Raw genomic sequence first — 144,179 nt, forward strand, 5'->3', positions numbered from 1 at the left:
TCGCACAGGAGCATCCATCACATGGATAAGTGGGTTCTCTGTTGTGTACAGACCCTGGATGACAACCTGATGAAACAGAAAAAAATCATTACTTCTATTTATTCTATATTAATAATCTTTAATTGCTTCCATTTACATGAGGGGGGGGGGGGCAAATGCAAGTTTCACTGTAATATAATTTCTGGTTATTCTAACTCTAAGCACTCACTCTGTGCAAATGCTAATCAGAATCTAATACAGTTATTGCTGCTGTCATTTGTTCCCTCACTCCCATAAGTCTTTCTATCTCATCTTTTGTCTCTAATGTGCCTGCTTCCATTCTGCAAACTCATTCTTTGCTACTAATTATACCATATCTGTTCTTTCCATTTGTTTATACCTTTACTCTGTTCTCAGCCACTATTCACTGTTCTTCAAAAAAAAATCCATCTGCTTATGATAAACACCCTATTTCCAATTCAATGGAGTGGATCAGGAACAAATGATTTTACTGAAGCAACAAAAAATAATGATTAAAAAAAAGTAGTATACTGGTAAGGAACAAGGAACTCTCAAATTAAGAACAGAAAATATGAAATCATTGAAGTAAAAATTCTATTTTCTAAGACCCAAAGCTGGGTACCTCTAGTCAAAAACTGCCAGTGTTGAGAATGAGTAATGTAGTCAGGTTATCACACTGGCACACTACTTCTCTGCAATAACTCATGTACATAATATATACGGTTCAAGAATCACTTTGATAATACTGCCAATGACAAGCAGTAGAGATGTTCTGTTATGAAGGAAAATGAGTGAATGGAAACAAGCTCCACTTGACACAGCAACACCTACAATATTTTTACCTAAATTCCTTTCAGCCTTTGAGAGGTAACACCATCAACAAATAAAATAGCCTCACTTACACACACATCTAATCTCTACCTATCAAATATAATGTTCCACAACCAAAGCATAATATCCACCGCCAAGCTCTGCAGACTATTCCATGGTTTATCTTCATTGCTTAATCTACCATGGTTCAGCCTACAGCCTTCACAAAACCCCTTATATGCAATATCAATTATTCTTGCTAATGAGTTCACTCTTCTTACAAGTTCAGGCCCTAATATCCAAAGCCTCCTTCACTCCATCCTTTCACCTCCTTCTTAGTCTCTCCCTTCCCCTTGCTGCCTCCACTTCTGACACAAATATCGACTCAGTCTCTCTTGTTGGCCCTCTCGATTAGACTAAGCTTCCTATCACGTCCCACATACACTGTCATTCTCTGTATGATCAATATGTCAAACCTCATAATCATCATATCCACCTTCTTCCTTTCCTCTGCATTCAAGACCCATACAAAACAGTCGGTACAACTATAGTTTCAAATATACCCATCTTTGCCCTTACTGATATTGACCTTTTCTTCCTATTTCATCTCATCACAGGTAAAGTAAATAATTGCCAAAATTGTTTATCAGCTATGGATATATATGAACCAAAGGCTGTACATGGTTATCAAAGTTAACATTAACCATTTCAGGATGACAGTTTTCTAGATGTCATCTATGACAGAAGGTGGAGTTCCAACAATATGAGACATATACAAAAGGTTTTGCAAGTCATTTAAACAACCTCAGCAAAGCAATCCCACAGAGACATTCAAATCTTGGCATAGAAATAAGGCCTTTAAATCTTCAAGCACCAAAACCATTTGATCAGTGTGTGAAACGAACAATCTAAATCAATTCCCTTTGCTTGGAGCCTGAATCTTCCTCTATCATCTTATTCAGAATTACACTTCATGGATCCCTGATAGGTATAAAATATGACATCTGGCTGTTTTCCTCAGGTGATCCACATATACTCTCAATTGCGTACACTGCACAGTATGGGGGAGGTCCAGCTGGGGGAGCTTAGTGTCTTAGCATCTTGATCATCTCTGGGTAACTTATCCTTACTGATCTTTCTGCATGCTGCTTATAGTTGGGGTAATGTCTGGCATCTATACATATCTCTATTCAGCAAAGGAAATACGTGGTCCTTCAAAAGTGGGTGGAAAAACTAGGCCTTTAACTGATGCAAAGAATATCCTTACCAGTGTCCATATATGTTAGGGAAATCATCCCTAAAGGGTTAATAAAAGTAGAGTTAAAGATAGTACCTAAACATGGATAATTCTAAAACACTGCACAGTGTACAATGAAAGGCAACATCATAACGATGAAAGGATATTTTATTGGAACCCATTTGTTTGGTAAAATTGTGCCTGAACATTCATACTTACCTAATGAATACATAAACAAGAAGGTGCTGGAAATAATCAGAAGGTGAAATAAAAGGTGCTTTTCCTTTCCATCACTATATCTATTTGTTTAATTTCTTACCTTACGATCATGTGAACAAGAAGCAATGTAGTCTCCATTTCCATCCATATCTAACATTGTGACAGGGTTAGTATGTGAAGCAAATTCCTTCACTTTGTTGCCTAGGTGGTCAAGCACGTAAATGCGTCCCCAGTTGGTTCCAATGATGATCAGCTGTAATGTAAGTTTCTTCAATAACTATGATAAAGTTTGCAACCACTTAAAACTTTATACTGAGATTTAACATAATATATAACAGTCACATCAACTGCCTATACACAAACCTTCTTCCACACTACAGGAGGCTAACTCATGTAGAACATACAAATCATTACATAATAATCATTCACCCATCTTTGAGCTATTTCTAAATCTATCCTGATACACTCAAATGTAGCTCATTGGTAACATCTCACCATATTTCAACATTACTTCATGACTTTGCATCTTACTTTTACAATCACTTCATTTGCAACATATCATCTCCATCTTCTTTCTCATTCCTTGCTGTCCACTTTCCTCATTGAATATATCCTTGAAAAATCCATCTCAACTCTTTGCACTTTACTAGTTGACCTAATGTGGTACTGAAATGCAGATGCAAATTTCACATGCCTACAAGTTTTAAATGCACTGTGCCTTAGAAAAAGAAAAATATATAGCTAATGGCTCAATTTTCTTACACTCTCTTTACAGATGTGGTACAAATAGATGACTGAAAATATAAGCAAAAAATAAAAAGCTACAGTGGAAACATCTAGAAGGGTGTGTTTGGTAAAATAAACAGAAACAAATAAAATCAGGATGCTTAGACCTATGAAAAGGAAGGTTAAGAGATATATGAAGATGGGAAAGATCAAGTCTAAAAATAGTCAAAAATCAGGTACCAATGTTTTAACTATGCAAGGATGAACGACGAATGAGAAGCTGAAATAACAGCTTTGGAAGCTTGAAAGACCAATGAAACTTCTGGGAAAGGATAGTGAGACAGAAGCTGAAATAGGTACTACAAGGTCTACAAATTACTGGAGCTGTCAAAAAAAAAGATGCTAAAATGTCACAGCTTTGAATGGCAGAAAAATGACAGTACTGATAAGAAAGATTGATGCAAGAGAAACTGATCTATCAGTGCCAGAGGGCAGACGAACTGCAGGAGCTCCTCAGAATGAGTAGCAGAGAAGGTAAGATGTCAATACTGCATTAGAAGCTAGGTAAGCTGTCTGAGTTCTCATGTAAGGTTGATGAATAAGAACCTAAGATATAAAAAGTATGGTATCAAATAGTGGGCAAATCACTGGGGCTCTTGGGAAAAGGATGGCATTATGGAGGCAGGTTCATTAGTCTTAAAGGTAAGCAAACTGGTTCCCTGAGAGTGGATCATGCATATACAACTTCTCACATCACTAGTACACATCCTCAATGCATGACAAATGTGTTGAAGTGAAACATGAACTTCCACACTTATGTAATAGATTGTAACTTTTCATTTTACAAAAAGCACTGTATGCGTTAATGGGATGACCTTCATAATGGCCTCAGCTGTCCGTGTCATCACCTCGGCAAACATGAAAAAAAAAATCCTGACATGGCTTTTGTTAATGACTTTCAGTATGTTCTGTAACACCAAACTGTCATGCCACAGAATTTTAGTTGGACAAAAGACAAATCAGAATGCCAGAATGCTCTTGGCATACAACTGCAACCTGGTTAGAAAACTATAAGGAGAGAGTAAGGATGTGCATATGTGGGATGAATATATGAGTCAAAATATGTGACAGCTGTGGCATTTCAAGGAAGAGCTGCACAGGTCACTCTGCTTCACTAAGAGTAAAGATGGTTTATATAGAGACAAATCACACATATCTTGAATACACTGCTCCTCACCTTGGAGTTGGCAGCAATACAGGAGGCCCCATCTCTCTTCAGTATCTCCCTCAAGTCTCCTGAGATCCTCTCATATTTCAGCTTTGGTTCCTCCTCTTCCTCCGAGTCTTCATCTTCAGAATCTTCCTCCTCTGTTTCCTTTTCTACCTCCTTCTCTGGTTCATTCTTTTCTGCTGCCGCTGATGATGATGCAACAGAGGTTTCCATTTTTTTTCTTGCTAAAAGGAAAGATAAAGACTAATAAAGGACAAAGAAAACTAAATACTTAAAGAGTGCTGTAATTCACTTAATAACAACTGAACCATTCACTGCATCCAATGAGAAGCTCCCATATGTATGAAGCTGGTTGCCCAGTGTAAAGTCTTAATGACAGCATTCATCTATTAATATCACATACACTGCATGCATGTTCCCACTTTCAGAATTGAATGCTATACATAACCTTCCTGAAAAAATCCTGATTATCATATTTGCACAATGCCAAGTTACAGCTTGGTGAGGTTTAGAGTTAAAGGCGAGACGAATGTATAATATTGTGGATGAGGCTGTGCATGAGTTAGAATGTTCAACTGAGGTGACAACTGTCAGAGATTGTTGTTTCCTAATATCGTCCTATGGGGCAATGCTGGCATGTTTATGCCAGTCTTCTTTACCTGCAGGGTACTACTGGCATGTCTATGCTAGTCTCCTTTTCATGTGGAGAACCACTAGTCTGTTTATGCCTGTCTTCTCTGCCAAAGGGGCACCACTGGGATGTTTACATCGACTCCTGTGCAGCTGGTGTGAGGTTGATAAGAAAGTTGTGGGTGAGGTTGTGATTGAGTTTAGAAGTTATGTAAGGATAACCGGTTGTTTGGTCTTTCCTCTATATAGCTTCTCCTTCGTGGCAGCTTGGTAAGGATAAGGGTGAGAATGACAGGGTAAGTATGTGGATAAGTCTGGTTTGGTTAGGATGAAAATTCACCAGAATGGCTCTTGTCTAGCATTATCCTTTGGATTGTCACTATCCTGAGAGCTGACTATCCTCTGAGGCACTAATTGCAATTACTGAAGTTTGAATTAAAATGAAGGGTGATGCTGATTGGATAGTTTTATTAGGTAAAATCAAAAGTAAGTTTAAATGTCATGTTATGGTGAACAATCATCCGTTCTTCACACTCTTTTCAACCTCACATTTGTCACCACAATGCGGTTGATGTGGGTGAGGTTCAAGGGAAGATCTTCCAAGAGTCTGAAGTTTCAATTCCACTGAAGATTGGCCTAAATTGATGCTGTGTAAAATTGTCCAACAAAGCACTAATGGCATCTTCACACAGCACTGGTAGCACTTCTGCCCCTTATCACAAGCAACTAATACAGCAGGAGGAAGATGAAGATAACTGCTTTCGCATATTTCGAGTATCATACTAAATATTAAGGAAATATCTCAGCCTACACGTTAGGTGAGCCAAAATGTCCCTTAGTTCCACTGGTTTCTATTAGTTTCCCTTGGTTTTACCAAGCATTTCATTGTCATCATATTCCTTACATCACATATAACAGGGGGGAAAACATGTAACAAATCATACGCCTCAATCACAATTATATTCTAAGTGTAGATATTCCACTTATGTGCTTGTCATCCCAACATCTACAGTGTTCCTATTTTGGAACTTTCTCTTCTATAAGACAAGTTAATGAATACATAACAGAGCAAGGAAGTAAGAAATTACCATGCTGTGCAAGGAAAGTTAAAAATTACCATACTGAACAAGGAAAGTAAGAAATTACCATACCGAGCAAGGAAAGTAAAAAATTACCATACTGAACAAGGAAAGTAAGAAATTACCATACCGATCAAGGAAGGTAAAAAATTACCATACTGAACAAGGAAAGTAAGAAATTATCATACTGAGCAAGGAAAGTAAGAATTTATCATACTGAACAAGGAAAGTAAGAATTTATCATACTGAACAAGGAAAGTAAGAAATTATCATACTGAACAAGGAAAGTAAGAAATTATCATACTGAAGAGGGAAAGTAAGAAATGATCATACTCACATTAACGAGCAAATACGAAACCAGTCGTGTAATTCACGTTTTAATTTTGGCCACTAATGACACCAACATATAATGGAGGTCAAAACTCTTTCAAATGGGGGTGGTGGGGGGGTCACATAACCAACTTGCTATGAACACAATTACAGCAAGATCACCAGACACGAGGTAATAAATACACTTTAAGATTACGAGTGGCTTCCTGTCTCACCTCCTCCTCTTCCTCCCACTCCTCACGGTCACCTGAGATTTGTAAACAAAAAAGGTCGCGTTTCAGTCAGGGAAAAAAAATCTGAATTCAGATTCCCTGAACCCGGAAAAGGGATTCGATATGTGAACGCAAGTAAAACCCGGGGGATTGTAAAAAAAATTTTAGCATATATTTACCCAAGCATACTTTTTTTTTTTCCAAAAGAAGGAACAGAGGGGACCAGGTGAGGATATTCCAAAAAAGGCCCAGTCATCTGTTCTTAACGCTACCTCGCTAACGCGGGAAATGGCGAATAGTTTAAAAGAAAGAAAAAAGATTTACCCAAGCAATAAAGTTTTTCCAATGTGTTTTCTTTCTCCGTCATTTTCAGAATAAGATTACGCTAAATATTGTGGTCAAGTACCTCATGGTCGTTACATGGTTTACCAATCGCCTAATTGCTGTGTTCCTACCTCGTTAAATACAGAATAGGTAGTTAAGGCTCATCCCACGGAGGGATCACCGTAGACAATGAACATCTCACACCAACTGAAACCACACACAGTTGATGTCTTAATGAGACTCTTATGTACTAGCTTTAGAAGCATGGACGACCATGTGGAATAAAGGTAATCATATACGAGTCATTATTGGCACATTGGCTTTATGCTCATTTGAAAAGGAAAGGGTTATTTGACCTAGATTCTCTGCCGAATAACCATTAGTTACATAACGTGTTTTATTGGTCAAATAACTACAGATCATTTCACTGGAACCTAGCTGAACAGCCAATGCTGCCGCCTTACCTGTCACTGTGACAAAAGGTTTTACGGGGATTTAGACATTCACCTTATAACACCATGTTTATGAATTTACCGTAATTGTGTACTTTACTAAATTGGACTATGGTGATTTGAATTGGAAATATGGCTTTCATGATCAACACCTTTATGAATATGGCGTCTGTACTTGTTAAGGACGTGTGGTATACAAGTTTGGTATGTTAATATAATAAAACCGACAATGTTTGGTTTCATTAGGGTTTGCTTGAGTTTGTGCATTAACTAATGAAACAAATTACCAGGCCATTATAAACCTACTCTTGCCTTTATTCAAATAAGCACTGTGGTTAGAATTGAGGTTTTTAGCTCGAACACCATTGATATGATCAAGTCTGGCAAAATTAAGAATTACTCTCACTTTCCCTCAAAGGAAGGGGGAGGTTGTGTATGTTACCAGGAATGGAAAAGAATGTTAATATTTTAAAATTTCACACAATAATAAGATCAAATTCAGCGTCAGTTGATATCTTCACCCCAAAAAAGTCCTGGCATCTATATTGGGGGATCTAACAAGGGAACTCTTTAGCATTTCTTTAATTTTATTTTTACAGGTTAATGTCATTAGTTTTACATTATTCAGTTGGTAATGTTATGATTTTTTTTTTTTTTAATTTTTACTCTACATCGACAAAGTGTGTCAAACAAGGTGTAAGTTAGAATTATGGTTGCCTTGTACATATCTTGTTTCACATACAGTGTTTGACTTCCTCCATGTTCCTTTAATCCTCAACAGTTTACAAGATAAGCCTTGAAGTATTTTGATATATTGCTATTCCCCTCTCAGGATCACAACGGGCAATTATAACATGAGGAAATGTGAATTTTTCTTCCACATATATAGTACCTTGAGGACAGTGTATGACAGAAGTACACTTGTACCCTAGTTCAAACTAGTCTTTTTGATGGCAACCATAAAGTATGCCACCTCTGTGCAGACAAATTAATAGTGCAAGAAGTCTGTCATCCAGGTAGTGATGATTACAAATGTATAGGAAAACCTTATGAATAAATGTTGATTGTATTATTAGATAAGACTGCACATTCTGTTTAGCTTATAATATGAACTTTACATGAGCATTTCATGAACTGTTTATACCTTAGTTTCCATACTTTAACATCAAAGCTGCCAGTGTTTTCATTTGTCTTCAGATATCCTTTTTATTGTTCTTACTGTTAGTTTGTCTGCATTATATGCAGTGGAAATGCTTGCTCATGTTCTGTTGTCTGGTAATTTACTTACTGTCCATTTCTGTTGAGTGAATTGTTTTATGGTGTTTCATTCTTTTTCATACTTGTTCACAATGCAGATGGGGAATGGCCCATTTACCTACACCCATTTTCTAGCTGTCATGTTTAATGCATTGAAAGCCCCTTCATATAGGCAAGCCTTACAAACTATTCCATGGTTTCCTGTGCAACCACCTCTTATACCCTGGTTCAGACCACTTACTGCTTATCACCCCCAGTATACCAATTCATTCCAATATGCTCTATCCCATGAATGCTTACCACCCTCCTGAATCTTCAGGCACTTAAAGCCAATTTCACTCCATCCTCCCATCTCTTTGGTCATGATTTCCTTCTTGTTTCCTGAATATTTGAGATGTTTGTCCTCTTACTCTGTTTTTGTTCATCTTTTGTGGATAGTTGCTTCAGCAACAGTGCCATTATGTGATGCAATTTTTTTAACATCTGTTCTCCACTTTCTGATGGTATAATAAGTCAGCTCAGTACTTAAACAAAGGTAGGAAAAATGAAATAGTTATGTGTAGTTATGTGATGATAGAAAACCTCTAAAGATCGTCAAGTAGAAGTCACAGCAATTTAAAGGTGAAAGCCTTTCCATCATTGTTAGTTCTAAATTGTAGTTTCCAGTGTTTTCCCTAAATTTTAAGTCACCATATAAGGCAAAGGGGATAAGAGTGAGTGCTCAAATTACAGAGGTATAAGTTTGTCGTAGAAAGCGACTAGAGGGGACGGGAGCGGGGGGCCGGAAATCCTCCCCTCCTTGTATTAACTTTCTAAAATGGGAAACAGAAGAAGGAGTCACGCGGGGAGTGATCATCCTCCTCGAAGGCTCAGAGTGGGGTGCCTAAATGTGTGTGGATGTAACCAAGATGTGAAAAAAGGAGAGATAGGTAGTATGTTTGAGGAAAGGAACCTGGATGTTTTGGCTCTGAGTGAAACGAAGCTCAAGGGTAAAGGGGAAGAGTGGTTTGGAAATGTCTGGGGAGTGAAGTCAGGGGTTAGTGAGAGGACAAGAGCAAGGGAAGGAGTAGCAATACTCCTTAAACAGGAGTTGTGGGAGTATGTGATAGAATGTAAGAAAGTAAATTCTCGATTAATATGGGTAAAATTGAAAGTTGATGGAGAGAGGTGGGTGATTATTGGTGCATATGCACCTGGGCATGAGAAGAAAGATCATGAGAGGCAAGTGTTTTGGGAGCAGCTGAATGAGTGTATTAGCGGTTTTGATGCACGAGACCGGGTTATAGTGATGGGTGATTTGAATGCAAAGGTGAGTAATGTGGCAGTTGAGGGAATAATTGGTATGCATGGGGTGTTCAGTGTTGTAAATGGAAATGGTGAAGAGCTTGTAGATTTATGTGCTGAAAAAGGACTGATGATTGGGAATACCTGGTTTAAAAAGCGAGATATACATAAGTATACTTATGTAAGTAGGAGAGATGGCCAGAGAGCGTTATTGGATTACGTGTTAATTGACAGGCATGCGAAAGAGAGACTTTTGGATGTTAATGTGCTGAGAGGTGCAACTGGAGGGTTGTCTGATCATTATCTTGTGGAGGCTAAGGTGAAGATTAGTATGGGTTTTCAGAAAAGAGGAGTGAATGTTGGGGTGAAGAAGGTGGTGAGAATAAGTGAGCTTGGGAAGGAGACCTGTGTGGGGAAGTACCAGGAGAGACTGTGTACAGAATGGAAAAAGGTGAGAACAATGGAAGTAAGGGGAGTGGGGGAGGAATGGGATGTATTTAGGGAATCAGTGATGGATTGCGCAAAAGATGCTTGTGGCATGAGAAGAGTGGGAGGTGGGCTGTTTAGAAAGGGTAGTGAGTGGTGGGATGAAGAAGTAAGAGTATTAGTGAAAGAGAAGAGAGAGGCATTTGGACGATTTTTGCAGGGAAAAAATGCAATTGAGTGGGAGAAGTATAAAAGAAAGAGACAGGAGGTCAAGAGAAAGGTGCAAGAGGTGAAAAAAAGGGCAAATGAGAGTTGGGGTGAGAGACTATCAGTAAATTTTAGGGAGAATAAAAAGATGTTCTGGAAGGAGGTAAATAGGGTGCGTAAGACAAGGGAGCAAATGGGAACTTCAGTGAAGGGCGTAAATGGGGAGGTGATAACAAGTAGTGGTGATGTGAGAAGGAGATGGAATGAGTATTTTGAAGGTTTGTTGAATGTGTCTGATGACAGAGTGGCAGATATAGGGTGTTTTGGTCGAGGTGGTGTGCAAAGTGAGAGGGTTAGGGAAAATGATTTGGTAAACAGAGAAGAGGTAGTAAAAGCTTTGCGGAAGATGAAAGCCGGCAAGGCAGCAGGTTTGGATGGTATTGCAGTGGAATTTATTAAAAAAGGGGGTGACTGTATTGTTGACTGGTTGGTAAGGTTATTTAATGTATGTATGACTCATGGTGAGGTGCCTGAGGATTGGCGGAATGCGTGCATAGTGCCATTGTACAAAGGCAAAGGGGATAAGAGTGAGTGCTCAAATTACAGAGGTATAAGTTTGTTGAGTATTCCTGGTAAATTATATGGGAGGGTATTGATTGAGAGGGTGAAGGCATGTACAGAGCATCAGATTGGGGAAGAGCAGTGCGGTTTCAGAAGTGGTAGAGGATGTGTGGATCAGGTGTTTGCTTTGAAGAATGTATGTGAGAAATACTTAGAAAAGCAAATGGATTTGTATGTAGCATTTATGGATCTGGAGAAGGCATATGATAGAGTTGATAGAGATGCTCTGTGGAAGGTATTAAGAATATATGGTGTGGGAGGCAAGTTGTTAGAAGCAGTGAAAAGTTTTTATCGAGGATGTAAGGCATGTGTACGTGTAGGAAGAGAGGAAAGTGATTGGTTCTCAGTGAATGTAGGTTTGCGGCAGGGGTGTGTGATGTCTCCATGGTTGTTTAATTTGTTTATGGATGGGGTTGTTAGGGAGGTGAATGCAAGAGTCCTGGAAAGAGGGGCAAGTATGAAGTCTGTTGGGGATGAGAGAGCCTGGGAAGTGAGTCAGTTGTTGTTCGCTGATGATACAGCGCTGGTGGCTGATTCATGTGAGAAACTGCAGAAGCTGGTGACTGAGTTTGGTAAAGTGTGTGGAAGAAGAAAGTTAAGAGTAAATGTGAATAAGAGCAAGGTTATTAGGTACAGTAGGGTTGAGGGTCAAGTCAATTGGGAGGTAAGTTTGAATGGAGAAAAACTGGAGGAAGTGAAGTGTTTTAGATATCTGGGAGTGGATCTGTCAGCGGATGGAACCATGGAAGCGGAAGTGGATCATAGGGTGGGGGAGGGGGCGAAAATTTTGGGAGCCTTGAAAAATGTGTGGAAGTCGAGAACATTATCTCGGAAAGCAAAAATGGGTATGTTTGAAGGAATAGTGGTTCCAACAATGTTGTATGGTTGCGAGGCGTGGGCTATGGATAGAGTTGTGCGCAGGAGGATGGATGTGCTGGAAATGAGATGTTTGAGGACAATGTGTGGTGTGAGGTGGTTTGATCGAGTAAGTAACGTAAGGGTAAGAGAGATGTGTGGAAATAAAAAGAGCGTGGTTGAGAGAGCAGAAGAGGGTGTTTTGAAATGGTTTGGGCACATGGAGAGAATGAGTGAGGAAAGATTGACCAAGAGGATATATGTGTCGGAGGTGGAGGGAACGAGGAGAAGAGGGAGACCAAATTGGAGGTGGAAAGATGGAGTGAAAAAGATTTTGTGTGATCGGGGCCTGAACATGCAGGAGGGTGTAAGGAGGGCAAGGAATAGAGTGAATTGGAGCGATGTGGTATACAGGGGTTGACGTGCTGTCAGTGGAGTGAATCAAGGCGTGTGAGGCGTCTGGGGTGGACCATGGAAAGCTGTGTAGGTATGTATACACGTGTGTGGACATGTGTATGTACATGTGTATGGGGGGGGGGGGGGTTGGGCCATTTCTTTCGTCTGTTTCCTTGCGCTACCTCGCAGACGCGGGAGACAGCGACAAAGTATAAAAAAAAAAAAAAAAAAAAAAAAAAAAAGTTTGTTGAGTATTCCTGGTAAATTATATGGGAGGGTATTGATTGAGAGGGTGAAGGCATGTACAGAGCATCAGATTGGGGAAGAGCAGTGTGGTTTCAGAAGTGGTAGAGGATGTGTGGATCAGGTGTTTGCTTTGAAGAATGTATGTGAGAAATACTTAGAAAAGCAAATGGATTTGTATGTAGCATGTATGGATCTGGAGAAGGCATATGATAGAGTTGATAGGGATGCTCTGTGGAAGGTACTAAGAATATATGGTGTGGGAGGCAAGTTTTTAGAAGCAGTGAAAAGTTTTTATCGAGGATGTAAGACATGTGTATGTGTAGGAAGAGAGGAAAGTGATTGGTTCTCAGTGAATGTAGGTTTGTGGCAGGGGTGTGTGATGTCTCCATGGTTGTTTAATTTGTTTATGGATGGGGTTGTTACGGAGGTGAATGCAAGAGTTTTGGGAAGAGGGGCAAGTATGAAGTCTGTTGGGGATGAGAGAGCTTAGGAAGTGAGTCTGTTGTTGTTCGCTGATGATACAGCGCTGGTGGCTGATTCATGTGAGAAACTGCAGAAGCTGGTGACTGAGTTTGGTAAAGTGTGTGAAAGAAGAAAGTTAAGAGTAAATGTGAATAAGAGCAAGGTTATTAGGTACAGTAGGGTTGAGGGTCAAGTCAATTGGGAGGTAAGTTTGAATGGAGAAAAACTGGAGGAAGTAAAGTGTTTTAGATATCTGGGAGTGGATCTGTCAGCGGATGGAACCATGGAAGCGGAAGTGAATCATAGGGTGGGGGAGGGGGCGAAAATCCTGGGAGCCTTGAAGAATGTGTGGAAGTCGAGAACATTATCTCGGAAAGCAAAAATGGGTATGTTTGAAGGAATAGTGGTTCCAACAATGTTGTATGGTTGCGAGGCGTAGACTATGGATAGAGTTGTGCGCAGGAGGGTGGATGTGCTGGAAATGAGATGTTTGAGGACAATATGTGGTGTGAGGTGGTTTGATCGAGTAAGTAATGTAAGGGTAAGAGATATGTGTGGAAATAAAAAGAGCGTGGTTGAGAGAGCAGAAGAGGGCGTTTTGAAATTGTTGGGCACATGGAGAGAATGAGTGAGGAAAGATTGACCAAGAGGATATGTGTTGAAGGTGGAGGGAACGAGGAGAAGTGGGAGACCAAATTGGAGGTGGAAAGATGGAGTGAAAAAGATTTTGAGTGATCAGGGCCTGAACATGCAGGAGGGTGAATGGCGGGCAAGGAATAGAGTGAATTGGATCGATGTGGTATACCGGGGTCGACGTGCTGTCAATGGATTGAATCAGGTCATGTGAAGCGTCTAGGGTAAACCATGGAAAGTTCTGTGGGGCCTGGATGTGGAAAGGGAGCTGTGGTTTCGGGTATTATTGCGTGACAGCTAGAGACTGAGTGTGAACGAATAGGGCCTTTGTTGTCTTTTCCTAGCGCTACCTCACACACATGAGGGGGGAGGGGGATGTTATTCCATGTGTAGTGAGGTGGCGATGGGAATGAATAAAGGCAGGCAGTGTGAATTGTGTGCATGTGTATATATGTTCGTGTCTGTGTGTATATATATGTGTACATTGAGATGTATGGGTATGTATATTTGCGTGTGTGGACGTGTATGCATATACATGTGCATGGGGGTGGGTTGGGCCATTTCTTTCGTCTGTTTCCTTGCACTACCTCGCAAACGCGGGAGACAGTGACAAGCAAAATAATAATAATAATAAATAATATACCTGTTGTAATGGAATTAACATTTGATTTTCAGTGTCTTCCGTATATTCTGTGCCACAACACGATATACTTGATAAGTGGTATAGGGTCCCAGGTGAAAATAACACTGGTGAATGATACATTGAATATGTAGTACATCAGCATGTACAGTATCAGTAATGCGAATCTGCGAATCCTTATTTTTAACATAATGATGTTCATAATCACACATAGCTTAGGTAAAATATTGACAAGATAGACAAGCATATACTTGACGTTTTTTGGTTAGGGAGAATGGCTAGGTTGTGTGTATGCTGTGAGGTCAATAGAAGGGTTAAGTGGGGCATTGTTCAATCACATGATAATATGTAGGGTAGCACTTTTATTTTAAATATTCTAGGAAGAGAAATTTGGATGAAAAGCAAAAAGGATACGGATCAAGAAGCTAAAGCATATAAAGAGCAGTACAAATCACAACTTTTAAGAGAGGGGTCAAGAAGGATACAGATCAAGTAACTAAAGAACTGAAGTGTAGTACAAAATATAACTTCAAGAAAAGATAAACAATAACCTAAGAGATGTCGAAGAAACAATACAAAATGTGGCAGAGATAATGCAGAAGGATGGATTTATAGAGATTGCCAAAGAAGTGGAAAGAATGAACTGTGGAAAGAGAGGAACAGTATAGTGAAACAGAGATCTATGGAATTCTGTTAAGAAAAAATGAATGGAAAAGGAAACTAATTTAAAAACAAATGGAGTTAGAATATAAATATTTCCATAAACTGATTATCATTTAATGAAAACCTGTTACTGATATCCTAAAATTCTTGTTGTAGCTGTCAGCTGACAGCCTCTTTGAAATTCCAGGTCATTACAGTATTAATTAACTTAGCTCCTCACTTTGAATTCATATGCCAGAATACTGTCTTCAAGGTATCCACTGTCATTAATATTAATGTCTCAGTAAGTCTGATAATTATGAGATAATCAATGATGCAATAAATGGTTTTCCACTTCTTTAATAATCTTTTACATCATGAAAAGGTCGACAATACAAAATCTTGAGCAAATACTGAATTACAAAAGAAATCAATTTATTCCTACCATCTATCCAGTAGAAATATACAAAGATGTGTATTTGCTTCTTCTGTACATTGCATTATCCCTTTCAGGATATGAAAAGCCACCATCTGCCCTTGAGGTTGTGGTCTGTTGCCGTTCAATTACTTTATCAAAGAAACGAGAGAGTTTGACGGCATTACTGGAACCTGGTGCTAAAAAGCGTTGGTCTTGTGTGTTCTGTAACAAAAATATAACACAACTGATAATAATGATGCAGGACTTTTAACATATAAAAATGAATGAAGCTGAAACATATTATATTTCTGGACAAATCACACTAAAGAAGGAAGTATAAATGCAAAGAAATATTTCTGTCTATTTAGACCACAGTAACTAGCAGATTAAAAGGGATAATAAAAATCATCATACTTACTACACTAATTTCATCAGCACCACATTCATCAGCAATTGAGGAGCTACGCACTCTTCCAGAAGTACGAAATTCAGCAATCTGGTCCTGCTTTGTCCCCACAACAAATACAGGCAGCTGTTGAAATACAAAAAAACTTGATGTGCTACTATGAAAGAGCAGAAAAGTTATGAAAAATACCCTGAACAAGTGGGTTCTGTGCTTTGTCAGTCAAAGATTTTCCAAGAAATATTTCCTAAACGAAACAGCATATTTTTTCTTAGTCCTTTTTCCTAATAAACAACAGTGAATAAAATAAAACATTACATGCACATACTTTTAATGAAGAACACCTATGAGGAGTATTTCCATGCATTTTCATTTCCCCTATGGTCATGTAGCTCTAATCTTACTCACCTTACCCAAATATACCCTTACTGAAAGGCTCTCCAAAGTGGGTTTTTTTTTTGCATATGTCCACATGTCATACCACCTCAGCACACCATCTGTTACTTCAACAATTATTCTATTCATAATACCATGTTTCCCTTGGAATTCTTCATTCCTCTTTATAGTGACACTCAGAAATCCATATCTGCTTCTTGGAGAACAACTTCATACTATAGATACTTGCGTTCCAGTGGACATTTCACTTACTTACTTACGAGGGAAACAGTGATTAGATATAATAATAATATATATGTATATATAATATTATTTTCATTATTAATATACATAATTGCTGTTTCCTGCATCAGCGAAGTAGCGCCAGGAAACAGACGAAGAATATCCCATCCACTCATATACACATATATATACATAAATGCCCACATATGCACATATACATATCAACATATACATACATATTATACAGACATTACATACATACCCATGCACATATTCATACTTGCTTGCCTTCATCCACTTCTGTCACTACCCTGCCCCACAGGAAACAGCATCGCTACACCCCACTTCAGTGAGGTAGGGCCAGGAAAACAAACAAAAAGTCCACATTCATTCACACTTAGTCTCTAGCTGTTATGTGTAATACACCAAAACCACAGCTCCCTATCCCCATCCAGGCCCCACAAATCTTTCCATGGTTTACCCCAGATGCTTCACATGCCCTCGTTCAGTCCATTGACAGCACGTCAACCCCAATATACCACATCGTTCCAATTCACTCTATGAGGTTTTGCAAAATGCCATCAGCTGGTTGTGTGAGCCTGATGGGATCTGATAGGTCTAGACCCATTGCTCACCAACATGAGATGAAGGGTATTTGATTACATAGTATTCGAAGTCATTTCCCTAATAGGGGTAATCATTGCCTAGCAGTAGTGCTCCTGCCTGACACACAGGGGTCATGGGTTCCAGCCTGGCAGTTGGAGGTTTGTATGTTCTATAGAAGTGCACATTCAAATGCACTATTCATATTCATATACCTCCATGTTGTACATTTAGATTCTGTAAAATGCTATCTGCTGGTTGTGTGAGCCTGATGGGATTTGACCGGCCTAGACCCTGTAGCTCAACAATGTGAGACAAAGGGTATTAGACTGAATAGCATTCCAACAGTCGTTTCCCTATTAGGGGCGATCATAACCTAGTGGTAGCACTTCCACCTATCATGCAATCTTCTCGCTTCCTCTGATCAAGATTTAATCACTTCTGCTCTAATGTCTGTTGTATCATGGATAGAATGTACCAGGCCTTGAAGCTCTTCCCTTTCCCTGAATTCCACTCCACTTTTATTTTCATTTGGTATAATTGTAAAGCTATTCTGTGTAAAGTCCAGCACACCTTCATAAAAAGAAAGTGCGCTGATTTTATATCTACTTATAAATCTACTTGGTCCACAACATAAAGCATCTCCAATAACTTTTGTAATTCAACCTTTCCCTCTCTTCCAACCCAATTAATCTACAGCTAACTTTCCAGCTGATAAAGTCAATCTTTTTAGTACCATACTTTCCTCTAATTCTTCTTTGGATGACTCAGCATCTAATCCTCCTCACTCATCTCCACCCACTAAAACTCTGCCCTCTCCTATATTTTCCAAGTATACGGTCATCCAATTACTTTTACCAGCATCAAGTGGGCAGGGTGTACGACCCAGATGGCATACCACCTAAAATCTCAAAGATGTGTGCTTCCAAGTTAGCTTCAATCTATGTTCACCTATTCCATCTCTCTCAGAACCAAAACTTTTCATGCTTGGAAGCATGCTTTGGTGCTCCCTTCCCTCTGAAAGGAGCCCATTCAAATCCTTCCAACTATTGCTGCACTGATGTCACCTCTGCCATCTCTAAAGACAATTTGAATTCTTACATTCTAAGACACTTTGAATCCCATTTCCTTCTTTCTTATGACCAATTTGGCTTTTGCAGTTCATTTTACACTGGTGATCTCTCCTACATGACTCATTTCTGGTCCTCCTTTCTAAGGGACTTTGATGAATCCTTCTTCATGGCCCTTGACATCTTCAAAGCATTTGACAGGGTGTGGCAAAAGTCTCTGCTTTCTAAACTTCCTTCCACTGGCTTTTCTGTTTCCCTCTGTTCCCTAATGCACTGCTTTCTTTCAAGTCATTCCATTGTAGTAACTATCAATGAAGAGACTTTCCCCTTATATTCTATCAAAACTGGTATTCCTCAGGGTTCTGTACTATTGCTTACCTTCTTTCTTCTCTCCATAAATGATCTCTCTTCAACAACTAACCCTATTCATTCTTCCACTGCCAATTCCACTCTACATACTTCAACTCATTTGTCTTTCCCTCCTTACTCTATTATTCATCTCTTTCTTATACTGTACTCATCTCTTTCGGCCTTATGCAATATCTCAGAATGGGAAGAAACCTGGCTAAATGAAATAGTGTTAAAATTTTTCTAAATATCACTTGTTTTCCCTCTTTTCATTTTCAAAATACCAACAATAACATAAACATGATGAACTTAACCATATACTCCACTCCATCCTGAAAACCCTACCTCATATATAATCAACATTACAAAATCTACTACCTACAAGATGGAAGTGTTAAATATGTGCTGTAATTATTCATCATGAGAGAAGCTGTTTAATATCTACATGGGGCTTCTTTGCCCCATTATGGAATACTGCTCACATAGGTGGGTGGTTCTTCTTCCACCTCTTTCCTAGCCAGAATGGAATCAAATGTCTTCCATCTAATCAGTTTTTCAGTCATCATCTCCCAACCATTCCTCCCTATTTGCCATGATGTTGCTACCCTCTCCCTATTCTAATACTCTAGTCACTGATCTTGTGAGCTGTCTCCATGTGATCCTGCCACAATGACTTGAACCCATTACTCATATTTGGTTGCTGTTTCCCAGCATTTCTAGGAGGAGGCCAGCCACACGAGGATTGACCATAATGTTACTTCCTTCTTTTTTAAAACAATGAAGATATGGAACTCTCTTCCTTCTCTCTTCTTCCCCTTTGCATGTAACGTTTCTACCTTTATGAGGTAGGTCTACAAACACATGAGGAGCTCTGACTAATTTCTTCATTCTTTTTCACACATTATTTTCCTTTCAACCACATATTTTGCATATATTGCGTGTGCTATGTCAGCTACTTAGAAAAATAATGTCTTTAAATCCAGTAAAAATTCAAAAGATATAATATTCCATGAAATTCTAGTCCAAGGTGAGCAATGCAATACTTACAACCATACTAAGAGCTGACAAGATCATAATAAAGCAACTTAAAAAAGGCAATTCAGCACTAATTTTAAAACAAATTACCAACAGATCATACATCCCTTCAGAAACACAGCTATTCATATAAAAGGACATGCACAAAAACACACACAAAAGCCTGCACAATATATATACAAGGTTGAGATTGGTCCCACATCAAGAAATCCCTCCTGTATGAAGATTTAGATAATAACAAGCAAGTACACTCAAACAAAACTTTGTGGTTCCATTCTTAAGAGAGACAAATGGAAACAAGCCTCATTTAATAACCATTAACACTGACAAGCAGTGCAAACTACTGAAGCAAATAACAAATACAAGGAAAACAAAGTATTTTCAAAGGAGGAACTGCTTAACTGAGAGGCAGCTTGAGTTTAGTGGGAAGACAGCATACATATCAACTCTTCCGGACTTGAACAACAGATTATGAGCGATACTAAATGGAAAAAAAATAGACTTTGTATTCTTGAACAGCCAAGAGGTACTTAATCCTGTCCTTAACAGAAAGCTGGTACAAAAACTAGATTTCCTAGCAAGTTTAAGAGGACTCATTCAATGGACTGAAAATAACATACATAACGGAACATGATATATATCAGAGGTGCTTTGTCAATTTGGGTTAAAGCAAACACTGGGACTCCATAAGGCCTAACCTTGATGCCATTGCCATTCTTTATCTAAAAACATAACTTGCAGATGAACCTGAACATGTTTGTGAATAATGCTAACTGTAGAGAAATAAGTGTTTGCATTTAGAATTACATGACAAATTATAAGGGTACCTAGACAGGTTTCAGTATTAGAAAGATCTATTAAAGAAATTCAAGTTAAACAACTACTTTGTGATGAGGACATGACACAGAGATATGAATCTATAGAAAGCAAAATACAGCACCTTACTTATGACTGGATCTACCAAGTTGAAACACGACCTAGCCTGTCACCACACTTCATTTTTCTGCATCTTGATAGTTTATCTATTATTGGTTATATTAAATGCAATACCTGTACTTGGTATAATGTCATTATAATTGAATGAAAAAATTACTGCCCTTTTTAGGGAAGTTACAATAAATACTGGTTTAAGAGTTCCGTTGAAAAAACTGATATAAGGGTGACTTCATCATTCAACTAAATTGACTGTACTGGATATACATTTATATCTTGAACCATGCAACACCAGAGTCCCTTTTGTGGGGCTCCTTCACTGCTCAGAAAGTATGCCACATCCAATGTCCAGGACAACAGCTCATGAAGTGCGATGTGTTTGTCTTGGCAGGGTAAGTGCATGGCAGCTGAGATGTTTGGTGTCTTCAGTGTGCAAGTTGCATCTTGGGCATGAGGGGATCTGTGATATACATTGAATTGATATTCATAATACCGAAGAGATGGGAGTATACTGAATATGGTGCAGAAAGTCTGACTTATGTCTGTTTGATGAACGTAGTTTCAAATAGTGCATGTCTGGTGAAATGGAGCTTAAGACTGGGTTGTTAAGGGAAGTTGTTTAGTGTTTGCCTTTCTGGAGTAAATGAGTTTAGTCTAAGTGGTATTTGCTAGGGGTAGTGGGATCTGTGAGCACAGGTAGATAAAGTGTGAGACTGGGGTGAGCTTTTTATGGAGACTGGTGAACAGTTATGAAAAGGCTTAGATTGGAGGGGTCAATGCAGTTGCACAGAACTGGGTGCCAAGCATAATGAGGTGGAGTGAAAATAAAAGTACTTTCATTTCATTGTGCAGATATTGAACATTTGTGGTTTCTAAGAAGCCAGTGATTGTTTTCAGTGATCTGTTTTGCGAGGTTTTTTGTTTTGTTATTTGTGCTTTTGAAAAATTAGTTGACCAGGTACATAAGGTGCAGTTTAGAGAGAAGTGGATACTAGAACCATGAGAATCACAATTATCTTTTTTAAGTAAATCATGAATCAGATCATCCCCAAGTATTCAAACTGAATCACAAATCAAATCAACTTCACAGATACACTTATATGTTATAATGTATATGGACAAATATAAAATCAAACAGAAAAAGGTTTCATCATTCATGCAGAGTACTTCAAAACCTAGTCAGTGACGTGAATAAAAAAGGGTCTTCCTGAAAAAAAAGTTAATCCTTTGCAAAAAAACAACATATTTGACCATTAGGAAGGAGAAGAACGGTACAAAAGTGTAATAAGAGTGTTCTTGGACAGGAGATAGATCCTAGTATGTAGAATGAGTCATGTGCTAAATAAAACAGAAAGTGGTTTATCTTTTAAACAAGTGTACTTCAAAACTTGATCTGAAGTATCAACACAAGTTAATGTTCCTCACAACAAAACAAGAAGTAAATCTTTCTGAGCACAAAAGACAAAGAAAGGGTGGTAGATTAGTGGTACCAAGTGAAGGTGGATCTACATCAAAGGTGTATGTCATTATGGCTGTTCAGTCTGTTTATGGATAAGGAGGTGAGGGAATTGAATCCCAAGGTTTTGGAGAGAGGGTAAGTCTACAGTACAATAGGTGTGGGAGGGCCTGGGAGATAAGTCAATTGCTATCTGTGGATGAAAAATAGGGAGCAAACTTGGAGGATGTGAATTGTTTCAGATACCTGGGAGTGGATATGGCAGTGATGGAACTATGGAAACTAAGGTGAACCACAGTTCCTGGGTGCCTTAATGAGCATATGGAAACAGAGGTCACTGTCTATAAAGGCAAAGATGAATTTGCTTGATGATACAGTAATCCTGACAGTGCTGTATGGGTGAAAGTCTTGGGCCCTAGATGCAACAGAATGGAAGAGGGTGGATGTGTTAGATATGAAATGCCTAAGAACGATATGTGATGTGATGAGGGTTGATCATGACAGTGCAAGAGAGAAGTGTGGTAATGATGTAAGTGGAGTATAACTGAGAGGGCTTAATAGGGTGTGCTGAAAAGGTTTGGTCACATGGAGAGGATGAGTGAAGGTTGGCTGACTTTGAGGATAATATACATGTCACAAGTGAAAAGAGCAAAAGGGAGGGGTAGACCAAGAGGCATGAAGTGAAAGAGGCTTTGAGTTATGGGACCTGATCATGCAGAGGGGGTTTGAATGGGATAGAGGGAACTGGACTGATGTGACATACAATGGAAAAGATGTTGTCAATGGGCTGAACCAGGGAATATGAAGTGGTCAGGGAAAACCATGGAAAGGTCTGGGAGGCCTGACTGGATATGGGGCTCTGGGTTTCAGACAATATAAGACCATTCTTCATCTGTTCCTTGCACGACCTCACAAACATGGGAAGTGACATAAAAACATTCCAAAGGCATTCAATGCATGCAAGACAAAAGGGGTAATGATATCAGTAAAAATCAATGATGACATTCTACAAACAATAGAGCAGTACATCCTTATGCTAAGTTTTAGTAAAATGTGTCCATGCAATATTTTAGTACAATAATACTACACCATATACACACTAAAAGCAAAAGTAAGATACAAGGAAAAAGCCTTACAAACAAATCATACCTACAAGCTTACCCCTTGTAGACATACGAACAACCCAGACTCCCAGGAAGAGGTGTTAAAACAGAAAAATGCGTGTAATAGCTACCTTTTTCACACCATATACCTGAGAAAACCCTCCAAATTGCTCTGCATCAAAGTCCTCAACTAGGGGAGTTCGAGCTTTAGATCCACCTCCTTCACGGATCAAAACTTCAGATAACCAACGTCGAAGGTTTAACTGTGATTTTCGATTGGTCAAATCATGTACAAGAATGATGCCTGAAAGTAAAAGTTTATTGCAGAAAAAAGTAATATACAATCCCCTGTAAATAAACTGAAATTATTCCAGACAAAACAGAAGGGTAAATACACTGGCACAATAATGAAAATGGGACAATGAGAAACAACTGAGGAAAAGCTGTGGAGGTTGGAGCCTAAGCATAAAAAACAATGAAGCTTGAGTATGAACAGTGATAATTCTGTTTACCATGAACATCTTTAGCTCTGCAGTCTAAGGTGAAGATGTGATGACAAAGAAATCAAAATGTTTTGGCCAAACTAATAAAATTCTTCAGTGAGTTTCAATTAAGGCCATCAGATGCTGAACACCATAATAAGTGAAGATTGAAGATTTGGGTAGATGCTGCATATGCTACCCTACAGCAAGAGTGTAAAACAGCCTATTATATTCTGAGTTTAAACAGAAAAAAGTAAAAACCTTATGAATGCAGCAAATCTAAAGAACTCTGAATCATCATGATTAAATAACATAAAAAAAGGTATAGAATATCCTTTTTTCAAACATTCACAATTTCCTGAATTAGCAACACAGTGCCACAAACAGAAGAAAAATGGCCTCATTTTCTCACATCCACTCTAGCTGTCATGTATAATGCAGTGAAAAACGAAGACACCCTACTCACATACCTTTCTGTGGTTTCTCTTAAGAGCTTCACATGCCATGGTTCAGCCCACTCTCAGTACGTCACCCCTTGTACACCACATCACTCCAATTACCTTTATCCCATGCATAACTTATTACATCACCATGCATTCTCAGGCTCTGATAACTCTGAGCCTCTTTCACTACATCCTTCCATCTTGTCCTTGGTCTCCCTTCCTAATTCTCTCCAATTCTGAAAGTTTACCCTTATAGTAGTCTTTCCTCACTCATCCTCTCCATATGTCCATACTATTACAGCACATCCTCTTCTCACCATGGCACCTCTCTCTTATCTGATTATTTCTCACTCATTCAACCTATATGTATCTGATTAGAACTAATCCATAAGCTAATGAAGAAAAAATAAAAGGTTCATGTTAATTTAATCAAATTTTCATAAACTGTAGCATGAACCAAGTGTTGGGAAGGATATCTATAAAGTTGAAATAAGCACAAAAAAGAAAGAAAAGAGTGATGCAACATTTCTAAAGTAAGATTAAGAAAATTACCAACTCTAATGCAATTTATGGTGACTATCTACTAATAAATATCTAAAGATGACATAAGCAAATTTCAATATAATTATGTGATTTTACACATCCCATACATATTTACATATCTTTTTCATCATATATATTTTCATATATCTTATGCATCATTTATTCATTATTTATCATTTATGTAAAATGAACATTAATTGCATGAATAAATGAAAAATCACCATTATTTTTTACCAATAATATAAATACAAATACAAGAGATTTTGTATATTTGGCAAATAAATCTGGCTTCATGACATGGTAATGCAGTCACACTAGATTTGGTGATCTATGGGTGACTGTGATTTGTGATATTTTTTCCAGCTGTGCTACTTGGTTGTGATGATATCTATGGGAAAGAAATAGAACCATACATCAACTAGGAATTCAGATAAGGGCAGGAGCCACAGAGCCGTCCATGATGATTCCTCACATGAAACACTGAGCAGTGTAACTGTTGAGTCCAGTAACCAAACTTGAGAAGAATATTCCAATTTTGGCCTGATGCTGCATACATGTGTTTATAATTATCTATTTGGAAAATGCAGAGAATTCTACACTCATGACACCATGTCTCCTGAACTTTCCAAGCCAACAAGCAGTCCCTCAGACTTGTAAATTGTTCGCATGCACAGTCTTCTAAGTCAGTTTATTTCAACCCTCCACCACCCTTACACTAAACCAGTGCTTCTTAACACCCTTTCACCAAAACTGTTTTCTATCAATATTTTCCTGCTGATTTAGAAACTTGAGAGCCATTATTAGGTTTCCCCTTTCTCTTCTCATCTCCATGGTAGACAGCTCTGTAGCCCTCAACCTCTCTGCAGATAAGATCTCTTAATTCAGGCACCATCGTAGTTGCTCTTCTTCGTACTCTTTCAGTCAAACTTTTGAGATAATCTAGATGTGGTGACCAGACTTGCAAGGCATGTACTGTACTTGAATGCAATTCTAATATTTACCAGCACACTGTTCATCTCTTTCACAGTTCTCTTATGTGTAGCTCTGCTGACAAATAGATTCTTGTAACTGATTTTCCACTAGGTAATACTCATAGGACAATGCCCTGTAGAAAAAATAAATTACCTTTCAAAACATAGTTTAATATTTCAGATTTTCTAATTTTCATCAGTCTGTAGGGAAAACCTTTTTCAACACTGGAATATCCTGTATGAGTTAATGTCTCACTAAAATCTATCCTATTAAATGGTGAAATACTGAAATTCATGTAATACTTTCTGCAGTACTGCAAAATTAGTAAATCAACCCCACAAAAGGCCATGCAGATAAGTTTAGGGAAAACATACTAAGTCTCATTTAGTTCTCAATATTTAGTGTGCAAGAACATCTGAAGCTGCACCAGGAACCAAATGACTAGCAGCAGACATAAACTTGCAGCCCACATCTTGCAGCATAGTAGATTAATGCAAGTTAAAGTCTTTATCATCGAGACAGCACTCGCTGGTAAAAATTTTTTTTACTAATTACTGTGTAATATGTTAGTTAGAGACACTATCAACACTGCACCTCACCCAGTCACAATTAATCTTTCAAGGAATGAACTTTTCCATGATGAATCTTGAAGAGAAAAGGAAGGATAAGCTCATGGATTGCAAGGCAGGTGAAAAGTGAGAGTCTGCTTTGAGAGTAAATCTAGCAGTATGACTGCAAGTTTCGTAGGATGTTTAGCAACTAAATAGTTAAGGTTCTATTGTACTGCTTGACTACAGAAATGCATTAGCCAGTCATAAAAATGAGGGAAGGGCAGTTGTTTTGTTTGAGAAGTCTAACTTTGAAATGAAGGCTGTCTACCTACCAGACCTTAAAAATGATCACTGGCTCTCTGTGCTCATAAATTGTCTAGTTTAGACAATTTTTTTACTCAGGCTTCATTTAGATAATAAAACCCAATGTAAACTAGTGTCTAATTTTCTACAAATCTAGATCACTCCTAATCAATTCATTAATTCTTGAAATCATTAAGTAACAAATGAATTTGGCATACAAACCATGGACATGATTGTAGAATACATGTCGAGCATTCTTATGGGAATTGCTTCCACCAACATCCCACAATTCTACAAAGTATTGTCGTTGACTGGGTGTTCCTTCACGATACTCATGCACACGAACCTCCACACTACAACCAATAGTCCATGATGAATTGCTGAGAGTCTGTCCATGACAGATTAGATGAACTAATGAGGACTTCCCCACTCCTGAAAACATTAAATGACTTGAAAATGATAGTAAGTAAAACATATTGCAACATCAACCTATGTGACCAAACATTTGACCTATGGCCATGCTAGGTAGGCAAGAAATATGCTGTTTTGGTATGCATGCATCTCATCAATACCCTCTTAACATTACTACAATAATCCTTCTCATCTGAAATGATTCCTTCCCAATGAATAAAGACAGTACAAACAAATTTTTTCGTAGGTACTGGCATTATAGACAAATAAAAATATCAGATGAGTTCCACTTAATTTTTCTAGTCTTTATTCTACCTACTACAATTTAGAAAATATGTACTATGAACTGGTCAGCTGAAAATACACCCAAGTTTAAATTCCTCTAAGAAATGACCAGCAGTGGATGGAATACTATATCTAACAATATTTCTGACACAAAATTCCCCACTGTAATGAAACCAGTGCCCTCCACCAGCAGCCAAACCCAACAAAGCATTCCAAGGTTTCTACTGACTGCTTTGTATTCCCTAGTTAAGCCCAGTTACAGTATGTCATCACCTGTATACCACATTGCTCCGAAGCAGTTTATCCCATGCATGCCCCTTACCCTCCTAGAAGATCTACCCATGATAATTCAAAGCCTCTTAAACTCCTTCCTTCCATATTGGTTTCCCCCATCCCATGCTCCCTCCACTCCTGACACGTACATCCTCTTAATCAGCCTTTCTTCACTCATTCTGTCCATATGTCCTAACCATTTCAGCACAACCAGGCTAGCTCTCTCAATCTGCTTGCATTTACTACCACAACTCACATTTGCACTGTCACTCCTTACACACTCAACCTGCCTCTCGCCACATATTCTCAGGTAGAGGATGTGTGGACCATGACTGTGCTCTGTAAAAATCTGTGTGAGAAGTACTTGGAGAAAAAAAGATATTTGTATATGGAATTCATGGAAGTGGAGAAAGCAAATGAGCGGATTGATAAAGATGTCTTCTGGCAGGTGTTTTGAGTATATGCTGGGTGCAATGTGGAGCTTTTTTGGGGGAGAGAGTAAATCATGTGTGTGAGGACAAGGGAAGGAGGGTGAGTTACTCCAAGTGAATATGGGTTTGCATCAACATTGTTTTGTCACCATAGCAGTTTAATCTGCTCAAGAATAGGGTGTTAAAAGTGATCATTGGGAGGGTCTTAGAGAGAAGAGCAGGTCTATAAAACACTGGGGATGGGAGGGTGTCTGGGATATGGCCTGGCAGGAAATGCAAAGGGAATGAACTGTGGAGTGGCAGAGTGGGTGAAACCTATTAGTTTGAGGTGGTTTGAGCAAGTGGAAAGAATGCAAAACAGGGAGTTTACAAGGAAAGTGCATTATAGTAAGAGGCTGGTGTGTGAGGAAGACCACCTATGACATAGGGAAACAGCAGAAGAGTACTGGAAGGATAGAACGAGAAGAATGCACATAAGGGAGACATGTAAGGAGTTCTAATTTTTGTGCAGTTTACATGACAGCTGCAAGAAGGATGTTAGCAAATCTGGCCATTCTCTGGGAAGTGGTAAATAAGTATGAAAAACTTTAAATCCACTTTCTCGAGTCATGTTTCATGTTTGCTCTAATATGAAGGACTTCCTTAACCTTGTTTCCTTATTACTGATGGTGTACATGTATCTTTACATCAGTTCCAACTCTAATTCATATTTCTAATTCAACAATTGCTCACAAATTACATCTTAAAATATTTTCCTTTAACAAGAAGGCTAATAATATTAATACAATTTTTGATATACACACAAAATAATGCCCATCATGCATTACCTGAGTCTCCAACAACAAGGATCTTCACTTTATTCATAGCATTTGCATGATTTGCCATTCCTTCTTTCTAATTATCTGAATACAGAGTGAAGCAACAAATTTTTCTTCTCCACCTTGATAAAGTGATATCATCTGACGGCCAGTCAAATCTTCTCAACCTGAAACTGTAAAAATTAAGCATTTAGAGTTCTATTTTTTTGTACTTCCAACTTTTAGCCCTTTGTAGGTACATGTCGACTATGACACAACCATAATACATTTCACATACATAGTCACATTTCACAGCATATTCTGTTCCTGACTGTCTCACCTGTAAAAATCTGCCACCATTTACTTCCCTCACCATCCCATCCATAAACAAACTGGACAACCATGTTGACATCACACACCTCTGCTGCTGACCAACCTTTCTTGGAACAATTCAATCTCCTCCTCTTACTTGTAAAAATGCCTTACACTGATAAAAACTTCTTTACCTCTAGCAGCTTTCATTCCACACTGTATATCCTTAAGACCTTCCACAAGGCATCTCTACCAACCTTATCATATGCTTTCTCCAGATCCATAGATGCCAAACACCTGATCCACACATCCTTTACCACTTATGAAACCACACTGCTCCTCCCCAGTCTGATGCTCCGTACATGCCTTCACCTTCTCAATCAGTAACCTCCCATATGATTTCCCAGACACACTAGAGAAACTTGTACCTTTGTGGTTTCAAAATTAACCTTTAATCCCCTTTCCTTAATACAGTGACACTATGCATGTATTCTGCCAATCTTTAGGCACCTAAACATGATCCATACACATACTGAAAATCCTAACCAACCAATCAATAACACAGTCATCCCCTTTCTTAATAAATTCAACTGCAATACTTTCCATTCCAGCCTCCTTGCCACACTTCATCTCACACAAAGCTTTCACTTCCTCTTTTCTCTTCACCAAATCACTTTCCATTACTCTTGCATACTTTGCATACCATCCGGATCCAAACACTTTCTTCCTACTAACATATGTAAATGACATAACTGAAACAGTAAAATGTCCTGTGAAAATGTTTGTGGATGACACTAAATTCTGAAATAACCTGAAAAACTGTAAAGATAATACAGTATGCTTACAGTGCTACAGGAAGACTATGACAAATCAAGCAGCTGACTGTGAGAAAATGAGAAATGCAAATACATGATGACTGATGGAGGTAACCGAAGAATCCTGGATGAGTTCGGAGAGGATGTAATGACATGAAAATAAAAAGCACGTAATAGAGATGCTTAGAAAACAGTGTTATGAGATCTATGAGGATATATTTCAGCCAAAAAGACATAAAAGGATGTGGGATATTATACAAAACATATGTCCATCCACATCTTGAATGCTGTGCATAATGAACTTGGTCATCATACCACGAAAAGGACATTGGTCGTTTGTTTTTCAGGAATAAAATTAAATTTAAGAGATCTAAAAGGTAAAATATCACAGGAGGAGGAGAGCAACGCTTTGAGACAATAAGACTTTGACAGAAAATATCAGAATTAATATATCGATCTTCTTCAAACCAGTAAAATCCAGACCTTTAACAGGAAATACAATGACACATACAAAAAGGTCCATTCTGCTATGAAATAAAATTTCTTGATTTAGTCATACGTTAATGGCAGGCTTCCACCACATGTAACAGATTTCAGTAATTTTTTAGATAGGCTTGATAAGTACTAGCTAGGGAAAAGTATCTGGTAGACAGAAATATTAGGCTGGGCCTCACGTGCAATGCAATCACATTAGTCAACTGATCAATCTCTTCCATTTCATCTTCATATGTGCAATGCTACACCTTAGTTAACTGATCAATCTTGTCCTACCGTGATCAATCTTTTCCAATCTTGATCAATCTTGTCCTACCTTGATCAATCTTTTCCAATCTATCTTCATTTTTTGGCGAATACCGGACCACACCAGGCTTTTCATTCGTCACGAATACCCTGACATCTTTAACCTCATTAACAATTTAGATCATAAAAGACATAACTATGTAAATTTATGCTTACCGTTCGTTTTCGTCACAAGAATGGCAATTTCCCTGTGTGGTTCTCGAAAGCTGTCGGCATGGTGTTGACGTTGACAGTCAGCTGATGATAATCCGGAATCCGGATTCCCAATCCAACTAGGAGAGATTGCAGAGATTGCAGCGGGGGTTGGAAGTATGAGAGTTACGTGATGCTTGAGGTTTTGTTTTAGAATAAGAAAATGAAATATATGATTAGAAATTAGTCACAATCTCAGAGATTGCCCCGCCTCACACTAAGCCCATTCATTCGGGAATCAGACTGACAAGAACTTTACAAGTTCATCATCAATATCGTCCCCATCTGTCTCCACGTCATCATTTTCAGCATGTTTATGGAGTTGCTGACTCTGGGGCTCCTAGACTGACAAGAACTTTACAAGTTCATCATTAATATCGTCCCCATCTGTCTCCACGTCATTGTTTTCAGCATGTTTATTGAGTTGCTGCTGACTGAGTTGCTGACTGAGTTGGACAAAATGTTTCTCATTCTGCTCTCGAGTCTTCTGGTTCTCTAGTGTCTGGGACTTCTCCAACTCCTGGAAACGGGTGTCCATAATTTGCCCTATTGTAACAATATGGCCACGAAGTTCCTCGTTCGTCTGTCGGAGGTTCTGGTTCTCTTTTAGAAGGGCCTCATGCTTCTGACGGAGGGACTCCTCCAACTCCTGGAAACGGGTCTCCATATTTTGCCCTATTGTGACAATATGGCCACGACGTTCCTCGTTCGTCTGTCGGAGGTTCTCGTTCTCATTTAGAAGGGCCTCATGCTTCTGACGGTGGGACTTCTCCAACTCCTGGAAACGGGTCTCCATATTTTGCTCTATTGTGACAACATGGCCACGAAGTTCCTCGTTCGTCTGTCGGAGGTTCTCGTTCTCTTTTAGAAGGGCCTCATGCTTCTGACGGAAGAACTCCTCCAACTCCTGGAAACGGGTCTCCATATTTTGCCCTATTGTAACAATATGGCCACGAAGTTCCTCGTTCGTCTGTCGGAGGTTCTCGTTCTCTTTTAGAAGGGCCTCATGCTTCTGACGGTGGGACTTCTCCAACTCCTGGAAACGGGTCTCCATATTTTGCCCTATTGTAACAATATGGCCACGAAGTTCCTCGTTCGTCTGTCGGAGGTTCTCGTTCTCTTTTAGAAGGGCCTCATGCTTCTGAAGGAAGGACTTCTCCATTTCCTCACGGCAGTTTTCAAAGCTCTGATGAAAGAAACTCTCTAACTCCTTCATTTTCCTGTCGTGCTCCATGTCCCTCTCGTAAACATGTTTGCGAAGTTCCTCGAGCTCTTGACGTAAGGAGCTCTGCGGATCTTGTATTTCTCCTGAAGACTGAGGAGGTACTGGACGCTCGTCTGGCTCATGGCCCTGAGGAGGTACTGGACACTCGTCTGGCTCATGGCCCTGAGGAGGTACTGGACACTCGTCTGGCTCATGGCCCTGAGGAGGTACTGGACACTCGTCTGGCTCATGGCCCTGAGGAGGTACTGGACACTCGTCTGGCTCATGGCCCTGAGGTACTGGACGCTCGTCTGGCTCATGGCCCTGAGTAGGTACTGGACGCTCGTCTGGCTCATGGGTTGGATTACTCTCAGTGAATGTGGGCATGTCGGGGGAGTAACCCATGAGATAGTCGATGGTTTTTCTCATATTTTCATCATATTGTTCGACAACTTGAGAATCGGAGTTGGGGTGAAGGGCTTTCCTCAAAACTGCACGACGTTCGGCCGATTCCTTGGCTTCCTTGTCTTCCCTCCGCCACTTGTCTCTCCTTGCCTTATCCCGTTGCAGTCTCTTTAGCTTCTTTTGCTCCTTCCATTCGGCTTCTTTTCTCCTCATCTCCTCCACTTTGCGGAGGTGACGTTTCTCGCGCCGATCTCGCCGGTGTTCCCTGGCGAAGTGGATTTTCATATACTTTCTCAACATCATTCCCTTCTCCACGCCCTTCTCAGACACGGAGGTTGTGTTGGAAGCGTCCTGCCCCACGTCAGTTTGACGATTGCGGGTGACGAGAGCTAAGACCTCTGGCGGCCAGTCCGAAAAGTCCTCCACCTCCCCGCGCGTTACACACACGAAGCCCACCGCTAGAATAGCAAGTGTTATAAGTGTGACTAATTTCATCATTGAGAGTTTTGTTATTTAAACGATGTGGGCGAAAGTCAGTGGATGGGTCAGAGAGCGATGTAGAAAAGGCGTGGTCTCTGGAATGTCTGTGGAGTAAGGTGTCGTAAAGATGTTAGTGAAGATGTTCGTCGTCGAAGGCTGGGTGGGAGATGACAGGTTGCAGGGAAGACTGGCTGTAGAGAGGTTGTTGAGGTTGTGGGCAGTAGACAGGAGGTAGGGCAGTGCTCCGGGGAATTAGGGAGTAAGTGGGGAATCGAGAGTTAGCTGGGGAGTAGATGCAAGCTTAATTAAACCTAAGTTAACCGCACCCTCGAGAGGCTCATCTTCACTATAACATCGAATGTCATCTTCACTATTCATGAGGCAAACGAATCTTCGCCTTACCTTACTTAGGCAAACCCATCTTCACTAGTCCCTCAAAAGACGCATCTTCACTATAGGGTGTAAACACACTAGATGGGGGGTTATGAGGAGGTGTTATGATGATGGGATGGAGGTTATGCGAGATGGGCTATGATGGTGGGGAAGATGAGTTATGGTGGAGGGGAGAAGTTTATGAGGGATGGGCTAAGGTGGTGTGGAGGGGCGCTATGGCTATGGAGAGAGAGGGATATGAGGCATGGGTTACGGTTGGGAGATGAGGATTATGAGGGATGGGTTATGGTGTTGGGGAGAGGGCCATAACCTTACTTAGGCAAACACATCTTCACTAGTCCTCCAAAAGACGTATGTTCACTACTGGGTGTAAACACACTAGATGGGTGGTTATGAGGAGGTGCTATGATGATGGAAGAGGGTTATGAGAGATGGGTTATGGTGGTGGGAAGAGGGCCATAACCTTACTTAGGCAAACACATCTTCACTAGTCCCTCAAAAGATGCATCTTCACTATTGGGTTAAACACACTAGATGGGTGGTTATGAGATGTTATGATGATGGGATGGACGTTATGAGGGATGGGCTATGATGGTGGGGAAGATGGGTTATGGTGTTGGGGAGAGGGCAATAACGTTACTTAGGCAAACACATCTTCACTAGTCCTTCAAAAGACGTATCTTCACTATTGGTTGTAAACACAGTAGATGGATGGTTATGAGGAGATGTTATGATGATGGGAAGAAGGTTATGAGAGATGGGCTATGATTGTGGGGAAGATGAACTATGGTGGAGGGGAGAAGTTTATGAAGGATGGGCTAAGGTGGTGTGGTGGGGAGATTATGAGGGATGGGCTATGGTGGAGGGGAGGGTGGGTTAGAGTGGTGGTGGGAGGATTATGTAGGATGGGTGATGGATACGGGGAGAGGGTTATGATTGATGGGTTATGGTGGTGAGGAGATTATGAGGGATGATTGGTTATAGTGGTGGTGGGGAGAGTATAATCATAACACCTCCTCATAAACACTTATCTAGTGCGTTTACACCCAATAGTGAAGATGCGTCTTTTGAGGGATTAGTGAAGATGTGTTTGCCTAAGTAAGGTCATGGCCCTCTCCCCACCACCATAACCCATCTCTCATAACCTTCTTCCCATCATCATAACATTTCCTCATAACCATCCATCTAGTGTGTTTACACCCAATAGTGAAGATACGTCTTTTGAAGAAGTGAAGGTGTGTTTGCCTAAGTAAGGTTATGGCCCTCACCCCATCACCATAACTCATCTTCCCTACCATCATAGCCCATCCCTTATAACCTCCATCCCATCATCATAACACCTCATAACTACCCATCTAGTGTGCTTACACCCAATAGTGAAGATACGTCTTTTGAAGAAGTAGTGAAGATGTGTTTGCCTGAGTAACGTTATTGCCCTCTCCCCAACACCATAACCCATCCTACCCACCATCATAGCCCATCCCTCATAACGTCCATCCCATCATCATAACACCTCATAACCACCCATCTAGTGTGTTTACACCCAATAGTGAAGATGCGTCTTTTGAGGGACTAGTGAAGATGTGTTTGCCTAAGTAAGGTTATTGCCCTCTCCCCAACACCATAACCCATCTTCCCCACCATCATAGCCCATCCCTCATAACGTCCATCCCATCATCATAACACCTCATAACCACCCAACTTGAGTGTTTACACCTTATAGTGAAGATGCGTCTTTTGAGGGACTAGTGAAGATGTGTTTGCCTAAGTAAGGCCCTCTCCTCAACACCATAACCCATCCCTCATAATCCTCATCTCCCAACCGAAACCCATGCCTCATATCCCTCTCTCTCCATAACCATAACCCATCCTCCCCAATACCTTAGCACATCCTTCATAACCCTCTCCCCACCACCATAACTCATCTTCCCCACCATCGTAGCCCATCCCTCATCACCTTCCCATCATCATAACACCTCATAACCACCCATCTAGTGTGCTTACACCCTATAGTGAAGATGCGTCTTTTGAGGGACTAGTGAAGATGTGTTTGCCTAAGTAAGGTGAGGCGAAGATTCGTTTGCCTCATGAATAGTGAAGATGAGATTCGACGTTATAGTGAAGATGAGTTTCTCGAGGGTGTGGTTAACTTAGGTTTAATTAAGTTTGCATCTACTCCCCAGCTAACTCTCGATTCCCCACTTACTCCCTAATTCCCCGGAGCACTGCCCTACCTCCTGTCTACTGCCCACAACCTCAACAACCTCTCTACTGCCAGTCTTCCCTGCAACCTGTCATCTCCCACCCAGCCTTCGACGACGAACATCTTCACTAACATCTTTACGACACCTTACTCCACAGACATTCCAGAGACCACGCCTTTTCTACATCGCTTTCTGACCCAACAACTGATTTTTCGCCCCCATCTTTTATAAATTAAAACTGTCAATGATGAAATTAGTCACACTTATAACACTTGCTATTCTAGCGGTGGGCTTCGTGTGTGTAACGCGCGGGGAGGTGGAGGACTTTTCGGACTGGCCGCCAGAGGTCTTCACTCCCGTCACCCGCAAACGTCCAACTGACGTGGGGCAGGACTCTTCCAGCACAACCTCCGTGTCTGAGAAGGGCGTGGAGAAGGGAATGATGTTGAGAAAGTATATGAAAATCCACTTCGCCAGGGAACACCGGCGAGATCGGCGAGAGAAACGTCACCTCCGCAAAGTGGAGGAGATGAGGAGAAAAGAAGCCGAATGGAAGGAGCAAAAGAAGCTAAAGAGACTGCAACGGGATAAGGCAAGGAGAGACAAGTGGCGGAGGGAAGACAAGGAAGCCAAGGAATCGGCCGAACGTCGTGCAGTTTTGAGGAAAGCCCTTCACCCCAACTCCGATTCTCAAGTTGTCGAACAATATGATGAAAATATGAGAAAAACCATCGACTATCTCATGGGTTACTCCCCCGACATGCCCACATTCACTGAGAGTAATCCAACCCATGAGCCAGACAAGCGTCCAGTACCTCCTCAGGGCCATGAGCCAGACGAGCGTCCAGTACCTCAGGGCCATGAGCCAGACGAGTGTCCAGTACCTACTCAGGGCCATGAGCCAGATGAGTGTCCAGTACCTCCTCAGGGCCATGAGCCAGACGAGTGTCCAGTACCTCCTCAGGGCCATGAGCCAGACGAGTGTCCAGTGCCTCCTCAGGGCCATGAGCCAGATGAGTGTCCAGTACCTCCTCAGGGCCATGAGCCAGACGAGTGTCCAGTACCTCCTCAGGGCCATGAGCCAGACGAGTGTCCAGTACCTCCTCAGGGCCATGGGCCAGACGAGCGACCAGTACCTCCTCAGTCTTCAGGAGAAATACAAGATCCGCAGAGCTCCTTACGTCAAGAGCTCGAGGAACTTCGCAAACATGTTTACGAGAGGGACATGGAGCACGACAGGAAAATGAAGGAGTTAGAGAGTTTCTTTCATCAGAGCTTTGAAAACTTCCGTGAGGAAATGGAGAAGTCCTTCCGTCAGAAGCATGAGGCCCTTCTAAAAGAGAACGAGAACCTCCGACAGACGAACGAGGAACTTCGTGGCCATATTGTCACAATAGAGCAAAATATGGACACCCGTTTCCAGGAGTTGGAGAAGTCCCACCGTCAGAAGGATGAGGCCCTTCTAAAAGAGAACGAGAACCTCCGACAGACGAACGAGGAACTTCGTGGCCATATTGTCACAATAGGGCAAAATATGGACACCCGTTTCCAGGAGTTGGAGGAGTCCCTCCGTCAGAAGCATGAGGCCCTTCTAAAAGAGAACCAGAACCTCCGACAGACGAACGAGGAACTTCGTGGCCATATTGTCACAATAGGGCAAATTATGGACACCCGTTTCCAGGAGTTGGAGAAGTCTCAGACATTAGAGAACCAGAAGACTCGAGAGCAGAATGAGAAACATTTTGTCCAACTCAGTCAGCAACTCAGTCAGCAGCAACTCAATAACCATGCTGAAAACAATGACGTAGACACAGATGGGGACGATATTAATGATGAACTTGTAAAGTTCTTGTCAGTCTAGGAGCCCCAGAGTCAGCAACTCCATAAACATGCTGAAAATGATGACGTGGAGACAGATGGGGACGATATTGATGATGAACTTGTAAAGTTCTTGTCAGTCTGATTCCCGAATAAATGGGCTTGGTGTGAGGCGGGGCAATCTCTGAGATTGTGACTAATTTCTAATCATATATTTCATTTTCTTATTCTAAAACAAAACCTCAAGCATCACGTAACTCTCATACTTCCAACCTCCGCTACAATCTCTGAGATTGTGACTAATTTCTAATCATATATTTCATTTTCTTATTCTAAAACAAAACCTCAAGCATCACGTAACTCTCATACTTCCAACCCCCGCTACAATCTCTGAGATTGTGACTAATTTCTAATCATATATTACATTTTCTTATTCTAAAACAAAACCTCAAGCATCACGTAACTCTCATACTTCCAACCCCCGCTGCAATCTCTGCAATCTCTCCTAGTTGGATTGGGAATCCGGATTCCGGATTATCATCAGCTGACTGTCAACGTCAACACCATGCCGACAGCTTTCGAGAACCACACAGGGAAATTGCCATTCTTGTGACGAAAACGATTGGTAAGCATAAATTTACTTATTTAGATCTTATATGATCTAAATTGTTAATGGGGTTAAAGATGTCAGGGTAGTGACAAATGAAAAGCCTGGTGGTCCATTATTTGCCAAAAAATGAAGATAGATTGGAAAAGATTGATCAAGATTGGAAAAGATTGATCAAGGTAGGACAAGATTGGAAAAGATTGATCAAGGTAGGAAAAGATTGATCAGTTAACTAATATGTAGCATAGCACATATGAAGATAGAACACATGACTGTCTCAATCAAGAAATTTTATTTCATCGTAGGAATGGATCTTTTTGTAGGTATCATTCTTTTTCCTGTTAAAGGTCTGGATTTTACTGGTTTGAAGATCATTCTATTAATTTTGATATTTTCTGTCAAAGTCTTGTTGTCTCAAAGCGTTGCTCCTCTACTCCTGTGATATTTTACCTTTTAGATCTCTTAACTTTTAATTCATTCTTGAAAAACAAACGACCAATGTCCTTTTCGTGGTATGATGACCAAGTTTATTATGCACAGCATTCAAGATGTTTTGTATAATATCCCACATCCTTTTATGTCTTTTTGGCTGAAATAAATCCTCATAGATCTCATAACACTGTTTTCTAAGCATCTCTATTACATGCTTTTTATTTTCATGTCATTGCTTATCATCCTCTCCAAACTCATCCAGGATTCTTTGGTTACCTCCATCAGTCATCATGTATTTGCATTTCTCATTTTCTCACAACCAGCTGCTTAATTTGTCATAGTCTTCCTGTAACACTGTAAGTATACTGTATTATCTTTACAGTTTTTCAAGATATTTCAGAATTTAGTGTCATCTGCAAACATTTTCACAGGACATTTTACTGTTTCACTTATGTCATCTACATATATTAGGAAGAAAGTGTTTGAATCTGGATGGTATGCAAAGTATGCAAGAGTAATGGAAAGTGATTTGGTGAAGAGAAAAGAGGAAGTGAAAACCTTGCGTAAGATGAAATGTGGCAAGGAGGCTGGAGTGGATAGTATTGCAGTTGAATTGATTAAGAAAAGGGGTAACTGTGTTATTGATTGGTTGGTTAGGATTTTCAGTATGTGTATGGATCATGTTTAGGTGCCTAAAGATTGGCAGAATACATGCATAGTTTCACTGTATATAAAGGTTAGTGTTGAAACTACAAAGGTACAAGTTTTTTGAGTGTGTCTGGTAAATTTTATGGGAGGTTACTGATTGAGAAGGTGAAGGCATGTACGGAGCATCAGACTAGGGAGGAGCAGTGTGGTTTCAGAAGTGGCAGAGGATGTGTGGATCAGGTGTTTGCCCGAGGAACACGTGTGAGAATGATTAGAGAAACAGATGGATATGGCATGTATGGATCTGGAGAAAGCATATGATAGGATTGGTAGAGATGCCTTGTGGAAGGTCTTAAGGATATACAGTGTGGGAGGAAAGCTGCTAGGGGCAGAGAATTTTTTATCAGTGTAAGGCATTTTGACAAGTAAGAGGAGAGGAGATTGTATTGTTCCAAGAATGGTTAGTCAGCAGCAGAGGTGTGTAATGTCAACATGGTTGTCCAGTTTGTGTATGGATGGGATGGTGGGGGAAGTATCCCTGCTTTATCTGTCTGTGGGAGAGTAGGGCTAAGGATACACTACATATCCCTGCTTTTTCTGCCTCTGGAATAGTATAGCTAAGGAAAACATTGTGTTTGGAGAAAAGAATGTAATGGCAAACCCTTCGGTTGATAGAGATAAGGTTATTTTACCACCACTGCGCATCAAACTAAGTTTAACGAAACAGTTTGTAAAGGCTTTAAACCAAGAAGGGGGCTCAGGGAGAAGCTGAAGGCAGATGTTTTTGGACGGGCCGCAAATCAGGGAACTCATGAAAGACCACATTTCCAAGATTCAGTAAAGAGTGCTTGAGGCAGAGGCATTGTCTTCGTTCCCTCTGGTTCTTCCAATCATCATAATTTCTCATAACCATCCATCTAGTGTGTTTACATCCAATAGTGAAGATGCGTCTCTTTTGAGGGAATAGTGAAGATGTGTTTGCCCAAGTAAGGTTATGGCCCTCTCCCCAACACCATAACTCATCTTCCCCACCATTATAGTCTATCCCTCATAACCTACACCCCATCATCATAACACCTCCTCATAACCACCCATCTCGTGTGTTTACATCCAATAGTGCAGATGCGTCTTTTTTGAGGGAACAGTGAAGATGTGTTTGCCTAAGTAAGATCATGGCCCTCTCCCCACCACCATAACCCTTCTCTCATAACCTTCTTCCCATCATCATAACACCTTATAACCACCCATCTAGTGTGCTTACACCCAGTAGTGAAGATGCGTCTTTTTTGAGGGAATAGTGAAAATGTGTTTGCCTAAGTAAGATCATGGCCCTCTCCCCACCACCATAACCCATCCCTCATAATCCTCATCTCCCAACCACAACCCATGCCTCATATCCCTCTCTCTCCATAACCATAACACATCCTCCCGAATACCTTACCACATCCTTCATAACCCTCTCCCCATCACCATAACTCATCCTCCCCACCATCATAGCCCGTCCCTCATCACCTCCTTCCCATCATCATAACACCTCCTCATAACTATCCATCTAGTGTGTTTACACCCAGTAGTGAAGATGCGTCTTTTGAAGGACTAGTGAAGATGTGTTTGCCTAAGTAAGGTTATGGCCCTCTCCCCACCACCATAACTCATCTTCCCCACCATCATAGTCCATCCCTCATAACCTACACCCCATCATCATAACACCTCCTCATAACCACCGATCTTGTGTGTTTACACCCTATAGTGAAGATGCGTCTTTTGAGGGACTAGTGAAGATGTGTTTGCCTAAATAAGGTGAGGCGAAAATTCGTTTGCCTCATGAATAGTGAAGATGAGATTCGACGTTATAGTGAAGATGAATTTCTCGAGGGTGTGGTTAACTTAGGTTTAATTAAGCTTGCATCTACTCCCCAGCTAACTCTCGATTCCCCACTTACTCCCTAATTCCCCGGAGCACTGCCCTACCTCCTGTCTACTGCCCACAACCTCAACAACCTCTCTACAGCCAGTCTTCCCTGCAACCTGTCATCTCCCACCCAGCCTTCGACGACGGACATCTTCACTAACATCTTTACGACACCTTACTCCACAGACATTCCAGAGACCACGCCTTTTCTACATCGCTTTCTGACCCAACCACTGACTTTCGCCCCCATCTTTTATAAATCAAAACTGTCGATGATGAAATTAGTCACACTTATAACACTTGCTATCCTAGCGGTGGGCTTCGTGTGTGCAACGCGCGGGGAGGTGGACTTTTCGAACTGGCCGCCAGAGGTCCTCGCTCTCGTCAACCGCAAACGTCCAACTGGCGTGGGGCATGACGCTTCCAGCACAACCTCCGTGTCTAAGAAGGGCGTGAAGCCTTCCCCTGAGGTAGACCCCGAGGTCACTCAGGAGGCCGCCATGGACCAGAACGCAATGATGGTGATGAAGTATATCAACATCCAGATCGCCAAGGAAAGCATGCTAGAGCAACTCGAGGAGCGTCGCCTCCGCAAAGTGGAGGAGAAGAAGAGAAAAGAAGCCCAATGGGAGGAATACATGGAAGCCAAGCGATTGGCCGACCGTGATCTCGTCTTGAGGAAAGCCCTTCAATCAAACTCCGATTCTCAAGGTGACGAACAATATAATGATAATATGCGAAAAACCATCGATTATCTCATGGGTTTCTCCCCCGACATGCCCACATTCACTGAGAATAATCCAACCCATGAGCCCGACAAGCGTCCAGTACCTCCTCAGGGCCACGAGCCAGACGAGCGTCCAGTACCTCCTCAGGGCCATGAGCCAGACGAGCGTCCTGTACCTCCTCAGGGCCATGAGCCAGACGAGCGTCCAGTACCTCCTCAGGGCCATGAGCCAGACGAGCGTCCAGTACCTCCTCAGTCTCCAGGAGAAATACAAGATCCGCAGAGCTCCTTACGTCAAGAGCTCGAGGAACTTCGCAAACATGTTTACGAGAGGGACATGGAGCACGACAGGAAAATGAAGGAGTTAGAGAGTTTCTTTCATCAGAGCTTTGAAAACTTCCGTGAGGAAATGGAGAAGTCCTTCCGTCAGAAGCATGAGGCCCTTCTAAAAGAGAACGAGAACCTCCGACAGACGAACGAGGAACTTCGTGGCCATATTGTCACAATAGAGCAAAATATGGAGACCCGTTTCCAGGAGTTGGAGAAGTCCCACCGTCAGAAGGATGAGGCCCTTCTAAAAGAGAACGAGAACCTCCGACAGACGAACGAGGAACTTCGTGGCCATATTGTCACAATAGGGCAAAATATGGACACCCGTTTCCAGGAGTTGGAGGAGTCCCTCCGTCAGAAGCATGAGGCCCTTCTAAAAGAGAACCAGAACCTCCGACAGACGAACGAGGAACTTCGTGGCCATATTGTCACAATAGGGCAAATTATGGACACCCGTTTCCAGGAGTTGGAGAAGTCCCAGACACTAGAGAACCAGAAGACTCGAGAGCAGAATGAGAAACATTTTGTCCAACTCAGTCAGCAACTCAGTCAGCAGCAACTCAATAAACATGCTGAAAATAATGACGTGGACACAGATGGGGACGATATTAATGATGAACTTGTAAAGTTCTTGTCAGTCTAGGAGCCCCAGAGTCAGCAACTCCATAAACATGCTGAAAATGATGACGTGGAGACAGATGGGGACGATATTGATGATGAACTTGTAAAGTTCTTGTCAGTCTGATTCCCGAATAAATGGGCTTGGTGTGAGGCGGGGCAATCTCTGAGATTGTGACTAATTTCTAATCATATATTTCATTTTCTTATTCTAAAACAAAACCTCAAGCATTACGTAACTCTCATACTTCCAACCTCCGCTGCAATCTCTGAGATTGTGACTAATTTCTAATCATATATTTCATTTTCTTATTCTAAAACAAAACCTCAAGCATCACGTAACTCTCATACTTCCAACCCCCGCTGCAATCTCTGCAATCTCTCCTAGTTGGATTGGGAATCCGGATTCCGGATTATCATCAGCTGACTGTCAACGTCAACACCATGCCGACAGCTTTCGAGAACCACACAGGAAATTGCCATTCTTGTGACGAAAACGATTGGTAAGCATAAATTTACTTATTTAGATCTTATATGATCTAAATTGTTAATGGGGTTAAAGATGTCATGGTAGTGACAAATGAAAAGCCTGGTGGTCCATTATTTGCCAAAAAATGAAGATAGATTGGAAAAGATTGATCAAGATTTGAAAAGATTGATCAAGGTAGGACAAGATTGATCAAGATTGGAAAAGATTGATCAAGGTAGGAAAAGATTGATCACTTAACTAATATGACGCATCTTCACTACTGGGTATAAGCACACTAGATGGGTGGTTATAAGGTGTTATGATGATGGGAAGAAGGTTATGAGAGATGGGTTATGGTGGTGGGGAGAGGGCCATGATCTTAGGCAAACACATCTTCACTATTCCCTCAAACAAGACGCATCTTCACTATTGGATGTAAACACACTAGATGGGTGGTTATGAGGAGATGTTATGATGATGGGAAGAAGGTTATGAGAGATGGGTTATGGTGGTGGGGAGAGGGCCATAACCTTACTTAGGCAAACACATCTTCACTAGTCCCTCAAAAAGACGCATCTTCACTATTGGGTGTAAGCACACTAGACGGGTGGATATGAGGAGGTGTTATGATGATGAGATGGAGGCTATGCGGATGGGTTATGGTGGTGGGTAAGATGAGTTATGGTAGTGGGGATAGAATTATGAACGATAGGTTATGGTGGTAGGGAGATTACAAGGGATGGGTTATAGTGGTGGTGGAAGGATTATGAAGGATGGAATATGATGATGGAGAGATTATGAGGGATAGAATATGGTGATGGGGAGATTATGAGGGTTGGGTTATGGTGGAGGGGAGGGTGGGTTAGAGTGGTGGTGGGAGGATTATGTGAGATGGGTTATGGTTATAGAGAGAGGATTATGAGGGATGGGTTATGGTGATGAGGAGATAATGAGGGATGGGTTATGGTGGTGGGGAAGGGAATGTGAGGAATGGGCTACGGTAGTGGAGAGGATGGGTTATGTTGACTACAGTGTTTGCCATGAAGTCATATACAATACAAAATAACTTACCCTTATGAAATGGCTTCATACAAGTAGAATTGGTTTATTCATAATTAAATTACAACCATAGAATCAGATAATGGTTAGACATGCATAGGAAGTTATATATCATTGTTCATTTAATCAAGACAATCACATTGAATGGTCCAGCAGCAGTAATCCCTCATCATATGGGTATCCCAGTGTCCCTGGTATGGGTATCCCAGTGTCCCAGGGATGTCTATCCCAGTGTCCCCGGTATGGGTATCCCAGTGTCCCATGGATATCTATCCCAGTGTCCCCGGTATGGGTATCCCATGGATATCTATCCCAGTGTCCCCGGTATGGGTATCCCAGTGTCCCAGGGATGTCTATCCCAGTGTCCCATGGATATCTATCCCAGTGTCCCCGGTATGGGTATCCCAGTGTCCCAGGGATGTCTATCCCAGTGTCCCATGGATATCTATCCCAGTCTCCCCGGTATGGGTATCCCAGTGTCCCCGGTATGGGTATCCCAGTGTCCCAGGGATGTCTATCCCAGTGTCCCCGGTATGGGTATCCCAGTGTCCCAGGGATGTCTATCCCAGTGTCCCATGGATATCTATCCCAGTGTCCCAGGTATCTTTCTTCGTTGGTTCTTAAATCGTGGCGGAATCGTTGACCCTGTTCCTCACTTAGGTCACCAAGGTTGTCTGGGAAAGGATCCGAGTGGGTGTGGGGGTAATGCAATCTGCTGCACATTTTACAGCCAAGTTGACAGGAAGAAGAAGAGAACATGTTCTCCACGACTGAGAGTAGTTATCTACTTTATGGTTCCCAGCAAACATGCCTTACAACCAGAGGGAACGAAGACAATGCCTCTACCTCAAGCACTCTTTATTGAATCTTGGAAATGTGGGTCTTTTATGAGTTCCCTGATTTGCGGCCCGTCCAAAAACATCTGCCTTCAGCTTCTCCCTGAGTCCCCTTCTTGGTTTAAAGCCTTCACAAACTGTTTCGTTAAACTTAGTTTGATGCGCAGTGGTGGTAAAATAACCTTATCTCTATCAACCGAAGGGTTTGCCATTACATTCTTTTCTCCAAACACAATGTTTCTCAGGCTTCTCCCTGGCTCATCTAGCTATACTATTCCAGAGGCAGAAAAAGCAGGGATACATAGTGTATCCTTAGCCCTACTCTCCCACAGACAGATAAAGCAGGGATACTTCTCCCACCATCCCATCCATACACAAACTGGACAACCATGTTGACATTACACACCTCTGCTGCTGACTAACCTTTCTTGGAACAATTCAATCTCCTCTCCTCTTACTTGTCAAAATGCCTTACACATAAAAAATTCTCTGCCTCTAGCAGCTTTCCTCCCACACTGTATATCCTTAAGACCTTCCACAAGGCATCTCTACCAATCCTATCATATGCTTTCTCCAGATCCATAAATGCCATATCCATCTGTTTCTCTAATCATTCTCACACATGTTCCTCGGGCAAACACCTGATCCACACATCCTCTACCACTTCTAAAACCACACTGCTCCTCCCAAGTCTGATGCTCCGTACATGCCTTCACCTTCTCAATCAGTAACCTCCCATACAATTTACCAGACGCACTCAAGAAACTTGTACCTTTGTAGTTTCAACACTAAACTTTATTCCCCTTGCCTTTATACAGTGAAACTATGCATGTATTCTGCCAATCTTTAGGCACCTAAACATGATCCATACACATACTGAAAATCCTAACCAACCAATCAATAACACAATTACTCCCTTTCTTAATCAATTCAACTGCAATACTATCCACTCCAGCCTCCTTGCCACATTTCATCTTACGCAAGGTTTTCACTTCTTCTTTTCTCTTCACCAAACCACTTTGCATACTTTGCATACCATCCAGATCCAAACACTTTCTTCCTAATATATGTAGATGACATAACTGAAACAGTAAAATGTCCTGTGAAAATGTTTGCAGATGACACTAAATTCTGAAATATCTTGAAAAACTGTAAAGATAATACAGTATACTTACGGTGTTACAGGAAGACTATGACAAATTAAGCAGCTGGCTGTGAGAAAATGAGAAATGCAAATACATGATGACTATTGGAGGTAACCAAAGAATCCTGGATGAGTTTGGAGAGGATGATAAGCAATGACATGAAAATAAAAAGCATGTAATAGAGATGCTTAGAAAACAGTGTTATGAGATCTATGAGGATTTATTTCAGCCAAAAAGACATAAAAGGATGTGGGATATTATACAAAACATATGTCCATCCACATCTTGAATGCTGTGCATAATAAACTTGGTCATCATACCACGAAAAGGACATGGGTCGTTTGTTTTTCGGGAATGAATTAAAAGTTAAGAGATCTAAAAGGTAAAATATCACAGGAGTAGAGGAGCAACGCTTTGAGACAACAAGACTTTGACAGAAAATATCAAAATTAATAGAATGATCTTCAAACCAGTAAAATCCAGACCTTTAACAGGAAAAAGAATGATACATACAAAAAGGTCCATTCCTACGATGAAATAAAATTTCTTGATTGAGACAGTCATGTGTTCTATCTTCATATGTGCTATGCTACATATTAGTTAACTGATCAATCTTTTCCTACCTTGATCAATCTTTTCCAATCTTTTGGAAGAGAAAGACTATTTACTGCCCAATTATTCCTTGCGTGTCGTAGAAAGCGGCTAAAAAGACTGGGAGAAGGAGGGTTGGAAGTATGAGAGTTACGTGATGCTTGAGGTTTTGTTTTAGAATAAGAAAATGAAATATATGATTAGAAATTAGTCACAATCTCAGAGATTGCCTCACCTCACACCAAGCCCATTCATTCGGGAATCAGACTGACAAGAACTTGACAAGTTCATCATCAATATCGTCCCCATCTGTCTCCACGTCATCATTTTCAGCATGTTTATGGAGTTGCTGACTCTGGGGCTCCTAGACTGACAAGAACTTCACAAGTTCATCATTTATATCGTCCCCATCTGTGTCCACGTCATTGTTTTCAGCATGTTTATTGAGTTGCTGCTGACTGAGTTGCTGACTGAGTTGGACAAAATGTTTCTCATTCTGCTCTCGAGTCTTCTGGTTCTCTAGTGTCTGGGACTTCTCTAACTCCTGGAAACGGGTGTCCATAATTTGCCCTATTGTGACAACATGGCCACGAAGTTCCTCGTTCGTCTGTCGGAGGTTCTGGTTCTCTTTTAGAAGGGCCTCATGCTTCTGACGGAGGGACTCCTCCAACTCCTGGAAACGGGTGTCCATATTTTGCCCTATTGTGACAATATGGCCACGAAGTTCCTCGTTCGTCTGTCGGAGGTTCTCGTTCTCTTTTAGAAGGGCCTCATCCTTCTGACGGTGGGACTTCTCCAACTCCTGGAAACGGGTCTCCATATTTTGCCCTATTGTAACAATATGGCCACGAAGTTCCTCGTTCGTCTGTCGGAGGTTCTCGTTCTCTCTTAGAAGGGCCTCATGCTTCTGACGGAAGGACTTCTCCATTTCCTCACGGAAGTTTTCAAAGCTCTGATGAAAGAAACTCTCTAACTCCTTCATTTTCCTGTCGTGCTCCATGTCCCTCTCGTAAACATGTTTGCGAAGTTCATCAAGCTCTTGACGTAAGGAGCTCTGCGGATCTTGTATTTCTCCTGAAGACTGAGGAGGTACTGGACGCTCGTCTGGCTCATGGCCCTGAGGAGGTGCTGGACACTCGTCTGGCTCATGGCCCTGAGGAGGTACTGGACACTCATCTGGCTCATGGCCCTGAGGAGGTACTGGACGCTCGTCGGGCTCATGGCCCTGAGGTACTGGACGCTCGTCTGGCTCATGCCCCTGAGGAGGTACTGGACGCTCGTCTGGCTCATGGCCCTGAGGAGGTACTGGACGCTCGTCTGGCTCATGGGTTGGATTACTCTCAGTGAATGTGGGCATGTCGGGGGAGTAACCCATGAGATAGTCGATGGTTTTTCTCATATTTTTATCATATTGTTCGACAACTTGAGAATCGGAGTTGGGGTGAAGGGCTTTCCTCAAAACTGCACGACGTTCGGCCGATTCCTTGGCTTCCTTGTCTTCCCTCCGCCACTTGTCTCTCCTTGCCTTATCCCGTTGCTGTCTCTTTAGCTTCTTTTGCTCCTTCCATTCGGCTTCTTTTCTCCTCATCTCCTCCACTTTGCGGAGGTGACGTTTCTCGCGCCGATCTCGCCGGTGTTCCCTGGCGAAGTGGATTTTCATATACTTTCTCAACATCATTCCCTTCTCCACGCCCTTCTCAGAGACGGAGGTTGTGTTGGAAGCGTCCTGCCCCACGTCAGTTTGACGATTGCGGGTGACGAGAGCGAGGACCTCTGACGGCCAGTCCGAAAAGTCCTCCACCTCTCCGCGCGTTACACACACGAAGCCCACCGCTAGGATAGCAAGTGTTATAAGTGTGACTAATTTCATCATTGAGAGTTTTGTTATTTAAACGATGTGGGCGAAAGTCAGTGGTTGGGTCAGAAAGCGATGTAGAAAAGGCGTGGTCTCTGGAATGTCTGTGGAGTAAGGTGTCGTAAAGATGTTAGTGAAGATGTAGGTCGTCGAAGGCTGGGTGGGAGATGACAGGTTGCAGGGAAGACTGGCAGTAGAGAGGTTGTTGAGGTTGTGGGCAGTAGACAGGAGGTAGGGCAGTGCTCCGGGGAATTAGGGAGTAAGTGGGGAATCGAGAGTTAGCTGGGGAGTAGATGCAAGCTTAATTAAACCTAAGTTAACCACACCCTCGAGAAACTCATCTTCACTATAACATCGAATCTCATCTTCACTATTCATGAGGCAAACGAATTTTTGCCTTACCTTACTTAGGTAAACACATCTTCACTAGTCCCTCAAAAGACGCATCTTCACTATAGGGTGTAAACACACAAGATGGGTGTTTATGAGGAGGTGTTATGATGATGGGGTGTAGGTTATGAGGGATGGGCTATGATGGTGGGGAAGATGAGTTATGGTGTTGGGGAGAGGGCCATAACCTGACTTAGGCAAACACATCTTCACTAGTCCTTCAAAAGACGCATCTTCACTACTGGGTGTAAACACACTAGATGGATGGTTATGAGGAGGTATTATGATGATGGGAAGGAGGTGATGAGGGATGGGCTATGATGGTGGGGAAGATGAGTTATGGTGATGGGGAGAGGGTTATGAAGGATGTGCTAAGGTATTGGGGAGGATGGGTTATGGTTATGGAGAGAGAGGGATACGAGGCATGGATTGTGGTTGGGAGATGAGGATGATGAGGGATGGGTTGTGTTGGTGGGGAGAGGGCCATGATCTTACTTAGGCAAACACATCTTCACTATTCCCTCAAAAAAGACGCATCTTCACAACTCGGTGTAAGCACACTAGATGGGTGGTTATAAGGTGTTATGATGATGGGAAGAAGGTTATCAGAGGTGGGTTATGGTGGTGGGGAGAGGGCCATGATCTTACTTAGGCAAACACATCTTCACTATCCCCTCAAAAAGACGCATCTTCACTATTGGATGTAAACACACTAGATGGGTGGTTATGAGACTTTATGATGATGGGAAGAAGGTTATGAGAGATGGGTTATGGTGATGGGGAGAGGGCCATGACCTTACTTAGTAAAACCCATCTTCACTATTCCCTCAAAATGACGCATCTCCACTATTGGATGTAAACACACTAGACGGGTGGTTATGAGGAGGTGTTATGATGATGGGGTGTAGGTTATGAGGGATGGGCTATGATGGTTGGGAAGATGAGTTATGGTGTTGGGGAGAGGGCCAAAACCTTACTTAGACTCATCTTCACCATAACATCGAATCTCATCTTCACTATTCATGAGGCAAACTAGTTTTCGCCTTACCTTACTTAGGCAAACACATCTTCACTAGTCCCTCAAAAGACGCATCTTCATTATAGGGTGTAAACACACAAGATTGGTGGTTATGAGGAGGTGTTATGATGATGGGGTGTAGGTTATGAGGGATGGACTATGATGGTGGGGAAGATGAGTTATGGTGTTGGGGAGAGGGCCATAACCTGACTTAGGCAAACACATCTTCACTAGTCCTTCAAAAGACGCATCTTCACTACTGGGTGTAAACACACTAGATGGATGGTTATGAGGAGGTGTTATGATGATGGGAAGGAGGTGATGAGGGACGGGCTATGATGGTGGGGAAGATGAGTTATGGTGATGGGGAGAGGGTTATGAAGGATGTGCTAAGGTATTGGGGAGGACAGGTTATGGTTATGGAGAGAGAGGGATATGAGGCATGGATTGTGGTTGGGAGATGAGGATTATGAGGGATGGGTTGTGGTGGTGGGAGACCCGGTATGGGTATCCCAGTGTCCCAGGGATGTCTATCCCAGTGTCCCATGGATATCTATCCCAGTCTCCCCGGTATGGGTATCCCAGTGTCCCCGGTATGGGTATCCCAGTGTCCCAGGGATGTCTATCCCAGTGTCCCCGGTATGGGTATCCCAGTGTCCCAGGGATGTCTATCCCAGTGTCCCATGGATATCTATCCCAGTGTCCCAGGTATCTTTCTTCGTTGGTTCTTAAATCGTGGCGGAATCGTTGACCCTGTTCCTCACTTAGGTCACCAAGGTTGTCTGGGAAAGGATCCGAGTGGGTGTGGAGGTAATGCAATCTGCTGCACATTTTACAGCCAAGTTGACAGGAAGAAGAAGAGAACATGTTCTCCACGACTGAGAGTAGTTATCTACTTTATGGTTCCCAGCAAACATGCCTTACAACCAGAGGGAACGAAGACAATGCCTCTACCTCAAGCACTCTTTATTGAATCTTGGAAATGTGGGTCTTTTATGAGTTCCCTGATTTGCGGCCCGTCCAAAAACGTCTGCCTTCAGCTTCTCCCTGAGTCCCCTTCTTGGTTTAAAGCCTTTACAAACTGTTTCGTTAAACTTAGTTTGATGCGCAGTGGTGGTAAAATAACCTTATCTCTATCAACCGAAGGGTTTGCCATTACATTCTTTTCTCCAAACACAATGTTTTCTCTCAGAGGCCTTTGTTTTCTCACCCAGTGCTCATCCTTAGCTATACTATTCCAGAGGCAGACAAAGCAGGGATACATAGTGTATCCTTAGCCCTACTCTCCCACAGACAGATAAAGCAGGGATACTTCTCCCACAATCCCATCCATACACAAACTGGACAACCATGTTGACATTACACACCTCTGCTGCTGACTAACCTTTCTTGGAACAATTCAATCTCCTCTCCTCTTACTTGTCAAAATGCCTTACACATAAAAAATTCTCTGCCTCTAGCAGCTTTCCTCCCACACTGTATATCCTTAAGACCTTCCACAAGGCATCTCTACCAATCCTATCATATGCTTTCTCCAGATCCATAAATGCCATATCCATCTGTTTCTCTAATCATTCTCACACATGTTCCTCGGGCAAACACCTGATCCACACATCCTCTACCACTTCTAAAACCACACTGCTCCTCCCAAGTCTGATGCTCCGTACATGCCTTCACCTTCTCAATCAGTAACCTCCCATACAATTTACCAGACGCACTCAAGAAACTTGTACCTTTGTAGTTTCAACACTAAACTTTATTCCCCTTGCCTTTATACAGTGAAACTATGCATGTATTCTGCCAATCTTTAGGCACCTAAACATGATCCATACACATACTGAAAATCCTAACCAACCAATCAATAACACAGTTACTCCCATTCTTAATCAATTCAACTGCAATACTATCCACTCCAGCCTCCTTGCCACATTTCATCTTACGCAAGGTTTTCACTTCTTCTTTTCTCTTCACCAAACCACTTTGCATACTTTGCATACCATCCAGATCCAAACACTTTCTTCCTAATATATGTAGATGACATAACTGAAACAGTAAAATGTCCTGTGAAAATGTTTGCAGATGACACTAAATTCTGAAATATCTTGAAAAACTGTAAAGATAATACAGTATACTTACAGTGTTACAGGAAGACTATGACAAATTAAGCAGCTGGCTGTGAGAAAATGAGAAATGCAAATACATGATGACTATTGGAGGTAACCAAAGAATCCTGGATGAGTTTGGAGAGGATGATAAGCAATGACATGAAAATAAAAAGCATGTAATAGAGATGCTTAGAAAACAGTGTTATGAGATCTATGAGGATTTATTTCAGCCAAAAAGACATAAAAGGATGTGGGATATTATACAAAACATATGTCCATCCACATCTTGAATGCTGTGCATAATAAACTTGGTCATCATACCACGAAAAGGACATGGGTCGTTTGTTTTTCGGAAATGAATTAAAAGTTAAGAGATCTAAAAGGTAAAATATCACAGGAGTAGAGGAGCAACGCTTTGAGACAACAAGACTTTGACAGAAAATATCAAAATTAATAGAATGATCTTCAAACCAGTAAAATCCAGACCTTTAACAGGAAAAAGAATGATACATACAAAAAGGTCCATTCCTACGATGAAATAAAATTTCTTGATTGAGACAGTCATGTGTTCTATCTTCATATGTGCTATGCTACATATTAGTTAACTGATCAATCTTTTCCTACCTTGATCAATCTTTTCCAATCTTTTGGAAGAGAAAGACTATTTACTGCCCAATTATTCCTTGCGTGTCGTAGAAAGCGGCTAAAAAGACTGGGAGAAGGAGGGTTGGAAGTATGAGAGTTACGTGATGCTTGAGGTTTTGTTTTAGAATAAGAAAATGAAATATATGATTAGAAATTAGTCACAATCTCAGAGATTGCCTCACCTCACACCAAGCCCATTCATTCGGGAATCAGACTGACAAGAACTTGACAAGTTCATCATCAATATCGTCCCCATCTGTCTCCACGTCATCATTTTCAGCATGTTTATGGAGTTGCTGACTCTGGGGCTCCTAGACTGACAAGAACTTCACAAGTTCATCATTTATATCGTCCCCATCTGTGTCCACGTCATTGTTTTCAGCATGTTTATTGAGTTGCTGCTGACTGAGTTGCTGACTGAGTTGGACAAAATGTTTCTCATTCTGCTCTCGAGTCTTCTGGTTCTCTAGTGTCTGGGACTTCTCTAACTCCTGGAAACGGGTGTCCATAATTTGCCCTATTGTGACAACATGGCCACGAAGTTCCTCGTTCGTCTGTCGGAGGTTCTGGTTCTCTTTTAGAAGGGCCTCATGCTTCTGACGGAGGGACTCCTCCAACTCCTGGAAACGGGTGTCCATATTTTGCCCTATTGTGACAATATGGCCACGAAGTTCCTCGTTCGTCTGTCGGAGGTTCTCGTTCTCTTTTAGAAGGGCCTCATGCTTCTGACGGTGGGACTTCTCCAACTCCTGGAAACGGGTCTCCATATTTTGCCCTATTGTAACAATATGGCCACGAAGTTCCTCGTTCGTCTGTCGGAGGTTCTCGTTCTCTCTTAGAAGGGCCTCATGCTTCTGACGGAAGGACTTCTCCATTTCCTCACGGAAGTTTTCAAAGCTCTGATGAAAGAAACTCTCTAACTCCTTCATTTTCCTGTCGTGCTCCATGTCCCTCTCGTAAACATGTTTGCGAAGTTCCTCGAGCTCTTGACGTAAGGAGCTCAGCGGATCTTGTATTTCTCCTGAAGACTGAGGAGGTACTGGACGCTCGTCTGGCTCATGGCCCTGAGGAGGTGCTGGACACTCGTCTGGCTCATGGCCCTGAGGAGGTACTGGACACTCATCTGGCTCATGGCCCTGAGGAGGTACTGGACGCTCGTCGGGCTCATGGCCCTGAGGTACTGGACGCTCGTCTGGCTCATGCCCCTGAGGAGGTACTGGACGCTCGTCTGGCTCATGGCCCTGAGGAGGTACTGGACGCTCGTCTGGCTCATGGGTTGGATTACTCTCAGTGAATGTGGGCATGTCGGGGGAGTAACCCATGAGATAGTCGATGGTTTTTCTCATATTTTTATCATATTGTTCGACAACTTGAGAATCGGAGTTGGGGTGAAGGGCTTTCCTCAAAACTGCACGACGTTCGGCCGATTCCTTGGCTTCCTTGTCTTCCCTCCGCCACTTGTCTCTCCTTGCCTTATCCCGTTGCTGTCTCTTTAGCTTCTTTTGCTCCTTCCATTCGGCTTCTTTTCTCCTCATCTCCTCCACTTTGCGGAGGTGACGTTTCTCGCGCCGATCTCGCCGGTGTTCCCTGGCGAAGTGGATTTTCATATACTTTCTCAACATCATTCCCTTCTCCACGCCCTTTTCAGACACGGAGGTTGTGTTGGAAGCGTCCTGCCCCACGTCAGTTTGACGATTGCGGGTGACGAGAGCGAGGACCTCTGACGGCCAGTCCGAAAAGTCCTCCACCTCTCCGCGCGTTACACACACGAAGCCCACCGCTAGGATAGCAAATGTTATAAGTGTGACTAATTTCATCATTGACAAATTTGATTTATAAACGATGTGGGCGAAAGTCAGTGGATGGGTCAGAAAGCGATGTAGAAAAGGCGTGGTCTCTGGAATGTCTGTGGAGTAAGGTGTCGTAAAGATGTTAGTGAAGATGTACGTCGTCGAAGGCTGGGTGGGAGTCGATAGGTTACAGGGAAGACTGGCAGTAGAGAGGTTGTTGAGGTTGTGGGCAGTAGACAGGAGGTAGGGCAGTGCTCCGGGGAATTAGGGAGTAAGTGGGGAATCGAGAGTTAGCTGGGGAGTAGATGCAAGCTTAATTAAACCTAAGTTAACCACACCCTCGAGAAACTCATCTTCACTATAACATCGAATCTCATCTTCACTATTCATGAGGCAAACGAATTTTTGCCTTACCTTACTTAGGCAAACACATCTCCACTAGTCCCTCAAAAGACGCATCTTCACTATAGGGTGTAAACACACAAGATAGGTGTTTATGAGGAGGTGTTATGATGATGGGGTGTAGGTTATGAGGGATGGGCTATGATGGTGGGGAAGATGAGTTATGGTGTTGGGGAGAGGGCCATAACCTGACTTAGGCAAACACATCTTCACTAGTCCTTCACTACTTCACTACGCATCTTCACTACTGGGTGTAAACACACTAGATGGATGGTTATGAGGAGATGTTATGATGATGGGAAGGAGGTGATGAGGGACGGGCTATGATGGTGGGGAAGATGAGTTATGGTGATGGGGAGAGGGTTATGAAGGATGTGCTAAGGTATTGGGGAGGATGGGTTATGGTTATGGAGAGAGAGGGATACGAGGCATGGATTGTGGTTGGGAGATGAGGATGATGAGGGATGGGTTGTGTTGGTGGGGAGAGGGCCATGATCTTACTTAGGCAAACACATCTTCACTATCCCCTCAAAAAGACGCATCTTCACTATTGGATGTAAACACACTAGATGGGTGGTTATGAGACTTTATGATGATGGGAAGAAGGTTATGAGAGATGGGTTATGGTGATGGGGAGAGGGCCATGACCTTACTTAGTAAAGCCCATCTTCACTATTCCCTCAAAATGACGCATCTCCACTATTGGATGTAAACACACTAGACGGGTGGTTATGAGGAGGTGTTATGATGATGGGGTGTAGGTTATGAGGGATGGACTATGATGGTGGGGAAGATGAGTTATGGTGTTGGGGAGAGGGCCAAAACCTTACTTAGACTCATCTTCACCATAACATCGAATCTCATCTTCACTATTCATGAGGCAAACTAATTTTCGCCTTACCTTACTTAGGCAAACACATCTTCATTAGTCCCTCAAAAGACGCATCTTCATTATAGGGTGTAAACACACAAGATGGGTGGTTATGAGGAGGTGTTATGATGATGGTGTGTAGGTTATGAGGGATGGACTATGATGGTGGGGAAGATGAGTTATGGTGTTGGGGAGAGGGCCATAACCTGACTTAGGCAAACACATCTTCACTAGTCCTTCAAAAGACGCATCTTCACTACTGGGTGTAAACACACTAGATGGATGGTTATGAGGAGGTGTTATGATGATGGGAAGGAGGTGATGAGGGACGGGCTATGATGGTGGGGAGATGAGTTATGGTGATGGGGAGAGGGTTATGAAGGATGTGCTAAGGTATTGGGGAGGACAGGTTATGGTTATGGAGAGAGAGGGATATGAGGCATGATTGTGGTTGGGAGATGAGGATTATGAGGGATGGGTTGTGGTGGTGGGGAGAGGGCCATGATCTTACTTAGGCAAACACATCTTCACTATTTCCTCAAAAAAGACGCATCTTCACAACTGGGTGTAAGCACACTAAATGGGTGGTTATGAGGAGATGTTATGATGATGGGAAGAAGGTTATGAGAGATGGGTTATGGTGGTGGGGAGAGGGCCATGATCTTACTTAGGCAAACACATCTTCACTATCCGCTCAAACAAGACGCATCTTCACTATTGGGTGTAAACACACTAGATGGTTGGTTATGAGGTGTTATGATGATGGGAAGGAGGTTATGAGAGATGGTTTTGTATGGTGGTGGTTATGAGGAGATGTTATGATGATGGGAAGAAGGTTATGAGAGATGGGTTTTGGTGGTGGGGAGAGGGCCATGACCTTACTTAGGCAAACACATCTTCACTAGTCCCTCAAAATGACGCATCTCCATTATTGGATGTAAACACACTAGACGGGTGGTTATGAGGAGGTGTTATGATGATGGGGTGTAGGTTATGAGGGATGGACTATGATGGTGGTGAAGATGAGTTATGGTGGTGGGGAGAGGGCCAAAACCTTACTTAGGCTCATCTTTACCATAACATCGAATCTCATCTTCACTATTCATGAGGCAAACGAATTTTCGCCTTACCTTACTTAGGCAAACACATCTTCACTAGTCCTTCAAAAGACTCATCTTCACTACTGGGTGATGGGAAGGAGGTGATGAGGGATGAGCTATGATGGTGGGGAAGATGAGTTATGGTGATGGGGAGAGGGTTATGAAGGATGTGTTAAGGTATTGGGGAGGACAGGTTATGGTTATGGAGAGAGAGGGATGTGAGGCATGGGTTGTGGTTGAGAGATGAGGATGATGAGGGATGGGTTATGGTGGTGGGGAGAGGGCCATGATCTTACTTAGGCAACCACAACCCATGCCTCATATCCCTCTCTCTCCATAACCATAACCCATCCTCCCCACCACCTTAGCCCATCCTTCATAACCCTCTCCCCACCACCATAACTCATCTTCCCCACCATCATAGCCCATCCCTCATAACCTACACACCATCATCATAACACCTCCTCATAACCACCCGTCTAGTGTGTTTACACCCAATAGTGAAGATGCGTCATTTTGAGGGAATAGTGAAGATGGGTTTTCCTGAGTAAGGTCATGGCCCTCTCCCCACCACTATAACCCATCTTTCATAACCTTCCCATCATCATAACATCTCCTCATAACCACCCATCTAGTGTGTTTACATCCAATAGTGAAGATGCGTCTTGTTTGAGGGAATAGTGAAGATTTGTTTGCCTAAGTAAGATCATGGCCCTCTCCCCACCACCATAGCCTATCTCTCATAACCTTCTTCCCATCATCATAACACCTTATAACCACCCATCTAGTGTGCTTACACCCAGTAGTGAAGATGCGTCTTTTTTGAGGGAATAGTGAAGATGTGTTTGCCTAAGTAAGGTTATGGCCCTCTCCCCACCACCATAACCCATCCCTCATCATCCTCATCTCCCAACCACAACCAATGCCTCATATCCCTCTCTCTCCATAACCATAACCCATCCTCCCCAATACCTTAGCACATCCTTCATAACCCTCTCCACATCACCATAACTCATCTTCCCCACCATCATAGCCCGTCCCTCGTCACCTCCTTCCCATCATCATAACACCTCCTCATAACCATCCATCTAGTGTGTTTACACCCAGTAGTGAAGATGTGTTTGCCTAAGTCAGGTTATGGCCCTCTCCCCAACACCATAACTCATTTTCCCTACCATCATAGTCCATCCCTCATAACCTACACCCCATCATCATAACACCTCCTCATAACCACCCATCTTGTGTGTTTACACCCTATAGTGAAGATGCGTCTTGTTTGAGGGAATAGTGAAGATTTGTTTGCCTAAGTAAGATCATGGCCCTCTCCCCACCACCATAGCCTATCTCTCATAACCTTCTTCCCATCAGCATAACACCTTATAACCACCCATCTAGTGTGCTTACACCCAGTAGTGAAGATGCGTCTTTTTTGAGGGAATAGTGAAGATGTGTTTGCCTAAGTAAGGTTATGGCCCTCTCCCCACCACCATAACCCATCCCTCATCATCCTCATCTCCCAACCACAACCAATGCCTCATATCCCTCTCTCTCCATAACCATAACCCATCCTCCCCAATACCTTAGCACATCCTTCATAACCCTCTCCACATCACCATAACTCATCTTCCCCACCATCATAGCCCGTCCCTCGTCACCTCCTTCCCATCATCATAACACCTCCTCATAACCATCCATCTAGTGTGTTTACACCCAGTAGTGAAGATGTGTTTGCCTAAGTCAGGTTATGGCCCTCTCCCCAACACCATAACTCATTTTCCCTACCATCATAGTCCATCCCTCATAACCTACACCCCATCATCATAACACCTCCTCATAACCACCCATCTTGTGTGTTTACACCCTATAGTGAAGATGCGTCTTTTGAGGGACTAGTGAAGATGTGTTTGCCTAAGTAAGGTGAGGCGAAAATTCGTTTGCCTCATGAATAGTGAAGATGAGATTCGAAGTTATAGTGAAGATGAGTTTCTCGAGGGTGTGGTTAACTTAGGTTTAATTAACCTTGCATCTACTCCCCAGCTAACTCTCGATTCCCCACTGCCCACAACCTCAACAACCTCTCTACTGCCAGTCTTCCCTGCAACCTGTCATCTCCCACCCAGCCTTCGACGACGGACATCTTCACTAACATCTTTACGACACCTTACTCCACAGACATTCCAGAGACCACGCCTTTTCTACATCGCTTTCTGACCCAACCACTGACTTTTGCCCCCATCTCTTATAAATCAAAACTGTCAATGATGAAATTAGTCACACTTATAACACTTGCTATCCTAGCGGTGGGCTTCGTGTGTGCAACGCGCGGGGAGGTGGACTTTTCGAACTGGCCGCCAGAGGTCCTCGCTCTCGTCAACCGCAAACGTCCAACTGGCGTGGGGCATGACGCTTCCAGCACAACCTCCGTGTCTAAGAAGGGCGTGAAGCCTTCCCCTGAGGTAGACCCCGAGGTCACTCAGGAGGCCGCCATGGACCAGAACGCAATGATGGTGATGAAGTATATCAACATCCAGATCGCCAAGGAAAGCATGCTAGAGCAACTCGAGGAGCGTCGCCTCCGCAAAGTGGAGGAGAAGAAGAGAAAAGAAGCCCAATGGGAGGAATACATGGAAGCCAAGCGATTGGCCGACCGTGATCTCGTCTTGAGGAAAGCCCTTCAATCAAACTCCGATTCTCAAGGTGACGAACAATATAATGAAAATATGCGAAAAACCATCGATTATCTCATGGGTTTCTCCCCCGACATGCCCACATTCACTGAGAATAATCCAACCCATGAGCCCGACAAGCGTCCAGTACCTCCTCAGGGCCATGAGCCAGACGAGCGTCCAGTACCTCCTCAGGGCCATGAGCCAGACGAGCGTCCAGTACCTCCTCAGGGCCATGAGCCAGACGAGCGTCCAGTACCTCCTCAGGGCCATGAGCCAGACGAGCGTCCAGTACCTCCTCAGTCTTCAGGAGAAATACAAGATCCGCAGAGCTCCTTACGTCAAGAGCTCGAGGAACTTCGCAAACATGTTTACGAGAGGGACATGGAGCACGACAGGAAAATGAAGGAGTTAGAGAGTTTCTTTCATCAGAGCTTTGAAAACTTCCGTGAGGAAATGGAGAAGTCCTTCCGTCAGAAGTATGAGGCCCTTCTAAAAGAGAACGAGAACCTCCGACAGACGAACGAGGAACTTCGTGGCCATATTGTCACAATAGGGCAAAATATGGAGACCCGTTTCCAGGAGTTGGAGAAGTCCCACCGTCAGAAGGATGAGGCCCTTCTAAAAGAGAACGAGAACCTCCGACAGACGAACGAGGAACTTCGTGGCCATATTGTCACAATAGGGCAAAATATGGAGACCCGTTTCCAGGAGTTGGAGGAGTCCCTCCGTCAGAAGCATGAGGCCCTTCTAAAAGAGAACCAGAACCTCCGACAGACGAACGAGGAACTTCGTGGCCATATTGTCACAATAGGGCAAATTATGGACACCCGTTTCCAGGAGTTGGAGAAGTCCCAGACACTAGAGAACCAGAAGACTCGAGAGCAGAATGAGAAACATTTTGTCCAACTCAGTCAGCAACTCAGTCAGCAGCAACTCAATAAACATGCTGAAAATAATGACGTGGACACAGATGGGGACGATATTAATGATGAACTTGTAAAGTTCTTGTCAGTCTAGGAGCCCCAGAGTCAGCAACTCCATAAACATGCTGAAAATGATGATGTGGAGACAGATGGGGACGATATTGATGATGAACTTGTAAAGTTCTTGTCAGTCTGATTCCCGAATAAATGGGCTTGGTGTGAGGCGGGGCAATCTCTGAGATTGTGACTAATTTCTAATCATATATTTCATTTTCTTATTCTAAAACAAAACCTCAAGCATCGCGTAACTCTCATACTTCCAACCCCCGCTGCAATCTCTGAGATTGTGACTAATTTCTAATCATACATCTCATTTTCTTATTCTAAAACAAAACCTCAAGCATTACGTAACTCGCATATATGTATTATATATATCATCTTGTCACAGTATCCATATTTTTGAAGATCGAGGTCCAGTGGCCTTCTGCTGGTTCCTGACGATACCCACACTCTCCGGGAGCTCCGTCGATAACCTGCCAAGAGTAGTTGTACTCTGTGCGCCTTGCCACTAAGTACCATCTATCGGAGGATGACCTCACTGTTCAGGGACATCGATGAGGTGTCTCTTCAGGTGGGGCCCCTGCTGCGTGTCGCAGGCTGGGGATCCAACGAAGAACAACCTGAAGTTGGAAGCTTGGGGCCCCTGGCGTGTGTCGCAGGCTGGGGATCCAACGAAGAACAACATGAAGTTGGAAGCTTGGGACCCCTGGCGTGTGTCGCAGGCTGGTGATCCAACAACCTGACGTTGGAAACTTTGGCGTGTTGTTGTGGCAAGGATAATGGAAGGTTATGAGCGCTTGTATGATGCCTGTACTGAAGGCGGTGCGTGGATTGCGACGGGCGTGGGGTGTTCTACTGTATAGTAGAGCTCTTGGATATCAGTTATTATCAGCGCTGTCTGGTGGAGTGGAGGAGCATCAGCAGCCCCGTTTGTTCATCTCTAGAGGAGGAGAGTCTGATCCCTTTATTATCAGCTCTGTCTGGTGGAGTGGAGGAGCATCAGCAGCCCCGTTTGTTCATCTCTAGAGGGGGAGAGTCTGATCCCTTTATTATCAGCTCTGTCTGGTGGAGTGGAGGAGCATCAGCAGCCCCGTTTGTTCATCTCTAGAGGAGGAGAGTCTGATCCCTTTATTATCAGCTCTGTCTGGTGGAGTGGAGGAGCATCAGCAGCCCCGTTTGTTCATCTCCAGAGGAGGAGAGTCTGATCCCTTTATTATCAGCTCTGTCTGGTGGAGTGGAGGAGCATCAGCAGCCCCGTTTGTTCATCTCTAGAGGAGGAGAGTCTGATCCCTTTATTATCAGCTCTGTCTGGTGGAGTGGAGGAGCATCAGCAGCCCCGTTTGTTCATCTCTAGAGGAGGAGAGTCCGATCCCTTTATGATCAGGCCTGGATCCGTCTGTCAAGTGTACGGCGCTGTTTGTGGTGGTGGCGATGTTTGTGGTGGTGTCCAAACATTTTCCCCAAATTGAATTTCAATTAATCTCTTTCAGCCAGCGGCTTGAATTCGTTTCTCTTGCGGGATTGTAAGTGTTATTATAACACCTTCGAAGTTTTTCTTTTTTTTTTTCCAAATTTTGGTGTCATCTGTAAACACTTTCATATGACATTTTACCATTTTAGATACGTCACTGACAGACATTTTTGGCTAGGAAGGCAAGAGGTAGAGTGTGTAGCTTGGCGAAGTCACACACCGTATGGTGGAAGGAAGAGGGCGTTGGAAGGGAGTGGAGTGTTTGGAAGAGGGAGGGGAGGGATTTTGCCATTTGAGAAAAGAGAGAGAGAGAGAGAGGAGAGAGAGAGAGAGAGAGACCACGACCTAATTTTAGGCTGGGTGTCTTCACAGTGCCAACAATGTCTGGGTTGAGCCGCCCCCCCAGTCTTTTGGCGAGCTGCCTGGCTTCGCCCTGTGCTGTTGTTATGCCTCCACCCCCTTGCGTTCACTGGGGACACAAGAACACCCCCATATGGAATTACCCTGTCCTATGACGTCAGGCGGGTGGAGGGGGCGGGGTGTCTCTATCATCCAGGGGAACTGGGACGTCACACTGACATCATCCAGGGGAACTGGGGACGTCACACTGACGTCATCCAAGGGGAATTGGGACGTCACACTGACATCATCCAAGGAATAGGGACGTCACACTGACATCATACAGGAATAGGGACGTCACACTGACATCATACAGGAATAGGGACGTCACACTATCATCATCCGAGCAACAGGGACGTCACGCTATCATCATCCGAGCAACAGGGACGTCACACTGACAGTAGTCAGTGTGACGCCTGCTACCCAATAGTGTTGTTAGACGTTTGTGCATCATTGGAACATACTGAGTTCCATGGAAAACCCATTCATTTGCTAAAAAGTATATATATATATATATATATATATATATATATATATATATATATATATATATATAGGCCACATCGAGAATATTTACGTCTTCTGCAACTAAGGAAGGAAGGAATATTGAAGGAAACGCATTAGTTTAAAATCTTTTTATTAAATTTACAGCCATGGAACGAGCCCGACCCCCTAAGCCCAATGTTTACATCCCCTCACCACCGGCGAACCTCCCTAGAGAATAGGACCCGCACTTTCTGAATTACAGGGAGAGTATAATGTCAAACAACAAAACAACCTGCTTCAGTACACAGGCCGCCTACAGCTAAGGAAGCGACCGTGTGGTACTGTTGTACAACATCAACAACTTCCTCAGTACTTATTACTATCATTTGTTTTCCTTTAGGTTTAGATAGTACTCGTAGGATTCACTTATACAGGGACTTTATACTGTCAAAGATTAAAAAGGGTTCCAGGCCTTATGATCTTCCTCATGGGTCGCTGGCTGACAAACCCAACCCCACTTGCCTAGGGTCAGGGGGGCTTCGATGCCCTATACCGTAACGGTGTTGTTCGTCTCCCCTCCAAGGTTCAGGGTCGATGGCGGGGGTGGTGAATAATACCCTTCTTCCCCACCAGGTGACGAGGGTGGACGACCCACATGACTTTAGGTGTCCAACGCCGCCAGTCTCGGAAGGAGGGACGCCTGCAAGGGGTGCTGGGTTGGTGGGTGGGTGACAGGGGGAGCTCGTCCACCACTTCGCCTCCGCTTCACACACACACACACACACACATCACTGGGCTACCGCCATGACCACACTTGCTGCCCTTATGACAGGAGAGGTCAATCATATGACCCTCTGGGGGGTCATATGGTATGGAATACAGGACATGGTAACAGGATGGGGGTGAGGGACATCAATATATATTAGCCCGGGTCAACACAGATGTCACTTCAACCATCTTGTTATGGACGATACAGCCCTCGATTTATCACTGATACAATTTCTATGCTATCCCAAATTTAATCTCCCAATCAATAACCAAATTATGATACGAAACTACGTAACTCTTGCCCCCACCCCCGTCGGGTGGTTATACCAATCACTGGCATCTCCCAGGGTTATTTAGCTCGTTATTAAGCAAAATGCTGTGGTGTTGGGGTAAATAAAAGGACAATAATGTGTAAGCTCTCCCGTAAGTTACAGCATTATTGTTGTAGTAAGGTGAGAGTGGGAATTAATTGCCTTTTCAGCACATTACATGGCACCTGAAGATGGCAGACCTAACCTATAAAGTCAAATGAACTCTAAGACATTACAATCACAATAATCAAACAGAAAATACGTTGAGAGTGACAATTAATGAAACAGAAAATCGGTCGAAGGTAGAAAATTAAAGATGTGAGAGTCAAACTGATTCATCAAGGAAACTATTTTTTTATATATATATGTATTTAACTTAGTGCAGGTTGAAACTCTGGTATGACTACTACATGACAAAGACGGGGTAAATATTGTCTCAAGGACTCCCAGTTAGGGGTGACGTTAGAAGCAGCAGGTAGTTCATTCTTGTTGAACACGTCCTCAATTAGCCCCAGCCCGTGAGGACCAGGGAACAGCGGTCCATAATAATCCTGGTGAGTGCAGCAGCATTGTGTTGTTGAGAGAACGAGCATGGTGAAGGAGGAGGAAGACTCGTTCCCTGCAGGCGTAAGGAGTCGGTACGAGACAAATTGCATGAAAAAAAAATATATATATATACACATGAATATATCGCAGCGGATGATCGTTCAGGTTGATGGGAGTAGTTTTCTCCCTTGATGAATGTGAGGGAGAGCTTAGCTAGGGGGCCTGTATCGTACCAACGACGTGCCCACAGCGACCCAGCGACCGCGGTACGCCATAGTCAGCAGCAAACCTCGGGACTAGCCAGCCTGGCCTGGATGGAGCATGGGGCTTCGCCAGGGTATGGGCCGCTCTGTGGCTTGAATTTTAATTGTACAAAGAAGGGCAGAATGTGTGTACACAGAAGGCTGTTAGGTGGGGGAATCAACTGGTAAGAAGGGAATGGAACGCTCTATGGCTTGAATTTTAATTGTACAAAGAAGGGCAGAGAGAATGTGTGTACACAGAAGGCTGTTAGGTGGGGGAATCAACTGGTAAGAAGGGAATGGAACGCTCTATGGCTTGAATTTTAATTGTACAAAGAAGGGCAGAGAGAATGTGTGTACACAGAAGGCTGTTGGGTGGGGGATCAACTGGTAAGAAGGGAATGGAACGCTCTATGGCTTGAATTTTAATTGTACAAAGAAGGGCAGAGAGAATGTGTGTACACAGAAGGCTGTTGGGTGGGGGATCAACTGGTAAGAACACTGCTGTCTTCTGTAAGGAAAATAATATCTGGAAATAATTCGTTCGTTGCAAGTAACCTCTGTAATTAGGACTGAGTTGCTACGGAACAGAACAGGAAAAGTGGAAAAAAGTTGAAGCTGAAGTGAAGATAGAGGAGCTTTAGCCTATTATTACGTAGCAATGCTTTAGCCTATTATTTCATAGCTTAGCAATTCTTTAACCTAGGTCAACACAGCTGGCAATGCTTTATCCTTAATACGTAAATTGTTGATCCGCTGGGTCGGAAGGTGGAAGGGAAATGAAAAAGAGATGAGACTAATTTCTGTAAAATAAAAGATAGCTAATTATTTTGGAATGTAATATATATATATATATATATATATATATATATATATATATATATATATATATATATATATATATATATATATATATATGTATATATTTAGTTTGACGTCTAAATAGCAATGAGTAAAACCATGTTGGAAAAAAAATGAGGACCAGAAACTGGGTCTATAGTATGACCTCATTTCCATCCACTTTTTATACTTCTGTTTCCCTATTTAATGTCCAATTGTCTTAATTCATAAATAAGATTAAAGTATTTGTTAGTAATTTTTCGAAATACGCTCGTAAAATTTGCAAGTCCAAAGATTATCATCAAAAGGACAAGAACAAAAAATAAAAAATCTTCTCTACGTTTATTAGAAAAATAAAAGTGGTAATATTCTGTAACAGCGATTAATAATGTAGCTCTGATGTTTGGACAATTTACATACTGTACACATGACATGTATATATATATATATATATATATATATATATATATATATATATATATATATATATATATATATCACTTTGATCAAAGGTGTATACAAAGGTCGAATTGTAATAGCTACCATCATGTATTTGCTGAGCACACGTCTTGTGGGCGCTGCCTTCCTCTCGGCCGCTGACACATTGTCACCCACTCACTGTTCATCCTTCTCCGTGGAAGGTGGTAGTAGTGGTTCGTTGTTCCGTTCCTGTAATTCAAGTGTTGTGGCCTACCCCGGTGTGTTTCTCTCTCCAGTGTTTCCTTCCCCTGCTCTTTCCAGGTAGAGGTGGGTTTCCTGGATGTACGATAAGAGAGGGGGGGGGGGGGGAAGTTCTGGCGTTCTCCATTACGCCGAGGGCTACATCGTTCGGCTGGCAGAAGCCTCTCTCAAAAATTCCATCTTTTTGAGTCACTGATAGATTACATATTTGCTGTTAACTAGACACCTTTATGTCTTAGATTCTTTCCATCAGAATTTCGCATCCTGGTATCACATAGTTGGTTCATTAACTATGCACGACACCTGATTTAGATTAGATCAGCCACATTCATCGGCATCTCCTCAATGGAGGTGCGGTAATATTCCTCGATATCCATCAGCGCTCGAGTATCGTCGACCGTGGCGAAATTGATGGCCACGCCCTTGCGTCCGAAGCGTCCGCCCCGGCCTATCCTGTGGATGTAGCTCTCCCTGTTGGTGGGGAGGTCGTAGTTGATGACCAGGGAGACCTGCTGGACGTCTATACCCCGCGCCAGCAGGTCGGTAGTAATGAGGACGCGAGAGGAGCCCGAGCGGAACTCGCGCATGATGACGTCCCTCTCCTTCTGGTCCATGTCCCCGTGCATGGCGGAGACGGTGAAGTCCCGGCGCTGCATCTGGTCCGTGAGCCAGTCCACCTTTCTGCGGGTGTTGCAGAAGATGACAGCCTGGGTGATGGTCAGGGTCTCGTACAGGTCACAGAGGGTGTCCAGCTTCCACTCTTCTTTCTCGACGTTGACGTAAAATTGCTTTATACCCTCCAAGGTCAGTTCCTCCTTCTGGACCAAGATGGTGACGGGGTCCCGCATGAATTTGGTCGTGACGTCCATCACGTCGGGGGGTATGGTGGCCGACAAGAGCACCACTTGCACGTCACTGGGAAGGTAGCGGAACACGTCGTAGATCTGGTCCTTGAAGCCTCGCGAGAGCATTTCATCGGCTTCGTCCAGCACGAAGATCTTGATGAAGCTCGGGTTCAGCACCCGTCGGTTGATCATGTCGAAAACCCGACCGGGCGTTCCCACTATGATCTGAACGCCCTTCTCCAGGCGACGCATGTCCTCCCTCAGGTTCGTGCCGCCGATGCAGGCATGGCAGCTCACGTTCATGTAGTCCCCGAGGGAAAGCACTACCTTCTGAATCTGCTGGGCCAGCTCCCGGGTTGGGGCGATGATCAGGGCCTGCGTCTCGTTGGAATTGGTGTCAATCCGCTCCAAAATGGAGATGGAAAACGTCGCTGTTTTCCCCGTGCCGGACTGGGCTTGGGCGATGACATCATGGCCCTTGATACAAGGCATTATGGCTCGCTGCTGGATGGCAGACGGCTTCTCGAACCCGTAAGCATAGATACCCCTCAACAGCGGCTCCCTGAGATTCATCTCGTCGAAGCTGGCAGCCACCTCAGACCACTCGGTCTTAATGATAACATCCTCGTCCATTCCTAGAGGAGGACCCTCACGACGACGACGCTGCTCCTCCTCCTCCTCCTCCTCCTGCTGCTGCGCGGGATCTACGTTCCCGCCCACCTCGGCTCCCGGCTCTTCCTCCTCCTCTTCAGGGGACTCGTATTTGTCAAGCATCTTGACGGTGGTGTTGACGTGGAGTGTCCTCGCCCTGGTTTTACTTGCTGTGCTGTGTTGCAAGCGTCACTACCACACACTGTGGTAGGGTGGTCATCCTGTATTTATATCACGCCCAGCTCGCTATTTCTAGAAACCGCCAGACAAGCGGTTGTTGTCTAATTACTATACTTTCCTGCATTAAAGAAAACGAAGATGTGTGTTATGGGTACCTTTGGAAATCGTGACAAGGGTTGGAGAGGAAGGATATTATAAGCCTGAATGGTAGATTAGATGAGGGGGAGAAAACAATAAAACACGTGTTTTTCCTGAAGTTCGTCTGTTGCTTAGGGTTAGATATAACCTATACGAGTTCAGTTACCGTATTTCGTTCAAACTCCTATTATAAAATATCCCCAAAGCGTAAGGGCATATGCCTATTATCTCTTTATCAGTATTATTAACTTCCAAATACCGCTACAAATGTAGAGCCATTTGTATAAATACAACAGACAATGGAGAAAGATATATGAGGCAGGGACTTAAAGTAGATTTCAGAGAAGAGTTCGAATAGCTTTTATACAGTTTGTGATACTGGTTGGGGAAACGCATCGACACCGGTATACACTTCCCTTCCTGAAACGATGCTTAAACTGGTAAAAACCTCCAACATTTTCCGTTAACCTTATATAAACGGCAACAATTGCCTAGGAAAAGGCAAATTAAATTAGGTTCGGGTAAAAGAGAGTGAAAAATGGCGAGTGGTTCCTTCCCTAACATGCAAACTGGACGTTTGTAGCCGCTTCCCTGGCAGATAAACACTACTAGAAATCGCTTGTACTTACCTTACTAGAGATGGATGGTGAAGCCTCGGACTTACTGGAGGTTGATGGTGAAGCCTCGGCCTTACTGGAGATTGGTGAAGCCTCGGCCTTACTGGAGATTCATGGTGGAGCCTCGGCCTTACTGGAGATTGATGGTGAAGCCTCGGCCTTACTGGAGATGGATGGTGAAGCCTCGGCCTTACTGGAGATTGATGGTGAAGCCTCGGCCTTACCAGAGATGGATGATGAAGCCTCGGCCTTACTGGAGATTGATGGTGAAGCCTCGGACTTACTGGAGATTGATGGTGAAGCCTCGGCCTTACTGGAGATTGATGGTGAAGCCTCGGCCTTACCAGAGATGGATGATGAAGCCTCGGCCTTACTGGAGATTGATGGTGAAGCCTCGGACTTACTGGAGATTGATGGTGAAGCCTCGGCCTTACTGGAGATTGATGGTGAAGCCTCGGACTTACTGGAGATTCATGGTGGAGCCTCGGCCTTACTGGAGATTGATGGTGAAGCCTCGGACTTACTGGAGATTGATGGTGAAGCCTCGGACTTACTGGAGATTCATGGTGGAGCCTCGGCCTTACTGGAGATTGATGGTGAAGCCTCGGCCTTACTGGAGATTTCTAGTGAAGCCTCGGCCTTACTGGAGATTGATGGTGAAACCTCGGACTTACTGGAGATTGATGGTGAAGCCTCGGCCTTACCAGAGATGGATGATGAAGCCTCGGCCTTACTGGAGATTGATGGTGAAGCCTCGGCCTTACCAGAGATGGATGATGAAGCCTTGGCTTTACTGGGGATTCATAGTGAAGCCTCTTAACCTAAGTTAGGTTAGGGAGGCATCACTTCCTGACCTAACTATCAGGGGTGGCAGCAACGAGCTGTTGTTTGAGGGCACCACAACCAGTCGTCTGGGGTTCGCCACTCACTAAAGCAACGTCTGTGGGACCTACTGAGACCCACCAGCTGCCGGAGGAACGTGTGATGCCAATCTCCGAAGTTTTCTCCGACGGTTCTCCTCCGCTCCCTCCCTCGCAAGGCGTCGAGGTGTGAGGAAATTATGAGTCGCTTGGGTGTGTATGCATATGTGATGTGTAGCTTCACCGTAAAGGCATCAAGGGTGAATAATCTCTGCGAACTTCGTCAGATAGGCACGAAGGGGTTGCGAAGACCAACTAGCGGCTAGTGGCAGCCGCTGCGAAGTGTTACGGACTCGTTTCTCCTGCAGAAGCACCACGGAGCTTGGGCGACGCCCCCACCCATCTCTCCAGCAACACTATGGGTCCTTGGCAACGCCTCACCTCCTCTACAACAGCACCACGGGACCTTAGCAACTCATCATCCTTCTACAGTAGCAACACGGGTCCTTGGCAACGCCTCATCCCTTCTGCAGCAGCACCACGGGACCTTGGCAACTCATTATCCTTCTACAGCAGCAACACGGGTCCTTGACAACACCTTACCCTTCCGTAGGAGCACCACGAGACCTTGGCAACGCCTCATTCCTCACTCTTCCTGCAGCAGTACTGTAGGACCTTGGTAATGCCTCACCTCCCTGCAGAAGGAGAGACACCAGCTCCTCTCCCATGACTGTTGTGGTGGCAAGAGAGACACCAGCTGCTCTCCCAAAAATTGTGGTGGTAGGAGAGACGGCAGCTGATTTCTCATGATTACTGTGGGCCTAAGAGAGATAACAGATGCTCTTCCATGGCTTGAGGTGGTAGGAGAGATGCCAGCTGTTCTCCCGTGACTATTGTGGTGGCAAGACAGACACCATATTGTTCTCGCATGACTTCTGGCAAGAGAAACACCGGGTGTTCTCCCTTGACTCTTTTAGAGAAATATAAGCTTTCTTTTGCCTTTATGTCATATTTTCTGTAGTTATTATATAGAATTTTGTTTTAAGTGTATAAATATAAACGATTTATGATAAAAAAAATAATGCACATTATGATGATAATCGTATTGAAAGTTTTTTATAGTTATCTAGGCAAACGAAAACTTTGCTCAGCTTTGATAATGGTGTTATTGATAAAAAAGATATTGCATTTTTAGCCCTATAAAGGAAGATTTAAACATGCTTTAAGTAAGCAAAACGCTGTGTCACTTCACAGTAAAGATTATAATTTACTGAAAGAGTGAATAAAATTGTTGGCCGAAGCTTTTGTTGGCTTGGCGCACGGAATGTATTTAGTATTTAAAGATATCCTTAGTATTCCTCTACTTTTTATCAATATAAATACAAAATACATACAAAGTTATACAGGATACCATACCTGATTAACCATTCACCTTTGATTTACCCTACATTTCTTTTACAAGCATATAGGCAGCTTAAGCCTCCAGTCAATGATCAGTGATGGGTATGTAACTTATGACAAATATGTCGGTCTCTGTTGATAAATGCGTCTTTATCTCAGGTAACATTTCCCATACAGCAACATGCACGGCGCACAGTAAAGAAAAAAGTAACTACTGAAATAAGGAACCACTGTCAAAGCACACTCAATTAGATTATCTTCACTTGGGTCATTTTGTTAACGAAAATATGGCTATCGATTGATAATAATAAACATCTGACGTTAGATTTAGAAGATATTCTTGTTATCAGACATCTGATTTTATTTGAATTATTTAGATGTGTGATTCTGAATAATTTTTACTGAATCAGCGAATGAAAAAAATAAAATATTTTGACTTCATTAAAAAAAATGCTTGTAGCGAAGCCCTTGTACCATTTCTAATCTTCGCTGACAATAATGTACGCTAATTTATGTTTGCTTGTTATTCCTAGGTCTGCCGTCTGTGTGCGCTGCTGGTGTTCGCTCCTTCGAGTCTCCGATCCTTCGTGAAGTTTCCAGAACGTTTATTATATTTTATCAAAATTGGAGACTACTCTTAGCACTTAATCCACATCACAATGGCAAGTAGAATTACAAATCATATTATAGAGTTGGTAGTTTTATTTTATGTTTATTTCATCGGTGATAAATCAAATAATATTTTTGTCGATATATGGGTGTGTTTGGCGGCGAGCGTGAGTCAGTGTATACCTAGACCTCAGCACCTGCGACATTTCTCCCTGTCAAAATGGTAGGATGAAGTGGAAATGGCTATGGTTTTCAGGATTTGTTATTTACCGTGCGAACATTACAGTGGCGTGAATAGATATGGCGGGATAAGTGGGGAATTTTGTGAAAAGTCGAGTTTAAAGCACAGGTCCTGGTGGTGGCCATGCGCCGGGCTGCAAACTCCAGTGGTCATAGAGGCAGAAAGAAGGATACGATATTATGTAATGGTTAAAGATAGATAAATAGTCATTTATCCAGTTACATACATTTATATATGTTTTCCAGTGATTTGGTATGTACATAGGGTATGTAGGTGAGGTAGTGAGTTGATAGAGGTCCATCCGCCACAGGCTAGGGGTACAAAGCAAGCCCTAAGAGGTTACTTTCCTTTAAGGTCCTTAGACCAGAAGTGGCCCATGTGCCGCCATTCTTCATACAGGCTGGAGTAAATGTCTAGGTTCTGGCCATGGCGATAGTAAGAAAATTGACAGAAACGTTATTATTTTTTGTATTTACTAGAACATCGGTAATTACATGATCATTTAAAAATGTAGCTTTGTATTGCTATCATGGATGAGTATTCGTGAATCTGTTTCTTACTGCTAGTTTAGATTACAATACAGTTGCAGATGATGATTTAGAGCATTCTGTTTTAACGAATGATATCAAGTAATGCAATAATAGGAGGGCATTCTTTACAGGTTGGATTGATTTTTTGACTGTTAGAAGATTGTGGAGTTTGTTTAGGTATCATTGATTATGTACATGTATTACCCACGTCAGCTGTTAATGCAGTGATTGAGAACGTTTAATCATTAGAAGTGAAAATCAATGCCACCACATTACCAATTTCGGAATGTTATAGACTTTGTTATGTTAAGATGTGTTAAGATATGTTAAGATCTGCATGATATAAGTTATTTTTATCCTACTAAAATAAGTGACAGAGGGTTCTAAAGATTAGGGAAAGTGTGAGATTAGATAGTATGAAAGGTGAAACTCGTGCAGAAATCATGAGCTTTTGAAAACCTCGCAGGATCTTCCTGGCTGCCAAGATTGATCCTAATTTTTGATATTTTATTCAAAATATAGCTGTCACCCCCAAAATACAAGCATTACACCATCTTCCCATAAATTTATACACATGACATTGAGTGAGTATTCATACCATTACAAACCCTAGCCACAAGCAGCCCGCCCCTCCACATATTCCTCAGTAGCAGATCATATCAGTATTGGTATATTTCTTTAGTTTCCACAAGAAAATTACAAAAAATCGTTACCTGGTTTCGTACTCTCCCAATAAGCTGGTCATTTAAAAGGCCTCTCCTGCAAACCTCTCTGACTGGACAGCAGAGTTCCTGAAAGAGCATTTCTTTCTTCTACACCCTGAGCCTCCCAGTTCCTCCCACAGGCCACACTGTGAAAGTCTCCTCGTGTGGAGATGACTTCACAATTATTGCTCAGCACCTTAACACTTCTCATACAGTAACAAACATGCAACAGTACTCTACACAGTCAGAACGCTGGCTTACTCATAACTGTGTCTGCACCTCCACAGAAATTAACAGTATCTCTCTTAGAACCCTGGAGAGATGTGAATCCAACTTGCACCCTCCATTACCCCTGAATGACAAGCCTCTTCCACCCAACAGTATTCTAACCATACAAGGTATCATATATTTCGTACACATTGTACTTGATATCCAGACTATAAGATGAACACAGCAGCCAGAAACAGACTAAATGCCCTTTTAAGGCAAGAAGAATCCTTTAAAATCCTTCATGAACATTTCACCTGTTTCACCCTAAACTTTGTCTCTCCTGCATAGCCAGTTATTTGCCATGTCATATGCAAACTTCACCAAACAAGGCTCACAGAACAATCACTGGTTGCTTAGTAATGAGAAATGCTCAACACCTGTGCAACAAAAAAATACTCTGAGTGTAATCTCTTCAGTATGCTAAGTATCCATTTCTTTGCAAGTCATCCTCCTTAAACCACACCATAACCAGCCACCATCCCCTGAGTAGAAACAAAAAGCTTACCTTTGCCATACATTTTAGCCATCTAATCTGACAGATCTCCCCACCCTTAATAAAAACGACATTAATAAAAAACATATTTATATTAATGACTTAACAAGCACTAAAAAGCCATTCTTCCTCTTAAATTGTACCTCACCATACATAAAACGTTTTAGATTGTAGATTCCATGAAACACTTCTTTTTGCACTCTAATGAATCCATCTCACAACACCCAAAAAGTTATTCAGTGAAATACTAGGAAAAATTGATTGCAGCATGAGGTAACTGTCGGCAGTGAGGTTTATGAGACGCAGGGAACCCTTGAATAACTTTTTGTTGATTTTAAAACCAACTGAAGACTGGATTATTGATGCGTCATTTTTTATTTTTCATATTTCAGGAGGTGAAGTGTTTTAGATACCTGGAAGTGGATGTGGAAGTAAATGTAACTTATGGGAGCTGAAATGAGTCATTTTTTTGGGGGGTGATGGTCCTGGTAGGATTGAGAACTGTTTAGAAAGGGAAATCACAATCTGAGTTGGCAAGGATGGGCATGTTTAAGGGTATAGTAGTTCCAGGGGTGTTGTATGGGTGTAAGGCATGTGCAATAGATGAGAATGTTCTGAAGAAGGTGATTGTGTTGGAAATTGAATGTCCGAGGACAATATGTTGAGTTAGAGGGGTTGAGGAAGAGATGACAGGGTTAGAAAGATGTGTGGTAGTAAGAAGAGTTTAGTATGGATAAGAGTTGAAGAGGGTGTGCTGAAATGGTTTGAGCATACAGTAAGAATGAGTAAGAAGTTGACAGATGGGATATATGTGTCAGAAGTGGAGGGGACAAGAATTGGACATGGAAGGATGGGGTGAATAAGGTTTTGAGTGCTTTAGGCCTGAACATAGAGGATGATGTAAAGCATGCAAGAGAGTGTGAATTGGAGTGATATGGTATAAAGGGGGCAACATGCTGGCAGTGAACTGAGCCTGGGCATATTAAATATCTGGGAGAACCTCAGAAATGTCTGTGGGGCCTGGTTGTAGATAGGGAGCTGTGGTTTCAGTGCAATACACATGATAGGTGGAAAATGGATGTGAGCTAAGAGGCCTTTCCTTCCTCTGTTCCTGACGCTACCTTACTAACACAGAAAACTGCAAACACGTTTAAAAAATAGATTAGGAAATTTACTTAAATCTCCTACATTGTCTCCATCATTCAAAATTGAGGATTTTATTCCATTCCAGGCTGTAGCACTCAATCCAGTACAAATTATGAAGGCGGAGGCTGAGGAGGAGCGATCAGAAACAGCTCGCCTCTCTTCATTTATTGGAGCTATAGCTGTTGGAGATTTGGTTCGTTCAACCCTTGGTCCAAGAGGCATGGATAAGATCCTTGTATCCATGGGAAGAAATGAAGGTCAGAAAATCAGTGACGAATGATTTTGAGTATAAAAATTCTTACTTATTCTGCTATGTTGAATTATGCTAACGTAAAACCTTTCAGAATTTAGTTTAATAATCATATACTTTTTAACAGGACAAATTGAGGTAACAAATGATGGTGCTACAATTCTGAGGAATATAGGTGTAGATAACCCTGCTGCAAAGATCCTTGTGGATATTAGCAAGACACAAGATGATGAGGTAAGGATTGAATATTTTGTGTGAATCATACAGTTAGAATCTTCATCTTAAGTACATACTTTGTATCCATCACGGTCAGAATTTTGATTTTCTGTATATTTACTTTGATACAGTAGTTCAGATTATTATGGTTAGCACTGATACAGTAGTTCAGATTATTATGGCTAGAACTCCATCATTGTTATGAAAATAGCCAGGCTTTCTCCATCAAGGAATGCATCCAACAGATATATATAGATAAATATATAACATTAAAAGTTATATACGTAGCTTGTTATTCACTGTACAATTGACCTGAGCCACCTTTATACATATGCTTGCAATTTACTTGTTTTAGAGTATTCCACTCTTATTTCCTCTGTATCATAATCAAGATCTTTACTATAGTGATCAAAATCTTATGTTCGTACTCTGTGGTTAGGAGGGGAAAAATACTATCCATGTCATAGAAAGCAGTGAGGTGGGGAAGGAATGAGGGGCTGGAAATCTTTCCATCCTTTATTAATACTTTACAGAAGGAGGCAGGTTGTGATTTTTTTTTTTTTTTTCTGTTAGGCTGTTCTCTTTTCCTGACTCATTCCTTATTAAGTTAGGAAATAGGAGAAAGGTACTTGGATTTTTTTTTTATAGCACTCTGCTCCCTTTTGTGCCACACTTACAGGATAAGTAAGTTAGTACAGTAAATATACTTTCCTTGTTTGCGAAAAGAAAGTTAAGTAATGCTGTATGATTTTCGGGAGATTAGGTGTTTGTGTCAAATGATTATTGTTTTTTGTTTTAGGTTGGAGATGGGACAACCTCAGTTGTGGTTTTGGCTTCAGAGTTGCTACGTGAAGCTGAAAAGTTGGTCTCCATGCGACTCCACCCACAGACCATCATATCTGGGTATCGCAAGGCCACAGATATTGCTCGAGAAGCTCTTACAAACTCCGCCCAAGACAACTCTGCCAACCCTGACAAATTTAGGGAAGATCTGCTAAAGGTTAGTTCATCACCTGTTTACATTAATAGCCTTTAAACACAGGGGATGACTTTCAGAAAGTTTATTGTAGTATTGACAAAAAAGTAGTCTTCAGATTTTCTTTTCCTGTTATTTGATGAATGAAACACATGTAAAAGTAAAGTTTATGTAGAAAAGCAGGCTAATATACTTTACATGGCTCTGGTTTAAAGCCAACATAAACATGTACATACCAAAAGGGATTGGTGTATGAATGTTGGTGATTGTGTGCATCAGTATGAAAGTTTAAGGGTGCTCCAATCATGGAGTTTATCAGAAAATTAAAAAAGACATTTTTGTCTTATCAAATGATGGGAAAAATCAAGATGAGTAAATAATCAAACAGACTTACCTTATTTGATATTGCAAAGACATTTAAAGTTTGCACACTTCTTGGTTATGTCTGGCTTTTATCTGCTGAAACGACATATTATATCACTACAGAGATTGACCGTCAATGTGTTTAGTGTACTTAACTCAAACAATTTTGTTTTCACTTTATGATAACATTTCATTTTTATACTTTTTAACACAAAACCCAATAAATGATAGATGATGATCATGTAAAATTGAAAGACATGTTGGAGATGCTTTACTTATACAATTACTTTCATTTCACAGATAGCAAAAACGACTCTCAGCTCTAAGATTGTTGCTCAGCATAAAGATTTTTTTTCCAACTTGGCTGTTGATGCTGTCTTAAGGCTTAAAGGATCTGGCAACCTTGATGCTATTCAGATTATCAAGAAGCAGGGTGGTACCCTTGGGGATTCTTTCCTTGATGAAGGTAATACTTTTTTTGTGCTACTTCTCTATGGATGAGATTTAAGATTTTCTGTTATGGTTGGTAAAAAGAAAAGAAGTTATGTATTTATGTTTGCATTTGATAACCTGAGTGTCTTCCTTCTCAGTTGATTTGCATCGGGCTTTGGTCACAAACTGCAAGACCATAAGAACAGTGCATCACAGTTGCAGAATATATTGAGATCAGAAATGAACCTTGACTCTAACTCCAAAGTGTACTTAAAATGTTATACCATGAGTCGCATTTTGTCTCTTCACTGTCCACAATATTGATGTTTTAAAAACTTAAAGGTTTTGATTAGGTCACCCCTCACTCCTCTCTTCCATGTTGGTCAAATCTAAAGACTTCAACCTTTCCTTTTTTAGATTTATTTGAATTAGGTGATTATGATATATTTGTATTTCTGCTGACCTTTTTAGGTTCTTGGTGTTACTGAATTTAAAGGATGTTATTGTAAGTACACAGAGCAGAAGTGTTGTTGAGCCTAATGGATTTTCCTTACAGGCTTTATTCTGGAGAAGAAGATTGGTGTCAACCAGCCAAAGCATATTGAAAATGCCAAAATTTTGATTGCTAACACTCCAATGGACACAGACAAAATCAAAGTTTTTGGGTCTAAGATCTCCGTAGAATCGACAGCCAAGGTGTGAAATTTTCTCTTTTATTCCTAATGAATTCTTTCTGTTATTCGAATCCATTATAAGGTTATTATTTCCTTGGTTGCAGGGTTTGATCTGCAATACTTAGGTTTTATGCTCTGTAGTTTTATGAATTGATCTCATAGTGCTACTTGTAGGTCTTGATTGCAAGCTTTGTTTTTTGAACCATTTTAAAGCACATAAATTTCATTTTCAATGCAGCACAAAAAAATCAAGTTTTTAAAGTGTGTTCATGTTGCACCAATTCCTTGGTTACTTCCCCTTGTTTTTAAAATGCTTAATTTGTGGCCTGTAATGTTTGTTTAGCTTGTAACATATCTTGTTTGTACTAAACTTTTCTCCGCAGAATGCAGTTTGATCTATTGTAACAGTTTCCTCTGGAATTTAATCTTACATTAGAGGAGGAGGGTCCAGCATTTTAATTTTGACGTTTTTAATTTATGTATACCTTAGTTCAAGGTTGTTTTGGTTTGTAGTATGTAATGTTCCATTAATGAACATGAGGTAACTTCAGTAGATTCCAATGGACTGTACATGGGATGTTCAGTTACCATGCAGTACCTTGTGAATTTGTATTGCTCAGTGCAGTCAGGCAGATGGAGAAAAAGGAAGAGTTTGCTAATGAGTGCAGGTTTGATATTAGAAGGTAGAGGTATATCTTTCACTTGAACACTTTAGGCATCGATAGGGATTTTTATCATTTGAGAGGCCTAATATATCTTATTCTAAATGGAATTGGGTATGTTATTAATGTTATTAGATAGATGCTCAGATTCAAAGGTTGTAAGTTAACCATGAGGGCAAGCAAGTCCTTAAATGGGTCTTGATTCTTTTTGTTAAAGAACAGGGGTTAGTTTGATTCAGTTAGAATATTTTCTGTGTTAAAGGAGAGAAAGAATGTTACCCATGTATCTCTTGCATGTTGTAGAAGGCAGCTATGAGGAGAAAGAGAAGAGGCTGGAAATCCTTCCCTCCAGTATTATCACTTTCAATAAGTAGGAACAAGAGGAGTCAGTAGAGGATTTTTTCTGTAAGACTCAATCATCTGCTCCTGACTGTACCTCACTAGGCAGGAAAAGACGAGAAGGTATAAAAGAAATTATATTTAGTTATGAAAGCAGGTGATTCAAACACACCAGGTATGTTTTGTATTCAGGCTTGCAAGCTTCTTGATAGGTAGCCACCAAGAATTTTTCATTGAGATTTTTTCCTCAACAGGTTGCTGAGCTTGAGCTTGCAGAAAAGGAGAAAATGAAGTCCAAGGTTCAGAAGATATTAAAACATGACATTAATGTATTTATTAATCGGTAAGTTACAAGCATAGATAAGAATTTAATTTCAGCACACCTTAATCGGCTATCTCGTAGATATATACTTTTCTTCCTCTTCCCAATCATTTATTACTCAGTCAATCCTCATTACACTTCATATTGTCATCAGATCTTTTGTTTCCAACCCATCCAATCTCTTTTGTACTTCCCAATCTAGGGCCTATGCCTCACATCCCTGCAACTTCATTGGTACTACTATACCATCAAACATACCCATCATTGCCCTCACAGACAGTGACGTATCTTTCCAGACATTAATCGTTTCACACAAGTCTATACCTCCTCACCCAGCTTTGGCTTACTCCAGCTCCCATGGTTCTATCCATGGCCATGTCCACTCCCGGGTATTTAAAACATTCCTTTTATGTTTTTCCGTTAATGCTCACACTACAACCAGCTTCTCTTCACACTGTTCAACTTTCATCTAGCTCAGCTTATTTACTCATCTTTTTTTTTTTTAATGATGATTAATGTATACATTAGATAAGAATGTACTGAAGAGAAATGAAAAGGGGATAAAAGAGACCAGGGAAAGTATTTAGATATTTTGGAGGAAGTGAAAGACCTAGTTTAAAAAGTGCTGGGTCATAGTTATTGAAAAAGACATTCAATGGGAGAGTTTCAGAGCTTTGAGGTGTACGGAAAAGTTATTGAAAAAGACATTCAATGGTAGAGTTCCAGAGCTTTGAGGTGTACGGAAAGAAACAGTCATAAAAACAGCCCGCCTTTGAGTTGCCAATGGTCATATGGTAATCATGTGATGTAGCAGCTTGCTGAGTATTGTATGGTCTTGCAAGTGGTGGGGGCACACAAGCAGCAAGCTCTCAGGAGCAAAAATGAAAGTAATGCTCTCTCTACATATGATATAACCTGTTGAAATTGTTGCTGAAGTGCTGTAGTTAACAGCCAAAGAATTGCAAACATTATTTAGGGAATAGCATAACCCAAGATCACATCTCAAGATGACTTTATTCATAAATGATGATATTTGTTGTTATATTTGTGATACCTTGTGGTATCACAAACGTTAGGAAGTGGACTTTTTTTAGAATAATCTTTTCCAATAACATAAGCATCATATTACTCTAGCAACATCGGGATGTCAGGAAAAAAATCATTAATGTGATTTTACAGAGCTTAGAGCATAGCACAGTCTCTCAGTTTTCTTAATTGATCATGGCAAACTTAATTGTGGCAAGAACTAGATATCACCAGTAGAGCCGAGTATATTTCTTTAATGTCAGTTTGACACTCAGCTGTACAGAATCTCATTTTTATGAAAAAGGATCGTTGTTGACAGAAATTAACCCATAAATACGGGGTGACATCGTGAAATTGTGCATATGGACAAAAAAATGTCTTCAAATTTTCTGTCATGTGATAGAATGTAAGAAATGTATGTAGAAGATAAGATTATGTACAAGAAGATGAGCTCAGCTAATGTATGTGGCCACAGTAAAGTGCTGATGAAAGGTCCCTGGCAAGTGGTGGCAGAAGTGATGATGTTGAGGTGGGGGGATTGAGCCTCTGACACCAATTCATTTGTGACCAGTCTTTGATATGAAAGTAGTTTATGTAAACTTAAAGGATAAGTAGAAAAAAATGAGCAAACTTGATTTCTGTTTTTGTTAGATTGCTCAAAGATAATGCATGATTTGCCAGTAGAGGCAGTTGGGAGATGGAAAGCCTAACCTACATTCACTAAATGACATCACTATTTATTGATTTCCCTTTGCAGACAATTGATCTACAACTACCCTGAGCAGTTGTTTGCTGATGCTGGTGTCATGGCCATTGAGCATGCAGACTTCGATGGTATTGAGCGCCTTGCTCTTGTAACTGGTGGAGAGATTGTATCAACTTTTGATAATCCTGATTTAGTCAAACTTGGTCGGTGTGATTTAATCGAAGAGGTTAGTGTTGAAGATATCCAGTGACAATCCCTCAGAAGTATAGCTGGCATTAGTTTTTTTACATGAAACATTCACATTAAAGGGTGAATTATTTTATTTTAGAGAAATTTATATTTTGTCATTTAGAACTTTTTTGTGTGTGAGATAAGTGGCTAAATGTTTCCTTATGTTTCATATTTGATGTGTTTAGTAAACTCCTACCTACACTGAAATGTTTGTTGCGCAAATTATTTGAGGGTTCGGGACCTAAACATGCTGGGGAGTAAGATTTTGCATGGGATAGAGTGAATCGGTAATATGTAACATGTAAGGTAACCATGACTGCTAGAGGTGAGGTAGAAAGTCATATCAAAGAAACAGGAGAACATGGAGATGAAATTGGAGGTAGGAGAGTGAAAGGCCTGCACAGGATAGAATTTGAACAACTTGGTTTACAAGGGTTGACTTATTGTCAGTGGACTGGACCAAGGCATGTGCATTGTCTGGGGTAAACCATGGAAAGGTGTAAGGGTCCTGGCTGTGGATAGGGAGCTGTGGTTTTGGTGCGTTACACTTGTCAACTAGATAACAAATGTGAACAGATGTGTCCTGTTCCTGGCATTACCATACTGATGTGGGAAACAGTGATCAAGTATGAAGATAAGAGATATATTGAGTTGCCTGGATTCCCTCTTCAAGATTTGATTGCCTCTAGTACAAAGGACTGAACACCATTCATGCTCTTGGGTGTTCAGAAGTTTGTTTCCCCAGCTACACCAATTTTTCCTGTCTTCTGCAATGTATTATTTCATGTTTAAGGTATTACACCTTTATCATATGTGTAATTCATATAGCCTTTAGATTATATTTCAGTTTGCATTAACTTTTTTTTTTTTTAGTGCATTGTTGGTGAAGATCGTATGATACGCCTTAGTGGAGTGGCTATGGGTGAAGCATGCACCATTGTACTACGTGGGGCCACAAATCAGATTTTAGAAGAAGCAGAGCGTTCACTCCATGATGCTCTGTGTGTGCTTACACAGACAGTTAAAGAAACACGAACAGTTTATGGAGGAGGTAAGAAGGATGTGATTGCGTTCATTTCTGAATTACATCAATACGGTGCTCAGGTGAGTAAGATGCCACACTCTTGATGGATCGTATTAATAAAAGAGGTGCTTGTATGAAAACTTTCTGTTTATTTCTCTATATCTCTGATGCCCATTTCCACCTAGAACTCCCCTCAAGAGAATGAACCATGGCAAAAGAGTCTCCACTTATCCCTATCCTTATATTCCTCCCCACATACATCATTCCACACATTCATTCCCATTTCCCTCACTGCAGTACTCTACCACCATTTCCTCATTTGCACCTACTTTAATCATATGTACTCTTCCACCATTTCCTCATTTGCACCAACTCCTGTAATCATATGATCATGCACTCTTTTTTAAACTCCCACCTTCCCATCTTGCATTCTTTCCACATGCCTACACCACCTCAAAATATTATGTCACCCACTCTGCCACTCCATAATTTATTCCCATTACATTCCCTGCTTTACCAAATCTTTCATACACCCCCTCATTTCTTTCATCATTCCATCTTGTCATACTACATATGCCTCTCAAATAACTCATTTCCACTGCCAGTATTCTTGGCCTCTGTGACTCATCCCATGGCCATATTTCAGCTGCATTTGTCGGGTTGGGAGGATTATGCTGTTCCTCGATCCTTTCTTTCCCTCCATACTTACCCCTCTACCCTTCATTATTCTGACACTTTGACACTTTTATCTTGTACTGCTCTCTAACTTATCTCTCCTGCCATATCACGAAACTCATCCAAGATAGCTCCCAAACTCTTAAATTCTGTCACCTCCTCCAGCCTTTCCACTCCCATATTTATAACACAATTTAGTACACTTTCTTCTCTTACTCTGTAGGTTTTCCAGAATCTATGCTTTCACCCTGTTTCCTATCAGACACTGTTACTTTACTTTGACTTGCATTTACCTTCACTCACTTATGCATACACACATCATAAAACACACTTAAAACTTCCTTCAATTCCTCTGTGTTCACCGCAAACAGCACAGTATCATCTCAAACAGGCTTGTCACTAGCCACCATACCTCACCACCATACTCCATCTGTGCACCCCTTTTCCCTACTTTTGCTTTCATCTTTCTTTTCTTTTTATCCATTCCTTTTCCCTAGTTTTGCTTTCATCTTTCTTAGCACTTCATCCTCTTATATGTTAGAATGCCACTGTGACACCAAACAGCCGTGCTTTACACCCACATGTATGCAGAAACTTCACTAGGCTCTCCATCCACTCTGGTACATACATTTGCTCCTCTGCTGAAGGCTTTCACACCATCCAACAAGTGTCTTCCTACCCCATATATCCTAAACACATCCTATAAAGCTTTCTACATGACTTTGTGTCAAATGCTTTCTTCGGATCCGTAAAAACTGCATGCAGTTCCTGGAGGTAGATAATACAATTGGGCCCATTCGGTATGTTTATTGGTATTGTAAGACCCATTTAATGTACATGCATTCATACACACCCATTGACATATACAAAAGCTCTTGCATGAACCTCACGAAAGATTCTACTAAGCCTCACTTAGAGCAATAGTATCGTGCCATATTAAAGTTGCCTTGTAGGGTGTGGTCTTGTGTGAAAAGGACATAAAGTTTTCTTTACAGATGATGACATGAGTTAAGGACATTTAAAAATCCCATGTGAATGGGAGAAGATTTAATAATGATTGATGGATGTGGTGACAGCATTTTACAAGAATTCAGTGCTTCACGCTTGAAGTATTAATAATTTGAATGAGTGTAGGTATTATCCATACAGTTTATGAAGTTGGTTGTATTTAAGGCATTTGTACATGTAGGCATCTGTCCTTGGAGGGAATGATAAATCATTCACATTAGTACGTACCCTTTGTAAACAAAGATATAGGAATCTCTTACCTGAAAAAGTAAGTTGGACTTTATAGTCAGGCTGTCCATGTATATATCCTTGATATTGTTGATATTTTGCATAGGTATGACAATAATTCCATGTTAAGAATGCCTAAATTTCTTCATATGATATTCAAGATAAAGAAAGGCAAGTTTTTGTGAAGTATGATTTGATTCAGATGTTACCTCTAAAATTGTATTAAAATTGATTGACAAGAGAAATTGGAAGATGATCTTTCAGAAATAGCTATAAATGGTGGATAAACATTGGTTTAGTCCTTAAAGGACAGAGCCTGAAAATTTTAGTGGGGTTGCTAGGACCATCGTTTGTTAGGAAATCCAAAGAAGTATTTTAGTCTTATTACCTAATTTTAGGAAATATCAAGAAAAATTAAAGTGGAAAATATGGTAAATTAACTTTTTTTTTTTGCCATAAAGATGTTTATCTTTGGTGCCCAGCCATGATCATACTTTCATCCATCACGATACATGGGTAACTAACACTGGAGGACTCTTTCCTAATGGTGAATGTAGTTGCTTTTGATGCAAGGTATCTCTGCATATTGATAAATTGAACCTTCCAATCCAAATGACCATAGGGGGATGGCAACCCGTACAAGTATAGCTAGAGTCCGTCCCCACAGGGTCTTGCATATTACCTCATTTGTGTTTTATTGTTTACTGACACTGTAGCTCCCCCATGTTGAGTATAGTCCCTAGTTTCATGAAGATCGGAACAGGCAACCTCTACAAGGAGAATTTAGAAATGTTGCGACTTAAAGGCATGAAGGTGAGTAACTAAAAAAAATGGCTTAAAGATTAAAGAGCTAATAATGAAATTTTGTAGGTGTTAAGCAGGCACAGAATAGAGGTTTTTGTGACAGGGGAAGGTGATAGACAAATGTGGGAGACTTCACGCTTTCTTTCTGTTCACATATTCCATTACACCTTGCCCACCCACCCCAGATCTTGAGAGTGAGTGATAAAGTAGATTTCATGCAATGGTTAAGAAATTAGGCACTTGATATTGAAATATGCTTTTAAGTTGCAGGCATGTGTTTCATAAATGGGTAAATAGGTTTTTCTTTTTTCTTTTTTTGCAGGTTGCAGTGAGACACTTATGGCCCGTGCAGTGATAGAAGCATCTGCCCATGTTCCTGGAAAAGAAGCTCTTGCCATGGAGTCATTTGCTCGAGCTCTCCTTATGATCCCAACAATTATTGCAGACAATGCTGGTTATGACTCTGCACAGTTAGTATCAGAATTGCGGGCAGCTCATGCTGAGGGCAAGTCAACCATGGGTCTGAATATGGAAGCCTCCACAGTTGATTGCATGAGCAATGTTGGTATTACTGAAAGTTACCAAGTCAAGAGGCAGGTATTGTTGTCAGCTTCTGAAGCAGCTGAGATGATTCTCCGGGTTGATGATATTATTAAGGCAGCACCAAGGAAACGTACATCAGATGATAGAGCTTGTTAGAATGTTGATGAAAGAATTTGCTCTGCCTTGCACATTTAGTGTTGAAATCACAATCAAGCCATGCTTTATACTTGTAACCATACAGTCTCTTGAACAGTCCTGTGTCAAGTGTTCATTATTTCTATGATCATATAATAAAACTGAAAGTTAATTGGAGTTTTAAAAGACCTTTTGAGGAGCTGCAAATTGGTACTTAAAGTACTCACTTATTTCACCAGCACTCCTTCAGCTGCAGTAACAGCCAAGAAGTGTCCACTCATGAAAGCAAACTAAATGATGCTATTCACTTTATGGTAGTTTATATATATATATATTTTTTTTTTTCATACATAGGGAGGGTTAGGGAAAATGATTTGGTAAACAGAGAAGAGGTAGTAAAAGCTTTGCGGAAGATGAAAGCCAGCAAGGCAGCAGGTTTGGATGGTATTGCAGTGGAATTTATTAAAAAAGGGGGTGACTGTATGTTGACTGGTTGGTAAGGTTATTTAATGTATGTATGATTCATGGTGAGGTGCCTGAGGATTGGCAGAATGCGTGCATAGAGCCATTGTATAAAGGCAAAGGGGATAAGAGTGTGTGCTCAAATTACAGAGGTATAAGTTTGTTGAGTATTCCTGGTAAATTACATGGGAGGGCATTGATTGAGAGGGTGAAGGCATGTACAGAGCATCAGATTGGGGAAGAGCAGTGTGGTTTCAGAAGTGGTAGAGGATGTGTGGGTCAGGTGTTTGCTTTGAAGAATGTATGTGAGAAATACTTAGAAAAACAAATGGATTTGTATGTAGCATTTATGGATCTGGAGAAGGCATATGATAGAGTTGATAGAGATGCTCTGTGGAAGGTTTTAAGAATATATGGTGTGGGAGGCAAGTTGCTAGAAGCAGTGAAAAGTTTTTACCGAGGATGTAAGGCATGTGTACGTGTAGGAAGAGAGGAAAGTGATTGGTTCTCAGTGAATGTAGGTTTGCGGCAGGGGTGTGTGATGTCTCCATGGTTGTTTAATTTGTTTATGGATTGGGTTGTTACGGAGGTGAATGCAAGAGTTTTGGAAAGAGGGGCAAGTATGCAGTCTGTTGTGGATGAGAGGGCTTGGGAAGTGAGTCAATTGTTGTTCACTGATGATACAGCGCTGGTGGCTGATTCATGTGAGAAACTGCAGAAGCTAGTGACTGAGTTTGGTAAATTGTGTGAAAGAAGAAAGTTAAGAGTAAATATGAATAAGAGCAAGGTTATTAGGTACAGTAGGGTTGAGGGTCAAGTCAATTGGGAGGTAAGTTTGAATGGAGAAAAACTGGAGGAAGTAAAGTGTTTTAGATATCTGGGAGTGGATCTGGCAGCGGATGGAACCATGGAAGTGGAAGTGAATCATAGGGTGGGGGAGGGGGCGAAAATCCTGGGAGCCTTGAAGAATGTGTGGAAGTCAAGAACATTATCTCGGAAAGCAAAAATGGGTATGTTTGAAGGAATAGTGGTTCCAACAATTTTGTATGGTTGAAAGGCATGGGCTATGGATAGAGAAGTGCGCAGGAGAGTAGATGTGCTGGAAATGAGATGTTTGAGGACAATATGTGGTGTGAGGTGGTTTGATCGAGTAAGTAATGTAAGGGTAAGAGAGATGTGTGGAAATAAGAAGAGCGTGGTTGAGAGAGCAGAAGAGGGTGTTTTGAAATGGTTTGGGCACATGGAGAGAATAAGTGAGGAAAGATTGACCAAGAGGATATATGTGTCGGAGGTGGAGGGAACGAGGAGAAGAGGGAGACCAAATTGGAGGTGGAAAGATGGAGTGAAAAAGATTTTGAGTGATCGGGGCCTGAATATGCAGGAGGGTGAAAGGCGGGCAAGGAATAGAGTGAATTGGATCGATGTGGTATACTGGGGTCGATGTGCTGTCAGTGGATTGAATCAGGGCATGTGAAGCGTCTGGGGTAAACCATGGAAAGTTGTGTGGGGCCTGGATGTGGAAAGGGAGCTGTGGTTTTGGGCATTATTGCATGACAGCTAGAGACTGAGTGTAAACGAATGGGGCCTTTGTTGTCTTTTCCTAGCACTACCTCGCACACATGAGGGGGAAGGGGATGTTATTTTCATGTGTGGCGAGGTGGCGATGGGAATGAATAAAGGCAGACTGTGAATTGTGTGCATGTGTATATGTATATGTCTGTGTGTGTATATATATGTGTACATTGAAATGTATGGGTATGTATATTTGCGTGTGTGGACGTGTATGTATATACATGTGTATGGGGGTGGGTTGGGCCATTTCTTTCGTCTGTTTCCTTGCGCTGGCCTCGCAAACGCGGGAGACAGCGACAAAGCAAAATAGATAAATGAATAAATAAATAGATATAAATTCATACTATTCGCCATTTCCCGCGTTAGCAAGGTAGCGTTAAGACCAGAGGACTGAGCCTTTCAGGGAATATCCTCACTTGGCCCCCTCCTCTGTTCCTTCATTAGGAAAACTAAAAAAGAGAGGGGAGGATTTCCAGCCCCCCGCTCCCTTCCCTTTTAGTCGCCTTCTACGACACGCAGGGAATACGTGGGAAGTATTCTTACTCCCCTATCCCCAGGGATAAAATAGATATAAATAGATATACATATTCACCATTTCCCACATTAGTGAGGTAGTGTTAAGAACAGAGGACTGAGCCTAAGAGGAAAAAATGTTCACTTGGTCCCCTTCTCTGTTCCTTCTTTTGGAAAAGTAAAAACTGGAGGGGAGGATTTCCAGCCCCCCACTCCCTCCCCTTTTCGTTGCCTTCTACGACACGCAGGGAATACGTGGGAAGCATTCTTTCAACCCCTATCCACAGGGATATATGTAACAATATTCACATGCACAGGGTTTACTAGTCACTTTAATGGTTTGTACAGTCTATTGCAGTCGAATTATGAATTGATAATTGTAGTAGAGCCATATTACTGAAAAATTTGAAATGGTAAAACATCATGACAAAAAAAAAAAAATCTATCCATAATCAATATTCATTGTGAATAAAAGATTACACCAAGAGTCTATATATATAACTATTCTTCTGTAGATTTCCACCTGACTTACTACACATTATGCACCCTTGATGGACATCCCATCAGAAGAGACATTTATTTATGTCTTTCTGACAACTTCTCTTCTGTTGACACTTTCTCGCTGTATCAGTTCTGATTTTAGATACATTGTATATATCATCATACTTCTTCCATCCAGTGAAGGATTAGATCAAGCACTCTATCATGCAGAATTCTTGAACTTTAACCTGAATATTTACCCATTCACAAAAACTGTGCTCTTCAAATTTCCCTTGCTTCCATCTGCTTCAGCTTCCTCCTGTCCTCATAATTATTTCAGAATACACCAACCTTTAATAAGTTTTCATTCAAGTTGAAATTACACTATTTCTTGATCTCAAGAAAAAAAGTAATTTCCCACTACTCGTATTGACTTGACATTTTCCATCACCCATAAAAGCAATTTACTTCCCAAATCTATTTCCCTCTGCAGTGTTATCTGCTCATCCAAGTGTTGTAATACATTCTAAGGTGTTCATTATCAATGCACATTTTGCTGTCTTTATTATCAAATGTGCATTGCGTTGAATGATACTTCATACCTGCACTGTTTACGCATGTCAGTAAGCCAAGTTATACATTCAACTTTTTCCTGAATCATTTCATTTGATGCAACAGTAGTGTGTTAATATCATTGTATATTTGTCACAGGAAAATTTAAGATATTTATTTCACAAGTGGACTGCTATGTATGTTACATTTTCCATCCTTATGTGTATATATGTACCTCTTGTCAATTATTCCCACTTGCATGAGGTGGATTAACTGCATTCCAGCTCGCACTCTGTGGAATTGATAATTCGTAATGGGTTCTATACAGAAATACTCACAGGATCAGGAAGGGTGAGGATGCCCCTCAACTCCTTAGCAGTAAACTTCCTACTCTTCTTGTATTATGATGATTAAATCTGGGGAGGAAGAATGTGACATCAGGATAGGTCTGTGGAATTTATAATTCGTAATGGGTTCTATACAGAAATACTCACAGGATCAGGAAGGGTGAGGATGCCCCTCAACTCCTTAGCAGTAAACTTCCTACTCTTCTTGTATTATGATGATTAAATCTGGGGAGGAAGAATGTGACATCAGGATAGGTTAGATGTATAGACCAGTTGTGTATTTATGTATGTGGCATTAAGGGATCTGTGGAAAGCATATGCCACAGGTGACAGAGAGGCTTAGTGGAAGTTGTATGAAAGTGGTAAATGGAAAGTGACTTCAGAAAGTAAGGCAAGTGTTTGAGTTGGAAGGGAGGAGATGAGTGGCTGTCAGTGCAGGTGTACGTGTGTCAAAAAAGTTTAATGTTACCATGGTTATTTAAACTTTATGGATGGAATGGTAAGGAAGGTGAATGCATGGATGTCAAGATAAGGGCAGGTCTACAGCGTACTGAAGGTGTGGATGCATAGGAAGTATCTCTGCTGCTATTTGCAAATGACGGTTCTAGTGGCAGACTCCTAAGAGAAACTTCAGAAGCTGGTGGCAGCTTGGGAGGGTGTGTGAAAGGGAACCAGTTAGCTTGGGTGTGCACTTGAATGGAGAGACTTTGGAGGAAGTGAAGTGTTTAAGTTACATGAGTGGACATAACAGCTGAGGGAAGCCATAGGGGAAGAAGGTCCTGGCTGCATTGAGAAATGTTTGGAAAGAGGTCACTATCTATGAGGGCAGGTGATGGGCTTGCTTGATAGTACAGTAAATTTGAAGGCTTTGTATGGCTGCAAGGCATAGGCTGTATGTGATGAAAGTATGGAAGAAGGTGAATGAGTTGGAAAAGAAATAGTATAATAAGTTATCTGAAGAGGATTAAGATTTGAAAAAATGAGAGAGGTGTGGTTGTGGGTATATGTTTGAAAGAGCTGAAGAGTACGTGTACTAAAATGATTTAGATGTTTCTAGGATGACAGAGCATAAATATGTCAGAAGTGGAGGGGAAAAGCAGAAGGGGGAGACTGAATTTGAGGTCGAAGGATCAAGTGAAAAAGTTTTAGGGGCCTAAACATGGAAGAGGATGTATGGCATGTATGGGATAGAATGATATACAAGGTGCAACGAACTTAGTGGATGGAACCAGGGCATATGAAGTGATTGGAGGAAACCACTGAAAGGTCAGTGGATGTGAGTAAATGAGGCCTTTTCTCATCTTTTCCATGTGCTACCTGATGGGAAATGGCAAACAGTTATTAACAAAATGACATATCTCCTGCATGTCATAAGAGGTTACTTAGGGGCAGGAGTGGGGAACTGGAAACCATGTACCTGTTATTATCCATTTCAAAGAAACTAGTAAGAGTCAAGCTTGGATTTCTCCCTGAAACGGGCTAGAGTGTGTAAAGCTGGAAACACTCAGGCTAGTGCGTAAACCCTGAACGCTCAGGCTAGGGTGTCTTAAAATGTGCATGGATAAAGGGAGAGATCGGCGCTGTTTGATGAGGGAAACCTGGATGTACTCCAGGCAGAGTCAATTTTCACCGGTAATCATTTCACCGATGACACATGATCAGATACCCTTACGTGATCCTTGGCGCCTCCAGCAGATGTCCTAGAGGACGCTCGGATCGTCATCTTGAATCCCCCGACGACCGCCAAATATCAGACAATAAGAGCCACCACCTTCCTGCGGGTCACTGACGCTGCCAGGAACCTACAGAAGGATCAGCTCCTCGCCAGCTCTGGTATGGGCCTTAGAACACCATCTCAGGTCCTCTTTCAAATGAAGAGGCTGTGGCAGACTCCCGACGGCCATTGTCCTCCTGACACTGTTGTGTTTACGACGGTTACCTCGGCCACACCTCCGTCCAACCATACTGTCATAGCTGATTGGCTCTACCAGGTCTACGCACGACAGTCTCTCTCCGTGTCCAGCCTCGCATCCTCTTGACTCCCTGCTGGGTCCTCCACACTCCCAGTCGACGGCGCAACCCAGTATGAACATACACCCCCCAACCACCCCATTCAGTCGCCTTTCGGACCTCCTCACTAAGTTCGACACTTCCCTATAACACGTAACCAGCAGGTCCTCCTCACGGAACCCCACCTCGACGCCCCACAATGCCTGGCCACTCATCACGTCCCTACTTCTATCACCTGACTCACGTACCGCGAGCTCACAAATGTGACACTCCCTCCCCCTTGTAGCTGGTCGGGAAACAGCGCCCGCAGGAGCTATTGACGGCCAGTCCTCCCTGAGTGCTCCACTGCTGGATGTACCCGACCTTTTCGCTGGCCGCCGTTTCCTCATGTATACAGGAGCGGACGTACATGTAATTCCACCATCAGCATAGCCAACTCCGCCGTACTTCGACAACGGCACCTCTACACCCATGTTCGGCCGGACGCCTTTCGCGCTAGACCCAAACCTGTAGCAGACGTGCCAGTGGGTCCTCGTAGCTTGGCAAGGTCCACCAACCCGACACAAGGTATGATCTCCCGGTGCATCCTGAACCTCCCCGGTGGACACGAGGAACCACAAGCCTGCAGCCCTCCCACAGACACCCCTCCGGCACCCCCAGATCGCTGCCACATTCACCCCGACAGTACCAGGACCACGCGCTAGACCACCAGGACCACGCACCTGACCACCAGGCCCATGCATCAGACCCCCTTCCATTTCCACCTGCGGTCGATGATCTGGGGTCTCCCTATAGTACAGTGGATTTCGACCTAGATGGCTACATCAAACACACACACACACTCACCGGACGCTGTGTCCGCTACACAGACGGTGAACTGTTATGACAGAAGAGGTGAATATCGTACCTCTCCACTCCCCACCATCGCTGGACGACCAGCCGACTGTACCACCTGCCTTATCAACATCCAAGCCTTAATCTCATGGGGGAAAAAAAACAAAAACAAAAGAGGAAGGGGTGTAGGCGACCCAATTCGCTCCACAGAGTATCGCCTTCATGACGCCGCCTTGACTGGGTGGCACCATACGACCCACACCTGACTGACAATCTCCGGAAAAATGTGTTTGATAACCTAACCTGCCGCTGCACCTGCAGTGTTAATCCCTAATACTCCTCACACTAGGTGTTCGGACGTGGCAGATCAAAAGTTACTACCACTGTAGTGCTCCAGTGAAAAAAACAGATGAACCTAACGATTTTCATGGACTCTCAAGTCCACCAGTTTGGGGAGAGGTTAGAAGCTTGCGACACTTGGCTTCGACGTCTCTTATTATCCTTTGGGAATAGGTTCTCTTCAGCTATCCTTCGAGACCGCATGAATGAATGAGTGATGAGAGGAAAGTCCCTTCCAAGGAGGGGGAGCTTAAAGGAAGTGAATTTTAGTACAAGGTACAAAGCCAGGGCTCGACCCAGTGTGCTCTGGGTTGTTAAGTTAGTAAGGACAGAGCTGGTGAGTGGAGGGGGGAAGGAAAGGGTAGGTTTTCTTCTTTTTTTTTATAAGGGTGGGTATAGGAGGAGAGGGATTATATCTGACGATAGACACTGATTTTGCCATGATGTTTCCTGTACGGATTTAGTTATAGGGTCTATAAGAGTTTCAGCCTTTGTTTCAATAAATGGGTTATGGAGAGTGTCCAGGTGGAATACTAAATAGATGGTTTGGATTATTTATTCCTAAGAGATTGTCGAAGAATACTATTTAGGAATGATGGTGGGAGTTCAAAGAGCTCCACTTGTTTTTCATAAAGCTTTCTGCAACAGATGTTCAGTGAGGCAGTCGCGTTCTCTCTCTTGGAGTTCTGTGTTCCTAATGAACTCGTGCCCTTTGGTGTGGCTGCGAGTTCAAGAGCTGAAGGGGAGTAAGTTACTAAAGGACGTATCAATGCTTTGTAGAGATGCAATTTTGTTTTTAAATTTTGCCTCTTTGAATCTATACGCTTTCATGAGCTCTGCTCTCTCGCAAATAGTCGCTCTTGATTGGATGTGACAGTTCATTCGCAACTGAACGTCGTAATTTACGCCTACTACAGTGTTGGTTCGTGAGACGGCATGGGTAAATGACCTGAACCTCACCGCCTCTTATATACCCGGGCATCACAGAAGGAAGGAAATCAAGCAGTAACTTGTGACATTACACACACACACACACACACACACACTTTACTAGCGCCTTGATGTCTCTTACCAGGACGCTGACCCAGAGCGGCCACTGTGGTGTCTTCTTCGTCGGTAGCATTCATCCCTTATGACCTGGACTCTTTAAAACCTTCACAACGTAATCCTGCACCACCAGTAGCTCATTGCCCTCTGTTACTTCACCTTAATACATCTGTCCAATAAAGTCCTATTGCTGTAAAAGGTGTTTCTGTGACCGTCTCAGCTTACAACACTCCAGTCATCCAACCCAGACCACACGACCACACTCCCACGTACTTAAACATACGTAGTGGACGATTTAAGAATATTGTCAAAAAAGAATTCAGAGAGAGAGAGAGAGAGAGAGAGAGAGAGAGAGAGAGAGAGAGAGAGAGAGAGAGAGAGAGAGAGAGAGAGAGAGAGACTTACTTTTGAGATATGTGATGAAATATGCAGAGATATATGTAATCTCTCATGCATATGCTAGAGTCTAATGCTATTTCCCCTGGCTTGTATTAAGAAGAGGACACACACAAGGGGATGGGAATGGAGAATATCATGTTAAAGATTATCATATCAATGCAGTGTGCCTTTAACGAAGAAAGATGTAGGCTTACTACACTAGAGCAGAATATATTCAAGAAAGCTACATTCAGTCCTGGTGCAGGATAGATGCTATAATCATTAATACTATTACGTTAACGGAATGCATAAACGAGGCTGTTCAACTTTGGAAGGAATATAAACAAAATTAGGTTGTGGATGTGGTCCCTTTTTTATTTTGAGAATAAAACTGAAATCTGAATCTGGCAAACTGATCTCGGAGTGACCATCTCTCGCGCCCTTCCTAACTACTCTAACCTCTCCATTTTAAAATCTTTGAGGGTATCCTCGATTTTATGCCTTATACAGAGTTTTTCTAATTTTTTCATATATAGGAATTATATATCAATATCTAGCATGAGAACAACCGCCTCTGAATCACAGTTTTGTAACCAGAAACACAGCGCTGATCTCTGCTTCATACGTTTGCAGACATGAGAAAGATATTATGAATGTCTAAAAAAAAAAATAATTAGTATATGAGAGAAATTTTGATAAAAAAAAAGTTGATTTCTACTTAAATAGGAAGAGAATGTTGTTTCAAATGACAGGTATCCGTCTGGCCAGGCCTCAGCTGGTCGGATGTCAACAACGCCATCACCTTCCCATCTAGACGCCTTGGAACCCTGCCACTGGGGACATAATTACGGATTTTGGAACCCATTCCTGCTGGAGAAAGATCCGAGAATCTCAACTACCTTCTGTGAGGACCCTTAGTGCTGTTAGGAGGGTTGTGATTGACGTAGCGAAAAAACGGCGACGAGTGACGCCTTTACTTGAAGGGCGTCGCGAACGCTGCCTCAGTTTCCGTGTTGGCCAGGGATTCATCTTGGATAACCCAATTCAACATGTGTGGAGGGCTACCAAGGACCCACCTTGAATGAAAAGAAAAGGGACTGGGTAGAGCGACTCGTTGTCTGTCATTATTGGAATTTAAAGACCGTGGTCGCTGATGGGCGCCATGAGGGAAGGGTAGGCTGAACGGCAGCCCATAATACACAATGTAGGAGCTAAGGGAAAGTGTAGTACAGAACGTGAACTATGGGGTAGCATAGGACTCAGTTCTCTACTTGTGGTTGTTGTAAGGGACTCGGTTCTCTGCTTGTGGTTGTAGCAAGGGGGAGAGGAAGATGAAGGATCAAGATTATATTAAGGGTGGCAGTGAATATGAGGACTCTGACGTCAGTCTAGGGGACAGTACTCAAGAACTTTTGATACTTAGGCTGCCATATCAAAGAATTTCTTTGGCCAGCTTGTCAACTTTTCCAGATAAAAGTCGCCATGACTGCACAAAAGACCTTACGCCCTCATACCATCAATGATTTGGTTATTCAGTTTTAATGATTCATTTCAGATTTTCAAACAATATTGACCTAAAGGAAATCATAGTTAGTCAGCACGCACCATCAGGATTGGAGCCCAAACTTCCATTCCAGTATATGCTCATACCACTGTAAAGAGCCAAGCGTAGACAAAATTGGTCTGATTGTTAAACTGAGTCAGGGATCAGTTTGAATGAGATTCAGAATGTTTTTGAATTACCCACAGATAAAGTATGTACAAACCATGCAAACAAAAGTGCATTTACTGATCCATTAAGCGGTAAATGGTTGAGCGTATATTAAGGATACACTGGGTAAATTTCTTCAAATTTTCTTTTGAAGATTATGTGCATATTAAAGAAAGTAAGATTTGAAAGAAGTTTGTATATCTGATTTGCCATGAGAAATAATGGCATATTTTTACTTCCAAATCTCATTGTAGAATTGGCTAATTGATTTTACAGAAGGTGGCTCTCTGAACTTTGTGAATTCTTTTGACTCTGCTGCAGCGGCAAATGTAAATAGCACTAATGAAAAATTTTGTTAAGTCAAATTACAGGAAAGTTGTTACTGAAAGAAAGAAAATTCAAATTTTCACACCCATTTCAGTATATCTGAAGTGAACATGCTGTAATATAATCTTTTTGCACAGACAAACCATATTCTCTGCTTTTGGTGGAAGATTTCTCCTGTTTGTCTCATAATCATACATCTCTTGCATTATATTGATATGTACATACTTTTTTTTATTTTAGTTCTGTTGGGTACAAAAGAAAGAAAACAGCCCAACGACAGATGCCAGTCAGTTGAAGCTACATTTGTCTCTGCATTTAAAATCAGGATGGGCCACCTCCTGATCCATCAAAATCAGATCATGCTTACCATCTAAAATTTTCTTCAAGAAAGCTGCAGGATAATTTTCTCAAATTATTGAAGGATAAAAGGGGCCCTCACTGCTCAGGTGGTTTCCTCGGTCTGGTTACTGTGATCTTATGTTGGCACCAATTTGACAACAATTAAAACTCAGTCTAGTCTTTTTTTTCTTGAGATCAAAGAATCGTAAAGATATGAACTGTGATAAAGCTTAGTTTTTAGTCTCATCCATTCCTCGACTATTTACTCTTAAAATCAATATGAAATGTTGATCAAGGTGAGTTCTGTTGGTAGTAACAATAGAGCTAATATATTCTTAAGCTTGTAAACCTCATTGCAAAGTAGAGCTGGAAGTCAGAGGATATAAAGGATTAAGCAAATGAAGGTGAATAAAACAAGGTTGAGTTTAGGTTTCCACAGTTGATGTCTCTTATCAGTTATATACCTTAGTTGAGCTTAGATATTGCTATGGGCCTGTTAATTCAAAAACAGAGTTTTATTGAGTTTATTCAACTTGATATCATATTTTAAAGATTTATGATAGACATTTTATTTAACAGGAGGGTCCAACAAATATGGCAATGAACAGTAATGGAACTCGTAGAAAAAGGGGTAGGCCAAGGAAAAAACCAAAGATTGAAGAGGAAGAGCAGATGTCATATGAGGTTAGTGGTGTAAGCTATTTTCAGAATATCACATGAAATTCATTACAGTTTATGAATGTGAGCAAGGGTGATTCACTATCACATCACTATTCTTTTTTGGTTATGTACATTGTTAATCTAAATTTTCCTGAAAATTTATTCTTATATTTGAGGTGGTTTGATCGAGTAAGTAACGTAAGGGTAAGAGAGATGTGTGGAAATAAAAAGAGCGTGGTTGAGAGAGCAGAAGAGGGTGTTTTGAAATGGTTTGGGCACATGGAGAGAATGAGTGAGGAAAGATTGACCAAGAGGATATATGTGTCGGAGGTGGAGGGAACGAGGAGAAGAGGGAGACCAAATTGGAGGTGGAAAGATGGAGTGAAAAAGATTTTGTGTGATCGGGGCCTGAACATGCAGGAGGGTGAAAGGAGGGCAAGGAATAGAGTGAATTGGAGCGATGTGGTATACTGGGGTTGACGTGCTGTCAGTGGATTGAATCAGGGCATGTGAAGCGTCTGGGGTAAACCATGGAAAGCTGTGTAGGTATGTATATTTGCGTGTGTGGACGTATGTATATACATGTGTATGGGGGTGGGTTGGGCCATTTCTTTCGTCTGTTTCCTTGCGCTACCTCGCAAACGCGGGAGACAGCGACAAAGCAAAAAAAAAAAAAAAATTTATTTCATTGATAGAAAATATTGTTTGGGCTTATGGAGTGGATGAGTGAAAAGTGACTTACTTAGAGCATATATGTCAGAATTTGAGGGAGCAAGAGGGAGGGGGGGAAATGAGAAGATTGAAGGATGGAGTGAAAGAGGCTTTGAGGAATTAGGGGTTTGAACTTGCAGGAGGATGAGAGGCTTGCATGGTATAGAGTGAAGTGGAAGTGTAATATGCATTGGGCAATATACTGTCAGTGGGCTGCACAAGGGCCTATGAAGTGAAGGGAGGAAACCTTGGAAAGGGTTGTGAGACATGGCTGTGGATAGGTCGCTTTGGTTTAGGTGCATTATACAAAACAGTCAGTGAGTGGATATAAACAAATGAGGCTATACTTTGTCTGTTCCTGGCTCTTCCTTGCTGTGTAGGGAATGGTGAACTAGTATAAAAAAAAAGATGATAAGGGAACCTTAGAATTGATGGTCATCAAATTATGACATATCCTTGAACCTGATTAGATATCCTACCAACTTGAATGGGTAGGCAGTTAGTGTAGTTTGTTAGTTTTTTAATTTGACTATCAGTCTGATATTAGTCTAAGTAGTATATGAAAATATTTGAAGCTTACATCACCAAATCAAGTATACAAACTGAATTTGGACGTTTATAGATATGTATATTTACCAAGTCTTCCTCCACAAGGTTATGCAGTGAGTGAAAAGTCACCATTGGTGAGGCTGTATCGTTATGAATGCAGGCTTGTTAAAGAACTTCTTGCACCAAAGGAATCTATCATTTCCTCGCTACTGGAAGTAGTACAATTTTGGAGCTGCAGGAGCTCCTGGAGTAAGTCCAGGGTCCTATCAAGGAAGGGATTCAGGGGCAAATATGAGTGAGGTAATAAGTGACTATTTATGCATACTTACCTTCCAACCCCAGGAGTCCCTTCTGTCATTTTTTGAGCTCTTGTAGTGTTTGTTTTTTTTATGTGTGTCTATGTTGGGAGTGCATAATTCAGTTGAGCAGTAAGTGTTCAATGTCTTCATTGTAGCAATTGCATTGTGGGTATGAGGTGTCTTGTGACATGTTGAAATGATATTTGTAATGTCGGAGCAATTAATGGTGTCCAGGGCACATACAAGGAAAAAGTAATTCGTTTATGTCTTGGGAGTGAAGTTTTTAATGGTTTGTGTCTTGCGGGGTGGCATTTTATGATTGGGTTGGTAGGATGGCTATTTAGTGCTTGTTTGATCATTTTGACATGTAAGTTTTCCTTTTTGTGTTTGTTGGGGTGGATGGATCTTTACGTATGTATATGTTTGAGGTATGATGCAGGGGTTGATTTTTAATTTCTACATGGAATTGGTGATTAGATTTGGAAGGGTCCAGTGCTGTTGTAAAATTGATTGCCAAGCATGATGAGGTGGGAATGTATTGTTTTGTTTTGAGATAAAGGATCTTTGAGTGTAGGTTGTTGAAGTTTGAGGCAGGGGTGAGGTCTTTATTTTTGCTTGTGGATTGATGGTTGGTTGTGGAGTGATTTGGATGGGAGGGGTTATTCATTGCTTTTGCAGAGTATTAGGTGATAGGCATGTTGAGATAGGATTTATTGGATTTTTTTTTTCTTTTTGATAAATGGGGATTTTTAACCCTCAACCAAGCAAGTGGTCTCTCAGATGCTCTTAATGCTTTGCTTTTGGTATATTAATGGATTTTCATCCTTCAAGAGCTATTGTTTTGGCTTTGTCTTATGCATTCATACTTGATAATGATTTTTTTTTCCAGAATACTTTGTTGCTTTGATATGTTCGATGATATAATCTTGAAATGTCAGAAATGAATTTCTGGGCATTTTCACAATGTAGAACAAAACATATGTTGTACATAGTGAAACTTTGGATTGGCCTTGAATAGGATTTCTCCTTCAAAGGCTCTGTCTTCTGCTCTTGATACTATCTTGCTCACGCAGGAAATGGTGAACATGCATGAAAAAAAGGATCTAGAAGCTAGGAGTTTATGTTGATTTGATAGAGTTGTCAGAAAGGAAATTTTTTTCTGTAACCTAAGCACTCTAACTCCGAACTTTGACTGTAATCAAGCTAACATAATATTGTGATTAAATTTGGTGAATGACAGTTTCATTGTTAAATAACATGGTATCTTTTGACAGGAGCTGCAAGCAAAGGTACAAGTCTTAGAAGAGCACAACAAGAAATTAACTCAGTTACTTTCAAGGAGTCCAATGCAGCCTGCTGTTTTACAGGATGAAAAGTTAGAAAAGAGGAAGAATATAAAAAACATCGCATGGTGAGTTTTTCTTAAACTTTCAAATAATTTTGTGATGCTTCATGTTGAGTAGTTAGAGCAGTAAGATAAGGGAAGAAATAGGTTTATCTTTATATTTAAGGAAAAGTAGAGAGAGTTTGTGAGTATATGTGAGGCATTACAAGACAGTGCACTAAGCACCACTTACAAAATAGGGAGAAAATTGCTGCAAAAGCTTTTCACCTTTTAACCAATAGCAGCAGTATATATTTTTTTTCATGATTTAAGTGAACAGTTGAAAATTTATACACTAGATTTGGAAAGTAAATGTTAATAGGTATAATGTATTGTAATTCAGTCATAATCATGGATGTATGTTTGAAATTAACAGGCCAAAAGTTACTTGAATGATATGATATTTTTTCAGGAACTTAGATTTATAATGAAATATACTTTATGGCATTATTAAATTTAAAAGTTTTGGCTTTTTCAAAAGAAAATAAACAGTTATGAAATGCATGTGTCTGGGATCTCATGTAAACTCATTGCAGGTAGCCTTGTACTTACCCTTGTGTAATTATGTATTTGTTTAGTACAAGGAAGGAGTTTTACTTATGTGTGTGTGTGTGTTTTGGGGGGAGTAATTTATGGTAATTTATGTGGCTAAGAAGTGTCAACAGAGACCTTACCGAAGAGAGCCATGAGCTATGATTGTCCAACTATACAGCTGAGCTCAGTGGTGGAGTTGGCCTGTTGTGTTCCAAAGGTGAATACAGGTAACTTGTTGCTTCCCTATGAAAATTTTTACCAAGGACTTTCATTCCTGTTTATAGCCCCTCAGCTCACCAATTCCTTTGACCATGGGACAGAGAAGGGCTGGGGGATTATAGTGATGTAAATGATTGTCTATGATACTGATGGCACAGAAACTCATCTGTGGATTTAACATAGCTAAATTTTCTTTCATATTGTTTCTATTTCTTTCTGTGAGACTGAGAATACACTTCTACAACTTGGAAAAAAATGTTGTACAGGAGTAGACAGAAAACCTGTTTAGAGGTTAGAGAGTTTGAGTTTCAAAAGAACTAGAAAAACAACCCAGCTCAAAGAGAAACCAATTGCATGGTAGGAAGAGAAACTCAAGCAGTCAGGGTTAGGGTGGATGAATAGAAAATGTAGGAACAGTAATCACTCAGTGCAAATGATATGTTTGAAAAAATATGGGATAAGAAAACAGGATAGAGACTACAGTGCTGTATGGCATTGTTACAATAGTTAATGAGTGAATGAACAGGTGCTGAGGAAATAAGTTTCTTTGACAGAAATCACATGAGAAGGTTATTGAAAAGACTCTTTGAATGAAGTGATGTGTCGCAAGTGCATGGGTCAACAAGGAGGTAAGTCCACATAGGTTCCAATCTTGGTCATGGTAGCCAGTCCACAGTTAACCTGCCATTCATCCTCCCCTAGGGGCTGGTCAGTAAAATGGGTACCTAGCTTCGGCTAAGTTATATCTCTATATGTATGTATAGCATTAATGAGATGGCCTTTATAAGGGCATTCAGTTGCCATTGCCATCTCAGCTAACATAAAAAAGACAGTGCTGAGGATACCGGAGATGAATTGGAAAGACAGAGTGAAGCTAAGAAACATGTTACATGTTTTGGTTTAGATTATTTCATGTGCCCCACTCTTCCAGCTGTGAATGTAGGAAATGGTTCAAGTGTTACAAAAAAACAGTGTTTATTTATTTTTCTGAGCTGATTATTCTTTCTCTCGTGTGTAGTGAATTAGTCATTAAATTTGTGCCATCATGATTGTACATCTTCCATCCTGTAGTTACCCAAAAAGACAGGTGCTGCTGAAGATTGTTTACCTTAGATGGGATTACCAAAGCTGTGCTTCTCATGAAGAAATACAAAAGACTGTTGAAGATAAACTGTTGCAGGCTCTCCTGAGGATTGGCTTGATAGAGGCTCCCGAAACCTCAAAATTTCACAGGTAGGAAGCTGCTGACTCTACCTAGATCATGATAACATTGTAATGCCTCACTTATGCAGTACCTTCTATTCTCTTTAATAAATAAATAGAAATAAAAGAGTTTATCAGAATTTTGATTATGACTATATTTGCTTAAGCAGTAACATACCCATACATTTTTCTGACAGATCTGTTAAACAAGCAGTAACATACCCATACATTTTTCTGACAGATCTGTTAAACAAAAATAGTAGAAGGAAGAGTTATGAGAGTATGATGCATGCATTGTCTCTAGAGTGATTTCATCCTAGGATTTTTTCTATAATACTTTACCATATTTTTGATATGCTTTTCAGTGTAAACTTCAGATTTTCCTTACATCTGCTACCAATTCAGATTAGATTCGATACCTTTGGTAATTTTTTTATCACTAGTCTCAGATCTCATGAGTATGTGTCTTCTTATCATCATAGCTACCCAGCTGAACTTTATAAATTATTCCCATGAAAATGTATTAACCCTTTTGGTACTGTGGATGTCATTTTGCTGTTACATAGCTGGGTGCTATGACTCAATCTACTTACATAATTTCCTGTCAAAATTTAAATTTTGTATGCATTTTAGGCTCTCATTGCTAGTCATGGATAATTTTTCAAACAAAGGATTAGTTACTAGAGCTGTTTGGAGGCCTTAGTAACCCATTATGACTATGGTGGGTATTTGTGCAGCTTTTCTAGGGACTCGCTGAGTCTGTGGTGCTTGACACTGTTTTATCACCACACTCGAGCCACACCTACACCACCCTTACTTACAGTTGGCTGATTTGTTAGATAATAGATTTTTAAAAAGCTTTGAAAACTTCACTTTGAAATCATAAGAAAGAAAACTGTTTTCGATAATTTTTCTGCAATTATTACATAAATGACAAAATGGTTACGTAATGAAAGTTTATATAGCATGCAGAAGTTGGTTTTTTCTTTTTCTAATCTTTTAAGAAGTTTTTTTTTTTGCACCTTAAAAAAGATGTGCACTCAAGAAGCCAAGAAAAACACACCAAAAGTGTTAAGAAGATCCAGAGGTAAGTGCTAAGCACATGAGCAACTAATAAGCAAGCCAATGTTCCCATTTTGCTACATCATAATATAAAGAGAAGATTGAGATAATGTGTTTTTAGAAGTTATGACATTTTGTGACATGTTTTTTCTCTAAAGCAAAAGATCCAATTCTGCATCAAGCTTGGTCCCTGAGTTTGGAATGTTCTAGGTGTATAGTCACATATCTTCTTATTTAATTTTCTTTTGAAGCCATTTTCCACATGAAGCTCTTTCATCCTGGTAGCTTTCTTTTCTTTCTTCCTCATCCACCTGTGGATTGCTGGCATTCTTCCCACAAACAGAATCTCCCCTTGTCTCAGGTAACACTTGACAACACTTAGCTCACACAAATCATTGTTTGTAGCCCTAGATTTTCCTCTGGTGCACTTTGCACTATCTCCACCTTTTGGGAAAATGGAGGGAGCAATTGATGTAAGTAGTAGGTAGGAACATTAGACAGGAGCATTAGGTAGAAATATTCAGTAGAAGTAGTAGGTTGGAACATTAGGTAGATACATTAGGTAGAAGTAGTTGGTTGGAACATTAGTTAAGAGCCTCTGAAAACACTGTGCTAGAGTTGCCCTCTACCAATGGTCTGTTAAGGGTGAGGCACTGAAGGCTAGGAAGCAGTAGTGAAGCTCATCAATTATGGAGACACTTTTGCCGTGGCCACCTCCTTGAGAAGTTCCTAAAGGGAAAAGATGTCAGAGATGTAGATGGATAGATAGACTCTACATGGCTCTGTCTTTCGTCTTTGTGGCCCCAGGATTTGGAGTTAATGATTCCTGCCTTTTTTTCATCACAAAAACTTCCTTGGTTTCATTAAAAGCTAGATATTCCACATTCAGTTGACAACTTGGAGGCATTTTTGGACTCAGCAGTTGACATTTCTGGAGATAACAATTTTATCTATTCAGCTTCCTCTTTTGGATGCAAATATTGCCACACAAATATTGCGCTACCTCGCAAACGCGGGAGACAGCAACAAAGAAAAAAAAAAAAAAAAAAAATCAGACACATCATCCAGAAGCTCAAGCCATCACAAACACCCATGCACATGACAGCAAAGTGGACTTCGCTTACGTAAACCTGAGTTATTTCTCTCTGGAGGTGATTATTCTCAAAGGGCTGTGGGGCAGTACTGGCATTTCTTTCCACTTTTACCTGAGTTTGGATTCTGAGGACACACTAGTGCTTGGGGGTATGACAGGCTCTACTTCCTAACCCACTGCTTTCCACTTTATTTCTATATTTCAAGAGTTTCCCACCCACTTCTTTTTTTTTCCCTTGTATCCTGAGTGAATTCTCATAGGAACAAAACTGGTTTTGATATCTTGAAAAACTTTTCTTTCTTTCTTTCATACTATTCGCCATTTCCCGCATTAGCGAGGTAGCGTTGAGAACAGAGGACTGGGCCCTTGAGGGAATATCCTCACCTGGGCCCCTTCTCTGTTCCCTCTTTTGGAAAAAAAAAAAAAAAAGTGAGAGGGGAGGATTTCCAGCCCCCCGCTCCCTCCCCTTTTAGTCGCCTTCTACGACACGCAGGGAATACGTGGGAAGTATTCTTTCTCCCCTATCCCCTATCTTCCAATTCTCCTTCCCCTCTTTACTCTATTGTACTTATTTTAGAGTAGTTTAGGGTTTTCTGGGAAGGAATTGTTTGGCTTTTTAAGTAAATTAGGATTTTAGGTTTTGATGCAAGCTTTGTTCTTTGAAAAGAATGATGGCAAAAAGAGCATAACATTTGATAACCTTGTCTTTGAGGACAGATGGTGAGATTATCCATGGGTTATTGATAGGGTTTGGCATATTAGTTTCAAGGGAGTAGGGTTGTCTTTTATCCTTTGCTCATAACCCTCCTCTGTAGGAAGATTTTGTTTTTCACAAATTCAGAACTGGCTCTTTATATTACCTTTATGAATCTCTGTGTCTTTTAGTTTGTAGCTAATTTCTTTGGTTTTTCTAATGAGGATTCTTGTTTGTTACAGATTCGGAAAAACGAATGAAGGGTTTAACCCATTTGATCAGATCGTTTCAATTGTGCTACGTAGTCGCCTAAACTCAGGACTTGGTGTCATTCCTTTTGAAAGAAATGGAGTGACAATTAAAGAAGAACAAATTGATGAAGATGTAGATAATGAAGATTTTGCGGAATATGAGATTAAGTATACAGAACTTGTGAATGAAGGTAAATAGTGCTGCAGTAGATTGAAAGTAGATTTGAGGTTTCTTAAGAAGCAGTCTCACATCCCTGAATGTAGATACAATTTATCTATGTTGTAGACGTCTTGTTTGTAGAATTTTAAGACTATATTTACTCCGTACTGTTTTGGAAACCCAGATTTGCTTCACTACAATAAACTGAAGTCAATTTGTGTGAGTTATTCATTTGAATACAATAGATGTAAAGATAGTGATTAGATATATGGGAAATATATAGTTCATTGCCCCATCATTTGCTTATGGTAGGGACTGGTATAAAATTATTTTTTTTATCTTAAGTCACTTAAAACACTAAATTTGACATAAAAATCATATTGCTTTCAGTCTTATGTAACTTTTTGTTTGATTTAGAAGTGTTGCCGAACTCCCCCTGCTCTAGGCTACACTGTGAGTGAAAAGTCTCACCTTTGGCAAGGCTTTGTCATTTGGAATACAGTTTCTTGAAAAAGTTCATCACCCAAAAGGAGTCCATTTCCCCTCTGCTGGAAGTAGTGCAGTCTTGGTTTGCTGGAACCCCTAAAAAGAGGTCTTGGGGAATACCTTGGATGAATCTAACAATCATTCACCCACTGATGCTCCTCTTACTTAACCTATACCCCTTCCCGTAATCTCTTCGATTTGTCCAAAAAGTGCTTCCCTTTGTAGTTACAAGCAAGACTTTTGGCCCTGATTGCATCCTTCCCTATGTACTGAAAGAGTGTTCCTCTGAACTTGCACCTGTGCCTGCTTGTCTGCTCCCTTTTCAGTTTAAAAACCAGTGCTTCCCTTTGTAGTTACAAGCAAGACTTTTGGCCCTGATTGCATCCTTCCCTATGTACTGAAAGAGTGTTCCTCTGAACTTGCACCTGTGCTTGCTTGTCTGCTCCCTTTTCTGTTTAAAAACCCATCCCCAAGTAGGATTACTGTTCTAACCCCTCTAAGTGTCATCTTGTTACTTTGACATCTACTATTTCCAAAGTCTTTGAATCCCTGTAGTTACAAGCAAGACTTTTGGCCCTGATTGCATCCTTCCCTATGTACTGAAAGAGTGTTCCTCTGAACTTGCACCTGTGCCTGCTTGTCTGCTCCCTTTTCAGTTTAAAAACCAGTGCTTCCCTTTGTAGTTACAAGCAAGACTTTTGGCCCTGATTGCATCCTTCCCTATGTACTGAAAGAGTGTTCCTCTGAACTTGCACCTGTGCTTGCTTGTCTGCTCCCTTTTCTGTTTAAAAACCCATCCCCAAGTAGGATTACTGTTCTAACCCCTCTAAGTGTCATCTTGTTACTTTGACATCTACTATTTCCAAAGTCTTTGAATCCCTCTTCAACTCCCATATCCTCAGACATCTTGAATCTAACAGTCTTCTCATTGTGAGAGCCACAGGTGATATCCTTTCGTATCTTACTAATGACTGGTCATTGTCCCTCCATCTGCAACTCCAACTCGTTTTGACACAACTCCTCGATAAACTCAAACTTGGACAGGATATCTCAGTAAGATAGGTGATCTGGTCAAGTTTAATGCCTCCAAGACCCAGTTCTACCCATCTCTCTTTTGGAAATTCTTCACGACTTTCCTTTCTCCTTCAGTGGTTCGGTAATTCCATGTCTTGACTTAATGAACATACTCTTTATTACAGGAGCATCCACACTGTCTTGGAAATCCTGTGTTACGGAAATAGCTAAGAAAGTGGAAGTCCTATGTAGATGTCAAAATTTCTTTTCTTCCAAACAGTTGCTCTGTTTATACAAAGGATTGATCTGTCTTTTGTAGAATACTGTGTTTACATCTAGGTTGGTCCTAAGACTGCATCCTCACTTGACAGAGTTGAGTTGAAAGTGGTCCAACTTGTAAACTCTCATATGCAAACTTCAAAACCTGACCTGTTTGTCCTACACTGCAGTGTTGGTTCACTTTCCCTCTTCTATGGGTATTACTTTGGTTTTTGCTCTTGAGAGCTGGCTACTTGTGTGCCCCCTCTACTAGCTAGACCACAAAATACTTGGCAAGTTGCTGTGTCATGATTACTATGTGGCAGTTGGCAACTCAAGGGTAAGCAGTTTTGATAACAGCTTCTTTCCCTACACCTTGATACTTTGGAGCTCTGTACCCTCTCATTTTCTCGTGTATTTCTCAATAACTATGACAAGGCACATTTTAAAAGGCAGGCTTTTCACTTCCAAAATTTGTAAATAGCTTCCCTTGTCTTTTCATTTTTCCCATCATTATCCCCTCTGTATTTCAGTGAAGGCCTTACCTTGATGTGGACTTTTAACCCTAGCTGGAGCCTCAAAGGTTAAAGAGAAAACACCAGGACTTTTTCTTACAAGTTGATCTAGGGGTAATTGATAATTATATTTGTAATAGAAATATGCCTTAGAAACAGTCGTTGAAACAGAAGTACAGAAAATACAGGGAGAACTTGAGTTGAAATTTTCCAGATTTTGATTACCCCATGATATGGATTATACTGTTACATGTTTTCAGCTTATTTGTTTTCTTTCTAGTTCTGCCATCTGACATAAGGGTGGTAGCATGGTGTCCAATAAAGACAGGATACTCTGCAAAGTTTGACAGGCCCATCTGTACTTACAGATATTTCTTTCCAAGAGGAAGTTTGAATATTAAGGTTAGTTAAATCTGCTGGATTCTTTTATACTGTACGTACTTCACTTTCCTTCCCAAAGATCCTGTTTGTAGGGTTCTTGCAGTGCTCAGGAAGGTGGCCACACCGACTGGGTAGGACCTCAAGGCAACAATTGTGGTGATGTGTGTATGTCTGCGGGGTTAGTGCAGGAAAGTTGAGAAGTAAGTGCTCACTGTTTTTTCAATGGTAGTTGAGTGTTAGCCATGAAAGGTCTTGTGATTTGTTGAATTGGTGTTTGTAATGTTTGAGATGTATGTTTTCCAGAATGCAGACTTGTAGGTATAACCTGTACATACCTGGGGAGTGTAGTTTCAGACAGATGTATGTCTGGAGGAATGGAGTTTAAGACTGGTTTTGGAGGGTAATTATTTAGTGCTTGTTGGGTTCATTGTGGTGAGTATCTGTTTAGTTAATGTTCTGTTTCCTTAGAAGAAAGGAATTTTTAAATGTTTATTTACAGGGAGAGAAGAGGGTGAGTGATTCTTGGTGAAGGTGGAAGCAGGAATGTGTGATGTCACCAAGGCTGTTTAAGTTGTTTACGGATGGGGAGGTGAGGAAGATGATTGCAAAAGTCATTACATTTCCCTTGGATAAAGAAATAGTGATATCCGACAGAGATAGAAACTAAAATGAATCAGAGGAAAGATGGCTTTTTTAGTTCTTTGCTTTAATGTCTTTAGAACAAGAGTGTTTGAATCATAAACTAGAAGGGAGAGTCATAGAGGAAAAAAGGTTATACCTGCATTTTCATAACAATAACCTCTGCTGTATTCTCAGCAGAGGTGGAAGCAACACCTAAGGAGAGGCAGTTGCCTATGTATGTTTTAGAATAATCACTTGAAAACCTTTATCACAACTTTCATTGCTCCACCTTAATTGCTTGACCTCAGAATGATCTTTGGTTTGAACTTCTTCAAGTTTTTATTCATAGGATTGTTATTATGTAATTGCACTTTTTACTTCATAATATGTCTGATCATTATCTTGTGGAGGCTAAGGTGAAGATTAGTATGGGTTTTCAGAAAAGAAGAGTGAATGTTGGGGTGAAGAAGGTGGTGAGAGTAAGTGAGCTTGGGAAGGAGACCTGTGTGAAGAAGTATCAGGAGAGACTGTGTACAGAATGGAAAAAGGTGAGAACAATGGAAGTAAGGGGAGTGGGGGAGGAATGGGATGTATTTAGGGAATCAGTGATGGATTGCGCAAAAGATGCTTGTGGCATGAGAAGAGTGGGAGGTGGGCTGTTTAGAAAGGGTAGTGAGTGGTGGGATGAAGAAGTAAGAGTATTAGTGAAAGAGAAGAGAGAGGCATTTGGACGATTTTTGCAGGGAAAAAATGCAATTGAGTGGGAGAAGTATAAAAGAAAGAGACAGGAGGTCAAGAGAAAGGTGCAAGAGGTGAAAAAAAGGGCTAATGAGAGTTGGGGTGAGAGACTATCAGTAAATTTTAGGGAGAATAAAAAGATGTTCTGGAAGGAGGTAAATAGGGTGCGTAAGACAAGGGAGCAAATGGGAACTTCAGTGAAGGGCGTAAATGGGGAGGTGATAACAAGTAGTGGTGATGTGAGGAGATGGAATGAGTATTTTGAAGGTTTGTTGAATGTGTCTGATGACAGAGTGGCAGATATAGGGTGTTTGGGTCGAGGTGGTGTGCAAAGTGAGAGGGTTAGGGAAAATGATTTGGTAAACAGAGAAGAGGTAGTAAAAGCTTTGCGGAAGATGAAAGCCGGCAAGGCAGCAGGTTTGGATGGTATTGCAGTGGAATTTATTAAAAAAGGGGGTGACTGTATTGTTGACTGGTTGGTAAGGTTATTTAATGTATGTATGACTCATGGTGAGGTGCCTGAGGATTGGCGGAATGCTTGCATAGTGCCATTGTACAAAGGCAAAGGGGATAAGAGTGAGTGCTCAAATTACAGAGGTATAAGTTTGTTGAGTATTCCTGGTAAATTATATGGGAGGGTATTGATTGAGAGGGTGAAGGCATGTACAGAGCATCAGATTGGGGAAGAGCAGTGTGGTTTCAGAAGTGGTAGAGGATGTGTGGATCAGGTGTTTGCTTTGAAGAATGTATGTGAGAAATACTTAGAAAAGCAAATGGATTTGTATGTAGCATTTATGGATCTGGAGAAGGCATATGATAGAGTTGATAGAGATGCTCTGTGGAAGGTATTAAGAATATATGGTGTGGGAGGAAAGTTGTTAGAAGCAGTGAAAAGTTTTTATCGAGGATGTAAGGCATGTGTACGTGTAGGAAGAGAGGAAAGTGATTGGTTCTCAGTGAATGTAGGTTTGCGGCAGGGGTGTGTGATGTCTCCATGGTTGTTTAATTTGTTTATGGATGGGGTTGTTAGGGAGGTAAATGCAAGAGTTTTGGAAAGAGGGGCAAGTATGAAGTCTGTTGGGGATGAGAGAGCTTGGGAAGTGAGTCAGTTGTTGTTCGCTGATGATACAGCGCTGGTGGCGGATTCATGTGAGAAACTGCAGAAGCTGGTGACGGAGTTTGGTAAAGTGTGTGGAAGAAGAAAGTTAAGAGTAAATGTCAATAAGAGCAAGGTTATTAGGTACAGTAGGGTTGAGGGTCAAGTCAATTGGGAGGTGAGTTTGAATGGTGAGAGGCTGGAGGAAGTGAAGTGTTTTAGATATCTGGGAGTGGATCTGTCAGCGGATGGAACCATGGAAGCGGAAGTGGATCATAGGGTGGGGGAGGGGGCGAAAATTTTGGGAGCCTTGAAAAATGTGTGGAAGTCGAGAACATTATCCCGGAAAGCAAAAATGGGTATGTTTGAAGGAATAGTAGTTCCAACAATGTTGTATGGTTGCGAGGCGTGGGCTATGGATAGAGTTGTGCGTAGGAGGATGGATGTGCTGGAAATGAGATGTTTGAGGACAATGTGTGGTGTGAGGTGGTTTGATCGAGTAAGTAACGTAAGGGTAAGAGAGATGTGTGGAAATAAAAAGAGCGTGGTTGAGAGAGCAGAAGAGGGTGTTTTGAAATGGTTTGGGCACATGGAGAGAATGAGTGAGGAAAGATTGACCAAGAGGATATATGTGTCGGAGGTGGAGGGAACGAGGAGAAGAGGGAGACCAAATTGGAGGTGGAAAGATGGAGTGAAAAGGATTTTGTGTGATCGGGGCCTGAACATGCAGGAGGGTGAAAGGAGGGCAAGGAATAGAGTGAATTGGAGCGATGTGGTATACAGGGGTTGACGTGCTGTCAGTGGATTGAATCAAGGCATGTGAAGCGTCTGGGGTAAACCATGGAAAGCTGTGTAGGTATGTATATTTGCGTGTGTGGGCGTGTGTATGTACATGTGTATGGGGGGGGTTGGGCCATTTCTTTCGTCTGTTTCCTTGCGCTACCTCGCAAACGCGGGAGACAGCGACAAAGTATAAAAAAAAAAAAAAAAAAAAAAAAAAAAAAAAATATTTGAATATGATTTCTTGCTATACTGCACTACAGTCATTGGGTCTTAAGAAGTAAACGCATTTGTGATATTAAATTTAAATACATCATAACTAAAGGTGTGATGGCCTAGTTTCATTACTGATATTTCAACTTTAGAGATTTCCTTGACCTTAGGGTTTTTTGAACATTATTTTTTTTATTAAACATGACAGGGGAACTTGTCAACTTTGTCATTAAATTAGTTTAGAAAGGTATTTCTAAATGGAAATATGATCATCTTTATTTTTTATATGAAGAACCCCTTCTTTTATTCCATTGGTTTTGGAGCACGTGATTTCACTTGAGGGTATATTCCATGTGAGAGAGGCATAAAGTCTGAAGCAGAGTTGTCAGAATCAAGTTTTTATGTCCTCATTAGAGATATAACTAAAGCTATTCATTACATATTAAAGTGATTTGTACACTTTAGTGTTTTTCTGATTGTTTTAGTACAGTTGAGAGTAATCATATGCTTTTTGATAAGTACTAATTTTTTTCATTATTCAACTCATACTTTTTTCATGAAAATTTCAGATGATGAATGAAGCAGCACAGCATTTGCTGGGACGTCATGATTATATTAATTTATACAAAAGAGATACAGTTAAAGGAATGAATTGTCTATATCGGCAAATCCACTCCATCAAAGTTACTCCAAGTTGCTGTAATCAAGCAGAAGATGGCAGCAGATCTTTCTGTGATTCCATTGGTCATGTAAGAATACACACACAAACAGAAAATGAGAATGAAATAGAAACTGAATCAGATGATGATGCTAGAGAAAATTGGAGTCAAGACTGTGGTAAATCATTTCACAATAAGAAACACTCTTCTCAGGTTGGGGTAAAGAGGAGAAAACATGCACGTAAAAGAACTGTAAATAGTGATGGCTATGATATGTATGTCATAACTATTAAAGGCCAAGATTTCTTGTGGTTTGAAATACGTAAAATCATGGCAATGCTCTTTCATGTCGGAGAGGGACAGGGCACACCAGATGCCATATTGGAGTTACTAGATGTAAAATCTACGTACAGGTAAGCTATATGTAATGAAATACTTGATAGACTTAGGGAACTTTTGTAGGGGAGTTAATTGAAGATGTTTATATTTTATATTTTGTTGGAATTGTTGAAGAGTTTCAAGCATTAAGAATGGAGTTTATGGGTTTGTTTCAAATTAGAATTGTACTTATGAATGCAATAAGATCATGGTATGTTTTGCTATGAGAAAGGGGATGATATGATTTGAATGACCAGGAGATGGCTGGGTTTTCATAGGATTCACATTCTTAACAGATTCAGCATGGATATTGGGATAGCGGCTGATATAGTCAAGAAAAGACTTTGTAACAGGCAATTCATTGAAAAGCTGAGCCATTTATTGAACAAGACCCTTGAGGGTCTTTCCCATTCATTTTGCCTATGGTAACCATTAAACACAATGAAGTATTCTGAGTGTTTATCTGACAGCAGTTACTAATATCCCCGGGCTCCTTGCTTTAAAGAATATATGCACCACATTCCATTATGCTGCTGGAGAGAGACTGGTTAATAACTTTTCATGATGGTTTGTATAGATACTGCATTAATTTTGGATGATTTGTAAATGTTATATGGATTGATTTTGCAAGTCGAGATAAAATACCTATTATTTGTTTAAGATTAACCTAGCTTATGGTTATGGAAGCATTTACTTGTGAAATATGAAGATAAGGTTTAGAAGAGATGATAGTGGAAAAAGGAATAATTAGAAATGTTTGTGTGTAAGAAAAAATCATAAATCACTTTAGGAGACTAATACAACAGATAGCATCATCACATTCTGATCACAATTTATGCATGCAAAGCATTTATTGTGAATGGTACTTTATGAAATTGGTCTTGGTGTTGGTGTCTAAGCTTTCTTCTAGAGTTACAATCATGGAAGGGAGGAGGATGAATTAAGGCATAGAAACTGATGAAGATCAAAGCAAAGAATGGTAATAATTCATAAGTTTTTCCTCCCTGGGGTTAGGGGAGAAAGAATACTTCCCTCGTATTCCCTGCGTGTCGTAGAAGGCGACTAAAAGGGGAGGGAGCGGGGGGCTGGAAATCCTCCCCTCTCGTTTTTTTTTAATTTTCCAAAAGAAGGAACAGAGAATTGGGCCACGTGAGGGTATTCCCTCAAAGGCCCAGTCCTCTGTTCTTAACGCTACCTCGCTAATGCGGGAAATGGCGAATAGTTTGAAAGAAAGAAGTAATTTTTTCATTGTGCCACATGCACATCTTTTTCTTAAGTTTAAAATCAATTTACTGAAAACTCTTGAAGAGGAAATATCACATAAACAAGGGACCAAATTGTATTTCAGCCTGAAAGAATTCAAAGTTTAGTTCTGTTTTTTCTTTGTTCAGAAAACTTCATGTTTAGATGATACAGGTAAAACAAAAGGTTATATTGGAGTGGAGCCAGGAGAATGTTGCTTCACAAATTATTTATTGTAGCAGGAATGCCTTTAAGATATGCTAAGTGGACCTCTTTGGTTTTCCATTTCCATGCATGCAGTTCAGTGTAGTGAAAAGCTCTGCAGATTGTTCATTGGAGACTTTACATCATACACACAAAAGGTTTACTTGCTTTGTTAGTAAGAATGAAACTAATGTATGAAGTTTAACATTTTACTCACTTGTTTTACAGGGGTCAGCAACTTTCGGTTGCAAGTGATGTACCTTTGAATCTTAGTCGAAGTACCTTTGAAGGAGAAAAATGGCAGTGGGACAACAAAGCTTTACAGTTAGTTATATCTCGGCTTCAGGGCCTGTGGAGTCAACAGTCTGTTCGGTAACAACTACAGTTTTTCTTTTATTCATGCTTGTTTGGTGTTTCCCATGTTAGCAAGGTACCACAGAAACAGGTGAAGAAAAGGCATCATTCACTTGCATATATTCTCTAGTCATATAATGCACTGAAACCACAGGTCCCATTCCACAACCAGGACCCAACATACCTTTCATGGTTTCCCCTGGCTGCTTCATATACCCTGGTTCAGTCCATAAACAGCACATCACCCCTGTATACCACATTACTCCAGTTTACTGTGTGCTGCTTTCTTTCACCCTTCTGGATGTTCAGGGCCTGAACACTCAAATTCTTATTTACTCCATCCTTCTGTCTCCACTTCAGCCTTCCCACCCTTCCCCTTCTCCTTTGTTCCCTCCACTTCTAACATATATATCCTCTTTATCTACCTCTCCTCAACTTTCTCAACCATACTTTATTACAACATCCTTCCATCTCCAGTTCAGCTTTCCCACCTTCCCCTTCTCCTTGTTCCCTCCACTTCTAACTTATACATCCTCTTTATCTACCTTTCCTCATCTTTCTCAACCATACTTTTATTGCACAACTTTCTCTTACCCTATCATTACTTCATCAACTCTCCTGAGATATTGGCATCAAACATTTCTTTTCTGACACATTCACCCTTTTCTGTACAGTCTCATTTATAGCCCATGCTGTGGATCCATATAACACTATTAAGATTAGATAGCAGTTTGTAGGCAGCCACCGACCAAGGAGGTATATCATCGGTACTATTTTCCTGGGTATGGGGAGGGTTAGTGATGGTTGCATAGTGAGCCAGGATTTCAGTGGTTGTTAAGCTGCATGTCTTTGACCCAGATAACTGTCTTTTCTGTCTGCTTCACCCACATGTGGACTGGTGGCATTCTGTCCTCAAACATACAGTCTGTTCTTGTCACATATAACACTTAATGCAACTCATTTTTCTCAACTAGATTTTCCTCCAGTGAACGTTATGCTTGAGCCTTGCCTTTTCACAAAATAGATAAGAAGTGGTAGGCATGAACATTAGACAGGAGCATTAGTTAGAAACATTACATAGTAGTAGGTTGGAGCATTAGTTAGAAATAGTAGGTTGGAACATTAGGTAGGAACTTTAGGTAATTACATAAGGTAGAAGTAGTTGTTAGGAGCATTTAGTTAGTAGCCTCTGAAAACTCTGCACTATAGTTGCCATCTTGTCAGTGGCCTGTTAAGGGTTAGACACTAAAGGCTAAGAAGTGGCTTTGGAGTTCAACAATTATGGAGACTCTTTTGCCATAGCCACCCCCTTAAGGGAGCTTCCAAAGGGAATGGGCATCAGAGATATAGATGAAGACTGCTATACCATTAGACATAACCATCTTTGCCCTCCCAGACAGTGACCTTTACACATTCCTCAATGCTCTAGAACCTCAACTCACCTAATGACTCACCTCAGCTTCCGTGGTTCCATCTCTGCCGTGACCACTCTCAGGTATTTAAATCACTTCACTTCCTTCAATTTTTCTCCATTCAGACTCGCATTCCAATGAACCTTTCTCTTTGTGCTGCTAAACCTACCCTAATAACCTTGCTTTTACTCACATATATTTTAAACTTTCCCTTTCATACACTCTCTCAAACTCATGCATCAGACAATGCAGTTTCTCACTCTAAATCTGCCATTAGTGCTGTGTCATCAGGAAACAAGCACCTGATTTGTTTTCCATGCCCCTTTCACTCCCTGCAGACTGCATACTTGCCTCTCTCTCCAAGACCCTTGCATTTATCTCCTTTACCACCTCAACCATAAATAAATTTAACAATCATGGTGACATCACACTCTTGCTGGAGACTCACCATTACCTGGAACCATTCAGCCTCCTCTCTATCTGCTCACACACTTGACTTTCACCCTTGATGAAACTCAGTGCTTCTGATAGCTTTCTTCCTGCACCATATTTTTGTAATACCCTCCTCAAAGCATCTCTATCATCCCTATCATATGCTTTTTCCAGATCCATAAATGCCAAATACAAATCTGTATGATTCTTTAGCATTTCTCATACACATTCACATTCTTCAAAGCAAACATCTGACCCTTACATCCCATACTCTTCCTGAAACCACATTTTTTCCTCCCCAGTCTAATGCTCAGTTCATGCCATAACCCTCTCAATCCCCACTCTTCCATATAACTTAACAGATACACTCAACAAATTTATACTTATGTAATTTTGACACTCACTTTTGTTTCTCTTGCCTTTATACAGGGGTATTATACATGCATTTCTCCAAAACGTAGGTACCTCACCATGATTCATACATACATTTAAAATCCTGAGGAACTGATCACCAAAACATTCATCCCCATTCTAAAGAAATTCAATTGCACTACCATTCACTCTAGCCATCAGCCACATTTTCATCTTGGTGAGGCTTTCACCATCTCTTTCCTCTTCACCAAACTACCTGCAATGATTCTCTCACTTTGTATAACTCCCCAATCCTAACACTCTATATATGCTTCTATATCATCCAACACTTACAACAGTCCTTGAGAGTACTCATTCCATGTCCTCTTCACCTTATCATTGCATGTTACAGCTTCACTGTGCTTATTTTACTGATATTCTCATTTGTTCTTGTTTTTTCTTTACCATTAACCTCCCTCCAAAACATCTTATTCACTACAAAGGCTTTCAAAACCAGGTATTACCCAGTCACCAGTCCTTTTTCATCACACAACTTTACAAGCTGTTTATCATTTCTCTTCGCATTACCGAATACCACATGCCCCTTAGCTTTACCATCAACTGCCACATTACTCTCTTGTGCTCTTAAATCACCCATCACCAATACCTGGTCTTTTGTATGAAAACAGCTAACCCAAAACACCCACCGCTTTTCATCATTCTTCTTATGTTTAGATGCATAGGCACTAACATTCACCCGTCTCATGCAATCCATTTTCAGTTTTAACTTACATCAGTCTGGATTTCATTTCCTCACACTGTTTCACAGATTCACATAACTCTTGCCTTAAGTGTAGTGCTACTCATTCCATAGCTCCTGCCTTCACACTAACCTCTGGCATTACCCCTAGGACATTTCCAAGCCATTCTTCCCTCTTACTTTGAGCTGTGTTTCACTCATAGCCAGAACACCCAGGTTCTTTTCTGCAAACATAATAACTAGCTTTTCTTTTTTCTCATCTAGCTTACATCCACACACATTCAGACACCTCAGCCTAAGCTTTTGGGGAGATGAGCACTCCTTACTTGGTTCCTTCTGTTTCATCTTTTAGAAATTGAAATACAAGGTGGGAAGGGTTTCCAATTCTCTGCTCCTGCCTCTTAGTCGCTTTTTATGATATGCAGGGAATATATGGGTTGAGAGAGCAGAAGAGGTTGTGTTGGAGTGGTTTGGACATACAGAGAGAATGAATGAGGAAAGGTTAACAAAGAGGATATAGGGGAGAAAGAATACTTCCCACATATTCCCCGCATGTTGTAGAAGGCAGCTAAAATGGGAGCAGGAGGCTGGAAATCCTCCCCTCCCATTTTTGATTTTCCAATAGAAAGAACAGAGAAGGGGGCCTGAATGGAGATATTCCCTCTAAGGGCTCAGTCCTCTGTTCTTAATGCTACCTCACTAATGTGGGAAATGGCAAATATGTATGAAAAAAATGAATTCTTTCTCCCATATCCCTGTGGAATAATGTAGGTTTTGTATATCTTATCTGCAAAATTTATATGCATTTTATGTATATCTGAAGAAATTGGTGTGGGGTAACACTCATGGAACTACATAAAACCTCTTACCCTCACCCTCATACCTGATGAGTAACTAAGCATGATTGTCCTGTGAAGGCACTCGTCTCCCCACCATTCCCACCCAGAATGTAGACTTGAAATTATGACGGGAGGTCTCAATGTAAAGGAATTTAAATAGCAGCAGACCTTTGGATCCTTTCGAGGCTATTTGTTTGCATATATGCACAAGTGAAGTGGTCATTCAGGCAGACACGTTTATGTTTCTTAGAAGATGAAGGGTTCATTAAGCTGTTTTTTATGGTTATAACTGAGATTAATTGTATCATTAGTAAATACAGGTAAGAACTACTATAGCATCATGTAGCATATTTTTTTACCTTGGCTTTGATGTGAAACCTATTATTCAGCTCAACAACATTTCAGATACATGATGCATTAGAAGTCATAAACAATATTTTATAGCATTTTACACATTTTGAAAGTACCTATGCATTTTATCTGTTATATCCTAACTGCAGTTAAACTATGTACAGTGATGGGTATTATTGCTCATGATTTCTTGTAATTTTGGAAACCTTATTCATAGAGAAGTTGCTGTAATGATGATTGGTATTTTTGTTTATCAGAGCAACAGCACTGAGACATACACTTTGGAATTTTGAGAGCTGCTACGTGGAGAACACATCAAACATGAAGCATAAGGACTCATCTAGTGATCTTCCACATGACCAGTGTAAAAACTTAGTTGGTTGGGAAAAAGTTTGTGTATTTTCATCGTATTCCAGAGCCCCTAACAATGGTGAGTTTATTGATAATGTGACTGTCTATTAATTACATCTGTCTGTCTTTGTCTACTTATCTATGTATCTATATTTATCATTCTGTCCCTTTCCCTTTATCTGTGTGCCTAACTCTTTCTACCTGTTTATTGATATATTTAACTTTATTCCAGTTCATATGGAATGGATTAAGTGCATACAGCTCAGACATATCTTAAACCGCATCTATTGCATTAAGTTGAAACAGACTTCCACACTAATTTGAGTGCATCCTGATGTTGATGAAGCTCTGCTTCCAGCAGAGAAATGCTTTCTCATTCTTCATTACCTACCTTTTTGTTCGTCCATGTCTAACATCACAGGTCAGCTTTTGGACTCTGGTGGTATTGTTGAAGTATCAGAGGCAGCCACCAGTTAATTCTAATTTCAGAAGTCACTATAGTGTCATTTTTTAATGTGTGGCATCTGTTAGAAAGATCCACAAATTCTGAATATGATAAGCTTTACTTTTCATTGCTAAACATTTTGCTCTCCAAAGTGATGTCATGGTTGAAATGGTATGGATTTATGGATGGGAATATTACAGTGAAACAAGAGTGTATGAATAGCTTAGGTGAAATTATATAAGTGAAAAGACTGAGGATAAGGTGGAAGGATGGATGTGGGAATTTAGAAGTAACAGAAGCATTAATATGGAGAACTGTAGCTGTTTTATTGAAAAAGCAGATGTAATGACCTATTTTTTATGTATGGGGAGGGAATTTCATTCTTGAGGGGCCCCTCATCTCTTGAAAATTTTCTGTCATACAACTTCTTGAATTTCTGTATGATTTATGCATAGGTTGTTTGGGCAGTATTGTAACAATAAGTATGTGATATTTGAATAAAGAAAAGTGTTTTTGCTGTGATGCAGTTTCCTTATGGTTTTGCTTTAATTACATTGTTTTACTCTTTTCAGACCATGAATATTCTTCACAGAAGCCAGTGTTATCTGTACTTGACAGCAGAAATGGAGGTAAGGGAATAAAGTAGTTTTTCCTAGTTCACAAGTTTGATTTTCAGATTAGACATCAGTGAAAATAAAAAAAAATCTATATGATTTTATTTGAATTAGGTGTGCTGCTTTCAAGTGTATGGACATTATGTATCTTCATTAATGTTATTTCTTTACTTTCTGATCATTGTTGAATATGGATCCACCACCAAAATTGGTTGACTATGGGACATGACTGAAAGACAGCTGAATGTTGGTGCCATCCATGGTTGTTGGACATTTCTTGGTATGCATCATAGGTGTCATTATCATATGTTGAATATAGTTGTTGCTTTCATTTGAATATTCCCTTGCCAAGCTGGCATGTATAGTAATTGACAGGATTTGTTTTCTAGAGAGCTCATGCTAACTTACTAAAACATGAAACCTTTCACCATTGCATAGGTGCAACTTATAGGCCCAAGAGTACAAGGTGAGAAATGCTAAGGCTTCAGGAGTGGTTAGGGTAGTTCAAGAATCATTGAAAAAAGAAAAAAACAGGAGTTTTGATGTATTTTAGCATTTTCATGCTTTGAGTGTAGAAGAGGAGACAGCAGCTGTTACATGTATGTGTATGGAGAATGGAAGGAAGAGGTTACAAGTACAAGGGCCTATTGCAAAAAGGGAGGTAAAAAGGATAGTAATGAGGCTGAAGGTAGGAAAGGCACCTCAGTGGATGGGATTACAACTGAAATGCTGAAGTATGGAGGAGAGAGTGTGATAAAGTGGATACATCTGATATATAATTGAAAGTGGAAACAGAGGGTTGTGCCTGAGGATTGGGGGAAAACTGTTATTGTTCCTTTATTCAAAGGAAAAGGTGCTAAAGATTTATGTAGCAGTGATAGGTTAATAAGTCTGTTAAGTATATCAGGAAAAGTGTTTGCAATGATATTGATTGATAAAATGATGGAAGTGACTGAATGGAGAATAAGTTAGGAGCAAGGAGATTTTAGGAAAGGTAGGGAATGAGAATGATGGAAGTGACTGAATGAAGAATAAGTTAGGAGCAAGGAGATTTTAGGAAAGGTAGGGAATGTGTGGATCATATTTTTGTTGTGAAGATGATCATGGAAAAGCATTTAGCAAATGGTATGAAGTTGTATGCAGCTTTTATGGATCTAGAATGCTTTATGGGATGTGTTAAGGATTTATGGGGTCAACTGTTGGATGGTGTGAAAGCCTTCCATAGAGGAGCAAATGCATGTATGAGAGTGGATGGAGAGCTGAGCAAAAGTTTTGGTGTACATATAGGTGTGAGGCAGGGGTGTATGATGTCACCATGGCTTTTTGATATGTATATGGTTGGAGTGACAAGAGAGATGAAAGCAAAACTAGGGAAAAGGGGTGAAGAGATGAACATAGTGTGGCAAGCCTGTTTGTGGATGATACTGTGTTGTTTGCTAAGAGTGAAGAGGAGTTGCAAGAGGTTGTAAGTGTGTTTTATGACGTGTGTAAGTTTAGGCAATTGAAGGAAAATGCATGTAAAAGTAAAGTGATGATGCTTGAAAGGAAACAGTTAAAGTATAGATTTTTTTAAACCATATAGAGTGAGAGAAGAAAGTTTATGAAACTGTGCTTTTGTTATGGTTATGGGGGTAGAAAGATTGGAAAAGGTGAGAGAATTTAAATATTTTGGAGCTTGGAAAAGTTTGGTGACATGGAATGAGAGATAAAGGAGAGAACATTACAGGGTAGAAGAGTCATTGGGTTCTTTGACAGAATAATGAAGGGTAGAGGTGTAAGTACTTCTGTAGTTCTGTAATAACTGTCTCATAAGCTAGGTTGATGTGCTGTACTGGACCAGGGCATAGATAAGTAGGCCAAGGCAGGCTAGCATATATGTTGAATCATTCCATGAATTATGCACCTTATGTACCATGTGTACCTTTGTTGTCTTTTCCTAGCACTACCTCGTGCACATGCGGATGGAGGGGGTTATCATTTCATGTGTGGCGGGGTGGCAACGGGAATGAATAAGGGCAGACAATATGAATTATGTACATGTGTATATATGTATATGTCTGTATGTATACATATATATACATTGAGATGTATAGGTATGTATATGTGCGTGTGTGGACGTGTATGTATATACATGTGTATGTGGGTGGGTTAGGCCATTCTTTTGTCTGTTTCCTTGCACTACCTCGCTAACGCAGGAGACAGAGTATAATAAAAAGAAATAAAAAAAATATGTACCTGTTATTTTTAGTTTTTCTTTTCCAAAGCTTATTGGGATAGATTTGAGAGCTGTTGAACAAAGGAATTTGTTTATAATGTAATGCTGTCCCCAACAGTAAATACTTTCATAAAGTTGTTTCTTTTTTTGATTCCCCTTGTGTGTGTATGTGATATTAACAGCAGTGTACTGTCACTTTTGATACCTTTATATTTCCCCCACAGAGGAAGCAGACTTTAATCATACGGCTACAATTCTTCTGATTGAATTTATCAGACAAAGGTTCAAAAGATTTCTTTTAGTACACACACGCCCATTAGTTTACAAGGAAGTGCAAGAGGAGCTCCATTCTCGTGGTTTCTCCTTCACTTTAGAAAATATCCGAAGAAAGTGGAACAACCTGATATCAACATATCGGAAGATAAAGGAAGGAAACAGTGAAGGCCTCTCTGCAAACATATCATGGGATTATTATAAGGTATTGTGCTTAAATGCCTTAAAGGGTTTATGAAAAATATTAGAATTGGGTCTTTTCATTAAAAGATTTTACTTGCAACACCCAGCTTTCTTTTAAGGAAAGTTGATACTAGACGTATATATATCATTCTGTGTAATTTTTGCCATTGCCCACAAAGTAAGTAGGGTGAAAAATGCTAGATATGTTGAATCCCTAACATTTTAATTCTCGGCTATTTCCACGAATGGTAAATAATTCTGCCAATTTATATCAAAGATGTCATAAAAATTGCCTTTGAAGGCTCAGACTGAGGTGTCTGAATATGCACATATGTGTATAGGATCAGAAGACGGGAGAGATAAGTGCTCGGTTTGTTGAGAATGTAGTGGGTGTATTAGCTCAGAATAAAAGTAAGCTGAAGGGAGGGGGGAGTAGAATGGTTCAGGAATTTTAGGGAGTAAAGCACAACTTATTAAGAGGGCAGGAATAAAGGATGTAGGGACATTTTTGATGAAAGAGGACAGCTGAATTGTGTTAACCCTTAAACCAAACCTCTTTTGGATCTCTGGTGTTGCTTAGAGGAAACCTCATGTAGATTTTCCAGTGGATCTTTGGTGGTGGTATGAGATGCCTAAGGCTTTACTCTTTAATTATGCATGATTTTTTCCTTTGTTCCCCCATTAATGAGGTAATGCCATGAACAGACAAATGGCCTCATTCATTCACATCCACTCTGTAGTTATCATGTATTATGCACTGAAACCAGAGCAACCCTATTCACAGCCAAGCCCCAAAGACATTTTCATGGTTTTTCTCAATTGCTTCAGTCCATTGACAGTGCATCATCCCCTGTGTACCACATTGCTCCAACTTTCTCTATCCCATGAGTCACATATATATGGTGTGGGAGAAAAGCTGCTAGAAGCTGTGAGGATGTTTTATTGAGAATGGAAGGTATGTGTGTGAGTGTAAAAAGGGAAGAGGGTGAGTGGTTCCATTTGAAGTCGGGTATGCATCAAGGATAGCTTTAAATCTGTTTATGGCTAGTGTGGTGAGGGAGGTAAATGCAAGAGTCTTAGAAAGGGATGTGGTTCTACATTATACAGATAGGGATTGGGGCTTTGGAGATGAGTCAATTGTTGTTTGCAGATGACTCAGCCCTCGTGGCAGACTAGAGTGAGAAACTGTAGAAGCTGATGTCGGAGTTTAGGAGAGTGTGTGAAAATAGGAAGTTGAAGGTTTATGAAAATATAAGTAATGTTATGAGATTTAGGAGTACAGAAGGTTAGCATGAATGCGTGTTTTAATGGAGAGAACCAGGGGGAAGGAATGTTTTAGATACCTAGGAGTGGACATGACAACAGACAGAACTGTGGGAACTAAAGTGAAATAAGGAGAAAATCCTTTTATTCATTAAAAGGGTAGCTTTGGCAAATGTTCCTACTCAGTGATTATATCCTTTTTATCATGCATGTAATTATTTCATTCCAGTTGTTGGATGATCTTTTGGGGATAAATGTTCTTGCAGTGCCTACATCTGAATCTGCTGAGGGTGAAGTTTCAAAACATCCTGTGGATTTTGGTCATCCTCAGGCACTGAAATCAGTGACATCATTGAAACCAGTCAGTGCAGAGAAGGCTACAACAGTTACTCCTGTCCATCTATTACAAGCATCACCTGCTGTTTCATCATATTGTCAGACACATCCTCAGGTTATAGAATCAGTTACCACTCTGCCTCTTTCAAATCAGTCTCAAACATTGCTCCAGTCTTCGGCACCCATTACTACCCTTCTCCACCATGATGGAGATACAATCTTTGCAACTCAGACTATACCAACAAATACAGGAGCTGAAGAAAAGTCATTAAGAAACATTCCAGATATAACTACAGTCTTCTTGGAATATAACCTTCAACAAGGTGAAAAGCGATTGGATAGAATAAATGAACATTTACAGTACATGACAAAGAAAGCAGCAAGAAAAATAGAGTACAGAAGAAGGAAAGAAAAGAGAGAAGAATCGAATTTGAAGGCATTAAGGGATATTGGAAAAGCATCAGAAGATATGAGAAATAGGTTATTAGACATTTGATCTTTACAAACATTTAACATATTCAGTTTAACGATGCCTATATCCTTTTTGCATCACATTATTAATGATTCTGTATTCTCAGTACGACTGACATGTCAAAGTTGAGTTTGTTAAATGGTTTGCAACTTGTTAATGGGAGAAATGATTGTATTTTTCACAGGATATCTAGTAGTAAGACTGAAGTATAAGAAGTACCGGATGATGACTCAACCCTTGTTTGCATCTTTGCAAAAAATTGTACTGTACTAGTTTTTCAGCACACTTGTTTTCATCATTTAGAGAATTTTTTATTTTATAATAAAATTCTATCAACAATACTGGGTATGTTTTGACCTGTATAGTCAGTATCAATTATTTTATTTAACCATTAGGAATATGAGTTATTGTCTTATATTATTTCTTCCAGTTTGACAGTTTTCACAGATGCAGTAAACCATCAGTAAGCTACTTACAGGTAACCAGAACATGAGGTTAATTGAACTTAGTAGAAAAAAAGATCATGTTCACATACAATGAAAAATACATCTTACCTTTCTTCCTTCTACTCCTGGGTATCCAAAAGTAAAGTGCGACAAAAGAATTAGGAAAAGTATGAAGTGATATTGCATCTTTTAAGCTAGTGGTGTACAGAATAATAGTTTTATTTAGTGAAACGTTGAACAATTTGAGTAAAGTAAAGCTGTTAGCAGTGCTTTACTGCAGACATGCCAAAAACTCAAATACCTAAAGACTTAGGAAGAGAAACTAGTATATGCAACAGTGGGTTGGTGATTAGGGTTGTCCCATCTTACACCCCATGAGAGTTGTACCCTGTCTTACGCCATACCATGAGGGTTGTCGCTTGTCTTGCATCCTACCATGAGGGTTGTCCTGTCTTACACCCTACCGTGAAGGTTTGCCCCGTGTCTAACAACACCCTTCCTAGAGGGTTATGCCTTGTCTTTCCTCTTACTATAAGATGAGAATGGTGATCTACACAGATTAGAAAGTTGTACTACACTAGTAGACATATTGTGCTGCAGGGATAAGAATACTGTGCTGTGCTGTACTGTAAGAATGCTGTTGTATAATCTTATAATTAACAAGTCAAAAAATAAATAGAATAGGAATTCAAACCAATGTATAGCATTGGTTTTTGCCTTTCTGTCCGTTTGTGCATTTTGGTTTAGTACTTTAAGAGCAATCAACTCCGTACCTAAAATGACCGGCACACTATCATAACCGGTACCGGCACCATAGATAGAGCTACCGGCATCGTACCTAGAACAACCGGCACCGTCTCTTAAACAACCGACACCATATCTCGCACCTAGAACAGCCGGCATCATGCCTAGAACCGTTACTCTACCTAAAACTTCTGGTGCTGTACCTAAAGTAACCGGCATGATATTCAAAGCTTTCTGCACACCACCTAAAATGAAAAAAAAAAAAATAAACCGGGTATCATACCTAAAACCACCGGAACCAACGTAAAACAGACACCCCACCTAAAACACCCAGCATTATACCCAAAACAACCGTCACCTTAACAACCAACAACGTACCTAAAACGGCATGCACCCTACCTAAAACGACTGGCACCCTACCTAAATCGACCGGCACCCTACCTAAAACGATCAGCACCCTACCTAAATCGACCGGCACCCTACCTAAAACGACCAGCACCCTACCTTAAACGACCGACATCTCTAAAACAACCTGCAACCTATCTTAAACGACCGGCATCCTACTTAAAAAAAATCGAACGTCACCGAACTTCAAAAATCTTGAAATTTCTCCATATTTTCCGTTAGTAGAGGTTTTTCAGTAATTGATTTTTCTCTTTAACTAAGATTTTCTTTTTTCGGATTAATGACGCTTTGAACTCACAAAATTTCGGGTAACATATATCGTTACTAGACCACCGCTAAATCAGGAAATCGTAACTTAAACATGGGAATACATGATCTCGAAAACATGTTATTCATCGTTCATTTTTTGATATTGTTCTCCAAGCTTTCTCATGAAATAGCTTCGCTCTCTTGAAATAATCTAAAAATATTTAGATGACATGCATGCATAATTGCCCCCGTAAAACAATACTTGAATGATTATATATATACATTATATATATATATATATATATATATATATATATATATATATATATATATATATATATATATTTTTATACTTTGTCGCTGTCTCCCGCGTTTGCGAGGTAGCGCAAGGAAACAGACGAAAGAAACGGCCCAACCCCCCCCCATACACATGTATATACATACGTCCACACACGCAAATATACATACCTACACAGCTTTCCATGGTTTACCCCAGACGCTTCACATGCCTTGATTCAATCCACTGACAGGGGATTAAGAATACTTCCCACGTATTCCCTGCGTGTCGTAGAAGGCGACTAAAAGGGGAGGGAGCGGGGGGCTGGAAATCCTCCCCTCTCATTTTTTTTTTTTTTAATTTTCCAAAAGAAGGAACAGAGGGGGCCAGGTGAGGATATTCCAAAAAAGGCCCAGTCCTCTGTTCTTAACGCTACCTCGCTAACGCGGGAAATGGCAAATAGTTTAAAAAAAGAAAAAAAAAAAGATATATATATATATATATATATATATATATATATATATATATATATATATATATATATATATATATATGTGTGTGTGTGTGTGTGTGTGTGTGTGTGTGAATGAATAAAGGCAGACAGTATGAATTATGTACATGTATATATATGTATATGTCTGTGTGTGTGTATATATATGTATACATTGAGATGTATAGGTATGTATATTTGCGTGTGTGGACGTGTATGTATATACATGTGTATGGGGGTGGGTTGGGCCATTTCTTTCGTCTGTTTCCTTGCGCTACCTCGCAAACGCGGGAGACAGCGACAAAGCAAAATATAATATATATATATATATATATATATATATATATATATATATATATATATATAATCCCTGGGGATAGGGGAGAAAGAATACTTCCCACGTATTCCCTGCGTGTCGTAGAAGGCGACTAAAAGGGGAGGGAGCGGGTGGCTGGAAATCCTCCCCTTTCGTTTTTTTTTTAATTTTCCAAAAGAAGGAACAGAGAAGGGGGCCAGGTGAGGATTTTCCCTCTAAGGCCCAGTCCTCTGTTCTTAACGCTACCTCGCAAATGCGGGAAATGGCGAATCGTATGAAAAAAAAAAAACTGCAGAAGCTGGTGACTGAGTTTGGTAAAGTGTGTGGAAGAAGAAAGTTGAGAGTAAATGTGAATAAGAGCAAGGTTATTAGGTACAGTAGGGGTGAGGGTCAAGTCAATTGGGAGGTGAGTTTGAATGGAGAAAAACTGGAGGAAGTGAAGTGTTTTAGATATCTGGGAGTGGATCTGTCAGCGGATGGAACCATGGAAGCGGAAGTGGATCATAGGGTGGGGGAGGGGGCGAAAATTTTGGGAGCCTTGAAAAATGTGTGGAAGTCGAGAACACTATCTCGGAAAGCAAAAATGGGTATGTTTGAGGAAATAGTGGTTCCAACAATGTTGTATGGTTGCGAGGCGTGGGCTATGGATAGAGATGTGCGCAGGAGGATGGATGTGCTGGAAATGAGATGTTTGAGGACAATGTGTGGTGTGAGGTGGTTTGATCGAGTAAGTAACGTAAGGGTAAGAGAGATGTGTGGAAATAAAAAGAGCGTGGTTGAGAGAGCAGAAGAGGGTGTTTTGAAATGGTTTGGGCACATGGAGAGAATGAGTGAGGAGAGATTGACCAAGAGGATATATGTGTCGGAGGTGGAGGGAACGAGGAGAAGAGGGAGACCAAATTGGAGGTGGAAAGATGGAGTGAAAAAGATTTTGTGTGATCGGGGCCTGAACATGCAGGAGGGTGAAAGGAGGGCAAGAAATAGAGTGAATTGGAGTCATGTGGTATACAGGGGTTGACGTGCTGTCAGTGGATTGAAGCAAGGCATGTGAAGCGTCTGGGGTAAACCATGGAAAGCTGTGTAGGTATGTATATTTGCGTGTGTGGACGTGTGTATGTACATGTGTATGGGGGGGGGGGGGTTTGGCCATTTCTTTCGTCTGTTTCCTTGCGCTACCTCGCAAACGCGGGAGACAGCGACAAAGTATAAAAAAAAAAAAAAAAAAAATATATATATATATATATATATATATATATATATATATATATATATATATATTTACGAACATGTGTGTGTGTGTGCCCACATGTTCGTGTATATAACATGTGTGTGTGTGTCCTTGTATATGGTGTTGTTGCTAGTCCTTTATCAGGGTGAGGAGTGATGTCTTCCTCTGAGTCTGGCTCGGACTTTCTCTTCCCCCACCAAGCAATTTTGGCTGAATGGTTCTGTTCTGGAGCAGGTGTTGACCAGTCAGTCCTTCCGGCACCCGAACCCTCATCAGAGAGGCGCCAGGTCAAGGCGTGGGGGTGAGCTGCCGAGGATATGTATCCCATGGTCGCTGACGTTCACAAGAAGATGAGGAAGGAGGGGGTGTGGACTACGCCGAGACTCTAGGACCTCTCCAACCAATCAGAATTGCTCTTAGTCCCACAGCCAATCAAGAGTAGCGTTGTATAGCGGCAAGGATGACACGCTTGTCTTTCCTCTCTCTCTCTCTCTCTCTCTCTCTCTCTCTCTCTCTCTCTCTCTCTCTCTCTCTCTCGTTACCCGAGTGCTGTGCTGTAAGCCCGTTACCCGAGTGCTGTGCTGTAAGCCCGTTACCCGAGTGCTGTGCTGTAAGCCCGTTTCCCGAGTGTTGTGCTGTAAGCCCGTTACCCGAGTGCTGTGCTGTAAGCCCGTTACCCGAATGCTGTGCTGTAAGCCCGTTACCCGAGTGCTGTGCTGTAAGCCCGTTACCCGAGTGCTGTGCTGTAAGCCCGTTACCCGAGTGCTGTGCTGTAAGCCTGTAAGCCCGTTACCCGAGTGCCCGAGTACTGCGCTGTAAGCCCGTTACTACTGTGTCACGTCAGGTTTAGCGAAGTGTAACGATGATGTTTACTGTGTTACGTCAGGTCTAAGTGTAATGTTATCGAACAAAGTGTCACAAACGAAAGAGATCTCCTGGTTTGAAGTCTAATTTGGAATGTTAACTCATGTTCAGTGTTAGCTCATGTTTAATGTTAACTCATGTTTAATGTTAAACTCATGTTTAATGTTAACTCATGTTCAGTGTTAGCTCATGTTTAATGTTAACTCATGTTTAATGTTAAACTCATGTTTAATGTTAACTCATGTTTAATGTTAACTCATGTTTAATGTTAAACTCATGTTCAGTGTTAGCTCATGTTTAATGTTAACTCATGTTTAATGTTAAACTCATGTTCAATGTTAACTCATGTTTAATGTTAAACTCATGTTTAATGTTAACTCATGTTCAATGTTAACTCATGTTTAATGTTAACTCATGTTCAATGTTAACTCATGTTTAATGTTAAACTCATGTTCAATGTAAACTCATGTTTAATGTTAAACTCATGTTTAATGTTAAACTCATGTTCAATGTTGGCTCATGTTTAATGTTAACTCATGTTCAATGTAAACTCATGTTTAATGTTAAACTCATGTTTAATGTTGGCTCATGTTCAATGTTAAACTCATGTTCAATGTTAACTCATGCTTAATGTTAAACTCATGTTCAGTGTTAACTTATGTTTAATGTTAAACTCATGTTTAATGTTAACTCATGTTTAATGTTAAACTCATGTTTAATGTTAACTCATGTTCAATGTTAAACTCATGTTCAATGTTAACGTAAATGATTCAGGCTTGATTTATGTACTTATTCTTTACAATTTCAATTCCTTTTCATAATAAGTAGTTGTAATGCTGGTCATTAATTCAATCCCATAATTTTATGATTGTGTTAATTCAATCCCATAACTTTATGATTGTGTTAATTCAATCCCATAATTTTATGATTGTGTTAATTCAATCCCATAACTTTATGATTGTGTTAATTCAATCCCATAACTTTATGATTGTGTTAATTCAATCGCACAACTTTATGATTGTGTTAATTCAATCCCATAACTTTATGATTGTGTTAATTTAATCCCATAACTTTATGATTGTGTTAATTCAATCCCATAACTTTATGATTGTGTTAATTCAATCCCATAGCTTTATGATTGTGTTAATTCAATCCCATAACTTTATGATTGTGTTAATTCAATCCCATAACTATGACTGTGTTAATTCAATACCATAACTTTATGATTGTGTTAATTCAATCCCATAACTTTATGATTGTATTAATTCAATCCCATAACTTTATGATTGTGTTAATTCAATCCCATAACTTTATGATTGTGTTATCCCGAGTTGGCGACCTTGCCTGAATAAGTATTGAGTTCGTAACAATATATAAAGACAGTTAAATCATCACTTTGATGGTACAAGTCTCTTAATCCATTTCCATGACTTTAATAGCCCGGCTGTTCAATTTATTCTAATAAGAATTGATTACCGTAACTGTCTGATAACTTGATTATCTATGAGGATAAAGAACTATTTATTTTGTGCTCCTAACCAGACCGGTCTCAGTAAACGTAAACAAACCACATACCAAGCCTAGTTTGAGGGTGTCGACCAGCCATATTTGGCACGATATATCTTTAATTAAACGTAAAAAAAAAAAAAAAACTTGGCCAATCATTCCAGGGAATAAATTACGTTCTAGGCTACCGTCTTCGTTTCTCATGAATTAAATTACCATATAATATTATATTTAAGCTAACCTCGTTTATGTAAGTTTTTTGTTTATCTTACACTAAATTCACCCATACTTAATCCAATTATAGATCAACAGAAGGTAGTGTTAATGTGATTAAGTCTTTACTATAGTCGTAAAATAATCTAATATGTTATTAGTATATCGTAATTGAACTTGTGGATTTAAAGTGTTAGGTAAACGGTCATGGGACTGTTAGAAATTATCGAACGTCTTCGAACCCCCGGACGGGAATTTCGGCTTTGTTTTCCCATAATTTTTTTTCTTTTTTTTTGAATTCTGATTCAGCCAGATGGATGATATCAAAGAACTCCTGAAGGAATTTCATATTGCCATATATTTTTTGCTTTCTAAGCGACCCATTATCGGTCGTGAGTTTAATGAACAAAGAGAGTTTTAGACGTCTTAATGAGCCATTTACGATTTCATTCCGCCGTTTCGAAGCCGTAGCCACACCCCCAGATGTGGACGAAGTTGATTTCTTGACGGTGATTGGCTGGACGACGGCGGCGATCGCCACAGTCGATGTGCGAGGCACTTCGTCAGCGCCTTCTTCAGTATAGTTAATACTGTATAGGCTACCTACGTCAATCCCTAGGAGTGCAGTTTAGTCTTGGGGGTTTTGTTTTTTCCCCCACCCTGTGTACTATTAGAAATATCGAGGCATTTGCTAGTTCGTATTGACGGTACAAGTGTTTCGGAAAAGACCACAACCACCACCACCCTCCTTCCTCCACCTCCTCCAATACCCTACCTCCTCCTCCTCCTCCAATCCCCTTCCTCCTTCACCTCCTCCTCCTCCTCCTCCAACCACCTCCCCCTCAAAAAAATAAACTTTGGAGTGCTCATTTCAACGTAAGGCTTCCTCGGAGACCCGCTGGATGCAGGTGAAGTATGGTTGAACACGACGACAACACGTAAGGCTTGAAGACCCGAGGGTGGGTAGGGGAGAAAAAATGGTGGCTGGTCAGTCTTCCGTTGTTCGTTAGCTTCGACCTTTTTGGTTGTCCATGACGTCGTGACGTTATCGCTTGACCCCCTAAAGAGGTTAACGAAAAGGTCACGTCATGGCCAACCATTATGACAACCCTGCTGCAGGACGGGTCGTGCGTTGTCAAGGTCGCGCGGTGTTATTGCATTGTTGCGTTGCCAAGGTCACATGCTGTTGTTGTTGCAAGCCGGGTAGTGCGTTGCCAGGTTCTTCTGGTGTTGCAGGAGGGGTAGTGTGTTGCCATGCTCATGTGGTGTTGCAAGAGGGATAGTTCGTTGCCAAGTTCACGTGGTGTGCTTGCAGGAGGGGTAGTGCGTTGCCATGCTCATGCGGTGTTGCAAGAGGGGTAGTGTGTTGCCAAGGTCTCGTGATGTACTTGCAGGAGGGGTAGTGCGTTGCCAAGTTCATGTGGTTGCAGGAGGGATAGTGTTGCTAAGGTCCCGTGATGTATTTATTGGTAGTGCATTGCCAAGGTCCCATGGTGTTGCTGCAGGAGTAGTGCGTTACCAAGCTCCCATGATGTACTTGCAGGAGGGGTAGTGCGTTGCCAAGGTTCTTTGGTGTTACTGCAGGATGGGTAGTGCGTTGCCAAGGTCCTGTGGTGGTGTTGCTGGATGGGTAATGCGTTGCCAAGGTCCCGTGGTGTTGCTGCGGGAGGGATAGTGCGTTGCCAAGGTCCCGTGGTATTTCTGCAGGATAGGTAGTGCGTTGCCAAGATCCCATGGTATTGCTGCGGGAGGGGTAGTGCGTTGTCAAGGTCCCGTGACGTTCTTACAGGATGGGTAGTGCGTTGCCAAGGTCCTGGGATGTTCTTGCTAGAGGGATAGTGCGTTGCCAAGGTCACGTGGTGTTTTGCAGGAGCGGTGCGTTGTCAAGGTCACGTGATCTTGCAAGAGGGGTAATGCGTAGCCAAGGTCCCGTGGTGTTGCAGGAGGGGTAGTGCGTTGCCAAGGTCACGTAGTGTTGCAGGAGGGGTAGTGCGTTGCCAAGGTCACGTAGTGTTGCAGGAGGGATAGTGCGTTGCCAAGGTCTCATAGTGCTGCAGGAGTAGTGCGTTGCCAAGGTCACGTAGTGTTGCAGGAGGGGTAGTGCGTTGTCAAGGTCACGTAGTGCTGCAAGAGGGATAGTGCGTTACCAAGGTCCCCTAGTGTTACAGGAGGGGTAGTGCGTTGCCAAGGTCACGTAGTGTTGCAGGAGGGATAGTGCGTTGCCAATGTCTCATAGTGCTGCAGAAGGAGTAGGGCGTTGCCAAGGTCACGTAGTGTTTCAAGAGGGATAGCGTGTTACCAAGGTCCCGTAGTGTTGCAGGAGGGATAGTGCGTTGCCAAGGTCACGTAGTGTTGCAAGAGGGATAGTGCGTTACCAAGGTCACGTAGTGCTACAGAAGGGATAGTGCGTTGCCAATGTCACGTAGTGTTGCAGGAGGGGTAGTGCGTTGCCAAGGTCCCCTAGTGTTACAGGAGGGGTAGTGCGTTGCCAAGGTCCCCTAGTGTTACAGGAGGGATAGTGCGTTGCCAAGTTCTCGCGGCAATGCTCGAAAATTAAACGCGAAAAAGGCACACTGCATTGCAGGTTTACATTATATCAAACTTGGCTTCGAATATCTAGCGAGTTTGTTCTGCGGTGGCGATAAATTGTATATAAAAAAAAATGATGGTTGTAGAGCGTTAAAAAAAGATGATGGTTGTAGAGCGTTAATTTTAGGGCGTTATTTGCAGGGTATATTATTCTTCAACGGTAAATAAGGCAATGATGGAGTATTATGAGAGTAGTTCAATAATTTTTGGTCGCTTCAAGTATGATAAACTTTTTTGGAAATATTGAGAAACTGGTAGAACATCCCCTAACCATCCTCAATAGTCGATATTTACATAATTTTTTTTAATTTCATACGAAAATGTGAATTTTATGGCAGCCATTTGCAATATGGTGTTGGGGGCATTATCGACGTGTAGATATGGCTTTCACACCAGACTTGACCAATCATGTTGCAAGCTATCCTTTCGTTTATCTCGTTTAAAACAACGGCAGTTATGGTTTAATGAGCAAAACCCTGTAAAAAGCTCGTTTATTTATACCCAAACAGCCGAGTCTTTATTAGAATTTGGCTTTAAAGTAATTGCGCAACCTCGACTTAGGCTTAGCGGCCATAAATCAAGCGTCGGGATGTGTCCCGTGTCTACACGAACTTGAACAATGCTCAATAACTGCTGGCAAATGGCGACTATAAGTCTCTCAATATGCAAATGTTGATCAGATATAGATACCGTCTCTGTTGGAAAGGGTTAGGTAAGTTTTTCACTGTAATTTCTTTTTCCATTTTCTTTTTTTTACTATATAGTTTACGTGAAAATTCAAAATCCTCGGTCTCTATTTATTCTCACGTCATCGAATGTTTATGTAAATATTTGTTTTAAAACTTTTTTTTTGTCTTTTCTAAACACGGTATAGCAGAGATAGACATTTTTTAACGGCTGGGTTTTCGAAGTAGCTAGGCTTTTTTTTTTTATAATGGCTAGGCTACAAGGTGATGGTGACTAGATTAGGCTACAAGGTGATTAGGCTAGGCTACAAGGTGATGGTGGCTAGGGTACAAGGTGATAGTGGCTAGGCTACAAGGTGATGGTGACTAGGCTAGGCTACAAGATGATTGGTGATTAGGTTAGGCTACAAGGTGATGGTGATTAGGTTAGGCTACAAGGTGATGGTGATTAGGGTAGGCTACAAGGTGATGGTGACTAGGTTAGACTACAAGGTGATGGTGGCTAGGCTACAAGGTGATGGTGATTAGGTTAGGCTACAAGGTGATGGTGACTAGGTTAGACTACAAGGTGATGGTGACTAGTCTAGGCTACAAGGTGATGGCGATTAGGTTAGGCTACAAGATGATTGGTGACTAGGCTAGGCTTCCATGGTTCCATCCGCTGGTAACTAGGTTAGGCTACAAGGTGATTGGTAACTAGGCTAGGCTACAAGATGATTGGTGACTAGGCTAGGCTACAAGGTGATTGGTGACTAGGCTAGGCTACAAGCTGATTAGTGACTAGGCTAGGCTACAAGGTGATGGGGTCAAGAGCATTATGTCCCTAACTCGTTTTCGGTGATGTTTCTGTCTTACAGATTAGGAACCTGACGGCATTGGTGATTGGTATCGCCCGATGATTGCTGCCATTTGATTGGCCGAATGCTGATGAATGGAGGTATTTGATTGGTTGACTTACTTTGGTAGATTTTTATTTTGGTTGATTATTCCTAAATATACCATTTTATTTATTTGTTTATCATTATTATTTTTTTTTTTTTGGACGTCATAATTTTCTGAAATGTCCTGTGTTTACGTTTGATGACACGTCATTGCCAGTTATGTAGTGTTGTGTGTTTCATGGAATTATAACATTAGTTTTGTCAATGTATTCTTGGTTTTCGTTCATTGGTATGCGACTTTATGTACTACACTGTACACAAAAAAAGGCTTCGTCCTTTGTGATCTAATGCCCAAAAGAGAGTTTGATGAAAATTGGCTCTGGCCTGTAACACTTGCTGCCCATTACTATATTTCTTTTATTTTGAGATGGAATATATATTGAATTTTTCTTGGAATTGCCACTGATTTTAAATATATATATATATATATATATATATATATTATACTTTTGTCGCTATGTCCCGCGTTAGCGAGGTAGCGCAAAGAAACAGACCTACACACATACACATGTATATACATACGTCCACACACGCACATATACACCTATACACCGCAGCGTATACATATATATACACACAGAGACGTATACATATATACACATGTACATAATTCATACTGTCTACCCTTATTCATTCCCGTCGCCACCCCGCCACACATGAAATGACAACCCCCTCCCCCGGCATGTGCGCGAGGTAGCGCTAGGAAAAGACAACAAAGGCCACATTTGTTCACATTCAGTCTCTAGCTGTCATGTATAATGCACCCAAACCACAGCTCCCTTTCCACATCCAGGCCTCGCAAAACTTTCCATGGTTTACCCCAGACGCTTCACATGCCCTGGTTCAATCCATTGACAGCACGTCGACCCCGGTATACCACATCGTTCCAGTTCACTCTATTCCTTGCACGCCTTTCACCCTCCTGCATGTTCAGACCCCGATCATTCAATCTTTTTCACTCCATCTTTCCACCTCCAATTTGGTTTCCCACTTCTCCTCGTTCCCTCCACCTCGTGACACATATATCCTCTTGGTCAATCTTTCCTCACTCATTCTCTCCATGTGACCAAACCATTTTAAAACACCCTCTTCTGCTCTCCCACCCACACTCTTTTTATTACCACACATCTCTCTTACCCTTTCATTACTTACTCGATCAAACCACTTCACAACGCATATTGTCTTCAGACATCTCATTTCCAGCACACCCACCCTCCTCCGCACAACTCTATCTATAGCTTACGCCTCGAAACCATATAACATTGTTGGAACCCCTGTTCCTTCAGACATACCCATTTTTGCTTTCCAAGATAACGTTCTCGACTTGCACACATTCTTCAACACTTCCAGAACTTTCGCCCCCTCCCCCACCCTATGATTCATTTCCGCTTCCATGGTTCCATCCGCTGCCATATCCACCCCTAGATATCTAAAACACTTCACTTCCTTTAGTTTTTCTAGAGGTAACGTTAAGAATAGAGGACTGTGCCTTAGAGGGAATATCTTCACTTGGCCCCCTTCTCTGTTCCTTCTTTTGGAAAATTGAAAATGAGGGGAGGATTCCCCCCCCCTCCCCTTTTACTCGCCTTCTTCGACTCGCAGGGAATAAGTGGGACGTATTCTTTCTCCCCTATCCCCAGGGATGAGAAATAGTTGAATGGCCTTTAAAATGGTAAATGTCATTTAGCCTTATGTAATATCAGCCGTTACAAGTACGATACTTGATCAGGAATTCACCAGAAAATTCTGGATGCATCTATAAAGTGCCATGTAGAAATTGTGATAAGTTTTATGTTGGGCAGACTGGTGAGGATCTTTCTGTTAGACTTAAGCAACATAAACATAGTAGAAGAACGGGACAAGAATCACATGTCTTGTTTAATCACGTTAAAAACTATGATCATTGTATTGACTGGAGTAACGCCATCTTAGTTATTAACTCTATTACCACGAGAAACATCATTGAATCTTCTATTATTAGATACACAAAGAATTATATTCTTAATATTAGTGATGGTCTATACAAATTGGATAACTTTATTGTAGATAAAATTTGTAAAATGATAAGTTTATGAAAGCTCGTTGTCTGTCTCGGACAATCGCATGTTTACCAAATGCCATCCTAGCTTCGTCACTTCGATGTTTATCCACTGACTGTTATATTTCTCTCTTGTGTCTCCCCTGATGTGATTATTACACGAAAGTGCACTTGGGAACTTATCGTGTTTCATTTTCCCTGTGGACTCGTAGGAATATCTTGATCACGCGCAAAATTGTGATCCTTTGCTATATATATATATATATATATATATATATATATATATATATATATATATATATATAAAATACACAACAAAGGTAACCATTCATCGATCAACCACAGATGGGAGGGTAAAGGGAATGTCAGCGTCGCTGACTATGATGCGCTCACGGGCCGCAAGGGGTAGAGAGGGTATGGGTTCGAATCCCAAATGCGGCAGCTGGTCCTCAGCCAACCCAGCTTTTCATCTTCTCCCTTACGATTGGTTGATGAAATAGCTACCTGGCTTAGGCTAGGGTGTATATATATATATATATATATATATATATATATATATATATATATATATATATATATATATTATCCCTGGGGATAGGGGAGAAAGAATACTTCCCACGTATTCCCTGCGTGTCGTAGAAGGCGACTAAAAGGGGAGGGAGCGGGGGGCTAAAAATCCTCCCCTCATAATTTTTTTCTTAAATTTTCCAAAAGAAGGAACAGAGAAGAGGGCCAGGTGAGAATATTCCCTCAAAGGCCCAGTTCTCTGTTCTTAACGCGGGAAATGGCGAATAGTTTGAAAGAAAAAGAAAGATATATATATATATATATATATATATATATATATATATATATATATATATATATATATATTTTTTTTTTTTTTTTTTTTTCATACTATTCGCTATTTCCCGCGATAGCGAGGTAGCGTTAAGAACAGAGGACTGGGCCTTTGAGGGAATATCCTCACCTGGCCCTCTTCTCTGTTCCTTCTTTTGGGAAAAAAAAAAAAAAAAATGGCGTCCTAGCTTCGTCTCTTCGATGTATATCAATTGACTGTTATATTCCCCTCTTGTGTCTCCCCTGATGATGTGATTATTACACGAAAGTGCACTTGGGAACTTTTCGTGTTTCATTTTCCTCGTGGACTCATAGGAATATATATATATATATATATATATATATATATATATATATATATATATATATATATATATAGCGTTAATTAGATGGCCTTTAATTGGGAGATTCAGTTTCCCGTGATGTGTGAGATAACATTTCAAAAGATTGGTGGTTCGTTGAGCGGTAACTACTACATTATGGCGGACGTGCGAGGTTCATTATGAACAGACACAGATCCGGACACCACTTGGACGTGTTGGCTTTGTTGTCTTATAACGATAAGATAGTGGACGTGTGGTCAAGTTAGTGAGATAAAGATAGCGGACGTGTGGTCAGGTTAGCAGGGTAACGATAGATAGTGGACGTGTGGTCAGGTTAGCAGGGTAACGATAGATAGTAGACGTGTGGTCAGGTTAGCAGGGTAACGATAGATAGTGGACGTGTGGTCAGGTTAGCAGGGTAACGATAGATAGTAGACGTGTGGTCAGGTTAGCAGGGTAAAGATAGATAGTGGACGTGTGGTCAGGTTAGCAGGGTAACGATAGATAGTAGACGTGTGGTCAGGTTAGCAGGGTAAAGATAGATAGTGGACGTGTGGTCAGGTTAGCAGGGTAACGATAGATAGTAGACGTGTGGTCAGGTTAGCAGGGTAAAGATAGATAGTGGACGTGTGGTCAGGTTAGCAGGGTAACGATAGATAGTAGACGTGTGGTCAGGTTAGCAGGGTAGAGATAGATAGCGGACGTGTGGTCAGGTTAGCAGGGTAGAGATAGATAGCTGACGTGTGGTCAGGTTAGCAGGGTAACGATAGATAGTGGACGTGTGGTCAGGTTAGCAGGGTAACGATAGATAGTGGACGTGTGGTCAGGTTAGCAGGGTAGAGATAGATAGTGGACGTGTGGTCAGGTTAGCAGGGTAACGATAGATAGTGGACGTGTGGTCAGGTTAGCAGGGTAAAGATAGATAGTGGACGTGTGGACAGGTTAGCAGGGTAACGATAGATAGTAGACGTGTGGTCATGTTAGCAGGGTAGAGATAGATAGCGGACGTGTGGTCAGGTTAGCAGGGTAACGATAGATAGTGGACGTGTGGTCAGGTTAGCAGGGTAACGATAGATAGTGGACGTGTGGTCAGGTTAGCAGGGTAGAGATAGATAGTGGACGTGTGGTCAGGTTAGCAGGGTAACGATAGATAGTGGACGTGTGGTCAGGTTAGCAGGGTAACGATAGATAGTGGACGTGTGGTCAGGTTAGTAGGGTAACGATAGATAGCGGACGTGTGGTCAGGTTAGCAGGGTAACGATAGATAGTGGACGTGTGGTCAGGTTAGCAGGGTAACGATAGATAGTGGACGTGTGGTCAGGTTAGCAGGGTAACGATAGATAGTAGACGTGTGGTCAGGTCAGCAGGGTAACGATAGATAGTGGACGTGTGGTCAGGTTAGCAGGGTAACGATAGATAGTAGGCGTGTGGTCAGGTCAGCAGGGGAGTGCTTGACTGCTTGTGACACTACGGTACGTAGCAGGATACCCAACACCTGAAGTTGTTCACAGTGAGCGACACACTCGCTCTACCTCCTCCACCACGACCACCTGACCTTGTCTTCTATGGGGGGGCAGCGCTCAGGAGGCCAGCCACGTCCACCGGGCTGGATCACGGGGTCATAAAAGCGTTGTGGTGATTGTGTGTGTGTGTGTGTGTGTGGTGGGGGGGGAGGGGGTGTTGCAGGGCAATTGAGTCGTTAGTGTCCAGTGTCGTCGTCACTGTGGTAGTTGCATCGCGTTCACAGAGTCCCACACGCACGACAATCACCACAACACTTTTATGACCCCGTGATCCAGCCCGGTGGACGTGGCTGGCCTCCTGAGCGCTGCCCCCCCATAGAAGACAAGGTCAGGTGGTCGTGGTGGAGGAGGTAGAGCGAGTGTGTCGCACAGTGTGAACAACTTCAGGTGTTGGGTATCCTGCTACGTACCGTAGTGTCACAAGCAGTCAAGCACACCCCTGCTGACCTGACCACACGTCCACTATCTATCTTTACCCTGCTAACCTGACCACACGTCCACTATCTATCGTTACCCTGCTAACCTGACCACACGTCCACTATCTATCGTTACCCTGCTAACCTGACCACACGTCTACTATCTATCTCTACCCTGCTAACCTGACCACACGTCTACTATCTATCGTTACCCTGCTAACCTGACCACACGTCCACTATCTATCTCTACCCTGCTAACCTGACCACACGTCCACTCTCTATCGTTACCCTGCTAACCTGACCACACGTCCACTATCTATCTTTACCCTGCAAACCTGACCACACGTCCACTATCTATCTTTACCCTGCTAACCTGACCACACGTCCACTATCTATCTTTACCCTGCAAACCTGACCACACGTCCACTATCTATCTTTACCCTGCTAACCTGACCACACGTCCACTATCTATCGTTACCTTGCTAACTTGACGACACGTCCACTATCTATCTTTACCCTGCTAACCTGACCACACGTCTACTATCTATCTCTACCCTGCTAAGCTGACCACACGTCTACTTGAAAAAAATTATACATACACCCCCCTCCCAACGTACGTCCGGGTTCTGTTCTGTCCGCCCGGTCGGGTTTCGAAATGGACGTAAAGTCGGGCGCATGTCATCATGGCATGTAGAATTCGTATACATGTACTGCATTCTTTTATCCTACTCGGTTTCTATGATGATCATCTCGTATGTTATTAACCAGCTTTATTATACGATTCTGTAGTTTGTATTTAATTTTTTTGTTTACCTTTTATTTAAGATGCTTAAGTTCATTATTTTTTTCCCCTCCGGTGGTATGTACGGATGGTCGTAAGTCACATATAGATCGTAAGTCGGGGATCAGGTATATATATCGACAGCTTCGCTACGCGAGGGAAAGAGCTAACATAACGGTCAGTCCTCGAGTGTGTCTAGTCGCCACACAGAAACTATGGGAAGCAGCAGCCAGACACGCGCCACGGATCAAAATCCCTGGTGGCAAAGACACATGCAGACAGCCGGAGGAGAGAGAGAGAGAGAGAGAGAGAGAGAGAGAGAGAGAGAGAGAGAGAGAGAGAGAGCAGCAACAACATCGTAGTAGAAAGAAAGAAATTGGAAAGACTTCAAACCTGGAGAATGAAAGAGAGTGAAAGCTTTTGACTCTGGCTCTTAGTCGAGTGAAGATGGAAGCGCAAGTGGCAGGGTAAGGTGGAAAGTGGTAAGATCATCCTCCTGCTCGTTTGTGGATGATTTAGATGAACCGACGGATGAAAATGGATGTATAGACTACAGTCATTTCTGACTGCATCGGTTTATTCTTGTAGAATTTACACGAAGACTGTTGGACTAACTTTTTTTGAATGAATATCTTTATGACAATTACTGGCACCAGCCATCAACCTTGTAATATGTTTATATCTATTACTGGCATTAGCCATCAACTCAGTGAATATGTTTATAACAATTACTGGTTTAACCATCAGCCAAGTGAATATAGGAACTGCGATATTGCCGAGGATCAGCTTTGTTGAAAAATCATCTTTTATTCATTCCAGAATCTGGAAAGCCTTTGACGCTCGTTATGTAGCTTAACCATCCATGGCTAGGATAGTGTTTCTCTGGTGAACATTAAACAAGTGACGGCGGACCATCAGAACACTCAAAAATGTTTTTCCTAGCGTAAATTTCGATGCTTTCAATGGTGATATACATATTTTTTTAGGAGAAAATGCTACGTGTTTGTATTTTAGTTATGGCCACTAAATAAATAGATTGGTAAGCTACCTATCTACCCTTAACTAACCAATTCTAACCCATCTAACCTCACTAATCTAACAACCCATCAAACTTAACTTAGCCTAACCTCACTAACCTAACCTAACCTAACCTAACCTACTAAGCTATCGTGGCGATGGGTAACCCAGCCACCCGCTCCAAGAACTGATGGAGAATGTCTCTGTGTCCGCCAACACATCATATTCAATTTCGTTGTTTCTCGTTACGCTTATTGTGTTCTTGGTCCAAAGAAACCTCCATGGATTGACATTTTTTTTTTTTTTTGTGTGTGTGTGTGTGTGGTGTCAAACAATTTCTCTATATCGATCTACGTCGTTCAATTGAACAATAGTTTTCTTGCAGTGTTCACGGTACGTGAGCGACAACCGCGTTGTAGGACAGCGTAGCCCAAAAACCCCCCTTGGACAGCTTAACTTTAGACTCTTTGTCAGGTAGAAGGGAGTATTTTCCAGACTTTGCCTTCATGAATGACTGTATAACATCATTCCGTAATTCAATAGGGTCGTTAACAGCCAGCTGTGAGATCGTTAACACACACTCCCGCTGGAGTTTGTTTGATTGTTTAACGGGTCAGGCTACCCCAAGGTGGCTCCAGAGAGTCTGTGCTGAATAGGACTTGCCTTGGAGTTGTTATGACGTGACATGGAGTTTAATATATAAGTGTGTGGTGGCAGAAACGTAAGAATAAACTTTTAGATGTATTGGGGTGTGAATTATAAGTTGTATCAGTACATCATGCAAGTGATGAACGAATTTAAGCTGTAGATTTTCCTTTTGCTCAATATTTCCTTTTTTTCTTTTTTCAAAATCGCAAGGGTGTGGGTAGAATACTAGGCTTGGAGTAATGTCTGTTATCACATGATAAACAAGGGTATATGTTTCTTTCCATACTACCCACCCATTGATTACATTAGTATTACCTTGAATACTACCCACCCATTGATTACATTCGTATTACCTTGAATACTTTGATCAGTTTGGGTCATTCACAGCTTTGGAACCCCAGAGTAAAAATATCATCTCCAGACATTTTATTTCTCTCTCTCTCTCTCTCTCTCTCTCTCTCTCTCTCTCTCTCTCTCTCTCTCTCTCTCTCTCTCTCTCTCTCTCTCTCCCAGACAAACGTGTCTGAAATTTCTGTTACGTATTTCTTACCATCTATCTCATTGTTCTTGTTTTCCCATGGAGAGAACATTACCCACGCCCTACTCCTCTTCATTCCTTCTCATCTCATTTCACAGTCTGGTTCTTCTTCACTCCCACCCACCGCTGCCAAGCCCTGTGATTGTGTCGTCCGTGAAGAATTTTGAGAAGCACAGTTTTAAATAGATATATAAAGATGTTCATGCTCAGATATGCCTTTTCAACCCCAAATTAAACACGGACTTGCTTTATCTAATTTTCCACCATCAGTTATACCATATGTTTAGTGTCACAATTCTTCGTGTGGATATATTATACCTGCTGATGGCCACAGACAAGATAATTTTCCACCATCAGTTATACTATATGTTTAGTGTCACAATTCTTCGTGTGAATATATTATAGCTGCTGATGGCCACAGACAAAATTAGCATCGTCTGAAAGTTTTTGAAAAATGGATATTGTATGGATTTTGTTTTGTGTAATAATTATATACTTGCACCTGTGTGACGTGTGTTTTAATATAGAATTCAAGCTCTATGATTATATTCTCTGATAATCTCGTTTTCAGTTTATATTTAGTCCCGTATCTGGGTTCTTTTTATCCATTTTCTTTAGTTAATACTTCAGGTGAAGTAACTCCATGATTATGAAAGTAATTATACTTATGTACTCATTAATGTATCCCAAAAAATTTAAAAGATAAAGTTTATTAATATTGTTCATAAAAAAGTATATATTATCATTGCATTTTCTAAATTGCATAGAATTAACTGAAGGTAGAATTGATACTGGGCCACACAATCTCGAAAGGATTAAATAACTTTATATTTGCTTAAATATCTATTTCCAGATGTGGAGCGAGAGTT

At 41.2% G+C, this 144,179-nt stretch overlaps 7 protein-coding genes across 21 annotated transcripts in view; 3 read left to right on the plus strand and 4 right to left on the minus strand.

Moving 5' to 3' along the window:
* The window catches only part of lt (vacuolar protein sorting-associated protein light), a 51,342-nt gene extending 44,836 nt beyond the window's left edge, over window positions 1–6,506 (minus strand). Inside the window, exons 1-4 of the mRNA XM_071663652.1 lie at window positions 6,270–6,506; window positions 4,230–4,447; window positions 2,367–2,519; window positions 1–66 (exon numbers count right to left, since the gene is read on the minus strand). The exon at window positions 1–66 is cut by the window's left edge and continues 58 nt beyond it. Of these exons, the coding sequence (XP_071519753.1) occupies window positions 1–66; window positions 2,367–2,519; window positions 4,230–4,436 (426 nt within the window). The 5' untranslated portion in view covers window positions 4,437–4,447; window positions 6,270–6,506. The remainder of the gene's footprint in view (window positions 67–2,366; window positions 2,520–4,229; window positions 4,448–6,269) is intronic.
* Window positions 6,507–15,263: 8,757 nt separating this feature from the next.
* LOC139749587 (rab-like protein 3) lies at window positions 15,264–69,380 on the minus strand. 3 transcript variants are annotated; one of them, XM_071663662.1, is made up of 6 exons: window positions 69,362–69,380; window positions 28,428–28,591; window positions 26,423–26,632; window positions 23,038–23,210; window positions 15,756–15,869; window positions 15,264–15,559 (listed from the first exon to the last, which is right to left on the minus strand). In XM_071663662.1, the coding sequence occupies exons 2-6, from the start codon at window positions 28,483–28,485 to the stop codon at window positions 15,368–15,370; spliced, it is 747 nt and encodes a 248-aa protein (XP_071519763.1). In that variant the 5' UTR covers window positions 28,486–28,591; window positions 69,362–69,380; the 3' UTR covers window positions 15,264–15,367. The 3 variants fall into 3 exon arrangements, with proteins under 3 accessions (XP_071519763.1, XP_071519764.1, XP_071519762.1); XM_071663663.1 differs by lacking the exon at window positions 69,362–69,380 and adding an exon at window positions 30,482–30,613 and having other exon boundaries at window positions 23,056–23,210; XM_071663661.1 differs by lacking the exon at window positions 69,362–69,380 and adding an exon at window positions 30,482–30,613.
* LOC139749584 (uncharacterized) lies at window positions 30,661–32,646 on the minus strand. The gene has a single exon (XM_071663656.1). It carries the CDS (start codon window positions 32,622–32,624, stop codon window positions 30,858–30,860), a length of 1,767 nt encoding a protein of 588 aa, XP_071519757.1. The 5' UTR covers window positions 32,625–32,646; the 3' UTR covers window positions 30,661–30,857.
* On the plus strand, window positions 64,094–85,438 carry CCT2 (chaperonin containing TCP1 subunit 2). 2 transcript variants are annotated; one of them, XM_071663658.1, is made up of 11 exons: window positions 64,094–64,212; window positions 71,193–71,321; window positions 74,738–74,909; window positions 75,030–75,136; window positions 75,918–76,118; window positions 76,758–76,923; window positions 77,446–77,585; window positions 78,819–78,907; window positions 80,670–80,844; window positions 81,723–81,900; window positions 84,911–85,438. In XM_071663658.1, exons 2-11 carry the CDS (start codon window positions 71,319–71,321, stop codon window positions 85,285–85,287), a joined length of 1,608 nt encoding a protein of 535 aa, XP_071519759.1. In that variant the 5' UTR covers window positions 64,094–64,212; window positions 71,193–71,318; the 3' UTR covers window positions 85,288–85,438. The 2 variants fall into 2 exon arrangements, with proteins under 2 accessions (XP_071519759.1, XP_071519758.1); XM_071663657.1 differs by lacking the exons at window positions 64,094–64,212; window positions 71,193–71,321 and adding an exon at window positions 71,358–71,491.
* Window positions 65,614–67,681, minus strand: LOC139749586 (eukaryotic initiation factor 4A-I-like). Its single transcript, XM_071663660.1, has one exon. The coding sequence runs from the start codon at window positions 67,584–67,586 to the stop codon at window positions 66,276–66,278; it is 1,311 nt and encodes a 436-aa protein (XP_071519761.1). The 5' UTR covers window positions 67,587–67,681; the 3' UTR covers window positions 65,614–66,275.
* A 9,126-nt stretch (window positions 85,439–94,564) lies between the features above and the next one.
* Window positions 94,565–124,571, plus strand: LOC139749588 (uncharacterized). Of its 9 annotated transcripts, none has more exons than XM_071663669.1 (13): window positions 94,567–94,704; window positions 96,079–96,284; window positions 96,757–96,861; window positions 99,671–99,807; window positions 101,605–101,766; window positions 104,828–105,027; window positions 107,550–107,671; window positions 111,668–112,170; window positions 113,810–113,953; window positions 118,338–118,510; window positions 119,449–119,505; window positions 121,930–122,183; window positions 123,654–124,571. In XM_071663669.1, exons 3-13 carry the CDS (start codon window positions 96,772–96,774, stop codon window positions 124,254–124,256), a joined length of 2,445 nt encoding a protein of 814 aa, XP_071519770.1. In that variant the 5' UTR covers window positions 94,567–94,704; window positions 96,079–96,284; window positions 96,757–96,771; the 3' UTR covers window positions 124,257–124,571. The 9 variants fall into 9 exon arrangements, with proteins under 9 accessions (XP_071519767.1, XP_071519770.1, XP_071519768.1 ...); XM_071663667.1 differs by having other exon boundaries at window positions 96,079–96,269; XM_071663668.1 differs by lacking the exon at window positions 94,567–94,704 and adding an exon at window positions 94,822–94,901 and having other exon boundaries at window positions 96,079–96,269.
* A 6,935-nt stretch (window positions 124,572–131,506) lies between these two features.
* The window catches only part of LOC139749590 (chitinase-3-like protein 1), a 94,029-nt gene continuing 81,356 nt past the window's right edge, over window positions 131,507–144,179 (plus strand). For 3 of the 4 annotated variants that reach the window (XR_011712991.1, XR_011712993.1, XR_011712994.1), the window contains exons 1-3: window positions 134,137–134,271; window positions 135,103–135,182; window positions 144,164–144,179. The exon at window positions 144,164–144,179 is cut by the window's right edge. The gene's annotated coding sequence lies outside the window, so the exon portion shown is untranslated. Of the gene's footprint in view, window positions 131,597–134,136; window positions 134,272–135,102; window positions 135,183–144,163 lie in introns of those variants that run through there. The other variant, XR_011712992.1, reaches the window with a different exon arrangement.

This window comes from Panulirus ornatus, chromosome 7 (genome assembly GCF_036320965.1).
Source record: "Panulirus ornatus isolate Po-2019 chromosome 7, ASM3632096v1, whole genome shotgun sequence".
Classification (NCBI taxonomy): Eukaryota; Metazoa; Arthropoda; class Malacostraca; order Decapoda; family Palinuridae; genus Panulirus; species Panulirus ornatus.

Coding starts and splice junctions, on each gene's coding strand:
- LOC139749587 (XM_071663662.1), bottom strand. CDS start 28,485: ATGGCAAATCATGCAAATGCTATGAATAAAGTGAAGATCCTTGTTGTT. Junction 23,211..26,422: donor ATTCTACAATCATGTCCATG/GTTTGTATGCCA, acceptor TTTTACTTTCAG/GCATCATTCTTGTACATGAT. Junction 15,560..15,755: donor GTGCTGATGAAATTAGTGTA/GTAAGTATGATG, acceptor TTTTTGTTACAG/AACACACAAGACCAACGCTT.
- LOC139749584 (XM_071663656.1), bottom strand. CDS start 32,624: ATGATGAAATTAGTCACACTTATAACACTTGCTATTCTAGCGGTGGGC.
- LOC139749586 (XM_071663660.1), bottom strand. CDS start 67,586: ATGCTTGACAAATACGAGTCCCCTGAAGAGGAGGAGGAAGAGCCGGGA.
- CCT2 (XM_071663658.1), top strand. Junction 78,908..80,669: donor ATTAATGTATTTATTAATCG/GTAAGTTACAAG, acceptor TTCCCTTTGCAG/ACAATTGATCTACAACTACC. Junction 81,901..84,910: donor ACGAACAGTTTATGGAGGAG/GTAAGAAGGATG, acceptor CTTTTTTTGCAG/GTTGCAGTGAGACACTTATG.
- LOC139749588 (XM_071663664.1), top strand. Junction 105,028..107,549: donor TACAGAACTTGTGAATGAAG/GTAAATAGTGCT, acceptor TTTTCTTTCTAG/TTCTGCCATCTGACATAAGG. Junction 112,171..113,809: donor GATGTAAAATCTACGTACAG/GTAAGCTATATG, acceptor CTTGTTTTACAG/GGGTCAGCAACTTTCGGTTG.